General features: G+C 37.0%; 1 pseudogene; it reads left to right on the top strand.

Annotated features, from left to right (window-relative positions):
• The first annotated feature begins 114,714 nt into the window (after positions 1–114,714).
• Positions 114,715–115,185, top strand: LOC118858766 (annotated as a pseudogene).
• The last annotated feature ends 28,994 nt before the right edge of the window (positions 115,186–144,179 follow it).

Below are 144,179 nucleotides of genomic sequence, written 5' to 3'. Positions count from 1 at the left end.
AAAAATTATCTTACTGAATTAGAAAAAATAACAGCAAAATTCCTTTGGAAGAACAAAAAGTCAAGAACATCAAAGGAACTAATGAAAAAATGTAAATGAAGGAGGTTTAGCAGTACCAGATCTTAAACTATATTTCAGGACAACAATTATCAGACCTATCTGGTACTGGCTAAGAAATAGAAAGGTAGGTTAATGGAACATTCAATTCATCAATAAACCAATGGAGTCATTCAATTTACAGCAGCAAATAAATATAGTAACCTTGTATTTGACAAGTGGTTGTGATGGAATACTACTGTGTTATAAGAAATGAGGAGATTGATAATCTTAGAAAAACATGAGGAACAAAATGAGCATAACCAAGAACATGTATATTGTAACAGCAATATTGTTTTAAGAACAACTTTGAGTGAACAAGTCATTTTGACTATTATAAATACTCAAATTAACTACAAAGGACATATGAAAAAAGATATTATCTATATCCAGGGAAAGAACTGATAAATAGAAGTATATGTAGAATGATTTATTTGTGTCAAATGGCAACCATCTCTAAGGCAGAGGGGGTAGAGGGAGAAAAGAAAAAAAGAAATTTACGTGATAACTATCATATGTTTAAAAGGAATAGCAAGTTGTACATAATAGATTTGCCATTTCATATGCAATCACCTTTTTTATTATACTATGTTATGGAGGTGCTTGTTTTATTCCATAAAATAAAAATAAAATAAATTTGAAAATCTATAAAAAGAAACAAAGACAAATACAAGATGGGGAAAATGTAGCCAAAAGACCATTCATGGGAAAACAATGTAGGGGCTTGGAATCAGAGGACCCAAGTTTGAATCCCATCTCTATCACATAAAGCTATTTGAATTTGGGTAAGTCATTTCTCTGGGCATCAGTTTCCTCATCTATGGGATGAATTATATTATGGCCAGAAATCTCCAAATCTGCTTCCATGAAACTATACACAAATTTGTGGTTCTGTCAGGGCCTAGTATCTATCCTTACTCAGAATTCTGAGCCCCATTTCTAGGTAATCTCATCAGACAAGCCTGAAGGCACATTAGAAACAAAACTGAGAAGTATTAGCAAAAAGATGGATTAATTGATAAGATATTTGTCACCCATTCTAACTGGCTACTACTCCACTCCTAGTTTGTCTTCTGGCACTGCTAGCTTCTTTTTATCAGTTATAAAATCCATATTGCCATAGGGCAGGAAAGAGATATTTTAGTCACTCAGAGAAAACTGTTCAGGAGTCTTGTTACCCTCTTAGAAACACTGTGCTTCCCCTTACTTACTACAGACTTATCATAGAAAATGTGACTTTATCCTGTGGCTACCTCCTTACAACTAGGTTCACAAACATCCCCTTCAGAGTTGGCTCCGTATGTTAGCTTTGCACTTGGCTTGCTCCACAGATCTTTGTGCTTCTACCAAGTGACATTCTTTTAAATTTCTCTCAGTTAATTCCATCTTAACCATCATGAGACTTCTACCTCTATTGGAAACTACTGTGCTTGAAGGTTCCGTACACTATGAACTCATGCATGGCATTTTGGGGGATATAGTCCCAAAGAGTACATGATACCTATCCCTGGTCATACTACCTTACTAGGAGCTGGATCGGTGACCTTTAAAGTCCCTTTTCCCCCTCTAAATCATTGATTCCATAACACTACAACTGCTAGCTTAATCCTAGTAAATCATGCAAAGTAATAGCAAAAGAAAAAAATGCAAACATGTAAACAGAAGGAAGGCAATCATGTCACACTATATAATGAATATTAGGTGCAGATCTTGAGAACCATATTTCATGAATGGCAATAACATTTTTGAGCTAAAAGAGATCTTAATAATTCTCTATCATAACTCTCAATTTAAAAATTAAGAATCTGAGTCCCAGAAAGTTTGAGGTGTGTCTAAAAGTTTTACAGCTAATAAAGCTTGTAGCCAGGATGCAAACTGGCCACAAATCCAGGGATACTTTGTTTTGCTACTGCCCCCTGTTCTTTAACATTTTTACAAATAACTTAGATAAAAGAATATGGAAAATAATAGCTAGTACTTATATAGTGCTTTACTAAGAGCCTTACAAATATCTCATTTTATCTGAACAACAAAAACTCTGACAGGTAGGGAGCTATTATCGTTCCTATTTTATAGAAGAAAAAACTGAGGCAAACAGAGGTTAAGTGATGTGCCCAGGATCACACAGCTACTAAGTGTCTGAGGCAGGATTTCAACTCAGATCTTCTAGATTCCGAATCTGTCCACCCACCGATGTAGTACCCAGTCCTCATAGATTTATTGTTTGTCAAATTTATGGATGATTCAAAGCTCAGAGGTATACTTTGTGGCATCATAGAATCAGAGATAGAAGTGATCTTAGAGGTATCTAAGTCTAACCCATCATCTTACAGATGAGAAATCTGAGGCCCTGAGCTGTCGAGGGACTTACCAAGGGTTTCACAAATTGTAAGAAGCACATCTGAAATTTGAACCTATATCCTCTGTCTCCCAATCCAGGCATCTTCCTCATGCCCCTCTCCACCCACCTGAATATATTAGTTCAAACACCATATCACAACATATTATGTAATAGAGTCAGGATCCAAAAAGATCTCAACAAACTAAGCTAATAAACTCTCAAATAAAAGGGACTTTAAAGTCTTATACTATATATTCTGGGCCAGGCCCAGCTCAGGCCATTCCAGTGCCTCAGGATTGAAATGAGAGTGCAATGAAACACTATGAGCAGTAAAAATAACTTCAAAATTCTGATAAAAATAGGGTATACTTTACACTAAAAATATATGCGGTTCCCTCTGTCTCCACATTTGCCAGAGCAGCAATGCTAAGTCTGAAAGATGTCCTATGAGGTAGTAGTAACTCTTCCAAATCTTTAGAGTGCCAAAACTATATACATTGGGGTTTTTTGGTAACCCTAGGTAAAAATTAGGACCAACCATGTCCCAAGAATGTTCCTTCCAAAAGGAAAGCAACCCAGCTAGTGTAAAATAATTATTCCAAACAGACTTGTGTTCAAAAAATCATTCTTACAAGTACATGATTGAAAGATTATGACTAAATATATCTTTGCATGAGTGAAAATCTAGATGTTTTAATAGACCACTGGGTCAATAGTGTGAGACTGTAGCCAAGAAGACTGATGTGAAGGTGTTTAGCCTATGTTGATAGGAATTAGGGGGACAACGGAAGTGATATTTCCACTACGCTCTGTTCTGGTCATACCACATATGGAAATCACCTTCAGTTCTGGGTGACATTTCAGGAATCTTCTCAACAGACTCTAATATGTCCAGAGCATGGCAAGAAGTGTTATGTAGAGCTTTGAGATCATGGCATTTGAGAATTAGCTGAAGGAATTGGGTCTGTTTAACTTTGAGAAGAGAAGACAGAGTGGATATACAATAGTTACCTTCAGCCATTTGAAGGTTTACTATGTAAATGAAAAATGGATTTTACTACCTCAAAATCTGGGCAGAATGAGAAACAATGGGTGGAAATTGCAATCAGGAGAATTTAAGCTTGATGTAAAAAAAATTCTCCAAACACTGGAACTGGCTCAAAGGTCACCTGAGAAGACAGTGATTTTCCCCTTCCTGGATAACTTCAAATATTTTTATAATATATTGTAGAAGGCATTGCTTTTATGAATGGAGTTGGGCAAGGTGGCCTAAGAGATCCCATTTAACTCTGAGATTCTATGTCAGCCAAAGTATTGGCCTGTCACTGTTATCCTAGACTCTGCCTCATCATTCTGTAATGTGTTTCCCTACTACTCTCTGTGACCTTGAATTTCTACCCACGACCCCTGCTTTATTTTTGCTTCCTCAGCTATGTTGCCTCTGTTAACTGCTCACCTGCTATGACCTCCCACCAGCTTTGCAGGCTTTGACTCTAATGAGCTCTCTGCAGATGAATTGTTTGTACTGTCTTCTCACCTAGTAAAGTTTCCCACCTGCTTACCCCTTACTAATTAACCTGACCCAAGTGCCTCCCTCTTCCTCTAAGTAGACTTCCTTCTTCATCAGCTCACTGGCTGCATGGTGGGATTTATATTGGTCACCATAGGATAGAAATGACACAAACGCTAAATTTCAATGTAGAGGAGACTTCTAATTGTGACATATTTTCCTGTCACTTTCTTTGATTTCTACTCGAACATAAAGGATCACACAAATACACCTATTCTACTTGGGTAAATGCAGTTATAGATATTGGCCACCTGGTGGTACCATAGACCCTTTTACTAACAGCTGCTTTTTTTTTAGAGGACTACAATTTATCAAAAGGTCCATGATATAATAGAAATGTAACCTTCACTAGAGCAGATTGCAGCCCCTCCACACTTTAACCCTTCATGAGTTGTGGCAGTTAAAATTTCTGATGATGAGCTCTTGCTACAAAGCCCAATTTTGGAGGACCTACTAGAGTTTTCACAATACATTCTCTTTAAGTACCTAAGATCATATCCATGCCTTTATGGGGCTGTGGCAAGCTGTGGTCTTGTTATTTTGTAGTTGTAAACAGAAAAGTCAATGTTCTTCTGAGTACAAGGTATCTTTTTTGTTTGTTTGTTTTTGTTTTTTTGGCAGGGCAATTGGGGTTAAGTGACTTGCCCAAGGTCACATAACTAGTTAGCGTGTCAAGTATCTGAGGCCAGATTTGAACTCCAGGGCCAGTGCTCTACTCACTGCACCACCTAGCTGCCCCAGAGTGCAAGGTATCTTAAAGAAGTTTAATGGAATAAACCTTATTTCTTTAACCAAATAATCTCCTTAGTAACAAACCATATTCTGAGTAATTCTAATTATTCATATCATCAGGTGGAGATTTTTTTTTAATGAGTGGGATGGCAAGCCACAAAACAAAGAAATATCTTTCTTAAATGGCCCCTAGTTCTTTGTAGCCCCTTTTTGTTTCTGCAGTGATGATGGCAGAGTGGTAGAAGAATCAGATAATTTTTAACCATCAATAAACTTTCATTTCACTGTTGGTGAAATTAAACTTAAGTATTTAATGAGCAGCAAAGAGGCATGTGCTAAACTAGCAGAGTCATAATAATCTTGACATTCTTGCTATATATGAGACCAAAATAAAGTAGCATATTTCAGCTAAATGGAAGGAAGGCATCAAGGTACTCCCTGGAGATGAAAAGAAATGAGGTCGCAAAGTAGGTTTTGCTACATGCCCAGAGGCAACAAGAAACATTATTTCATGGGATATTTGGTCTTCACATATTGCAGTACTAATGATAAGTCTTTGAAAACAGAATGCCAATGAACTAGTTGCAACTTGTGCATCAACATCATTTGCGAAGGATGAAGTGGTAGAGAAATTCTAGGAAGAATTTGCTAAGATACTTCAAATAAGATTTCTATGTTTAAGCCCATTGATCATTCTGAATAGTAATTCATACTCATTGAATTCAGTAAAAATTAACTATAGTTTTCCAATCATGGTACTAACTGATACATTCCTCTTTTGCCATACACAATTAAGAGCTAAAGGAAAATAGTAGTGTCTTGTTTCTCAGCTCAGCCTAATATAGTTCCTCATTAAAACCATAGTAATCAGACACATCTGGAGCATCTTACTATTCAGGTGAAAATATTTAACTTGATAATGAGGTCCATTACTAGAAGCTAGTTTCTCCATAGGAGCAAATAAAATAGGAAATAACACTTGCTTTCAAACACTTAGTTTACATAAATAAGATTAGGTAAGTATTCATTTAATTTTGCTGGTATCTCAATTTAATGGATTTATTGGACACATTGTCATACTCCAACCAGAATTTCAGCATTTCAACCCCATAATTTCATAATCTAGAGGATCTTGCCTTCCAACATTATTGTCTCTTTAAGGTACAGTGTGGAACATGAGTGCTATACCTCAGAGCCTCATTTAAAATCAGCATACCTTGTCACTTGACAGATTATTTTGACAGTTATCAGGACTTAGGCATTTAGCTTCTCCATAATCTAACAATATTCTTCAGTTCCAATTTTATGTCTTTATCTATACAACTTTGTTTTCCTTTTTCTCATTTTAGCCTAATCTGACCCATTCTCTTTGTGCTTAGGTTGATGTGTACCTCTTTCCTTGGATCTCTTCTTTTGGTTCCCTTCTCATTTTACTAACTATTGTTTCTGACTTCTGATGTGCCCAATACTTTAGCAACTCACAGACAAGCCTATTAAATCCAGCTTCATTGTTGCTGCTGGCTATTAACCCTTCACTTCTTATACTTCTGTTGGAGCCGATCCAATAGTTTTTATGTCAATAAGAATCCTGGACTTAAGTTAAAGCAAGACATCATAAAGCTGGAAACTAAACTGATATGGTATTCCAATTTTTACTATGAGCTAGAATATTATAATTTAAATTCCACAATCTTCAGTATATAGGCACTATGCTAGACCCTAGGAGGTAGTTCTAAATTTCTTTCTATCTGGGTCATTGAATATCAGTGAAATGGAAACTGTAATATTTAAATAGGCTAATTTGCCATAGTTTATCTTTGGAGTGTATAGTCACATGTTGGGGATTTAGAGGCACCAGCTTCCTCATTTGCACAGAATTATAATTATAATTATTTTAGAGGAACTCAAATGACCACATTTTTTAAACCATGTTCAGTTATTATGATTTTCATTTGATAGATCATTATAAAATACTTTTTTACACAAAAGCACTGCACTGTACTCTCTGAGAGAAAAAACAGCTAATATTTTATAGCACTCTAAAATATACAAAGCACTTTACATTATCTTAGTTTCCTCTCATAGCCAAAGTTCATTTCCATAAATATATATTATAAGCCATCCTTCAAGAAATCTGGAATGGTTTAGTTCAGAAAGCACTGAATTAGCAGTTAGAAGATTTGGTTACCTTGAAAGCATTTACAGATGAGACTAGAAAGAAGTTCATAGACATATATACATACACATACATACATAAGAATGTTATAAAGGTATGTATATCTATCTATATCTCTATTTAATCCTGATGGCAGTCCAAATCCTCTCTGATCATGCCTCTAATTTAGGATTCTAATCCTGTCTCTGTCACTAACTAGTTGTGTGTCCTCGGGTAAGTCACTTTACTTCTTAATCCTCAATCTTATATTATAAAATTAAGAGAGATAAATTTACATTAGTTCATTTTAAAGCTCAACCTTAGTCCCATGATTCCACAAAAGATTATTTAGTTTTTATTAAAAAGAACAATTTATTTACATTTTTTGAAGTCCACAAAATATTAGTATATGGAGCCAATATTTTTTAAACAGCTAACTGACAAAAATTTACAGAATGTCTATTTGCTTAGTATAGAAAAATTTATTGGTTTATGGAATTTTGCAAATCTTGTAAGAAGAAAAATAGGATTATTTATGATCATGATATGAGACTATCAGACCACTAGAAAAAGAAAATCAGACAACCTTGTTATTTGTCATCACATAATGGGAGAAAAGTAATCAATTAACTGACTCATTTTTCAACTGGTTGTTTTGGTTCTGTTCAGACAAAACATATGTTAAGATGCTTTTCTAATTAGTACAGACCACAAACCTGGAACAAAGATAAATAATGGGAACTTCAAATATTTTAACATCTGCTAAATGACTCATCTTGCCCAAAAGCAAAGCATGCAATACATTGTTGCTTTACCTTACTATAGTTCAATCTTTCAATGACAGATGAAGCAAAGGCATACCACTTCTATCCTGTACTGAATTGTGGCCAATTTAGAGAAACTAGCTGGTGATATGACAGTAGTTGGAACCTTTGGTGAAAATGACCATGCCATGAAAGTTTCTAATATTCCTCACTGGAAAATGTGGGCATAGTTAGATATGTATATAACATTGTGATGTCAATTCTTTAAGATTGACTGGCTTGGGTACTACATATGCCAACACTGACCACATCTTATTAGACATCTAAATAGATTTATACCTTATTACACAGTTGTTATGAGTTGCTGTGGCCAAATGAATCCAGTGAATAGTTTCTTTATCAAATGGGCTGGTACACAGATAGTAAATATCCAGTCTGATACCAGGATCTATGAATGAAATTTGGTTAGACCAGCCAAGATTGTATTTACAGGGTATAGCACCTGAGCACCCATCATGACCTTAAATAAATCATGAAGCATTGGTATAAAACTTTGATAAAGATACCTGATATTATGAAATCAAACTTCAAAGGCTTCAGAGAAAAAAAATATAGCTATTTTTCCATAGTAAGAGTCTCTAAAAGGGAAAATGACTCAAGAAAACTAAAATGCTCTAAAGGCTATAATTTTCACAATACAACAAAAAAAATTACAAAAAAAATAAGAATGGGTAGGGAGAATTATCTAAAGAAAACTATGGGGGCAGAGCCAAGATGGCGGCTGGAAAGCAGGGACTTGCTTAAGCTCTACCTAAATCCCTCCAAATACTGAAAAAAAAAATTGGCTCTGAACGAATTCTAGAGCTTCAGAACCCATGAAATAGCAAAGGGAAACAGGTCCCCAGCCCAGGAGAGCCTGGATGGTTGCTGGGAAGGGTCTATCACATGGTGCTGGGATTGGAGTGCAGCCCAGCGTGGGCCGCACCAGAACAGACCAGACCAGGAGTCAACTGGCCGGAACAGGCCTTAGGGCCATTAATCATTGAGCTGTGGCAGCTACCACACTTCTTAATCCACAAACACCAAAGAGCAGGTTAGTGGGAAACTGTGGGATCAAGGTGAGAGCAGTCAAGCCCCATCCATGGGAGTGGTGGAGGTGGTGCAGGGGTGGCAGTGGCAGCAGCAGGAAGCTCCTGAGACTGCTTCCAGAGCTCCCCCTGATATCAGCTGCTTCCCAAGTCCCTGGCTTACACAGTGGGAGGAATCTAGCAGCAGTTCAGAGCAGGAGTTAAAGGAGTACTTTGTGGGTACAGAGGCAGGTTCGCTTGCTGTGCCCTGCTTGGATCTACATTGCGGTCCTGGTTGACAGTTCTTGGGGGAGGAGGAGTGCTGCTGTGTCAGAGCCTGTGGTGACAGTGGAGTGGAAGTAGCTCTGAAAACAGGAGCACTTGGACCCTAAAGCTTGGGACAAAGTACTCTCTAATCTACAAGCAGTCATACCCTGACAAAATGCTCAAGGGTCAAGGAGGTGGCTGGAAACATGAACAGGCAGAGAAAAAGGGCACAGACTCACATTCAGACTCAGAATCAGACTCTAAAATCTATTTTTTTGCTAACAAAGAAGATCAAAACACACAGCCAGAAGAAGTCAACAAAGTCAAAGAGCCTACATCAAAAGGCTCCAAGAAAAAATATGAATTGGTCTCAGGCCATGGAAGAGCTCAAAAAGTATTTGGAAAAGCAAGTGAAAGAAGTAGATGAAAAATTGGGACAAAAAATCAGAGTGATACAAGAAAAACATGAAAAACAAGTCAATGGCTTGCTAAAGGAGAACCAAAAAAAAATACTGAAGAAAATAACACCTTAAAGAATAGACTAACCCAAATGGCAAAAGAGCTCCAAAAAGCTAATGAGGAGAAGAATGTCTTGAAAGGCAGAATTAGCCAAATGGAAAAGAAGATCCAAAAGACCACTGAAGAAAATACTACCTTAAAATTAGATTGGAGCAAGTGGAAGCTAATTACTCGATGAGAAATCAAGATATTATAAAACAGAACCAAAGGAATGAAAAAAATGGAAGACAATGTGAAATATCTCATTGGAAAAACCACAGACCTGGAAAATAGATCCAGGAGAGATAATTTAAAAATTATTGGACTACCTGAAAGCCATGATCAAAATAAGAGCCTAGACATCATCTTTCAAGAAACTATCAAGGAGAACTGCCCTGATATTCTAGAGCCAGAGGGTAAAATAGAAATTGAAAGAACCCACTGATCACCTCTTTAAAAAGATCCCAAAAAGAAAACTCCTAGGAATATTGTTGCCAAATTCCAGAGTTTCCAGGTCAAGGAGAAAATACTGCAAGCAGCCAGAAAGAAACAATTTGAGTATTGTGGAAACACAATCAGATTAACACAAGATCTAGCAGCTTCTACATTAAGGGATTGAAGGGCTTGGAATACAATATTCCGGAGGTCAATGGAGCTAGGATTAAAACCAAGAATCACAGCAAAATTGAGTATCATGCTCCAAGGCAAAATATGGATTTTCAATAAAATAGAGGACTTTCAAGCTTTCTCAATTTAAAGACCAGAGTTGAATAGAAAATTTGACTTTTGAATACAAGAGTAAAAAGAAACATGAAAAGGTAAACAAAAAGAGAATTCATAAGGGACTTACTAAAGTTGAACTCTTTTGTTTACATTCCTACATGGAAAGATGATGTGTATAATTCATGAGACCTTTCTCAGTATTAGAGTAGTTGAAGGGAATATACACATATGTAGACAGAGGGTACAGGGTGAGTTGAATATGAAGGGATGGTATCTAAAAAAAATAAAATAAAACTAAGGGGTGAGAGATGAATATATTCAGAGAGGGAGAAAGGGAGAGATAGAATGGGGTAAATTATCTCACATAAAAGTGGCAAGGGAAAGCAGTTCTGTTGGAAGGGAAGAGGGAGCAGGTGAGCGGGAATGAATGAATCTTGCTCTCATTGGATGTGACAAGGAGAGAATAACATACACACTCAATTGGGTATCTTACTCCACAGGAAAGTAATGAGAAGTGGATAAAAAAGGGGGAATGATAGAAGGGAGGGCAGATAGGGGAGGAGGTAATCAAAAGCAAACACTTTTGCAAAGGTACAGGGTCAAGGTAGAAAATTGAATTAAAGGGAGACAGGATAGGATGGAAGGAAATATAGTTAGTCTTTCACAACATGATTATTATGGAAGTGTTTTACATAATGATACATGTGTGACCTATGTTGAATTGCTTGCCTTCCTAGGGAGGGTGGGTGGGAAGGGAAGAGGAGAGAGTATTTGGAATTCAAAGTTTTAAAAGCAGATGCTTGAAAAATAATTTTTTTGCATGCAGCTGGGAAACGAGATATATAGGGAATGGATCATAGAAATCTATCCTGCCCTACAAGAAAGTAAGGTGAAAGGGGATGGGGGGGGAATGGGGTGACAGAGGGGAGGGCTGACTGGGGAATGAGGCAATCAGAATATTTGCCATCTTGGAATGGGGGGAGGGTAGAAATGGGGAGAAAATTTGTAACTCAAAATCTTGTGGAAATCAGTGTTGAAAACTAAAATATTAAATAAAAACAATAAAATTTAAAAAGAGAAAAAAAAGAAAACTGTGTACAGGGACTTTTAGGACTTATTTAAAGAGTACATGTATAGAAGATGGAAGAAGGACTGGCCTACAAGAAGTAAAAGGATTCCAGATTAGCTGAGGCTTTGTACAAATAAATACTTCGGTACCAATAAATCTATGGTACAATCAACTTTGGTAGTCTTTCTACCGGTCTAGATCACAACTTTTCGTCTGGTATGTATCTTTTCATTCACCGTAATTCTTTCATACAGCTTAGGATAAAGAATCTATAGAGAACATATCCAAATTTTAGACAATTTCCTGTAATTTAAAAAAATATATATTTTTGGATAATTGATGAGCACTTAGGATAATTATATTCCATCTCTTACTCTTGCTACATCACTGTTCACCAGTCATAGATGTCATTGATAACATCTTAAATCCTTTCTTGTCCACAAGTCATTACTGGCCATATGCTACTTCCAATTTACACTCAGTATGTAGCTTTTCATTATCCATTGGATCACTTGTGATTTTGATTCTTCTTAAATTGTAGTGTTCCATGTTCCTTGACTATCATAGCATCTCAAGCAAAGCACTGATGTTCAAAAGAAAAGATTTTGTGGCATAGATTCAAATGGGGATCTCTAAGAACTTATAATAAACCACACATGATCTAGCCTCATCTACGTCTAGTCATCTGTGACATTCTCCATCTGTAGTACCTGGGCAAGACACATGCACTGATGGACTAAATATGGGGAATGTTCTTTCAACTCTATGCCATAAGCTGAGAAATAAGCATTCTTTATCTATTTTTTTTCCTTGTGTGGGTAATTTGGATTATCTTTTTTTTGAGAGACCATGGCTCAATCTTGGTATTCCATATACTAATCCAGGACTTAATAGAGAAAATGTAAGGAGGTTCAGAGCCATCCTGAGAACTAAGATTGGCTTACCATTTTAATGTTTATAGAGTTTTTTACATACATTAACTCATTTGAAACCATGAAAGATCCTGAGAATTGAGTACCACAGGTAATTTTAGCCCAAGTTTGCAGATATAGAAACTAAGGATTTAAAGGTGATATGACTTGTCTATGAAGTTATCATTTTATCTTGAGAGAGACTCTGAATGCATGTCTTCCCGACTCTGTCAAATATCAAGTCAGTGCCTTTCAGAGTAGAGATATAATGAAATCAACAGTTATATTCATTGGAGACTACTTAAATACATTCTGCCACCATTGCTTCTATTCTTTTCCCTGGGACATCCATCAATTCAATCCTATGCCATCCAATTCAGTCCAATCCAGTGCAACCCAATCCAATCTAATTCAGTTCAGATCTTATTTCAATCAAGAAACATTTAGTAAATTTCTATGAAGCAGATATGGGCTAAATACAGATGTCATATAACATTGTAAATACTATTCCCCATAACATCTTGCAGTCAAATCTGTAGAACCCTTGTGCTAGTATTTCCAAGTGTGGAGAATTTATTTTTTGGTTATGACACAATTTTATCAGTGTAGGGAACTTCTAATGTGGAGACTCTCTTCACTGATGTAGATAACCATATAGATATCTACAAGTTATAGATATCTATAAGTTATAAACTTACTGAGTTGCCTGGTGGCATTGAGAAATTAGTTGTCATTTGCTCACGGTCAGAAAGCTACCAACCATGTGTTAAAGAAAAATATGAAAATAAGTCATCTTGACCATAAGGCTAGGATGTTCTATCTTATAGTTCACACTGCTTCTCATTGAGAATGATTAAAATAATTCTTAATGAAAATCATTCCAATCTTTTAGTAGTTAGTGACTATAGAACATAGTTGATTTTATGTAATAGATAAAGTAGAAACAAACTGGGTAATAACATTTTAAGAATTTTTAATGTGTTTAAATTGAGTACATTATGAATTTTTAAGTATAAAATTATCCAAATGGAAAGTGTCAATTGTGAAGACTTTTTAAACTAAAAAAGGTAATTCTCTTGAAAACCATATGTCAAAAATTCAAATATAAACATTCAGTGTGATCTTAGTTCTTTGCTTAAATATGTTCATGGGATGAGATAGGGTTCATGGGAATGCTTAGAAAGCAACTCACATTAAAATAATTGAATTAGGTTATAGAACTAAGTTATGCTAAGAAAAACTTTTTTCGAACTTTATAGTCATTTTAACAACTTTCAATTGTTTAAAGGCCATCAAACTAGAAGATCATGATAAAATGAGCCATAGAAATGAAGATGCCTGCAAATATAAAACACTTCTATAATAAACATCTGTTAGAAACACAAATATGCCTGTTTGGAATATAATATTGGTAAAGACATGCGTTCTACTGCTTTCCACTAAAAATTAAGAACAATAATAACAAAAAAGACAAAGAAGTATAATTATTTGCAGATCTGTAATTCAGATGAGCTAATGTAGGTAAAACACTTTGCACACTTTGAAACATTATATAAGTAACTTCTCTTGGTGCTGCTGTCATCCTCATCATCATTATAACGGTTATCTTTTCATCTTTTTGATGGGGTTTAGATGGAAATGATCCAAGAACAAGTCAGTATCCATTTTTTAAAATATTTAATGTGCTGTACACAATTATTCTGGTAGTAAAATTGACTGCTGTTGTAATTGATTAAAATTTTTGGTATGTCAACTCATCTTAATCTGAAAGCATCTTTGGGACAACTTCATTAGGAGACCAGGATAACAGTGATAATGTACCTTCAAGTACACATGGGAAGGGGGTGCAACTGAAGATTGTAAGTAATCAGGAGTCTTACCTTTCATCAGTCCCCCAATCTGTTAAACCCTTATGAAATGAAAGCAGTGGGATGAGAGGCAAGAGGAAAAGGCACAGCTATGATGTATCTATGCCCTTACCTCCAAATCTTCCTGTGTTCCGTGACTTTATATCTATGTTTAGTACTTGCTCCAGAATGATGGGTCAGTTCATTATCATCAAACATCATCATCAAAACAATCATTTATTAAGTGTCTGCTATAGAGCAGGAACTACATTAAGCAATGATACAAACAAAAGCCTACTCTCAAGGAACATGCGTTCAAATGGGGGAGAAAAACCTATGTATATGTAGGACAGCTAGATGGCTCAGTGATAGAGTGCTGGGCCTGAAGTCAGGAAGACTCATCTTACTGAGTTCAAACCTGACCTCAGACACTTACTAGTTCTGTGACCCTGGGCAAGTCAATTAACCCTGTTTGCCTCAGTTCCTCATTTGTAAAATGAACTGGAGAAGGAAAATGGTGAAGTACTCCAGTATCTTTGCCAAGAAAACCCCAAATGTGGTCACAAAGAGTCAGACATGACTGAAACAACTGAATAACAACAAACAAATAAACAACAAACTACAACAAATGCATATATAGAAAGCACTAGTTGTGGAAGTAACAGAGAAGGTCTTCGGCAGAAAGTAGGATTTGTACAGAATCTCACAAGAAGCCAGGGAGGCCAGGAAGAAAAGAAGATTCATCTGAATGATGTCAGTGGTCTCCCATCATTAAATTACTACCTAGGTTGCATATCTGAGGAGGAAGCCGAGACTTTTTGCCTTATTGCTTTGAAAACATTTGAGGACCACACTCATTTCTATACTTATCAAGAGTGAGCAGGAAAAAGAACATTGGCTTTCCAATCAGAATACCTGGGTAGTCTACTGCTTACTACCAATTATTAAGGGTAGGTTTGTTTGTATAGTTCCATTAATGTAAGCCTATGTAAAAGAGAGGACAAATAATGGAGTCTTTGCAGAATTGGAATCACATTTAATAAGATTTTTGATCTTCTCATGTGCAGTAACTTGATGGGATTATGGTCTTATCATGAATATGATTTATTCACTCATTTCTTATGAATAATAATAGCTACTTCAAACTTTAAAAATCTAAAACATAGCTCATTTTCTTTTTCTCCAAATCTTCCCTTCTTCTGAACTTGCCTATTTTTAAGGGAATTGCCATCCTTCTATTGTTTATATCCTTCCTACCAAGGAAATCATGACATAAGGGTCAAGAAGACTCATCTTTCTGACTTCAAATCTGGCCTCAGACAATCACTAGCTGTGTGACCCCGGGAGATTTACTTAACCCTGTTTGCCTCAGTTACTCATCTTTAAAATGTGCTGGAGAAGGAAAGGCAAACTATTCCAGCATCTTTGCCAAGAAAATCCCAAATGGGGTCATAAAGAGTCAGACATAACTGAAACAACCGAACAACAACGAAGATATATACCAAAGATATATACAACAGTATATAAAGACATATAGAACCATAAGTGGGAGATCATCTCAGAGGGAAAGCACTAGTAGGAAGTAACAGGGAAGGTATCTTGCAGAAAGCAAGATTTGAGTGAGTCTTGAAGGAAACCAGGGAGGCCACAAAGAAGAGATAAAGATTCATCAGAATGATGTATCTTTGTCCAAAAAAAGCCCCAAATTGCATCAGGAAGAGTTGACCCAATTGAAATGACTGAACGACAGCATACACACACATGCATATAAATATCAGTTGTTATTAATTTTGATTCCTTTTTCCCCCAGGCATGCCAAAAGCCAATCAGGATTGCAAAAGTTATCTCTGCTTAAAAGGCTGTCTAGAAAGACTGATTTTATTTTATATTTTCCAAGATTGAACATTAAAAATAAAAAATATGTATCTTTTGAGTTATCTATGAAAAAATCACTTTTTTAAAAAAGAAAAGCAAATGTGATAAGGAAATAGAATAAGACTTTAGCGGATGTTAATGGAAATGCCACTTTAAAATGACCAAATGTCAACTTTTGTCTCACCTTTGCCAAATTTACTCCCCTGCAAGTAATATAAGCATATTTGATTTACAACAGAACCAACCCTGAACACACACACCATGAGACTTATTTCTCCACAAGGCTATCGACACTGCAAAAACTAGGGACTTATCAGGGAAGGGAGTACTCTGCTGCAACATGACCTTTCCTTTCTTTCCTCTTCTTTCTGTTTGATAGAAGACAGGGATGTGCATCTTTCCAGTCTGATTGACAAGACTCATGTTTTAAACAGTGTTTGATACACTAGTGATAGAGGAAACTGGCAATCCAAATGTCTAACAATTGAATTCTGCTTTTCTTTCCATTACCTTCATTTGTTATTGTTCACAGCAGTTATGAAGAGGCCTTTGTTCTTCAAACAAGACTTATTTTCTAGTGCTAAAGTCATTCTCCTGAGCCATATGTTCGTGTTAAGATTGGGGGTATAATCAAAATCTGGGTTGCCTGGATAAACACTCTTTCCAAAGAATCAAGCTATTTTGCCCCTTCTTTGTGGCTTCATTATAGGTTGGGATTTTAAAATTCTTTCCTATTCACACATGTACTCTTCTACTCTTTGTCTGGAGAATTGCAAATTCCCTCCAAACACTTAGACCTTTTATTGCGCTCCTTTCTCTTCATAATGCAAGGGAAAGTATAGGCTCAGTTCTGTTCTCTCTGTTTATGAAATTCTCGTTGTCATTGATTTCAAAGCCCACTCCTCTATTTCAGAATCTTAACAACTTCCTTTTTGAAAGAAAAAAAATCAAAATTCATTCTTCATGAATTCATCCTGACTAGTAAACCTATAACCTAAAAGAACAGTTGTATGCATTTTAAGAGAGACCTAAGTAGAATGAAACATTGTGAAATATTGTAGTCTAGTGATTAAAGCCCTGGGTTGTGAATCAGAACTCTTTGTGTCTAGTTCTAGTGCTGTTACTACATGAATGTGAATGAGAGCAAGTCAATTTCCCTCCTTAATTTCAGTTTTCTAATCTGTATATGGGGGTAGGTGGTAAAGGTGAGAATATTTGACTTTTTCTGCCTTCCAGCCAAAAAAGGAAATTATTTACTTAAAAGAAGTTAGAGTTTCTATTTCAGAGAGAGAGAGAGAGAGCGCACAAAAGAACAAAAGAAAGAAGAGAGAGACATCAAAAGAGATTCATTAAGCATTCCCTATGTGCCAAGTCCTGTGCTAAGCACTGGGAATAAAAACACAAGCAAAAAACAAAAAACAACGTCAAGGAGTTTGCATTCTAACAGGAGAAGGAAACACCTAAAGGGGAGCTGAAAAAATGAGATGGAAAGGACGAGGTAGAAGAAGGTATCTAAGGTAAGGCAAAGGTGGAAAAGTCCCTTGGGTCAGGTGTGGAGCCAGGAGAGAATTGAGGGGAGGCTGGCTTGAGCCATTTCTAAAATGGAGGTTCCATGTAGGAAGTCACCAAATGGGAGGAGGAGGTCAGCCAGATGGACAGAGGCAACTTCAGGGTAAGGAGGTAGTTGGGGTGGAGGTAAAAAAGTCCAGGGAGGTAGAAAAGTTAAAGGGGAACAGGAAGAGAACTGAGAAAATGGTAGCAGAAATTCAGTTTATGGAAGAGGGATTAGATGTCATCTGCTTGGTCTCATAGGTCAGAACTAGGAATAATGGGTGTCTTAGCAGATATATGGATATAGGCTCTTTATTAGATATTTTTTTTCTAATGATTACAGTTGTCCAGATGTGGAATTCCCTGCCTGAGGAAATAGGAGTTTCATCCTCCAGTGAACTTTGTAGCAAGGCTTCTGGTCTATTTATGGGTTGGAATAGATGGCCTTTGAGATCCCTTTCAAATCTGAGGTTCTGTATTTCTGTGAAAATAGAAGCCACAGGACATACAACAAGGTAGATATGATATACATTTAATGGTAACATTAGCTTTGGACTGGAGGTAGTATAATTAGAACTTTGGACATGGAGTCAAGGGCAATTCAATTCAGATCCAGCCTTTGATACTTACCATCTGTGTGACCCTGGGCAAGTTACTTAACCTTTTTGCCTCAGTTTCCTCAATTATAACATGAGGTTAAAAATAACAACTACCTGCCAGGGTTTGTGTGAAGATCAACTGGGATAATATGTGTAAAGAACTTTACAAGGCTTAAATCAAAAAAAATGCTAGCTATTTTCATTCTCATTATTATTGCTGTATTGCTATTATATCGATCGGGGGTGATAGACGTGCTAGGCTTGAGAACCAATAGTTGCTTGTCCACACAGATTTGAACCCCACCCCATGGGTATCTACTATCTCTCTGTGATTAGAGAAGTGTGGTACAGTGAAAAGAGAGCTGGACCAAGAGTCATGAGAGACCTAGGTTCAAATACACCGACCAAATATTATAAGCTGTGTTACTAAGGATATCATTTACCCTCTTGGGGATTCAATGTCTTCATGTGTCAGTTGTAGATAAAGCATCTACAATATCAACTTCACAGAGTTCTGGAAAGGATAAAATGAGATGAACTGTGTAAAGCATTTTGTAAATCTTAAAGAAAAATATAAATGTCAATTCTTATCATTATTCATCCAAATTTAGAACAATTTGAACATTATACACATTTCTTATTTCCTCTAGAATTAGAACATACATTCATCCTCACCTGGTTTTGAAAGGTCTCCACATCTGCTCAGTCATATTCCACAGTTAAACTGGCCTGTAACCTATTCTACCTTCATTCCATCTCCTACTTTTGCATGTGTTTACACAATTCTGGAATAGATTCACTCCTCAATTCCACCTCACAGAACATTTCACTTCTTCTTAAATATAGTTCAATCAACAATGTCAGTAATAATCAATAAACATTAAGCACTTAGTATGTTCCAAGTATTGTGCTAAGTTGTTGTTCAGTCATTTTAAAGTCATTTCTGCCTCTTTGTAACCTTATTTGGTGTTTTCTTGTCAAAGATACTGGAGTGGTTTGCCTTGTCCTCCTGATCATTTTATAGGTGAGGAACTGAGGCAAAAGGAATTAAGGGACTTGTCCAAGGTTACACATTTAGTAAGTGTCTGAGGTCATATTTGAACTCAGGAAAATGTCCACTTTAGTGGACCACTTCCTCCAGTGAGAACACAAGCTCCTTTAGACCAGGGATTGTGTCATTCTCACATCTCATCTCTACCTCTTGGCTTCTCTGCCTTTCTTCAAGATTAAGCTAAAACCCCACGTTCTACAAGAAGCCTTTCCTGATCTCTGTAGTGTTAAATGCCTTTCTTCTCTTGATTATCTCTGATTTTTCCTGCATATATCTTTTTTTGTAGTTAGCTACTTGCATGTTGTCTCCCCCGTTAGATTGTAAGTTCCCTGAGATCAGGGACTATCTTTTGATTTTCTTTGTATCCCTAGCACTTAGCAGCATGCTCTCTCACATGCAGTAGGCACTTAATAAATGCTTATTAACTGACTGATTAGTCACTTACTGATCTGAGTTATCTCATACCTACTGGGGGTATTCATTCGCTTTCTACATTGTCTAATATTTTTTAATCTGCATGATTTCTTTGATTTCTGTTTGCTACTGGTTTAGATTAATAAGTTTAGTTGTTCTTCACCTAGCATTATGGTATTTAGGTAGCTGATATTTGGAGGAAAGGGAGGTAAGCCTTTGAATATAGCTTAGGGTTACCCTTCCTTCTTATGAGATAGTGGCCAGAAGAGTGGGTTGAACCTAAGATTTATTTCCCATATAATAACAATATTTAGGATAGTAAATAGATATAATCATATTCTAGTATCCTCTCTTTGAGGAGAGCATAGAGAGCCAGCCTAGTGGCCCCAATATTTTGCTCCTCTCTTAGAAGAAATCAAAGTCTTCCCTGGAGATGGTTGGAAGAGGCTCTAGTGATATGTATTCATTACTTATGGTAAGCTACATGGAGAAAAATCCATGTAGACACATGTAAACTATGTGACCAATACACCCTCATCTGTTTGACCTCTAGCTTTCTGGTTTTTTCTAGCTTATGACCCAGCTCTTTCCTCTCTACTTCTGGATCCTCAAAATCTCTATTTCATTCTGAAATAGCTCCTCCTCATACAGGTTCCTTAGGCTATGACCAGGTCTAGTACCAAAGTTTTGCTTGATTCAAGGACAAATATAAGCTTAGTTCACACTCTGTTCTGATTGATTGATTTGATAAAGAAGTGTTCTCATCTAAAAAATTAGTTATTATTAAGTGGGATGGAATAATCAATTGAGGCTCACCATTAAGCCAGAATTCTAACTAGTATACTACATTGTATCTATTCATATATTAACTGCTCATTAATTTTTTGTTAAAGTGAATTGAATAACAATAATTTGAGAACCAGACAGGAAGTTCATCCTATGTTTATGAAAATAGATTCTATTTCATAAACTATTATGGCAGTTTCTCTTTGGTGCTAGTATTTTTCTTCTCAAGTAAAATTAGTCTGTAAATCTCTACATGGTTGTAAAACAAATCAAAATGTGGTAGATACATCTTTTGACGTGTTCACTTCAGTTTCCACTACTACCACAGCTGTTGCTAGATTAGCGTTTGAGAAACACACAAGTTATTGGAAATCAAATGAAATCTATTAAACTGTTAAGGCAGATGTGCACTTCATTGCACTAGTGCTAGTCCAAATGTAAGTAGCAAAATATACTATCTCTTTAGCAGCTTGTTTATATTTATGTATATATGTACATATGTATACATACAAACGTACACATATACATATATGTACGTACACAGATATATACTCATATAAGCACACATACATACACATTTGTGTTCTCTCTATATATATTTATACATACATATTTATACACATTACTATATATTATCATATATTATACGTATATACATATTTTGATCCTGCTGGCTCCTTGCATATATTTTCAGGGCTTTCTACCAGTTGTCATCAACATTATTCTGTTATTTATATATGTGTGTATATATGTATATGTATTTATAAAGTGGACATGCATACATACATGTGTGTTATATGTGTATATATAACATGCATATATATGTGTATACACATATATGCACGCACACACAGTATTTATGGTGTTCATTTGTTATCCTTACCTCAAGATATCACTGGACTATGTTTTATTCTTCTTTAATATGTCCATGGTGTACCCTGTCTTTAGGACTTATTTGCTCTTCTTTTACTTTTTTTTTTCCTAACTGAATATTCTTGTCTTTTTTGGTGGGTTTGCAATTCAATTGAGATTTCAATGGCAGGGATCCTTTGGGGGGAAATTTCAGGTGCTCTTCAGAATAAGGACCTAGATATAGGGACTCCTAGAAAAATTTTGTTGTGCCCCATTCCCCAAAAAAGATGCTTTTTTTTAAAAAAAAATTCTTTTAACATCAGTTGGGTAGCTCTATATCCGGAAGAAATCATTGAAGAGTTTTCATCCTGGACAGTTAGTTTCTTCCTAGAGCATCAGGAGGTATTTTTTTTCTGTCTACTCCAGGTCCCTAACTCCCTAACATGCAGAGATTTTAATATGCTTTGTGTTTAGGTTAAGGATGTAGTGTTTTGAGATGGGATGTTTTATGTTCTTTCATTTAGTTATTCTGTGATTTTTAAACATGCTCTAAGTGTGGATCCAGAGCATATCAGTGGCCCTCTAGGAAAAGAAGGAGAGGGTAAATTATCCAGGCCAATGGAAACTAGAGCAGTTTGCAGGCTTCAGGATAGGTGGGTTTTGTTTCTCATCTGAGAATGAGATAGGGATACCTAGTTGATTTTAGATCATGCATACTTTTCCCAAGAGCTCCCTGTGATTGGAAAATCTCTATATGGACCAAGGTTTTCTTTTGAGACAGGAATCTGATTTACTTTTCCTTTCCTTTTTCTTTTCTAAGTGACTCTTCCTCTCAAAGCATCCAGTGATAGATTATGTTCTCAGTTTTACAAAGGGATATTTACTTGTAGATACAATATAGCATGAACCAAGTACAAATATTTTCCACCACTATCTTGGGAGCATACTCTCCCTTATACCGCTTTGGTTTCAGGGAGCACTGGATCAACTTGATACAGTTCCTACATAACATTGACCCCACCAATTTCATGTCCATATGTGGCTCTGCCTGGCTCCTTTCATCCACTTTGGGCAAAGTCCTCCCTGTGAGTCTTCAGAGGTCACTCCTCGATTCTCAAGGTTCCAATATTAGACAGATGGAAAAATTTGTCCTGGTCAGTGACTCCATTGTCTCGATCTCCTAATCAAAAGATTAATCTCCATCACCTAAAATGAGAAAGAACAAACAAGAACCAAGGTCCTTTCACCGTTCACCTGACTTCAAAGGGGAGAGGGCTCCAAATCATGTCCCCTTATACTGTTGACTTTCTTTTTCTTTTCTTTACATTCAATTTCTATTTTATTTTTTCTCAATTACATGTAAACAAAATTTTAACATTCATTTAAAAAATTGAGTTCTAAATTATCTCCCCCTTTCCCCTCCCCCCCATTGAGAAGGCAAGCTATTTGATATAGATTGTGCAATCATGCAAAACATTTCCATATTAGTCATGTGGCAAAAGAGAACACAGACCAAAAGAACAAACAAACCAAGAATAGCTAAGTAAAAAATAAAAAGAAAGAAAAGCATATACCATTGTCTTTCAACAGACAATGTGGATGAGGCATACTATGATAGAGCAGCCAAAAGGACTAATTTGAGAGCATGGAGTCCTTTCCTCTTCACCTGTATGGCAAGGATACTGAAGACTGTGACATAGGGGTATCATTTGAAAGAGCTAGCAATGTTTAGAGAAGTCTTCAGGGCGAAATAACATGTCAACAAATAATTAAAGGGCTATTATATTAAAAAGCCGCTATAGAATTACAGAGCTACAAGTAGAAGGTATCTCAGAGGTCCTAGAGTCCAACACTTTCATTCATAGATGTGGAAACTGAGGCATAGCTAGGTCAAGAGCCTTGTCTAAGGTCTACAGATCATAGTCTTCTGAGATGAGATTGGAACCCTGTTTTGATGACTTCTGAGACACTCTTCCCACTGTACTGTGCTGTCCTAATTTTTCCCCCTACTTGGCCCCAGTGAGAAGAACCAGGGACAATACAGAGAAATTGTAAAGAAGATGATGTTTTCTTAATGAGAAAAAAAAAAACTTAATGACAATTAGAATTGTCTTGCCAAGTGGTGGGTTCCATCTCACTAGCAGTCTACAAGCAGAGATTAGATGAACACTTGTGGGATAATATGAGGGGAAAAGGAAACAAGCATTTATTAATCACCTACTGTCTTCAAGGTGCTATGCTAAGTTTTTTGAAACTATTATCTCATTTGAGATTCATAACAAATCTGTGAGATGGATGCTATTCTAAACATCATTTTATAGTTGAGGAAGCTAAGGCAGATAAATGTTAACCAGTTTGTTCAGGTCACACAGCTATTAAGTGTCTGAGGTAAAATTTGAAGTCAGGGCTTCCTATCTTCAGGCTCATTTGTTCTATCCACTGTACCACGTAGTGGCCTCAGAGTATTGTAAAAGTATGCCTTTTTGAGTGCAGACATTTCTAGAAAGCCAGGTGCTTTTTTTAAAGATTCTACAGTAAATGGCATCTAACAAATGGAACTTATGAGTAAAAATCATCTTAATCTAATTTTTAAAGACAAGTCTAAAATGTTTGATTTTTTGTACTAAAAATAAAAGATAAAGAGTATAAAACAATAAGATGAAGAACTCAACTTATGGTTCTATATCGTGACTAGTTGAGGAAGACAGAAGAACAAGAAGAGGGAAAGAAAGAAGCCAACTAGAGAAGGTGGGGGGAAGGGGCAAACAAATAAAAAGAAAAGAAAACATTGAGAGAATCTGGAGAATCTGAAGAAAAGTAAGACTATTAAGGTCCTGGCCAAACAGCCTGCTGAAAGCTCTCTCAACCTTGCTTGGGAGGCTGTTGTCTGCTCCTTTAGTTTCACACTTAGTTATTTGCTTCAGGCAGGATTTCAACTCCACTTTCCTAGGTCCCCATCTGTTTCCCTTTTGGGTTTTATACCCCTTTCTCGAGAGTTTCCACCTACTAGTTACCAAATCAATTAACTCCTGCAATTACCAGCTGTCATGACACTTACCCTTCATCCTCTTACCCCTTAGCCACTTCTAAATCACAATGTCCATCTTTTGCCAGCTGACCACCCTTTCACTACCATAATGAGCAAGTCTGGTTGAATGTGGGCCAATTCAGATCATTCTGGGCAGCTTGCCCAGAATGCCTGTTTTTCTTTTTTAAGGAATGATGACTCCCTGCCACTGGCAAGCTGGAAGAGGGAAGTATGGCACTCGAGAAGTGTGTCTTACTGACGGAGAAATGTTTCAAACAGGGTGGCTTGCTGATTAGCGGACAGTCCCATTTTGCTTATGTGTTGCCTAAACAATATCTCATCATTTACTCCAGTGACGCCTTGGAGGAGCTAGTAAGTTGTTGCTTTTCTCAAGTCTATTTGTTTGAAGAATAGCATTCTAGCACATAATACATTAAAGTGGGCATCTTGTCTGCCTTTTTGACAATGCAAGCTGCCTTCAGTGCCATGTGTAATAGGCTGCCTTTTATTTATCTTCTTCAAATCTAGCACCCTTTCTATTTCCATAAACTGTAGGTTTCATCAAAGGTATTTTTCTAGTCCATATTGCTTAGTTTCATCAGGCCATCTTTCTGAGCTATATTTGATTCCAGAGGATTTCTGGGCCATCACTAAATAAACCATGATAACCTATTAAGTCTTCAATGATAAGTCTCACCAGCAGAGTTTGCCTTCTTGCTATTTTTTGCATATATAAGACATCATCTCCTGATACTAGGGCTTTGCCCTGACTGTCATACCTGCCCTATGCCTGGAATGCTCTCCAGGCTCTTCATCTCATCTCTAGTCACTCACTTTTTTTGGATTCTTTCAAGACTTGGCTCATACCCTACTTTTTCTAACACTCACCATCCCATCTTTTCTTGCTCTGCCCTGATGGCTAGTGTTTCCCTCTGAGATTACCCTCCTCCATTCAAACCTCATACATCTTGTATCTACATAATTTTTGCATTTTTTCCTGCATTAGAATTGTGAGTTCCTTTAGGACAAGGATAATGTTTTTTGTCTTTCTTTGTATCCCTAAAGCAGCACAAGGCTTGGTGCATAGTGACTACTTTATAAATGTTCACTAAGTTAATGGTATTGAAGCCCAGCAAATGAAAAATTAACTCATTTTCTCCCTGACTTGTCTTCAACATATGCCATATGAGGATTGGCTAGAAGAATTCAGATGTTTAGCCTAAACAAGACACAGTATCATAGCTATCCACAGCACATTTCATTCAGGTGTATAACCAGAGAATAAAAAAATACACGTAGGCAACATTCGTTCACGTTCAACAATAAATGATATTTTTATTCAAAGACTAACTAAACTTTAGTAACTTAAGCTGCTAAGTCATAATCTGAACTTAGCTGAAAAACAAACTTTGCAAAGAATTCTTTCTCCTCAAACCCCTTTCTTTCCTTTTCCCTTGGAGAATTCCTTTCAGATCTTCCATTTAAGGAGGATGCTCAGGTAAGTCATCATTTTGTACCTGGCTGTTATACCTGGACTTCATGATCTCCAGAAACTCATCATCCTGAAAAAGGATATCAACTCTGAAACTCACATCTTTTCAGCACCCTCTGGCCCTTAAGCCCCTTCATCCCTGAGATTGGAGAATGTGGAGAGTAGACTGTGAAGAATTTGTCCCACATCTTCCATTTAAGGAAGTTTTACCATTTCCCACCCTGGCTACAGGTCTTCATCATCCACCTGAGCCAGATACTGCCCCCATCCCATTTTCAGCTCCTTTTTATGTATTGTCTTCCCCCATTAATCTGTAAGCTCCTTGAGGACAGGGACTGTGTTTTTCTTTTTTCTTCTTTTGGTATGCCCTGTGCCTGAAACATACTAGGTACTTAATAAATGTTTATTGCCCTTTGTTGATTGACTTTAAAATGCATAACAATTTTTCTTTCCATGTATTCATGCCTAAAATTCATCTTTCCAATTGATCTCTGCTTTCCTAGTGAGGTACTTTGTCATGAAGGACCAGGAGTGGAATTTAAAGACAAGTAACTAGAGGTGCATCCTTTTAAAACTTAAAATTTTAATTTTACCCCCTTTCTTGACTGTATCTATCAGATCCCCAAGGTCACATGGCTGGTCCATGGAAAACGAATTAGCCAGAAGAGTCAGGGCAGGATGGAAACGTGTACTTGATGACTGGAATACCAGGGTAGAAGCAGAGTTCTCTTGATAGGGGCGTTGGTAAGAAGAGAGGCATACCAGCCAGACTTAGCCTGATAGGAACTGAGCCCCACCAGTCTGAAGCACCATGGGAATGGGTAAGGCAATACCTTAGACAGAACTTAACAGGGTAGCAGGGGAAGTTCTCTGTAGGCTGATCAAGGCCCTAGGTAAGGTACCATGATATAGAGGAGAGAGCCTAGGAATTGCACTCAGAAGACCTGAGTTTGAATTCTAGCTTGGCTGTTTATTGCCTAGGTGACCTTGTTCAAATCAAATTCTCTGGTCCTCAGTTTATTCAATTGGAAAATTGATAGGTGGGACTAAATTGACTCTAAGGTCCCTTCTAGCTCTATGCACCTATGAGGCCCCTTCTTTCCGTTGCCTAGCTGTTCCATATGCAGACCCAGGAGACAATCTTTTCTTAAGAATTTGAAGGACTAGCATGTTTAGTAAAGATTAGACTTGCAATGTCTAATCACTTCCTAACTCATGTCCCTGGGACTTTCTTTACCATGCCATATAAATCTCATGAGTCTAAGCTCACTCCACTTCTGAACTATTTTTTACTTTGGAAGTTCCTTCAAACTTTGATTCTTTATCTCCTGGTTGTCTGGTTCCTACCTGAACCTCTAATTTAAGAATGAAGCCTATGCCAAATATGTTTTCATCCCTTTCCAGGCTACACTGTTCACTTATCACCATAGGACTTTATTTGCCATAACACAGAAATCTTTTCACCCCATAAACTTACTCTGTCCCCAAACTACTTGTAACTTCCCCCTGTCTCTTTTCCTACTCTGCTTCTCATCTGACTTTTTAACCCCTCGCCCAACTAGAATGTAAGTTCCTTGAGGTCAGAGACTGTCTTTCTTCTTGTATTCCTGGTGCTTAACATGTAGTAACATTAGTAAGTGCTTGTTGATTGACTATTGTCCTACTTGGCCCCAAAGAGAAAGACTAGGAGAATAGATGGAAATTATGCATAAGGAAAAAATAATTTTGGTATAAAGAAATATCCAATCAATTAGAAAGCTTGTGAAATGTAATTGATTGTCTTGAGAACTATTTGGACTACCTTGCAATACATTCTCCATCCTTGGAGGTCTTTAAGTAAAGGCTTGATGAATATTTGTTGAGTATTGTATAGTGGGAATTCCTTTTAAATGATGGGTTGGATTAGATATCCACTGAGGTCTGTTTGAACTCTTTTGTTTGTTCTTCAGTTGTTTCTGTTGCGTCTGACGCTACACGACACCGGTTGGGGTTTTCTTGGCAAAGATACTAAGGTGGTTTGCCATTTCCTTCTGCAGCTCATTTTACAGATGAGAAAACTAAGGTGAACAGGGTTGAATGACTTGACCAGGGTCACATAGCTAATAAGTGCTTGAGGAGGGATTTTAACTCAAGTCTTTCTGACTCCAGACCCAATGCTCTATCCACTGCACCCACCTAGCAACTCTAAAGTTCTACAATTCTGTAATGTTCTATCATGAATAAAAAAGGATAGCTATGTTTGCTTGATCCTGCCAGGCAGGACTAGGAATAGTCCATGGAAGCTGGAGAGAGATAATTTTTGAATACTATTGTAAGGAAAATTAGACAAAATATATTTAACAACTGGAGATAAAATATAATTGACTGACGGGATGTAGTGAGTCCTTCTTTGGAGGAAAAAAATCTGGATAATCATTTGTTGTCTATACATTAGAGGGGATTTTTTGAGGAGATAACTTCAAAGGTCCTTTCAAATACGAAATATTGTAATTCTAAAATTAATGAAGATAAGTAATCTGTTTTGACCTTAATCTAATGACATTTTTGAAAAATTTTTCAACTAATTTTTAATGACTGTTTCTCAGAGTTCTCAAATAATGAATGACGTTAACGTCATATTTTAAAAAGTAGGGTTTGTAAGTAATTGCATTATCATTTTCTGCTTGACTTCTATGGTGTCTCTCCTTTACAAACCTGCTTCAACTGAGCTCTCTTGGTTTGCATTAGTTAAATTATTTAACTGAATTGGCATTGTTCCCATGGAAGTTCTTTATTATGCTAGTTTGAGGACCTGGAGAAAATTGAAAGCCTCTTCAAATATCTAGGTTACTTGTTGTAAACTACTATCCGTTATTGTTGCCTCTGCCTTTTACACATCCTTTCATAGCTTAGATTGTTTGAAAATCAGGACATTTTTATATTTCCTTCTAAAGTGAGATATGATAAAGCATTTATTGTTGTTGGTCCCCAAAGTTCCTTATAAACCTGACTTTTATATAACATAGAAGCCCAAATCTCTTCAACTCCATTTGATGTCAGTTAATTACCTACAGTGATCCTGCATGTGGAGCATGCTGAACCACCACTTCTCAAAATTAAATGCAGCTGATTCCTCTGGATAGATGGTAGAACCCCATGCCATATTACTCTAGAAAATTCTTAACTTGCACACCAAAGGTTTCACATTTCCATTGTATGATTGCTTTTTACTACTGGCTGATATATATATATATATATATATATATATATATATATATATATATATATACACACACACACACATATATATGTGTGTGTGTATACATATATATACATATATATATACATATATATATATATATAATTAGAAAAACCTACATGTAGTCTAACTTAATAGCAGTCTGTAAGAAATGTATACTGTCACTCATTCCTAGGAACATGAAAATTGAAGTTTATTCAGAGACATGGTGTGAGTTGCTTTTAACAAACAGGCACTAAAATCATTTAAGAAGTAAATAGTTCTTAAATAAGAGCAGTGTAGTATAGGTTGGAGATTCTTGTGTGAGTTCTTAAACACATTTTAGGGAGAGGGAAAAGAGTCCTTTAAAGAAGGAAAGATTGATTTTCTGCAGTTTGTTTTCATTGCAGTCCACCTTAAATATGTTAGATGCCACTCTGTAAAGTTATGCATGTTGCAACATATTTAATAATTTTAGAAACCTTATTGTTATTGCTAGACATGTTGTGGATTGAACTCTGGGTCCTCTTCTCCACTGACTTCTTAGGCATTAAGCATGACGATAACACCTGTTTTTCTCTCCATATTTATCTTCTTAATGAAAAAGAATGACAATCACGTATTGCATGGTCTCCTGCAGAGCTTCTCCCTTCCATCCCCAACTCCATCATGTCCATTACTTAAAATTATTTAACTCATGACATGTCTCTAAATGTCTGTGATATTTAGCTATTAGCTTTGGCTTTCAAATATGAAGCTATGTAAGCTCCCCAGAGCAGTTTTCCCTGCCAAGGTAGATGAACAACCTTCCTGCATATTTACTTCTTTTTCCTCAGGGCCAATATTTTTTTGGCTGGCCAAAATAGGTTCATTCAAGGTCAGCCAGAAAACCACAAAGGTAACCTTTAAGAGAACCAATTGATGCTTTAACGATTTGTGTGTGTGTGTGTGCATGCACCCATGCACACATGTATTTATAAGTGATATAAAAATAATTCGTACCAGGTAAGACAAGATTTTAAAGGTGCCCTGTGATTTTGTAGGAAAAAAATCTGGGATAGAATATACCAAAAGCAAGAAGGGGCCTGCCTGAAACATCATCTAGTTCAATTCTTATTTTACAAAGAACCTGAGGCCAGGGAAGTTGTCACTTGCCTGGTGTCTCAGCGTTAGAATTGGTAGGGCTGCCTTTGGAATCTGGGTCCACTTAGTTCCATATTAACACTTGGGCCACTAAACCCTGAGGTTTCAAAATAGGGCCTTAAGAAGAAAAAAAATCTCAGACATTTGTTCAATGATCTCCCTAACCCACCCCCTAGCAATTTAAAAAAAAAAAGACAATTATGGCAGAATTCATAATGATAATTACAAGACATTGTGCTGAAGCTTTTTAGTCTACAGTATAATCTCTTCATGTCTTCTTACCCTACAGAGAGATTTAGAGCTCTTTTTTATTATAAAAATGAGAGGATTTACACATTTGATAGGAAAGGAACCTCAGTAATGGCTGCTGTCTGCAAGGGCACAGATGCAACTCCTCACGCCAAATGAGCTAGCTTGGCTAATGCTATGCTCTCCAGCACAAATTTTTGGGCTGCAGGATTGCAAACTAACTTTATAGGGTTGCTCGTAGCTACTGTAACTAATCCCTGCCTTTGAGTCTGTCATCTGTACATTGCTTCCACCTGACCTATTACTTGGAAGCTGGGCAAAAGGTTGAGCTTTGCCTGAATGACAGTCTGGTACAATGGAGAGTGCAGCAGTTCTGGAGCTGATGAGCTGAGGCTCAAATCCCACCTCTGGAATTTACTACCTCTGTCACCTTTGGCAAGTTATGTAATTTCCCTGGGCCTCAGTGTCAGCCATGTTCAGCCCATTTCAGCCATGTTAGAGTGCATGGTCCCTTACATGAACCTGTCTGCCTGCCTGCTGAAGATGTCTTTTTTTTGGCATTTTATTATATATGGCCTGAGGTGGGATGTCCTTTGGCTTGTTCATATTTATTCTTTTTTTAAAATTTAATTTATTTAATATATTTAGTTTTCAGCATTGATTTTCACAATAGCTTGAGTTACAAATTTTCTCCCCATTTCTACCCTCCCCCCCACTCCAAGATGGCATATATTCTGGTTGCCCTGTTCCCCAGTCAGCCCTCCCTTCTGTCACCCCACTACCCTCCCATCCCCTTTTCCCTTCCTTTCTTGTAGGGCAAGATAAATTTCTACGCCCCATTGCCTGTGTGTCCTATTTCTCATTGCATGCAAAAACGTTTTTTTTTTTTTGGTTTGTTTTTGAACATCTGTTTTTAAAACTTTGAGTTCCAAATTGTCTCCCTTCTTTCCTTCCCACCCACCCTCCCTAAGAAGTCAAGCAATTCAACATAGGCCACATGCGTATCATTATGTATAACCCTTCTACAATACTCATGTTGGGAAAGACTAACTGTATTTTGCTCCTTCCTAACCTATCCCCCTTTATCCAATTTTCTCCCTTGACCCTGTCCCTTTTCGAAAGTGTTTGTTTTTGATTACCTCCTTTCCCATCTGCCCTCCTCCTATCATCCCCGCCTTTTTTTTTTAATCTTCTTCCTTCTACTTTCCAGTGGGGTGAGATACCCAATTGAGTGTGTATGGTATTCCCTCCTGGGGTCAAATCTGATGAGAGCAAGAGTCACTCATTCCCCCTCACCTGCCTTCTCTTCTCTTCCTACAGAACTGCTTTTTCTTGCCACTTTTATGTGAGATAATTTACACCTTTCTATCTCTCCCTTTCTCCCTCTCTCAATATATTCCTGTCTCATCCCTTAATTTGATTTTATTTCTTTTAGATATCATCCCTTCATCTTCAACTCAACCTGTGCCCCCTCCCCATATATATATATATACATATATATATACACATACACACAGATAAACACACATATATGAGAATATTTATGTGTATATATATATATGTATATATATATATATATATATATATATATATATATATATATATATATATATATATATATATACACACATATATGCATATTCGCTTCAGCTACCCTAATACTGAGGTCTCATGAATTACACACATCATCTTTCCATGGAGGAATGTAAACAAAACAGTTCAAATTTAGTAAGTCCCTTGCGATTTCTTTTTCCTGTTCTTTTTCTTGATTACCTTTCAATACTTCTCTTGATTCTTGTGTTTGAAAGTCAAATTTTCTATTCAGCTCTGGTCTTTCCACTGAGAAAGCTTGAAAGTCCTCTATTTTATTGAAAATCCATATTTTGCCTTGGAGCATGATACTCAGTTTTGCTGGGTAGGTGAATCTTGGTTTTAATCCTAGCTCCATTGACCTCCACAATATCGTATTCCAAGCCCTTCAATCTCTTAATGTAGAAGCTGCTAGATCTTGGATTATTCTGATTGTGTTTCCACAATACTCAAAATATTTCTTTCTGGCTGCTTGCAGTATTTTCTCCTTGATTTGGGAGCTCGGGAATTTGGCAACAATATTCCTAGGAGATTTCTTTTTGGGATCTATTGGAGGAGGCGATCGGTGGATTCTTTCAATTTCTATTTTGCCCCGTGGCTCTAGAATATCAGGCCAGTTCTCCTTGATAATTTCTTGAAAGATGATATCTAGGCTCTTTTTTTGATCATGGCTTTTTTAAATTATCTTTTCTGGATCTATTTTCCAGGTCAGTGGTTTTTCTAATGAGATTTTTCACATTGTCTTCCACTCTTTCATTCCTTTAGTTCTGTTTTATAATATCTTGATTTCTCATCAAGTCACTAGCTTCTACTTGCCCCAATCTCATTTTCAAGGTAGTATTTTCTTCATTGGTCTTTTGGACCTCCTTTTCCATTTGGCTAATTCTGCCTTTCAAGGCATTCTTCTCCTCATTGGCTTGTTGGAGCTCTTTTGCCATTTGAGTTAGTCTATTTTTTAAGGTGTTGTTTTCTTCAGTATATTTTTCAGCATTTTTGGGGTCTCCTTTAGCAAGTCATTGACTTGTTTTTCATGGCTTTCTCTCATCCTTTTAATTTCTCTTCCCGATTTTTCCTCTACTTCTCTAACTTGCTTTTCCAAATCCTTTTTGAGCTCTTCCATGGCCTGAGACCAGTTCATGTTTTTCTTGGAGGCTTTTGTTGTAGGTTCTTTGACTTTGTTCACTTCTTCTAGCTGTATGTTTTGGTCTTCTTTGTCACCAAAGAAAGATTCCAAAGTCTGAAACTGAATCTGGGTGCATTTTCACTGCCTGGCCATGTTCCCAGCCAACTTATTTGACCCTTGAGTTTTTCAGCAGGGTATGAGTACTTGTAGAATAAAGAGTACTTTGTTCCAAGCTTGGGGGGATGCACTGTTGATTTCAGAGCTATTACAACCAGCTCTGCCACACCAGCACTCCTCCTTCCCCAAAAACCCCCAAACTGGGGCAGTGGCTGAACCACGAGCTCTATCACCCTGTGCCCAGCAGCTTTTCCCACTAACCTTCTCTGTTGTCTTTGGTGTCTGTGGGTTGAGAAGTCTGGTACCTGCTGCAGCTCAGTGATTCAGGGCGCTAGGGCAAGGTCCGCTCGGCTCCTGGGCTAGTTGGTCCGCAGGGCCCACGCTGGGCTCTGCCCCGCTCCACTCCCAGATCCGTGCAGGATAGACCTTACCCAGAGACCATCCAGGCTGTCCTGGGCTAAAGCCCTGCTTCCCTCTGCTATTTTGTGGGTTCTGCAGTTCTAGAATTGGTTCAGAGCCATTTTTTATAGGTTTTTGGAGGGACTTGGTGGGGAGCTCATGCTAGTCCCTGCCTTCCAGCTGCCATCTTGGCTCCGCCCCCTCCCCCATGTTTATTCTCCAGTTTGTACATCTTTATTTTATCCTTTGCTACTTATGATACATAGTAAATATAGCTTGTTACTCTGAAAAAAATCTGTAAAATGAGAGGTAGCAAGTTAGAATAGAGGGTTTCGATCCTTTTTAATTTTCTTTGGTTCAAATTCACTTCTATGCTTAACAATTCTTAGTCTTTTGAACACTGATTGATCTCTGGGCATTCTGATCTATTGTTCTATGTTATTGATTAGCTTTGGATCTAGACTTCTATTATTACTAACTGGATCTTAGATTTAAGACCCTAATGAACCTCAGTGGCCTTTTGGTCCAATACACTTATATTACAGATGAGGAAACCTAGGGAGGTTAAGTGACCTGCCCAATTACCCATTGATAGTAAAATAGGATTTGAACTCAAGTCCCTTGACTCTAGATCCAGTGTTCATTCTATTATATTATAGTTTCCTCATAGGCTCTTACATCTATTCATCCTGCCCTTGAAACTGACCCTTGCACAAAAGAAACTTAGCTTCCTCAGCCATGCCCTTATCATATAGCTTTATTAGATTTAATCTTTCCCTGAGTATAACTACATCAATTCATTCTTTCTTTCTTTTAAAATGGGCATGGGACTTCTCACATATGCAAGCCCATGCTAGGTGTTAAGGAGAACGCAAAGTTGACTAAGATGTAATCATCATCAAAAAATTAATTTTGTAGGAAGAACAGGCATTCACATAAGCATACAGAAATGATAACATATAAGGAAAGATATCTATTTTATATGTGTGTGCATTTATACATATATATATATATATGAGAGAGAGAGAATATGCTAAATACATGAGATACATAAATTAAGTGCTGTAAGTATCATTTCAACGTAGGGAAATCAGGGATAGCTTTAGTGAAGTGGTGGCATTTTATTTGATGAGTTAGATTTCAAGAAACATGGATGGTGTCTCCCAAATTACCTTGTATTCAGTTCCTCATATTTATTTTGTTTATATTTATTTGGTGTATACATAAATACCTAATTTTATTTGTAGAGTTATTTTCATTCTTTGTATTAATTTCCCCATCACCTAGCACAATGCCTGGCATATCATAGGTGCTGAAGGAATGTTTGTTGATCGATGGTTGGGGAGAATATTTTAGTATGAAAGCACTATAAGAGATGTAATGAAGCAGGGCATTCTGAGAAATGGGAGCAATCTAACTTGGCAAAGTATGTGAATGTCAAATTGTAGATGGTTTTGAAGGCCTGTACGGGGGATTTGGACATAGACTTAAGAGATAGAGATTTGAATTCCAGATCTGATATTTATGAGCTGTGTGACTAGAGACAAGGTATCTAACTTTTCTGAATCTCAAATTCCTTTCAAATGAAATAGGGATAAGGCTCGGACTTTCTATTTTACAGAATTGTTATTTGGAAAAAGCTTTGAAAACCTTAAAGCATTATATACATTATCAGTTTGGAGACAGCCTAGAGAGAGATCTGAAAGTCAAATCTCTCTGTCTCAGTTCCCACATTTGAAAATGAAGATATTTGTATCACTTATATGGTTTTATAAAAGTATTTTTAAACTTTAAACTTTTGTGTACCTGTGAGTTTTTATTATTTTTTCAGGGTTGTAGGGAAGATGAAATGAGATTATTTAAAAGCATTATAGATATATATTTTTAGAATATATTTTTTCCATTGACAAAAACCTAGTTTATCTTTCCCATCCATTCCCTCTGCCACTGTAAAATGGAAAGAACAGCACCACCCTTGTAACAAATATCTATCTATCTGTATTCAAGAAAAATATTACATTGACCATGTCTAATTCTCTTTCTGCACCTTGAGTCTAGTCATTCTGGAAAGCAATTTGGACCATACCTAAGTAGTTACTAAAGCATACATGCCCTTTGACTGATAGATGCCACTAGTAGCAACTTTAGAAGTCATAAATCACACTAGAAACATAGGTTCATAGGGCAAAAGTAAAAGATACCGTATTGCTCACAGCTAAGCTGTTCTTTGGTCACTGGTCATTGCATATGGAGCCTGAATTTTAGAGCTCTGTGGTATATGTCAAATTGGGAGAGGGGTGAGCAAGAAAGAAATGATCACAACAGCCTTCTAAACTGTTTCCATAAAGGAGAAATAATTATTTGAGCTAGAACAGAAATCAGTGAGGCATACAGTGAGGGCAGTGAATAAATGAACACTGTAAACAAAAAGAATGATGGGGATCTGGACTTGAAGCCCTGCAAAAGAAAAGGCGACTAGGTATATATTTGAAGTCCCAGTTTTCAAGAGTTTGATGCTCTCCACAACCACACACTTTGTTGAGGGAAAATAACATGTTTGGTAAAGGTCAGCAATCTGTTGTGTTCTGAGTAAAATCAAGGGAGCTAAGCAATGCCTCTTATGCCCTTGAGTATTGTTGATTGGAATAAGCAGGGAGTGGAGAAGAGAAACAATGAAGTAGGGGAAGTAAGAGAGAGGAAAAGATAGAGGGGAAGAAGATAGAGAGGATGAAGGAAGGGAAGCAGAAAGGGAGGGAGAGAGGAAGAAAAAGCAAGCAAACAAGAAAGAGGTAATGAGGAGAAAGGGAGAAAAAAAGAGGGAGGAGGAAAGGAGAGGGTGAGAGAGAAAAGGGGAGGAAAAAGGGAAAAGGAAAGAGAGAAGTAGAGAGGGAAGGAAGAAATCAGGAGAATGTGAGGGAAGGAAGGAGAGGATGAATGGGTAAAGAAAAAGATTGAGGACAGGTAGAAAAGAAAGGGAAGTGGAGAGGAAGAGGGAGGGAAAGAGGGAAAGCAAGCTGCTCATTACAACAGCTCTGCCATACCCCTGATGGATAGCTTTGTCAAGTTTACATAATTTGCTAAAGAACTATATGGTTTACAGTAGATAGCTAAGGATTAATGATTTTCCTTATATATTTAATAGTGATAACATTTTTACCACTTGCCTTTAAATTGCATATTTTTCTGAAACCTTTAATGATTTCACACAAAAATGGTATTTGGGGAAAAGAGTCTCAGATCCTTTGTTTATTTTATGGCTCAATTGAAGGTCAGAGCCAGAAAATATGATTACATAAGGAAGAGTGTGTTGCTGAGGTAGGAAACTTAACCAGAAGAGTTAAGCATTCCTAAGGAAAAAGGTTTTCATTAAAATGAGATGAAAAATCCCCTACATACATCAACTATAATTAGGAGTAGGATATTGAAATGGTCTCTCAGTATTTAGAGTGAGAGCTTGACCTATATTACAAGCTGACATCTAACCATAAAATTTTGTTTGACTCTACTGTCTGTGTATTGATGCCTCACTAAGTGTTTATTCTATGCAGGTGAGGATAGTGTCAGGAAGGATCCCTGGATGTAATCTGATTCATTGTAGATAGCCTGTGTTGTTCTGTGGAGGAAAAGAAATTCCTTTCTTTCCTCCCTCCCTCCTTCCTTCCTTCCTTCCTTCCTCCTTGCCTTGTCCCCCCCCCCCCCTTACTTCCTGAGATCCTAGTGTGTGAGATACTGAGCAGGCTGACAAGACCCACTGGTCACATATACATACTTGTGTTTTAATTTTTCTATGGCAAAGTAAAACTACTAATGTCTCCCAGAACTCTAACATCATTCAGATGGAGTGGCAGGTTTATAGTAAATGTAAAGTGAGTATATTCATAAAGCAATAATTTCTTTTTACTTCTAATAGACCATATTCTGTGCCTTCAGTCACTATGTAGAAATGATTAGCAACACAATTTATTGTATACTTAGTGTCTGAGAACTGCCAGGTATCCTGGAATTTGTTCAGAGGGGCAACATACCGTCTCAGCCCTGAGAGTTAGTTGGAACTATTGGAATCTCTGAACTCTAAGGCCAATTTGAGTCATCTCCCAGGATTCTTAAAGGGACAAACACACACACACATGCACACAAACACACACACACACAAACACACACTGCAAGAGACAATTTGAGAGAAATGAATGAGGACTATGAGGGCTAAGCAGTAGGAGTAGCAGCAGAAGGGAAAAAACAAAACAAAACAGCTGTACCAACAGCTCCCCAGCTCTACCAACCCTGCCGAGTGGAAACAAAAACTGAAAAGGGTGGAGAGTCCAGCAGTGAATGAGAGTTTGAAATGGGACATTTGGCTTTACAATAATCTCAGACTAGAGAACACAGATCGAAGTTCTTGGTTGCATTCACCTGTTATCATTTTTATCATTACATCACCTATATTTTTCCCTTTCCCTTTCCAGAGAACTCACTCTTATGGCAAAAAATTAAAAGAAAGGGCAGAAACGTTCAGCAAATCCATTTATATCTGACATTATATACAATGTTTCATACTTGTAGACCCCCATACCTCTGCGCAGGAATTGAGGGCAAGGGATAGATGATTTCTTATATTTCTTCTTTAAGACTGAGCTCAGTTTGTTCCTTAGAATTTTTGTTACATTCATTTTTTATTATTTTCTGACTGTTCTACCCACTTACATTTTGTAGTCGTGTGTGGAGGGGGTAACTTTTACTTACTTTGTAGCAGTTCATATAATTCCATACTTTTTATTTTTTCATATTCATTAGATTGTATATCATAGTAATATTATGTTCATTCATGTATCTACCTTTTCTCCATCTTAAATTTACCTCTTGAAGGACAGAGAGAAGACCACCCCAAAGGTCTGTTCTTCCTCCAATTTCCCTTTTCTGTTTGTCCAGTAACAAACACTCTAGTATGATCTGCTCATTTTTGTTTTTATCTATATGATTCCTTTATCTTCTTCTTTTTTTAAACCTCAACATAAAGAAGCCATGGTTTAGCTAGAGATAAACAATGATATAAATGAGGGCAGAGAGCCAAACCTCTCTCTGAATGTTTGGGATTTTCTAACTAACTGGGACTTCAGAGCTATTGTGATTTAATTAATAGCTTTTCCACGGATATGAATTCCATAAAATATAGAAAGGCACCAACTAGACCTGAAAGCCATTATATTGCTTCTATTAGTGAGCTAATTTTTGTAATAAGGTAAGGATGATTAAATCTCCAGAGAGAAAGAATAAAGGGAGGGAAAATCAGTGCCTAGAATAAAGATCCAGGGCTATGCTAGAGTAGGCTCAAGAGAGCCAACTGTTAAATTTTCATGGTGAACATTTACATCTTGGAATTTACATCTTGGAAATAGGTAAATGCTACAAATCAGGGCTTGAATAATTGTTTTGTTGATTGTCTAGACTTAAGAAAATGATGGAGAAAATATTAACAAGACAGATTTGAACTTAAAAGGGTATCCTGCATTTCTGCTATTAAAATTTCCAGCACACCCTTATTAGCCTAAACAACCCAAAAAGAGAAAGCAGGAAAGACCTAGGAAGGATTCATTTCTCCTCTATCAAGCAGGTAGAAGAGGTTTAAAGGACCAAGTGTTGACCCATCAACTACATACTCTGAAGAGATATCTAACTGGGGAATTCAGTGTTATCGTAACATAGCTAAGTCTCAATGAAATCCTAATATATGATAAATGCGAGTAAAAGGGCCCCAGAATGGAGTAAGAATTTCAGAGAACCTAGTGGAAGGGATGGATAGGTAAGTCTAGGATATGGGTAAAGATTGGAAAATGAGAATTGGAGGAGGATTGGAATATGAAAATATGAAGAAGGACCATGGGATATCTTCTTTTAAGAAGCTAATGCTTAATTATTACAAGTATAAGGAGAGAAGTAAGAGAAGCCAGAGGGGTAATAGTGAGTGGAAGATGGGAAGAGAAGCTCATAGTCTCTGAGGGGAGTTACAGTGAGAGTTTTACTGGACCTGGATCTGTTCTTTTACCTCGGTGTCTGGTATTGTACACCTGTTAGTGAAGGGAATTGATTAGAGGCTAGGACTGGGTCTGGGAGTCTGCAGGTGCAAATGGTCTTGCTCTCCTCCAGAAAGGTTAATTAAGGGGAAAGGAATATGGATTTTGGCAAGAAGTTGTGGGTGGGGAGGTTACCAACTTCTAATGCATAATTCTAGTGATCAGATTATATCTTGCTAGGTATTCAGTAGGTGCTAATTTTTAAATTTTGTGTATTTCTTTTTAATTGACTTTCACAGCTGCAGAGATATTTTGCAAATTTTATAGTTTCCTTGCATATTCTATTTTGGTCACCACATGTGGGCTCCTTTCATATTTTCTGGTGGCAACGATCTCATCCTAAATTACCATGATAAACGCCTATTTTTCTCAAACAAATCCTCACAGTTCTGGCTTCCTTTCAATGTTTCTTATTTGACATATTGTTGCCTGAGATCATATGGACGTTGCCAGTGGCCGGCCTTGTGCTCCCATTCTTCACGGGAGACATTTTGTAGGCTCTATCTGGAAATGAACCACTTCTGTTTATAGTCAAAAAATATTTTTTTTTAAAAATTCATCATCCTTTACTCTTATTCAGCACAGTTATCTCTACTTGTTCCTAAAGTATTTTTGTAAGATTTTGACCTGTTTATCATGGGTTCTAAGAAAGTCTGTGGATCCCATTACTCCTTTTTGGTGAAGAAGTGTCAATCTTCCTTTTATTTATTAATTTATTTTAAAATTAAATACACAATAAGAAAAGAAAAAGAAGCATGTTATAAACTTAAATACTAAAATTTAAATACAAATTAAGAAAAGAAAAAAAAAGGATTGCCATATGCACAGCAAAACGTGAGAGGATTCACAATATACCACAATAAATTTCCATTTCAGGGAAGTCTATATAATAAATACTACACCTTGTGTTCAGAGCTGTCTATCTTTGCTTCCTTGTAAGTTTTCTTTTGTTCTCTGCTGTGCACTTTTTACTTTGTTCTTTTTCCCCCTTACCCCCACCTCCACCCTCCAAGAAGGCTACAATTAATCATAGAGATAGATACATAGGAAAATGGATAGATGCACACACAGATCTGTCTGTCTTCATAGATAAACACACAGATATATACATAGACACACAAACATATATTTATACACATATAATATATATTCATACAATACATACATACACATATATGATTAGATGTCTATAATCACACTCTCATATGTTGATATATATTCATATGCATCTACGTAAGACCATACTATACTTGTTTCTCCTCTGTTTCTCTGAGGGTAGATAACATCTTCCTTGATAAGTTCAATTCTTTCCATATTTTTCTAAGTCCACTCACTCATTTTTCACAGCTCAGCAATATTCTAACCTTCTACTGTCTAGTACGCTAGCTATTTTAAATAGTCTAAAACAATATTGATTAATATAGCTGACATACAGTGTAGTATCCCTATTTTTCTCTTTTCATTAAATCTATTTTAACTTTAACTTGGTCTGAGATCATGATTACTACCTTTGCTTTTTTTCCTAATAAGTTCTATTCCTGATCTTTATTTTATGTGTGTGTGTATCTCCTATTATCTATCCTTTCTGACTCCTCTACTTTACTTCTACCCACTACCTTGCCATCCTATTACTTAACCTACCCCCTTCCAAAGAGCCCTCTCTTATCCTCTCCTCCCACCCTTTCTCCTTACCCTCTTGTTTCTATCTGAATTTAGAAGACTTTTATAGCCTTCTAAATATATGTCATTCCTTCTTTATCCCATTTCCATTAGACACTCTTCTATACCCCCGTCTTATTCCCTCACCCTCTTATTTCTATAAATTTAGAAGACCTTTATTCCTTTCTAAGTGTATTAATTGTTCTCTCCTTAACCCAGAAGTGATGTGAATATAGTTCTCTCTAAAAATCCCTCCTTCATCCTCTCCCCACTCCCTATCCACTTTGCCTTCTTTCTTTCTTTCTGGATGTTAGATGTATTGTTCCCTCTTTAACCCATTCCCAATTAGAGTAGGGTTCCAGAACTACCCACCCTCCTCTCCTATCTAATTCCTCTGTATCAATTCTTCCTCTTACATGTCATATGTGTAAGATATTTACTCTTCTTACTTTTCCTAGATGGTATTGCTTTTTAGAATCATATCACACTCAATTTTTTCTGCCCCAATTTTTCTTTTGAACAACCCAATTACTAAGTACAATTTTACATTTCCTCATATAAAAAAATAAACAGCCTGTCTTTCTTGAGTCTCTCTTAATTAGTCTTTGATGTTTAAGTTATATTTCTCTTGGGTGTTATATGTCAAATTTTTATCAAGTTCGGGTCTTTTTGCAATAAAATCCAGAAAGTTTGGCAATTCACTGAATGTCCTTTTTCCATTCAGGATTATGCTTAACTTTGTTGAGTATGATATTTTTGGCTGCAATTTCAGTTCTTTTATTCTTCAATATATAGTGTTCCAAGACCTGCTGTATTTTAGTGTAGCCACTGCTAGGTCTTGTATGATTCTAATAGTGGCTCTGCCATATTTGAATTGTTTGTTTCTTGTTGTTCATAATATTTTCTCCTTGAGCTGGGAGTTTTGGAATTTAGCTATGATATTTCTTTAGGTTTTCCTTCTATGATCTCTTTCAGGTGGTTATCAGTGGATATTTTTATTTCTAATTTTCCCTCTTGTTCCAACATTTCAGGACAATTTAATTACTTCTTGTATTACTGCATCAAGACTCTTTTTTTGTTCTTACCTTTCAGGTAGTCCAGTTATTCTTATGTTTTCACTTCTTGATCTGTTCTCCAGATCAGTTGTTTTACTTATGAGTTGTTTTACATTCTCTTCTATTTTTTTCATTCTTTATATTCTGCTTTATTATTTCTTGGTCTCTTATAACTTCGCTGCCTTTTCCTTGCCCAATCCTAATTTTGAAGGAGTCATTTTCTTCCTTAAGGTTCTGGATCTCCTTTTGCAGTTGGTTAACTTCCTTATCATATTCTTCTTGTTTTTCTTGTATTCTTATTTTTCTAAAAAAAGTTTTCCTCAATCTCTCTCATTTGATTTTTAAAGTCTTTTTTAAGTTCCTCTATGAATTCTTTTTGGGCAGGTGACCATTTGACATTAGTCCTTGGGGTAGGAGAGGCTTTATTTGCTTCAGTATCCTTTGATAACAAACCCCAATCTTCTCTATTTCCATAGCAACTTCCTATTGTTGGATTCTTTCTCCTTTGCCCACTCATTTTATTTTTATTTATAGCAACTTGTTGTAATCACTCCTAGTCCTGGCGTATGGGGGATGGTGCCTTTGGCCTTAGGTCCTCCTTCAGTTCTTCCCTGTGGCTTGGAACTGAAACTAACACCACCTACACTGTCTGGGAGGTGAAAATTCCTGTGACTGAGGCTGAGGCTACCTCCCAACCCATCTAGCCAGAGTGCTCACCACTTGCTGTTTCAGCAGAACTAACTTGGAGGTGTTTACACTTCACAGAGACCAAACCTCCATCCTGAGATTTTTCTTCCATTCTTCTCCAGTTGTCCCAGGAGGACTACTATTCTGCCCCAACTCTTGTTTACTTTTACTACTCTACATTAATTCAGAGGTGCTACTTTATTTTGTTTATGGAGGAAATCTGGAGAGTTTGGAATTTTCTGACCTACTCCATCATCTTCCCATAGTTCTTTCCTAATCTTTCTATAAATAGCTTAGGCTGTTGGGTCTCACATTTCACAACTTTTTCAATTAACCTACTACTAGGTACTTTTCAAAACAGGTATATTCCATATTATACTTCCATAAGTGTATATTAAAATTAGCATGACAATTTTAAGGTGTTATTCCCATTCAACTTTGATTTTAGAATGCTTCATGCAGAACTTGTCTTTTGACCTGAGTCTTAAAGTAAGACAGGGTTTCTAGTAATGGAGGTGAGAAGAGAGAATATTCCAGGCATAGGGAACAGCCAGTACAAATGTCAGGTGATAGGAGATGGAGTGTCACATGTGAAGAACAGCATATAAGCCAGGAAATCTGAACTGTATAGTGTCTGTAGGGGAGTGCTATGTAGGAAGAGTGGAAAGGTGAGAAGGGGACAGGTTGTGAAGACTTTTAAATGTACATCAAACGCTTAATAAGATGTTTTGGTTCAACTCTCTCTTAATTTGGAAGCAATATTTAGTTCTATTTAGCAGGGATGGTAATGATTTTAAGGCTAGGTATAACTCTAAAGAGTTTGAACTGTTTACCTCAAAAATGCCAAGTTATGGATTAATTGTTCTTGACATTGTTGTGTTGGTAGGGTGTTTTATGTAGGGGACAATTTTTTTCCATGTAGAATCAACTAACCTAGTATAATCATTATGCTTGGTGCTATTTATTTATAATACCTAAATAGATCATGAGTGTAGAATTCAGTAAAGTTGTTGCAATAATCCAGAAAGGCAGTATGAGTATTTTGGAGTATTCTCAAATTGATTATAAGAAATTCTTTGTATGCTATACCTTTTTTGAGGAAAAAAAAACTTTTTGCTCAACTATTAGAGTGTGTGTGTGTTTGTGTGTGTGTGTATTAGAGTGTGTGTGTGTGTTTAGAAAGGGAAAAAGGGAGGGAGTGAGGGAGGAAGGGTGTTTTGCTTTGTTTTCTGGTAAAATTTTGAAGATCTATTTTAGTGATACAAACTACTTTAGAAACTTTATTTAAAGTACATAAACTGGTATAAAGTAAATAGCTCTGACCTGCATGTGCTTCATGCCCCAGGGAAAACAAAGAAAAACCCAACCGGGCCTCAGCACATGCTAGACACCAGCAATAGGACCCCAGCTCAGGGACCAACCTCTAGCAGCATCAGTGAGCCCCACTCCTCAACACAGCACCAGATGCTAGAGTCTCTATAGGCTTCAGAGCAACATTAGTGCAGTGCTAGGTAAATAGCCAGGGTCTGCAGTCACTGGAACAACAATCCTGAGGCAGAGACCCTTCCACACTGGGAGCAGAGATCGAATTTAAAAGAAAGGAAAAAGCCCAAAAAATATGAGCAAAAAACAACCAAAAAAAGGATCCGACCATATAAACTTATTGTGGTGAAATGGAAGACCAAGACCCAAATTGAGAAGAGGATAGCAATGTCACAATGCATATGAGAAAACCCCAAAGAAAAAATGGGAAATGGACGCAAGCCCAGAATGAACTTATGGAAAAGCTCAAAAAGGAGCTTAAAATCATATAAGAAAGATAGAAAAAAATGGGAAAAGAAATGAGAGTGATGCAAGAGAAATATGAAAAAAAGAATCAATAGTTTGGAAAACTGCTTAAAAAGTAGAAATGGCTAAATGGAAATGGAGATATAAAAATCCACTAAAGAAAACAGCTCCTTAAAGAGTATAATTGGCCAAATGGAAAAGAAAGTACAAAAGCTAATTGAGGAAAACAACACCTTAAAAGTTAGAATTGGGCAAGTGGAAGCTAATGATTCTCTAACACAATAAGAATCAACGAAACAAAATCAAAAGAATGAAAAAATGGAAGAAAATGTAAAAATACCTTATGGGAAAAACAACTGACCTGGAAAATAGATCCAAGAGAGACAATATCAGAATCACTGGGCTACCTAAAAGCCATAATCAAAAGGAAGAACTGGATAGCATCTTTCAAGAAATGCCCTGATGTCCTGGAACCAGAGGGCAAAATAGGAATTGAAAGAATCTACTGATCACCTCAGGAAAGAGATCCCAAATAAAAACTCCAAGAAATATTATTGCCAAATTTCAGAACTATCAGGTCAAAGAAAAAAATAAATACTACAAGTATCCAGAAATAAACAATTTAAATATTGGGGACTTGGCAGCTGCAATATTAGAGGACTAGAGGTCATGGAACATGATATTCTAGAAGGCAAAGGAGCTAAGACTACAATCAAGAATCACTTACCCTGCAAAATCAAGCATAATACGTCAAGGGGAAAAATGCTCATTCAATGAAATAGAATGATTATCAGCTTTCTTGAGAAGACCAGAACCAAAACCAAAACTTTGACCTTCAATATCAAGACCCAAGAGAAGCATAAACAGGTAAAAAGGAAAAGAAAATTCCATCCCTACGTGGGAAGATGATACGTGTAATTCCTAAAAATTGTATCACTAATAGTAAAGCTAGAAGCAATATAGATAGACAGAGGATACAGGTATAAGGAGAATTTGAAGTAATGACAAAAAACATAAGAGATGAGAAAGAGGAGCACAATCGGTGCAGAAGGAAGGGAGAGGTAGAATGGGGTAAATTATTCCACATGAAGAATGCTAAAGACCTTTTATAGTAGAGGGGAAAACGGGAGGGTGGTTGATGAGCATCACTTGAACCTTACTCTCATCAGTATTGGCTCAAAGAAAGAATAATATAGATAATCAATTGATTATAAAAATCTATCTTACCTCACAGGGAAGTAGGAGGGGAGGAGATCAAGTAAGGGTGGGTGAGGACTGACAGAAGGGAGGGCAGATCAGGGGAGGTGGTAGATAGAAGCAAAACACTGCTAAGAAGAGAAAGGGTGAAAAGAGAGAGAGAGATAGGACAAACAGGAGGAAGAATAGGAAGGGAGGAAATAAACAGGTAGTAATCATAACTGTGAATGTGAATGGGTTGAACTCCCCCATAAAACAGAAGTGGATAGCAGAGTAGATCAAAAAGTAGAATCCAACAATATGTTAGGAATAATCTACCTGTCAGATCTATGAGGAGGGGAAGAATTCATGACAAAACAACAGATAGAGAGCACTACAAAATATAAAATAGATAATTTTGATTATGTTAAATTACAAAGCTTTTGTAGAAACAAAACCAATATAATCAAGATTAGAACGAAAGTGGAAATCTGGGAAACAAGTTCTATAGCAAGTATCTCTGATAAAGGCCACATTTTTCAAATATATATAGAATTAAATCAAATTTATAAGAATGCAAGACATTCTGCAATTGATAAATGATCAAAGGATATAAACAGGCAGTTTGCAGCTGAAGAAATCAAAGCTATCTCTAGGCATATGAAGAAATGCTCTAAATAACTTTGGATTAGAGAAATGCAAATTAAAACAACTCTGAGATACCACCTCACACCTATCAGATTGGCTAATATGATAAAAATGAAAATGATAAATGTTGGAGGAAATGTGGGAAAATTGGGACACTGATGTACTATTAGTGAAGTTGTGAAGTGATCCAACCATTCTGGAGAGCAATTTTGAACTATGCCCAAAGGGCAACCAAGCTGTGAATACCCTTTGATCCAGCAATAGTACTACTAGGTCTGTATCCCAGAAAGATCACAAAAAAAGGGAAAAGGATGTACATGTGCAAAAATATTTATAGCAGTCCTTTTCGTGGTGGCAAAATGTTGGAAATTGAGGGGATGCCCATCAGTTGGAGAATGGCTGAACAAGCTGTGGTATATGAATATAATGGAATACTATTGTGCAATAAGTAATGATGAACAAGCAGATTTCAGAAAATCCTGGAAATACTTGTATGAACTGACACAAAGTGAAATGAGTAGAACCAGGAATATGTTGTACACAGTATCAGCTGATCAGTGGTGATCAACTATGAATGACTCCGCCTCTCTCAGCAGCATAATGATACAAGTCAAATACAAAGGACTCATGATAGAAAATGCTGTCCATATCCAAGTGGAGAACTGATAGACTCTGAATGCAGATTGAAGCATATATTTTACTTACTTTATTCTTTCTCATTTTTTTTTGCTTTTCATCTGTTTCTTCTTTCACAACTGCGACTAATATTGAAATATTTTTTACATGATGGCCCACGTATAAACTATATCAAACTGCCTACCATTTTCAGAAGAAGGAAACAATGGGAGGGAAAGAGGGAGAAAAATTTGGAAATCAAAAAATCTTGAAAATAATGAATGATAAATCTTTTCTGGACATTTATGTGGGGAAAATACTATCAAAATAAAATAAAAAGTAAATTAATATAAACTTAAATGTAAAAAAGTACACAATCCCATAAATATACTCTGTTTTGGGGGAATTCTGGTGCTCTCATCTTCTTTTGGTAACAGAGACTTCTGTTGAGAAATGTGGGATTTGCTTTGTCTCTGAGAGAAGCTACAGAATTGCTTTGTTCATAATCTAAGTGCCAATGTGAAAAAAAATTGCATCAATAATGATGGATTTTATCTGCCTTCATTGTTTTCTAGTTTTGCAGGGAAGCTAGGATTTCAGTCACCTGCTTTAACACAAATGTTCTGCCAATACTTTTATCAGTGGTTCATGAGCTCTCTGCTCATCATTTGATACAATTTGTATCCTCTTATACCCATATAGATGATCAGAGATTTTTCACATCCTCCTATATCAGAGATTCTCTCTCTTATCTAATTTCTTGGGCCTCTGTAGCAAAGTTTTTGATTGAGGTTGAAATAATTATTTTGTTCTTTTACTTTGTTTCAACTTAACTTTTTTGAATTGGCTTTCAGTTGCTGGTTAAGGATTTTTTCTATCATTTCACTTCCTGGATTTCTGGTTGTGCACTAAGGATTTAGATTGTTCTACTGTGTGTTTCTGCTATATATTGATATAATCTTTCTGTGTACTTCTACAGATGTCCAATAGTTTTTTTTTAATGTCACTTCTGCCATAGTTTTGATGCTGCCCTTAGGCAACTTGATAGCTCCCCCTTTGTTTCTGTTGCATTGACTGACACATATACTGCTATGTTAAACATTTCTACATTTTCCATCAAATCTTATGAGAGGATTGTGTTCATATGTGATAATTAAATAACAACTTTTTTGAATTATTCTATTTTGGTATATATGGTCAGTTATTTGGAATGATGTCAACAAATTAAAAATAAAATCTTCGGGGAATTACAGTGTAAGTATGAACATATACTTTTCAAAATAACTGGAAGTATTGGTGCTATTTTTTTCAACAATATGATTATTAGATAGAATTTGTGATGTTTGTGTTACATGGAATATACGTGTTTTAATGACTTCAGGGCCTTCAACCTAATGCTAACCCTCTTCAGATTTTAATACTTTGATTTTTCTATTATTTCATCTACTCTAACCTTAGAGGCAAAGTTGATATTGCTGATTTATTTATTTATTTGTTTGTTTTCTTTTTGTGATTTCTCTACACTGAAGATGTTAATTAATCCTCCTACTTGCTCAACCCTAGTCAGGTGGTGTAATAGAATCAAGTCAATGGTAGCCAATCTACTCTGGCTTCCATTCATATGGGATTCTCTTTGAGAAGGAAGGACAAAGAGCAGCATAGGATGGTAGAAAGAATGCTGACTTTGGAGTCTGACGAAACCTGAAGTAAAAAAGGGAAAGATGAAACATGCTATCTCTAATCTTCCTTTCCACTAAACTAAATGGTTTCCTGATGAAAAGCATATGACTCAGAGTAGGTTCGCTGGCCTTGTTGGAGCTTGAAACTCTAGCTCAGGCAGGTTGCTGAAAGCAAGCCTCAGATGACAGGGACTAGCAATGCTGCTCCATGCTGTTCTGAGAACACTGGGTGCCATTGCCAGTAAGCAAGTTAAAAATGAGGTTACTAAAAAAAATCATACAAATGCTTGAAATAGGCAAAGTTAAATGCAGGAATACTAAGGATTAACTGCATATCATTGGATTTTCATAATAGCCATGGGTGATAGTTACTATTTCAATCCCCATTTTACAGGTAAGGAAACTGAGGCAAATAGAGGTTACGAGTCTTGACCAGGGTCAGATAGCCAGTGAATGACCGAGGTTAGATTTGAACTCAGGTCTTCCTGACTTCGAGGCCAGTGCTTTTTCCACTGTACTACCTAGATACCTAGGTTGTCATTAGATTTTTGTTTCCTTTGATCATCTTGCCTTTTGATTATTTTGTGACATGAAATATCTCCCATTATAATTTCTCAAGATCACTTTAATATATTATATTGATATTTGTTTTTCCTCAAACTTCATATTAAAAAGACATTTATCAATATCAGAATTTGTTTGAGACTTGAGTTTTCCTCTTGTAATAAAATCCAAATAAATGTAGCATATTTTAGTATGCAGAACTGACAAACATCTCAGGATATTTTATGAAATATTCAATTTTGTAAGGTTACAAAGATCTTTCACAATTTTCTAGGCATAGTAATACCTATTCCTGTTAGTTCTGAAATATATAGTACATATATTAAAGCATAAACCAAAGCATCAGTGTATGTTAGAAACCAAACCAGCCTGTCAGCCTTTCTATAATTAGCTATGCATTCCTTTTCTGACTTTTATTTCTCAGAGAACCTTGTTGTCCTCTCTGCAGGGTTTTTATAAAGCAATTTCTAGTGAGCAATGGAGAGGAAAAAAAATTATCTTTCTAACACACCTATTTTAATCTCTTTGATGAGCAATAACCTAATGTGCATGTAACCTGGAGCTACTTTCCTAAAGGATCCGCACATGATAAGAAGATTATAATTCAAGGCAGCAGAATTTTTTAAAGCCTGTTAAGAAAACTTGTTAGTAGAATGATGTGCACCCCATATTTTATTGATACAAAGTGTTAGGCAAGGTAGACATAGATTGCATAATTCTATGACATTAATTGAGCTGACAGTGCTTTGTAGACTGTGTACTGTCAACAAATGTTTCTTGATGGTGTCAACTACTGATGGACAGGTTGGTTGAATAGTGCAGTTGTAATCAGTGCTGGATTTAAAGCAGGGGACAATGGCTGAAGTCTTCACCGGACCCTCTCCCTGTGGCTCTCCCTTTAGCCAATGCAAACTCTCTGCAAAGTAGTGATAATAATATTTATATTTTCTACTTTACGTGATTGTTATTAGGGAACTACCTTCTAAACTGTATAGCACTCTACCAACATTTCCAGAACCGAGATGTATAGAACTCTGGTGTTATATGTTTTTTGATTTTGTGTGCCACGGAAAAATTTTAGAGCCACTGATTATTATCTTCCCATTTTATGAAACTATATATACATCAAAGAGACCTAGAAGAAGGAAGCCCATTGGGTAACGTGGGGTGGTGAATGCCCTGTAGAGCACTGATCTGAGAGCATGATCAAGGAGCACTCAGAATGGATGGACAAGTATTGAGAGGGGGTGTTCAACTTTAGAGGTGTCAAACACCCAGCTTGTGAGCAGCATGAGGCCTGTAACATCCCCAAGTATGGTCCTCATCATATTAAAAGGTAACTAGGAAATATTTAATATAATAAAATTAAAATAGAACACAGATAATATTACATTTCTAAACAAAGTCAATATATAGCCCTAGGGGATCTTTACGTATAGACTCATAGCCCCCATTTCTATTTGAATGGAGTTCCCACATCAATGAAATCAGAGATCCCAAGTATTGAAGGAAGTAAATGTGATAATCTTTCAATATAAATATATCAATTCTCCAGTGAATGCATGATCTCATCTACCCTTCATTGACACAGATCATAATCCATCCATGATTACTGCACATTTTGAGGTTGTTATCTTCCCAACAGCGTTCCCCCAGGGGTTCTCTTCCATGGCCAGCAGCCTTCACTTTACTTGAGAAGTCTTTATAAAACGTGGATACCAAGATTCAGTCAGTCAATCAAGAAGCATTTGTTAAGTACTAGGCATGTGATAAGCACAGGGATACAAAAAAAGGTAAAGTCATGGCTCCTGCCCTCAAGGAGTTCACATGCTAGCTGGGGAGAAAATATGGGAAGAATAATGTACATACATGATCTATAAAGTTTATTTGGGAGGTAAGCCTAAAGAGAAACTACTTATTGGTATATGGGTGTATGTGTGGGGACACTGGGAAGGACCTCTTACAAAAAGACTGAATTTGAACTGTCTTAAAGGAAAGCAAGAACTCAGGAGGTAGAGGTCATAAGGAGTATTCTAGGCATGGGGAAAGGCACAGAATGTTCATAGGTCAGTGTAACAACAATGTTGCTAGCAGCTACTGCGGCTGTGTAAGACCAATAACACCAGCACACAGAAGGGTGCTAACAAAAGTTCTTTGATCTGCTTTTCTAAGGAAAGCAACTTTAAGGTGTTAACAATCTCAATTTAAACATACATAGATCATTCACTTTGTTTGGGGGTAGAAAAAGATCAGTCTCCTGAACTTCAGGGCAAATACAAACAGAAATTAGAAGAATACATTATAAACAAAGCAAAGAACACAAACCAGCCTATCCAGGGCAATACATTGTTACCAGAGAAGCACCAACATCTAGGTTATCAAAGCTGGGGGGCTGTTTCAACAGCTTGCCCAGAGTCTCGTGCATTGGTAACTAAGGTGGGGCTCCAGGTGGCACCAATGAAGGAAGGTCTGATTATGTCTTCTCTCCCAAGTAGGCCCAAAACCCCTAGCTACTAGGTGCTAAACTGATGTGGGCGTGAAGCCCACAGGGTCCCAAGGGGAGTTTCTAAGACCAGAACCAATAGTAAGAGCTTAAGTTCTGGTGGCTCAGATGACATTTGATGACAGCTAAAGAGTGCATAAAAAGGGAAGACAGAGCTATTTGCTTAGGGCTCTCACTCTGGGTGGTGTGCTGATGTAGAGACTCTGGGCACCTGTAGTTAAGAGCCCGCTAGCTTGCCCAGATGTCCAGTCTTTGTTAAACTCTGGTACCTATGCATTGAGATTTGAATCAGACAAAGTCTGTCTGCTGATGTTTGTAATTTGTTTGTATTTGCTCTGGAGCTCAAGGTGCTGGCTTTTCCCCCTGAGCTGAGTGAATGATATTTGTATGCTGGATTAAGGTAAGATTGTTAACCCCTTAACTTTGCTTTCCTTAGTAAAATGATCAAAAGAACTTGGGCTTGCAGTGTTCTTGTTGTTGGGCTCATGTTGGTTCTTCACCCCCGGGGCAGCTGCCAGCCAAATTGTTGCAACATCTCATCACCCACACTCTTTCAATGAGTGTGCCCCCAAAAGTGAAATGCTAACCTCCCAACACATACTCTCTGCTCAGGGCCCTGAGGGCTGGAGCCAACTATTTAGGATGTGGGAAATCGCTAACACCAGGACATGGGAAAGCTCTCCTACCAATAGTACCACATCATATACATAGCAATGTCTTAGTGCTGAGAGACACTCCAAGACCAAAAAGATCTCACTTTACCTGCCCTGTTCAAACAAAAGCCATACTCATTAAAGGCACTTGATAGCCTTAGCATCCCAAAAGAGAACAGCAAAAAATCCTGCTCTGATTACCATAAGAGTCAGTGAAAAGGCTCATAGTTGAGAGATGAAGAGTAGTGAGAGAAAATAACATTAAACAGCATAGTATCACTGTATCAGAAAGTAGGTTGAGGAGGGTATATGTAAAAAGATAATAAAGGCAAGAAGGGGCCAGGCTGTAAAGAGCTTTAACAATTAACTAGAAGCTTTTTATATTTATGTTATTGTATAGTCACTGGAGTGTTAAGGAGTAATGATGTGTGTGTGTGTGTGTGTGTGTGTGTGTGTGTGTGTTAGAGAGAGACAGACAGACAGACAGACATACAGACAGAGCCAGAGAGTGAAATCTGTGCTTAAGAAGATGAATTTAATCAGAGTGAGGAGAAATTTGAAGCAGGGTCACGCAAAAGTATATTGTTCTAGTCTATGTAAGAGGTGATGAGGCCCAGCTCCAGGATGTTAACAATGTGAATGGAGAAAAGGGGATGTACATGAGATACAATAAGACTTGAGAACAGATTGGATCTATGATGTGAGTTGAAGTGAGGAGTTGATGATAACTCTGAGGGTGAAAATCTGGGCAATTGAGCAGGGGTGCCCTCAATAGTAACAGCAGGGGAGGGCTTGTGAGGAAATAGAATAAATTCTGTTTTGGGCATTGAGTTTGAGTTGTGTGCAGGACATCCAGTTTGAGATGTCCAACAGGCAGCTATTCATCTGAGAATGGAGGTTGGGACAGAAGGTTTGTTGTTGTTTTTCAGTTGTTTTTAATAATTTCCAATTCTTTGTGACCCCATTTGAGCTTTTCTTAGAGAAGCTACTAGAGTGGTTTGCTATTTCCTTCTCCAGCTCATTTTAAAGATGAGGATCTGAGGCAAACATTTAAGTGATTTACCCAGGGTCACACAGCTAGTGTCTGAGGCCAGATTTGAACTCAAAAAGATGAGTCTTCCTAACTTCAGGCCCTACACTCTATCTGCTGTAATACCTAGCTGCCCCATAGGTTAGAGGACCAGCCTGGATAAATAGCTCAGAGAATCATTTGCATTGTTGGACTCTATACTTCTTTAATGAAATTCTTAACTTATGTCTTCTGACTTAATACTTACTGATATTTATTTTAGCCTGCTCACATATGTCAGTAATCTCTCCATATTATCTTTGGGTGGTCTTCAACTTAAATTCTCTGGAAACTACAGTCTGGATTCACAGCTATACAATACTGCTAGAAGTGTTTTAGTGTTAGTGAGCCAGTCTTTTGTTTCAGTAGAGGATTAAGTTGAATTTCTAATATTTTACTCTAAGATGTCTTCCCTGGGCCATTACTCTCTCTCTCTCTCTCTCTCTCTCTCTCTCTCTCTCTCTCTCTCTCTCTCTTTCTTTCTTTCTTTCTTCTTTCACCCTCCCCAAACTGAGGATTTTCCATATCCTTATGCCTCTGGACTGGCATTTCTGGGTTCTTTCAATATATTCAAAGCCTTAAAGTGTAATATGACAAAATTAATTTTGGGAATATCATGCTATACAAACGTAAATTCTATGAGCACTTGTGGTATGTACCTTTGCATATTTTCAATAGATAAATAAATGCTATATAAAGGAATGACAAGAAGGCATCTAGTTTATAGATCCAATAATGATGATATACTCAAAGATGATCTACTCAAAGAAAGAGATATTCTCTTTCTTTTTTTCTGCATGATGCCATACATATTCCAAATGAATACTGTAATGGTATTCTGCTGCATCAGTCATCAGACATTTACTAAGCCCCTGCTCTATGTGAGGCATTAGAGATAAAATAACAATAAATAAAGCAATCCCTGCTTGCATGGAGCTTATATTCTAATGGAAAGGATAATAAGAAGATATGTAAATACAAATAAACATTAAATAGTTAAATAGAAGGTAGATTGGGAGGGAAGGCACCAGCACTTTAGGGGCATCTCCTATCTACAACATGTTGTTTCCTGTTCTCCAGGTACCCAGGCAGTATATCTTAACTTATCTCTGAGTCCTCTACATTTCAAAGGATCAGAATTATTTTTTAAAAAAATAGAAAGCATTAGGATCATGACATATTAGTAAAACCTATAACTTATCTACAAGTCCTTTTGCCTCTATTTCTATAGGTTTCCTTTCCCCTATCTTTCACATTCTTTTTAGCATATGCCTCTTCACAATATCTCATTTCTCTCTACAGAATTAGAATCACATAATTTCTGCCTTGGAAGGGACTTCAATACCTTTGTATCCCAACCTATATTGGAGAAACAATCCCTTCAATGATGTATATGAGAAATCATTAGACTGAACTTTTAAAATCAGGACCGTACAACAAAGAGCTCTGGATCTCCCCAAATTATTGGTTATTAGTAATCATTTCTCTTACAAGAAAATCCCCAATGGGATGTGAAAATCCACTAGAGATCGAGGCAACCCATTCCACATTTAAATAGCAACAGTCATTAGAGAGTTTAATTTCCACCCCTACCCTGCTTAAATCAAGCTTCAATTTGCCTCTTTGTAACTTTTCCCTATTGTTTCTAGTTGGAGGCAAATTTTCCAATTCCTCTTTTACATGGTAGGCTTTCAAATACTTTAAAACAAACCTGCACAACTTGGCAGTTAGGTAGGGGCCAAAATTAAAATAGGCTAAACTTCTTTGAGACACAGATTGGTTTTTAGTGGCTCACTTTCCAAGTAGAGGTATAATTAATGATTAAACTAGTTTGCAAATAAACCATATTTTAAAAAGGTAAATTTCAATTAATATCAATTAATTATACTTATTGCTTAAGATTTTTATTTATCATGAAATAACTTCTCTCAGACTAGAGACAGACTGATGATGGTTGGTTGCTATGAATCATATAACAAACAAGAGGGAATGTGCAGTTGGCAACCCATCTGCCAAGTTACATGACAGGCACAATAGTGACTAGTGGAAAGTGGGTTAAGTGGGGCTCAGTCAAAGCAATCTTTACATCTTTACTCTCTCTACATCCTCTACATTTTTCACGGGCCACCGGAAATCCTTTGGTGGGCTGCAAGCAGCCCATGGGCTGTATGTTGTGCGGGCCTGCTTTAAAACAGTAGTCATCATTCCCTTTGACTCTCTGAACCTAATTTCCCCTCTCTTCCTTTGACTAAAAAAAATCCCATATCCCCTAATCCTCATATGGTATGATATCAAGGTTTTTATCATTCTAGTTACTCTCTAGATTATCAAGATTTTTCTTAAGCTAAAGATAATATTCTACATATACTCGAACTGAGATAGAGTACAGGGAAAGTGTAATATCAATTAAGTTGGGCCTTTCTTAGTGTTTCAAAATGATTAATTAAGTGTCTTTGATTGAGTCTTACTAGGTGCTAAGCCCCAGGCTCAAATCCCTGTTAGGTGCAAAGCTTATGTGGGTGTGAATTGGTAACTAAGGTGGAGCTCCAGGTGGGGCCAATGAAGGAAGGTCTGATTATATATTCTCTCCCAAGTAGGCCCAAAACCCCTAGCTAGCCATTAGGTGCTAAGTCGATGTGGGCGTGAAGCCCTCAAGGTCGTAGGGGGAGGTACTAACTCCAGAGCCGACAGTAAGAGCTTAAGTTCTGGTATCTCAGATGACAGTTTGATGAGGGCTAAAGAGCGCATAAAAAGGGAAGACAGAGCTATTTGCTTGGTACTCTCACTCTCAGTGGCACACCGATGTGGAGACTCTGGGCAGCTGTAAAGAGCCCTCCAGCTTGCCTGGATGTCTGGACTTCGTTAAACTCTGGCAACTATGTATTGAGATTTGAATCAGACAAGGTCTGTCTGTTGATGTTTGTAAATTGTTTGTATTTGCTCTGAAGTTCAGGGTGCTGGTTTTTTCCCCTGAACTAAGTGAATGATATTTGTATGTTGGATTAAAGTGAGATTGTTAACCCCTTAACATTGCTTTCCTTAGTAAAGCAGATAAAAAGAACCTGAGCTTGTAGCATTCTGTGAGCTGGTTGTTGGTTTTACACCCCCACAGCAGCTGCTAGCAGTATTGTTGAAACAGAAAGCAGAAATCTTGCTGCTTGTGAAAGCTGTGCCTCTCTTAATGAAGCCAGAAATCACATTAGTTTTCTTGACTGTCTAGTTCCACTTTTCCCTCTGAAATTTCTGTCCACTAAAACCCCATATCTTTTATCAACAAATTGCTGTCAAATCACGTTTCCCTTGTCTCATATTAAAGACATTGTTATTTGTATGTCAAGACTTCACATTTATTCTATTAAATATCATCTTTTTCAAAAAAAAAAAGGTCTCACCTATCCAGATTTTTAAAAATCCTGACTCCATTATCCAATGTGTTTATTAGCTATAACTACCAGCTTTATGCCACATATTAATTTGATTTTTTTTATTTTGCTTTTTTTCAATTTTGGCTTTATTCAATTCATTGTTTAAAAATATAAAATAGAGTGAGGATATGAGTCTGTTCCTTCAAATCATTCCACATTCATCTAATTGTACTATTTATGGTTGACATTTCTCTATTTTCCCCTATGAGTAGTATGAGAAGTTGATTTAAATGCTTTGTTAGTATCTAGATAAATTCTGTGTAGCGTCGTCATGACCTACTAGTTTAGGAACCAACTTTATCAGAAAAGGCAGTGACTCACAGTTCCTACATGGGGTGTCACTTTTCTGTCTGGCTTCTTCCAGTGTCTCTAGTGTGCCTAATCTGTCCTCAGCTCCTGCTGAACACTATATCCAACCTCTGATGCCCCAGGGACATGCTAAGACAACAATGAGAAGTCCAAATCCTCCTACCCTCCAAAGTTCACGAGGTTTTCTTCTGGCCTGGGGAGCAGAGTGGGGAGTGGAGGTGTGAATGAAGATGAAAGATGAAAGAAGATGAAAGGTTATCTTCCCCACCTCCAAGCATTTTCTTTTTGGAGACTTGGCTGGAGATGCTTTTTTTTTTCTTGCTAGCCATAGAAATGTTTTCATTCCAAAATGGCTTGTTATTTCATAGAAGTCTTATAGGGGATAACCAAGTATCACCCCCAATACTAATATACCTCCTGGGTCACTCCATTCCATACAATGGCTTTCAAGGACTTTTCACTCAGTCTAGCGCCCTCGACTGGTTGAGTCAATGGAGGGGTTCTCGCCTAATTAACGTAGTTACTTTAAGTGGGGTTGAACAATGATTAATTCAATATAAGGATAGGGAATAAAAAATTTCACCTGGCTTCCCCAGTTTCCTTCAAACTGTATCTAAAATCCCACTTTATCCAGGAAGCCCTTCCCAACCCCCCCTTAATTCTACTAACCTCTCTCATAAATATACATATATATGGATATATATATATATACATACACATACCTATATATTATACATATGTATATATACATGCATATATACATATATATGGTGGTATACCACACACACATATAAGCACATGTATACATATTCATATACATATGCATACGTATACATATACACATGTGTGTATTTAAGTAATGCATATGTAAAACTTGATTATATGTGTATATGTGTGTGTGTGTGCATGTAGCTATATAGCTAAATCTTGATTTTTGTGTGCATATTGCCTCCCCTATTAGACTCTGAGCTCCTTGAGAGGAGGGACTGGTTTTTTTTTAAATATCTTTTTCCCCATAGTGATTGACACATAGCAAGTGTTTAGTAATAAATATTGACTGACAGACTGATCAGTTAAAGGTATCAGGACTAAAATATTTTCCTAGTTGCTTTAAGTGAAATAGGGTGATTAACTGATTGACTCAGCCAAGATGTCCAAATAAGCCCCATCTCTATCATCCTTCGGGTATAGTACTTTTTTTGCTGGTTTTTTTCTTCTTCTTCTCTGGAAGAGGCAAGAGAACCAATCCTGTAGGAATTTGTGTTCCTGCTGTCACCTCCAATTCCTTGAGCCCTAGTAAACATTTAGTAAATTTTTTTGCTGCAGTGAAATAAAATGAGCCATTTAAAAAATTGCCCCCTATGTTTTTCTCTGTACTTCTCATTCCATTCATTCCCCTCTTCTCTTGCTCTTTTGACTCTTCTACTTCCTCACTTCTCTATTTTACAGCTGTTTCAGTCTGAATTCCCAAATGACTTGTTCTTTTGCTTCCTCCAGGCTTGTCTGCTTCCTGCCTTCTCTAATTTCATCTCCTCTTGTTTTGATTTTTCTCCCTGCAATTCTTATATTCTATATCTTTTCTGTATGCATTGTTTTAACATTTTCCTGACTCAGAAGGCTCTTGATCTTGACTCAGCAGTATTTATTTCTATGCCTTGTTTGACTGGATTCACCAAGCACATACATAAGTCTTTCAGTCTGTCAATAGATATGTGATCTTATCCTTCCATAGATTTCCTTCAGTGATGCAGATTTCAATACATTTGTACCTTCTCAATATATAGTTCTTTGGAGTTGTTTAGCTGATTAATTTCTCTTTATGACCTCATTTTGAGTTTTCTTGGCAAAGATAATGAAGTGGTTTGCCATTTCCTTCTGCAGTTCATTTTTACAGGTGAGGAAACTGAAGCAAACAGGGTCACACACAGTAAATATCTGAGGCTGGATGTGAACTCAGGTCCTTCTGACTCCAGTCCTGGAACTCTATCCTACTGCCACCTAGGTACTCTATAGCTCTAATTAGACATAAACACATCTATGTATCATGTGCCCACTCCTTTAAAATCAACTGAAATAAAAAAAAAAGGTTTTCTGAATAAGATAAACAATTCCACACTACTGTTTAAAAAGGTGTAAGTTTTTGCATGAGAGCTGGTCACTCATCTGTGTCTCCTTGACATAAGGCCTGCCCTACTCAACCACAAGTGAGCTGTGTTCCCTTCTATAACTGCAGATATCACACTTCAGGGAGGAAATATGAATCACTCCATCAATTCCTGTAAAGTGTGTCCCTCAAACTGCGAATATATCTGATTTGTTCTATCACACATGTGAGAATAATATGTTATTCTTACTGGTATCACCAGCAATAACCTTAAATAACAGGTGTCTCAGTAGGGGGTAATAGCAAGCACATTGAATGAACTACAAAAGGTCTGTCAAGTGGTAAAGTATGCATAAAGCACACCATGGGAAAAATATAACAATTACAGAGAGAGGTGTTCCTTGTAGGCAGTAAAAGAAAGCCCTCTGTGAACATTTTTGCTTTATGCTCTAACCTGGATTCTTTGAAAGGAATTGACTTCCAGTCGAGATAATTTCCCATCTGGTGGCTTGCCATACTGTCTGTTCCTTCTGTGGCACACATGGCTGATACCTCTATTGAGACCACAATGGCTCGTAAGCAGCCGTTTTTCCAGATGGGCCAGAAGGGAGTTTCCCTTGACCAAGGCTGCCATTGTGCACAACCTGTATCAGCTGGAAATCATTGTTATTGAAACTCAGAACCACAAATTTTAAAAACAAGAAATCTTGAGGGTTCTTCTGCTATTGCAGTCAACCAGAATTACACTGACTGTCATCAACCCTGGATAGTATGACAAAAAGACTATGCCTTGCCCTACCTTTCTTTGTAATCGAGTGTCAGCATGTTTGAGTCCCACAATATACTGCACAGTTGGAGGAATTAGCATGTAAGTGGGAGTATGTCAATGTTTTGATTGGTATGTGCTTCTTTAAGGCTATGCCCCATTTAGTATGTGATAAATATTTCATTTTGTTTTCTACCTACTCCATTCTGGCAGTATGCTTTGAATTGGAGGAAAAATCAGATATTTTCACAAATGGAAACATCCATGTTTTACTCTTTTTGCCTCCTATGAAGACAACACATACAAGTGACTTCATCTGAAATGAAATTCAATTTAATTTCTATAGAAAATTAAGATTAAGGACACATTTACTGGTCAATGTCTCAAGATTTAGCCATTAATTATGTATTTCTAAAAGGTAGAATAACATCCTATTTCTTTCCCTGTTAAAGTATAGTCTTCCTACTAAAGGCAGAGGCAACTAGGTAGTTTAGTATAAAAAGATCTGAATTCAAATTTGACCTCAGACCCTTATGTGCTGTATGATCCTGGGCAAGTCACTTCACTTCTCTCTCTATCAGTTTCCTCAACTGAAAAATGAGGACAATAGTATACTTGTCTCACAGGGTTATTATGAGTATCAACTGAGAAAAGGTTTGTAAAGCATGTAGCACAATGCCTGGCATATAGTGATGCTTAATAAATGTGTGTTGCCTTTGACTAAATAAAATCCTTTTTAAGAAATTGAAAAATACACAGAATTAGAGCTTGAATTCTTTTCACCTCTCAATAAATTGTTTGACTGGAAGGGCATGACCTGATAGAGACATTTTAGGAAAATCTGCCTATTTCTTTCTTATTATATTTTCAACTTATCTTTTGATCATTCTAATATTTTTACAGTACCAGGAAACCAGGCATATGAGTATGTAGGCTATAGTTATTTCCTTAAATTTTTTCTTCAGTAATAATAATGTCAATATGTTTACCTTTGCATTCAATGATTACAATAATCAGCCAACCAACCAACCATAAGCATTCCTTCTGCATCTACTATGTGTTAGATACCATGCTGAATGCTTGGAATGCAGTCCCTCTTAGTTCTTTAGTTAAAGTTAGAGTTCTTTAGTTTCAGTTAAAAGTTCCTCTCAAGCTTACATTCTATTATGGGAGACAACATGTGCATATATAATATCTTAGAACAGGGCTGTCCAACCTTAGGTTTTTATTGAAACAACGGACAATATATTTTGATTTGCCATTTTAGTGAGAGCTCTGTGGTAGCTTGGCTTCGTTTACTAAAGCATTTATATAAATTTCTATGCTTATAGGTGGGTGGCATAAATCCTGCTGTGGCCAGCAGCTGCATTTTGGGCAGCCCTGTCTTAGAATATATAGAGAGAGGCAGTGTGCCTAGCGAGTAGTGTCAAAGTCAGAAATACCTGGCACTAGTGTCATCATCATTGATTTCTCGGTAGACCCTTCTTTAAATAAGTCTTCTCAGATAGAATCATCTCCTGTTAGAAGAGACATTAAGTTAGGTATGGATATGAGAAAAGGACTATCTTCATTATAAAGAGCTATCAAGACATCAAGGTCTTCTTGAGCCCAGGTCCAGCATTCTCTCTACTGTGATGTTTACTTAACTCTGGTTGTTAGTAGAGCAGCATGTATTCTTGAAGGCTCCCCCCTCGACCTGCAATATCAATGTGTATGTTAAAACCATACAAGATTTCTTTTTTAAATTTTATTTTTAATTCATGGAATAAAACAAGCATTTCCATAACATAGAACAATAAAAAAGATGATTGTACATGAAACTGCAAATCTACTATGCAAAACTTGCTATTCCTTTCAAATATACGAAAAAAATTACCAAGTAACTTTCTTTTTTTAATTCCCCCTCACCTTAGAGATTGCTACCATTAGACACAAATAGGTATATAGATATAAAAATTATTGTATATATACTTCTGTTTATCAGTTCTTTTTCTGCGTGCAGATAGCATCTTTCTTCATATAGCCTTTATAGTTAATTTGGGAATTTATATTAGATAAAACAACTTATTCACTCAGAGATGTTCTTAAAACAATATTGCTGTTATTGTATACAATGTGTTCTTTGTTATGTTCATTTCACTCTACATTATTTCATGCAAGTCTTTCCATTTTTATTTTCAAAAATCATAGAACCCACCATTTCTTATAGCACAGTAGTATTTCATCACAATTTCAGACCACAACTTGTTCACCCATTCCCCCATTGGTAGACCTCCCTGCAATTTCAGTTCTTTGTCACCAGGAAGAGAGCTGTTATAAACATTTTAGAACATATACGTGAGGTCAGCTATGTGATGCAGTGGATAGAGTATCGGCCCTGGAGTCAGGAGGATCTCAGTTCAAATCCAACCTCAGGCATTTGACACTTACTAGCTATATGACCCTGGGTAAGTCACCTAACCCTGATCACCTCAACCTCCCCCCTCCAAAAAAACCCCACCTAACTTCTTTTCCTTTTTCCTTAATCATCTTTGGAAATAGACCAAGTAGTGGTATTGCTGGGTCAAAGGGTATGTAGGTAGTTTAATAACTCTTTGGGCATAATTCCAGATTGCTCCCCAAATTAGTTGGATCATTTTGTGATTCCACTAACAATGAATTCATCTCCCAAATTTTCCACATCCTCTCCAACACTGGTCATTTTCCCCTTCTATCATTTTTAGCCAATCTGGTAGGTGTAAAATGATATTTCAAGGTTGTTTTAATCTACATTTCTCTAATCAATTTCTTGAAATATGCAACAATAAAAATGACTTTATGCAATGATACTCTGATCACTAATATCATTAAAAACATAACCAGGAAGCAATAGGCACTCCAAAGGTGCTTACTGCCATCACAGACTGTATCCAAGGTAAAATCCAAAGCCAAGAAGGATACTCTATGGATTATGACATTAACTAAGTGTTCCATTTATGGTTGAAGTCATACTGACGGCATCAAGCGTTGGAATGTTGTAGAGACTCCAAAAGTAGATGAAAACTTCTTGATGAAGCAAATGTCCATCTTCTTAATACTAATATTTTCCCACTGATGTTGTATGATTATGAATTGCAGAATGTCACAATCGCTGGAGAATTTGCAAGTGGGAAAAAAGCAGTAAAGAGGAGCATGGTGGGTATGATTGGCAAAAGCGTATTATTAATAGAGATCTCTATGACAGTCAAAAACAATAGATGTCATCAAAGAGACGCAAAAACAGAAAAAAAGAAGACATGCCTATTATATATTAAAAGGGGTAGTAAAGAAATAGTTTACCCACAGGTTACACTTTCTTTCATGCAATAAGTAGAGCTTTAAAAGAGGATCCATTGCACACTGAATAGATTTCCCCATGTTGGATTTACTAAAAATAAGCAAAAAAAAAAAACATGAAATTTCACAGGACAGAAAGTCATGATGGGTTATAAATTCTGTACCTTTAGAAGAACTACATTTATTGAAGAAATGAGAGATCCATGAACGTCTATAAATATTTCTCCCGAGGTACAGGGTACTTACATATTCTTTGGTTGATTCTTTTTTTTCCTTTTAGTGAAACACATAGTCCTGTACTTTGGGTTCCAGGTTTTAGCCAAAATGTCATCAAAATATACTTGTAATGCCACTAGCTACTTTGAAGGAAAAGTTAGTGTTAAGTCACCAGTGACGAAGAAAACACATACTTACCTCTGTTTGCATATACATGATAAGAAGAATAGTTCTAGAAACAAGAAAACGATTCACTGAGTGCTTAATACTCTATGGGAAATATTCTCTTAGAATTGAATGGATTGTAAGCCTTGTCTTGCATGAACTGTCACAACCAGGGAATTTGATAGATCATTTTAAGTCTATATATCTCCTTTATTCCTCAAGGCATCCCTTACCTTCACATTATTGCCTTTTTTCTTTCCTTTTTTTCAGTAGCAACTGGGAGCCCTTTGTCCAGATGATCTATAAATGTGTTATATAGCCCAAGAGTTGGAACATTGGGCCGATAGCAGTTAATGACTTTTTTTTCCAGTGGCTCATGGGTCACAGGTTTTGCTTTTGACCTTGTATAATGCTTCATGCGATGCCAAATCAGCCACATGGGGTTGAGATTTTTGTGACCTGGATGAGAATTTGAAATGTTCACAACATGATCTCCCAACCTCTAACAACTAAGATAAAAAGAGGGCAGAGGTAAAAATGTAGAGTAATAGAACAGTAATATATTTGTTATAAAGAAAGAAAGGAAAGGAGAGGGGAATAAAACAGAAATATGTTGGAACAACATGGTTAAGTTATTTTTACTTTAGATCAAATGTTCAGCCAGTTTATCCTTATACTAGCAATAAATGTGAAGGCCATGGTGAGATTTTAGTCACTGTTTGAAGCAGGAAAAGGCAACAATTATAGAGTATAGACTAATTAGTTTCAGATTATATAGTATCTTAAGTTTTGAAAATGCTTTACAAACATTACCTCATTTTATCCTTACAACAATCCTGGGAGTAGGTGCCATTATTATCCTTGTTTTTCAGATGAGGAAACTGAGGCAAACAAAGGATAAGGTTCACACAACTGTGTGTCAGAAACTGTATTTCAACTCATCTTTGTGACTCCAGGTCCACATGCCGCTGATTGGTGCAATAGATAGAACATTGGGGCTGGAGTCAGGAAGGCATGTGTTCAAATAGTTAAAGGAAAATTATTTAACCTTTCCAAAATTCAGTTTCTACAACTGTGAAAATAGGGATGATGACGATGATGATGATGATGATACCTACTTTAAAGAGCCATTTTAAATTACCTTGCTAATATCCCCAGGCTAGTCCACTATATTTTTTGTACCTTTTTTCTTTTTCAAAATCAGCATCCCGGCTCACTTATAAATGGGGAAATCTCCCTATGCCTGTCTATTATATCACATCCTGTGTTTAGCTGTTCAGATGCAAGTCTATAACTTTTTTGAAGTTTTCTTTGACAAACAATTGAAATCAAAGGTTGAAAGGTCAAAGCCAGAGGTGGGGAACCTGGGGTCTCAAGGCCCCAACCCCTGGTCAAAGCAATTCAAGGAATTACAGCAAATGAAAAATTATGATAAAGAATTCAACATAAATTTAATTTGTTACTAAGGAGGTTGAAGAAGTAAATAAATTAGAGTAGAGAGAAAACCCAAAGAAGCAAAATATCTGGTCATCTGTATGATCCCCAAAAGTTCAACACATTGGAAATATGATTTAGATCAAATGCAAAGTAGAAAGCATGAGCACCATTAATATAGTGAATGACAATATAGCATTAAAATAGGTTACAATGGGGAGCCAAGGTGGTAGATTACAGGCAGCAACCCAGCCAAACTCTCCCAATATTCCCCTTCAAACAGCTTTGAAATAACATCTCAAATCAAATTTTGGATCAGTAGAGCAAACAAAAGGTCAGGGTAAGATATTTTTCCAGTCTAAGACAATTTAGAAGGTCAGCAGGAGAGGTCTGTGACATCAGAGTAGGAGCCAGCCCAGAGCTCATGCAGTGATAACACCAACAGAGGGTCTTAGAGGTAGCTTCAATGGCAGTGGAAGCAGCAGAAGCAGCAGCTTCAGAAGCTCTCAGTGTAGACATGGTAAGGGGCCAGACAACTGGCCTTTACTGGTCCTCGGTGTAGCTGGCTCTGATTGGCAACTCTATTATGCATACATGGTTCTGGGTCACAGTTCTAACACAGAAATGAGCCCTTGTGGTTGGTCACAAAGGAGCAGGGGCCCTGGTTGAAGTTCCAAGCAGAGAGGAACATTAGCACTTGCTGTTTCAGGAGAACAGGAGACCTAGTCACACACCAAGAGGAGTGCTAATGTGTTTGTGGCTGCAGGGAAGCAGGAGTCCTTCTTGGGTAAATACAAGAACATAGCCCAGGAGAGCAATGACCATACCTTTCCCTGGATCACTTCCCTTTGGAGGCACCAAAAACTTGAAGATCTCCAGAACTGCCCCCCCCCCAAAAAAAAAACAGCAGCACAATTAAACTTCAAGTTTGGAACAGTGCCTAGCAGAGCCTAACTTTAACATAAAGTCCAAAGTAAAGAAATAGCCTGGGAAAATAAGCAAACAACAACAAAATAAAAAAAAAACACTTGACCACAAAAAAGCTACTATGGCAGCATGGAAAACCAAGACATAAACTCAGAGCCAAGATGGAGGCTAGGAAGCAGGGACTTGCCTAAAGGTCTCCCCCAGGTCCCTCCAAATACCTATAAAATGGCACTGAACAAATTCTAGAACTGCAGAACCCATGCAGGGCTCCAGCCCAGGACAGCCTGGATTGTCACTGGGTAAGGTCTATTGCATGCAGCTGGCAGCGGAGCAGAGCAGAGCCTAGCTTGGGCTGAACCTGGACCAACCAGACTGGGAGCTGGGCGGAACAGGCCCTAGTGCCCTGAATCAGTGAAGTGTGGCAGTCACCAGACTTCTCAACCCACAAACACCAAAGACAACAAAGAAAGTTAGTGGGAAAAAACTGCTGGGACAGAGTGAAAGGAGTTTGTAGTTTGGCCACTGCCCAGGGGCAGCAGAGGGTGCAGCTACAGAACTACAGCTTCAGTTACTTCAGGCCCCAGGCTCTCCTGGTGGAAGGAATTAAGTGGGGGATCAGAGCAGGAGTGCAAAGCCTGCTCATATCTGAGTTGAGGTCTGGGTTGGCAGTTCTTGGGGGAGGAGGAGTGCTGGCGCAGCAGAGTTTGCTGTGTAGAAGTAGCTCTGAAAACAACAGCACATCCCCTCAAACTTAGGACAAAGTACTCTATACTCTATAAGCAGTCATAACCAGACAAAAAACTCAAGGGTCAAGTAAATTGGCTGGGAACATGGCCAGACAGCGAAAATGGACTCAGATTCAGACTCAGACTTTGAAATCTTTCTTTGCTGACAAAGAAGACCAAAACATACAGCCAGAAAGAGTCAACAAAGTCGAAGAGGCTACATCAAAAGCCTCCAAGAAAAACATGAACTGGTCTCAGGCCATGGAAGAGTTCGAAAAGGATTTGCAAAAGCAAGTTAGAGAAGTAGAGGAACTATTGGGAAGAGAAATGAGAGTGATGTGAGAAAACTATGAAAAACAAGTCATTGACTTGCTAAAGAAGACCCAAAAAAGTACTGAAGAAAATAACACCTTAAAAAATAGACTAACTCAAATGGCAAAAGAGCTCCAAAAAGCCAATGAGGAGAAGAATGCCTTGAAAGGCAGAATTAGCCAAATGTAAAAGGAGATCCAAAAGACCACTGAAGAAAATACTACCTTAAAAATTAGATTGGAGCAAGTAGAAGCTAGTGACTTGGTGAGAAATCAAGATATTATAAAACAGAACTAAAGGAATGAAAGAGTGGAAGACAATGTGAAATATCTCATTGGAAAAACCATGGACCTGGAAAATAGATCCAGGAGAGACCATTTAAAAAATATTGGACTACCTGAAAGCCATGATCAAAAAAAGAGCCTAGATATCATCTTTCAAGAAATTATCAAGGAGAACTGCCCTGATATTCTAGAGCCAGAGGGTAAAATAGAAATTGAAGAGAATCCACAGATTGCCTGCTCAAAAAGATCCCCAAAAGAAAACTCCTAGCAATATTGTCGCCAAATTCCAGAGCTCCCAGATCAAGGAGAAAATAGTGCAAGCATCCAGAAAGAAACAATTTGAGTACTGTGGAAACATAATCAGGATAATCCAAGATCTAGCAACTTCTACATTAAGAGATCGAAGGGCTTGGAATATGATATTCTGGAGGTCAATGGAGGTAGGATTAAAACCAAGAATCACCTACTCAGCAAAATGGAGTATCATGCTCCAAGGCAAAATATTGATTTTCAATAAAATAGAGGACTTTCAAGCTTTCTCAGTGAAAAGACCAGAGCTGAATAGAAAATTTGACTTTCAAACACAAGAATCTAGAGAAGAATGAAAGAAAGAAATCATAAGGGATTTACTAAAGTTGAACTGTTTTGTTTACATTCCTACACAGAAGGATGATGTGTATAATTCATGAGACCTCAGTATTAGGGTAGCTGAAGGGAATATACATATGTGCATATATATATATAAGTATATGTATATGTATATATAGACAGAGTGCTCAGGGTGAGTTGAATATGAAGGGATGATTTCTAAAAAAAAATCAAATTAAGAGATGAGAGAGGAATATATTGAGGAGGGGGAAAGGGAGAGATAGAATGGGTAAATTATCTCACATGGAAGTGGCAAGAAAAAGCAGTTCATTGGAAGGGAAGAGGGGGCAGTTGAGGGGAATGAGTGAATCTTGCTCTAATCGGATTTGACTTGAGGAGGGAATAACATACACACTCAAATGGGTATCTTACCCCACAGGAAAGAAGGAGGAAGTAGATTAAAAAAGGGGACAATAGAAGGGAGGGGTGATGGGGGAGGTGGTAATCAAAAGCAAACACTTTAGAAAAGAGACACGGTCAAGGGAGAAAACTGAACAAAGGGGGACATGATAGGAAGGAGCAAAATATAGTTAGTCTTTCACAACATGATTATTGTGGAAGGGTTCTACGTAATGATACATGTGTGGCCTATGTGTAATCACTTGCCTTCTTAGGGAGGGTGGGTGGGGAGTGAAGAGGGGAGAGAATCTGGAACTCAGAGTTTCAAAAGCAGATGATCAAAAAAAATTTTTTTTTGCTTTCAACTAGGAAATAAGTTATGCAGGCAATGGGGCATAGAAATCTATCTTGCCCTACAAGAAAGCAAGGGAAAAGGGGATGGGGGGTGGGGTGACAGAAGGGAAGGCTGACTGTGGAATGGGGCAATCAGAATATATGTCATCTTGGAGTGGGGGGAAAGTAGAAATGGGGAGAAAATTTATAATTCGGACTCTTGTGAAAATCAATGCTGAAAACTAAAAATATTAAATAAATTAGTTAATTATTAAAAAAAGACATTAACTCAGAAGAAGAAAGCAATGTGACAACAGCTACAACCAAAGTCTCAAAGAAAAATGCCAGTTGGACCCAAGCCCAACAAGATTTCCTGGAAGTGTTAAAGAAAGAGATAAGTGTGGTAGATGAAAAATTGGAAAAAAAATGAGAGTGATATAAGAAAATTATTTTTAAAAAGAATTAATAGCTTGGTAAAAGAGGCACAAAAATACTGAAGAAAATAATAAAAAACCAGAATTGGTCTAAATGATAAAAGAGATATCAAAATTCATTGAAGAAAATAACTCCTTAAAAATCACAATTGACTAAATTGGAAAAAGAGGTACAAAAGTTCACTGATTAAAAGAATTCCTTAAAATTTTGAATTGGACAAGTAGAAGCTAATGACTGCTTGAGATATCAAGAAACAATAAAACAAAGTCAAAAACCAAACAATAGAAGAAAGTGGGAAATATCTCATTGGAAAATCAGCTCACTTGGGGAATAGATTGAGGAGATACTATTTAAGAATGACCAGACTATGTGAAAGGAGGTCAAACATATTTTTAAAAATATCCTAAACCTCACATTTCAAGAAATTTTAAAGGAAATTTTTCCTGAAATCTTAGATCTAGAAGATAAAACAGAAATGGAAATAATACATCAATTACCTTTTGAAAGAGATCCTAAAATTAATACTCTCAGGGATATTATAGCCAAATTCCAGAATCCCCAGGTCAAGGAGAAAATATTGCATACAGCCAGAAAGAAACAATTCAAATGTCATGACCCACAGTCAGGATTAAACAAGACTTAACAGTTTCCATGTTAAAGGGGTATAATATCTTGGAATATGATATTCTCTGCCCTGGAACTGTGACCCGACCCAGAATTGCCAATCAAAGCCAGCTGTATCTAGTGCTAGCAAAGTGTCCCCTTTCTAACAAATTGTCTGACCAGTTATCTGACCTCCTTGCCATCTCTGGGCTTCCAAAGAAGCCTTGAATCTGCTGTTGCCACTGCTGTTGCAATAGCCTTCAAGGCCACCTCTGGTGCTGCTACCTCTTGTGCTCTGGGATGGAGCCCACCCTGATGTCACAGACCTCTTCTGATGACCTATTAAATTGTCTCAGGCTGGAAAAAAGATGTTTCATTCCAAACTCTTGTCTCTGCCACTCCAAAATTTGATTTGAGATATTATTTTAAAGTTGTGTAACAACAATATGGCTAGCAGCTGTTCTGGGAGTGAAAGACCGATAACACCAGCACACAGGAAGGCTGCTAGCACAGATTCTTTCATCTGCTTTTATAAGGAAAGCAACTTTAAGGAGTTAACAATCTCACTTTAATCAAAAATACATACATCATTCACTTAGTTCACGGGTAAAAGCCAGCACCCTGAACTTCAGAGTAAAGATAAACAGAAATTAAAAACAGAGATAATATGAACTGTGCAAACACACACACACACAGAGTTATCAACAGACAAGCCTCTAGTTGTCTGACCAAAGAATTACATAGTTACTAGAGAGAGAGGCACCAACACCTGGGTTTTCAAAGCGGGTTGCTGTGTGAAGGCTACCCAGAGTCTCATCTGGCCAAATCATATAGCACTCTTCCAGTGAGAGCCCCAAACAAAATGCTAACCTCTGAGTTTATATACCCTGTTCAGGGTCAAAGGGCATCACAACCATGCGACTCAAAACCATGTGATGCTTCTTCAGGTGTCACAACCATGCAACTCCAGTCTATGTGAACTAGGCTTTCTTGTTTTTTAAGCAGGTCAAGGGCTCTTGATTCAATCAAAGAAACAAAGGCCAGACTCATCAAAACCACTTGATTACCTCAGTGCTCCAAAATAGAAAACAGTAAAAAAAAGTCCCACCATCGGTGCCATTATACTTTGTTTGCAAGAGAATGTTGGGAGAGCTTGGCTGAGTTGTTGCTTCTAATCTGCCATCTTGACTCTGCCCCCTGAGCATGCTTTCAGTGAGCTGATATCCTAACACGTTTATTCAAATACCAGAACCAAGAATTTTGTCCATTTTTGCCTTAGACCACTAACCATTAAACATAGAACAATAGAGTTATCCTTTATCCAAGGATTCTACCTAACTTCTATAAAATGTGGTAATTTAAAAAAATAAATAAATGATTTTTAAAGAATACTTCAAAGTTTACTAAATGCTTTATCTGCATTATTTCAGTTAAGTGTTACAACAGCCCTCTGTTGGTTGCTATAGGAATTATTATCCCCATCTTACAGATGAGGAATCTGAGGCTTAAAGAAAATGTTCATTCTCCATGCTCACATAACTAATAAATATCAGAGGCAAAAACTAAATCCGGAACTTTTTGACTCTATGAATTACAGAGAAATAGATTTGAATGAGAACCCTTCAGTCTGAGGCCCAGGCCAGCCAATTATTATCTGTGTAGCTCTGGCAAGCCAATGCATCCATCTGATATTCAGTTCATCATCTCTGAAATGAAATGAGGATGATCAACTTGAATTCTCTTTCTAATAAGATTATTGTGAAGATGAACTCAAGTCATTGCAAAGCTCTATATTATTGTAAGCTGTTTTTGTTTTTAATATCAGTTATTTCATTTTAGGTTCACCATGGCATGTTATTATACATAACTGATTTTAGTGTATGTAAATAAAAAATTCATTTTTTTCAATTCTCTCCCTAGTGTACATATACATGCACTAATTAAGGCATCATAATAACCTCTCATGTTTCTACAATCCAACTGGGAGAAACTTCATGTAGTGGAAATACTACTGAATTTAGAGTCAGAGAAATTTACTGTGTGTTACATCATCAGAAATCTCAGCCACACTTCTCACTTCCCCTCCATACATACTCTTCACTGGGCTTCAACTCCACATTGATTGCTTTGCTCCACCCCACATTTCATGCTCTCCTTTTCCATCTTTTCCATTTCCACTTTATGTATTAACTTCTCCCGTTGGAATATTGAGTAAAGTGATTGTCTTTCTTTTATGTTACCTGCATCCCTAGCACAAGCATAATGTGTTTCACACAGTAAGCACTTACTATATATGCTTTCTCTATTCAAATTCTCCTACACACCTATTATCTGGCACCCTAGAGGGCTCTGCTCTGAGGCCAATTCAGTAACTGATGATTACCTATTTAGAAATTCCATGTTGTGAGAAAGCCTAGTTATACTGCTCATTCTCCACTATCAGCTCACCTTCTGGCCTGTCTCATCAGTGTAAAACTCCAATTCCCACAATCTATCTCTGCCTATGTGTATATATATATATATATATATATATATATATATATATATATATATATATATACACACACATATATATATATGTATATATAGATAGATATAGATATATAAATAGATATGGATATTTGCAAATCAATCAAGGTTAAGTGACTTGAGCAGGGTCACACAGCTAGTAAGTATCAAGTGCCTGTAGCTGGATTTGAACTCAGGTCCTACTGATCCCAGGGCTGGTGCTCTATCCACAGGATCACCTACCTGCCCCTACCTATATATATATATTTTATAATTTTTTTCTGGGTGGCAAAGTGAAGATGATGGCTTGAAAGCAGGGACTTGCTTAAACTCTCCCCCAGGTCCCTCCAAACACCTGTAAAAATGGCTCTGAACAAATTCTAGAACTGCAGAACCCACAAAAGAGCAGACAGAAGCAGGGCTGCAGGCCAGGAAAGCCTGGATGGTCGCTGGGAAGGGTCTATCGCACAGAGCTGGGAGCGGAGCAGAGCAAAACCAAGCATGAGCCGTGCCAGGACCAACCAGACTGGGAGCCAGGCAGAACAGGCCATAGGGCCCTGAATCATTGAGCTGTGGCAGTTAACAGATGTCTCAACCCACAAGTGCTGAAGACAACAGAGAAGGTTACTGGAAAAACTGCTAGAGAGAAATGAGTGGACGGTGGGCCCCAGCCCCAGGGGTGCAGAAGTGGTGCAGCTCTGGGGCTGCTTCCAGAGTTACAGCTACAGTTGCTTACAGCCCCAGGCCCGCCCTGTGGGAGGAATTAAGCAGTGATCTGAGCAGGAGTGCAGAGCCTGCTTAGATCTGGGTCGCCATCCAGGTTGGTGGTTCTTGGGGGAGAAGGAGTGCTGGTGCAGCAGAGCTTGCTGTGTAGAAGTAGCTCTGAAAACAGCAGTGCAACCCCTAAGGCTTGGGACAAAGTACTCTCTACTCTACAAGCAGTCATACCCCAACAAAAAACTCAAGGGTCAAGTAGTTGGCTGGGAACATGAACAGGCAGTGAAAATGAACTCAGATTAAGACTTAGACTTTGGAATCTTTCTTTGGTGACAAAGAAGACCAAAACATACAGCCAGAAGAAGTCAACAAAGTCAAAGAGCCTACATCAAAAGCCTCTAAGCAAAATATGAATTGGTCTTGGGCCATGGAAGAGCTCGAAAAGGATTTGGAAAAGCAAGTTAGAGAAGTAGAGGAATAACTGGGAAGAGAAATGAGAGTGATGCAAGAAAATCATGAAGAACAAGTCAATGACTTGCTAAAGGAGACCCAGAAAAATACTGAGGAATGTAACACCTTAAAGAATAGACTAACTCAAATGTCAAAAGAGCTCCAAAAAGCCAATGAGGAGAAGAATGCCTTGAAAGGCAGAATTAGCCAAATGGAAAAGGAGTTCCAAAAGATCACTGAAGAAAATACTACCTTAAAAATTAAATTGGAGCAAGTGGAAGCTAGTGACTTTATGAGAAATCAAGGTATTATAAAACAGAACCAAAGGAATGAAAAAGTGGAAGACAATGTGACTATCTCATTGGAAAAACCACTGACCTGGAAAATAGATCCAGGAGAGATAATTTAAAAATTATTGGACTACCTGAAAATCATGATCAAACAAAGAGCCTAGACATCATCTTTCAAGAAATTATCAAGGAAAATTGCCCTAATATTCTAGAACCAGAGGGTAAAATAGAAATTGAAAGAATCTACCAATTGCCTCTTCAAAAAGATCCCAAAAAGAAAACTCCTAGTAATATTGTCGCCAAATTCCAAAGTTTCCAGGTCAATGTGCAGCAGTCAGAAAGAAACAATTTGAGTATTGTGGAAACACAGTCAGAATAACAAAAGACCTAGCAACTTCTACATTAAGAGATCAAAGGGCTTGGAATATGATATTGTGGAGGTCAAAGGAGCTAGGATTAAAACCAAGAATCACCTACCCAGCAAAACTGAGTATCATGCTCCAAGGCAAAATATGGATTTTCAATAAAATCGAGGACTTTCAAGCTTTCTCAGTGAAAAGACCAGAGCTGAATAGAAAATTTGACTTTCAAACACAAGAATCAAGAGAAGCAAGAAAAGGTAAACAAGAAAGAGAAATCATAAGGAGCTTACTTAAGTGGAACTGTTTTGCCTACATTCCTCCATGGAAAGATGATGTGTATAATTCATGAGACCTTTCTCAGTATTAGGGTAGTTGAAGGGAATATACATATATGTAGGCAGAGGCACAGGGTGAGTTGAACATGAAGGGATGATATCTAAAAAAATAAAATCAATTAAGGGATGAGAGAGGAATGTATTGAGAGAGGGATAAAGGGAGAGATAGAATGGCATAAATTATCTCACATAAAAGTGGCAAGAAAAAGCAGTTCTGTTGGAAGGGAAGAGGGAGCAGGTGAGGGAGAATGAATTAATCTTGCTCTCATCGTATTTGACTTCAGGAGGGAATAACATTCACCCTCAATTGAGTATCTTACCCCACATTAAAGTAGGGGAAGGGGGTAAAAAAAGGGGATGATAGAAGGGAGGGCAGATTGGGGGAATAAGTCATCAAAAGCAAACAATTTTGAAAAGGGACAGTGTCAAAGGAGAAAACTGAATAAAGGGGGATGTGATAGGGAGGAAAATATAGTTAGTCTTTCACAACATGACTATTTATGGGAGTGTTTTGCATAATGATACATGTGTGGCCTATGTTCAATTGCTTGCCTTCTTAGAGAGAGTGGGTGGAGAGGGAAGAGGGGAGAGAATGTGGAACTCAAGGTTTTAAAAGCAGATGCTCAAAAAAAAGTTGTTTTTGCATGCAACTGAGAAACAAGATATAAAGGAAATGGGACATAGAAATCTATCTTGCCCTACAGGAAAGTAAGGGGGAAAGGGATCTGGGGAGTGGGAGTGGGATGACAGAAGGGAGGGCTGACTGGGGAACAGGGCAATCAGAATGCCATCTTGGAGTGGGTGGAGGGTAGAAATGGGGAGAAAATTTGTAACTTAAAATCTTGTGGAAATCAATCCTGAAAACTAAAAAAATATTAAATAATTAAGTGAGGAATTCAAAAAAATAAATTTATTTTTTTATTTTTGGTTTACAGCATTCAGTTCCACAAGTTTTGGGGTTCCAATTTTCTCTCCCTCCCTCTCCTCCCCCCTCCCCACCAAGATGGCACATAATCCAAGGTAGGTTCTACATATACCTTCACACTGAACTTATTTACATAATAGTACAGTTGTAAAGAAGAATTATAACCAATGGAATGAATCAAGAGAAAGGAGAAATGAATTCAAAAAAGAAGGGGGAAAAAAGAGAGCAAAAATTCTGCCTTAATCTGCATTCAAGCTCCATAATTCTTTTTCTGGATGTGCATAGCTTTTTACATCATGAGTCTTTTGGAGCTGTCTTTGAACTTTGTACTGATGAGAGGAGTCAAGTCTATCAAAGTTAGTCCTTGCAGTGTCTGTAATCATATATAATGATCTCCTGGTTCTACTCCCCTCACTCAGCATCAGTTCATATGTCATTCCAGGTTGTAATGAAGTCCATCTGCTCCTCGTTTCTTATAGTACAATAGTATTCCATTACATTCATGTGCCACAATTTGTTTAGCCCCCAATTGATGGGCATCCCCTCGATTTCCAATTCTTTGCCACCACAAAAAGAGCTGCTATAAATATTTTTGTACATGAGGGTCCCTTTCCCACTTGTATGATTTCTTTGGGATATAGCCCTAGAATTGGTATTGCTCAGTCAAAGGGTATACACATTTTCATATCCCTTTGGGTATGGTTCCATATTGCTCTCCAGAATGGCTGGATCAGTTCACAACTCCACCAATGCTGTAACAATGTTCCAATTTTCCCACATCCTCTCCAGCATTTATCATTTTCTTGTTTTTTCATGGTAGCCAATGTGACAGGAGAGATGTGCCATATAAGAGTTGTTTTGATTTGCATTTCTCTTAGTAGTAGTGATTTTGAGCATTTTTTCATATGCTTATAGATATCTTTAATTTCTTTCTCTGAAAACTGCCTGTTCATATCCTTTGAACATTTCTCAATTGAGGAATGACTTGTATTTCTATAAATTTGGTTCAGTTTCCTGTATATTTTAGATATGAGGCCTTTATCAGAGACACTGGTTGTAAAGATTTTTTCCCAACTTTCTGCTTCCCTCCTGATCTTTGTTGCATTGGCTTTGTTTATACAAAAACTTTTCAATTTAACATAGTCAAAATTATCCATTTTGCATTTTGTAATGCTCTCTATCTCTTATTAGGCCATGAATTCTTCACTTTCTCATAAATCCAAAAGCAAACTATTCCTTGCTCTCCCAAATTGCTTATAGTATCAGCCTTTATTCCTAAATCATGAACCCATTTTGACTTTATTTTCTACTCATATACTTTTCAACCTGACTTCAGTATGAGTTGTAATCCTAACCCTGATCCTTACCACCATGTGACCTCTTCTGATTACCTAATAAATTGTCTCAGGCTAGAAAAATGTGTCACTCCAAACTTGTATTGTTTCTGCCACTCCAAAATTTTATTTAAGATGCTATTTTAAAGTTGTTTGCAAGAAAACGTTGGGAGAGTTTGGCTGGAATCTGCCATCTTGGCCCTTTCCCCTGAGCATGCTTTCAATGAGCCTATAATACATGAGCTTCTATCCTAACACTTTTATTCAAGTACCAGAACCAGTAGTTTTGGAAAGTCACTTAAATCTCTCTAGGGGTCAGGTTTTTTATCTATAAAATGAGAGATTTGAATTAGATGGTCTGTAAGGTCTCTTACAGCTGTAAACTGATGGTCCTAAGAATTCTACACCATGAATGCTATAGAGTATTCTAGGATTGTGATCTATGACCACATTGGAATAACATCCTCACTGTCCAGTACTGGAAATCTTCTGATCCCTGCTGAATTTCACTAATGACTCCTCCATCAGAGTAAGACCACTTTGCATGATAGGAATAAGGAAACTACTGCTTCTCTCCTAGCCTTATTCCTTTCTTTCTGCATCAGTATGATCTAAGCCAGTATTTTCCTGACACCCTTGTAGAGGGGCTTCTCCTTTTAGATGTGAAACACTGCCCAAGAGTACCTCATGAATACTGCAAGGCAGAGTGCTCCCTGCTGACTCACCGTATCCTGGTTACACCTGAGTTGTTGTCTTTGGCAATTGGGACATCAGTGTAAAGTGTCTAAATGCCTCAAGGAAATACTAAGTGAAGTCTAGTTTTATTTTTACTTTTTAAAACAGTGTCTAACATGTCTAAAGGAGTGAAACAGCAATGCATGATGGGAAAACACACAGAGCCAGTTCACAGGATCCTGGATTTAAACACAGCTTGCTGCATTTCAGTGCCATTGTCTTGCTAACTGCCTTTCTGATAGGACCAGAAACAATTCCTTCAAAAACTTGACTCTTTCTGTCCTAGGACTCCCAGCTGGGGGCCCTGTGGTTCTAATTAGTGTGTGTTTCAGTTGCCTACTACACTAGGCCTGGTTCCAGTTAGACTTCATTTGACTCTTCTGTTATTTCTTCACGGGTTTCCTTTTCTTAAAGACAAGAACTGTCTTCACTTCTGCATTTGAATCACCAGCACTTAGCACATCAGAAGAACTTAATAATCTTTCTTCTTCTTTTTTTCTTTTTTCAATGATACATGCATGCATCATGCATTCAATGCATGTAGTAGAAAAATTGCAGGATTTGATTTGATTTGACCTGAGTTTGAATTCTGTCACTGCTATTTAAGAATTGTGCATCTTTGAAAAAATTACTTAATCTTCTGGCCCTTAGTTGCTCATGTGTAAAATAAAACCTCTAGCCTCAGTGGCTTCTAAAGACCTTTTTAACTGTAAATCTAGGATCCTATCATTGGTCTTCTAATCCAACCATATTTTCCAGATGAGAAAATTGGGACCTATAGACTTACCCATGGTCACAAAGCTAGTTAAGTGCCAGAATCAGGCATTGAACTTGGGTATTCTTGACTTCAAATGCAATAATCTATGTACTAGGGTGAACTGGTCTGACCTTAGAAGAATCGACTGAGGTCACACAAGTAGAAAACAGTAGAGCTGAGACCTGAACTGAGGTTTTCTGATTCCAAATCGATCTTTCTTTGTACTTTGCTTGTCTTAATGCGCAGGTGTGCTATTCAAGTCATCAGGGCTCCTCTTCACAATGATATTATGTTAAGATGTTTTAGCAATAATGAGAAACCAATTTAAGTGAGCCTCATATGAATATTATAAAATGCAAGATATAGAAAAGAAGCTACGTAGAAGCAAAGCCAGATGGATAGCCATAAAGGGAAGTACGGAGAATGGCTAGATATATAGGCACAAGCTTTTTATTGCTAGTATTTTATATCTTTGTTCCATTTTTAGATTAAAAAACTCTGCAGCAGGTGATTCAAATTGAATTTTATTGATAATTCATAGAAAAAAGATATTTCCCACACATGTCTCATTCCATTCACAAAGTAGTATTTTTACATCATGTCTTTATGTCTGTAAGGAGCTCCCTTGTGTCAAAGTATATTTTTGCCTACTCTTGTAGCATGCAGGCCTTAGACTGAAGAGATTAGGATATAAAGTGTACATGTAATATTGCCAGGAGCTGCGGTGATGGTTTTTGATTCATAAAATTTCAGGTATACCAGGGTGTTCCTAAAGTCTGGACACATAGGTAAAAATGCATATTTTCAAGAAATGAATGAAATTTTCAACAACATTTTATTTAATTGGAATATTAACAAATAACATCTTCAATATGATTTCCATTATTTGTGATGCAAAGGTTGATGCGCTTTGCAAGATTCACGTGAACTTGATGCAATAACTCCACATGGCCATCAATTTTGGCGCATTCACTCTTTATGCTTTTATGCATTCAATCAAGTGTGTTGCATCTGTGATTTTCATTGAGTACACCTTCTCCTTTAGCATACCCTGGAAAAAGAAGTCACTGAAGAACAACACAGAGTCTTTGGTGAAATGGTTAATGAGATGTTAATGAGGTTTCCTAGGTGTCCAGACTTTAGGGACACCCTATATAATGACTGTTGCCACTGGAAGCCTGGCCGCACTGAGCTGTCCTTCACAGGGTCCCATGGGATTCATAGAAAGAAAAGTAGCTTATCATTCAATATGAAAACTAGGTGGTGCAGTGGATAGAATGCCTGACCTGGAGTCAGGAAAACTCATCTTCCTGAGTTCAAATCTGACCCCAGATACTTACTAGCTGTGTGACTGTGGGCAAGGCATCTAGTCCTGTTTGCCTTAGTTTCCTCATGACCTGGAGAAGGAAAGGGAAAACCACTCCAGTATCTCTGCCAAGTAAACCCCAAATAGGGTCATGAAGAATCAGATATGACTGAAAATGATGGAACAACAATAATCATTAAACAGAAAGAAAGGACTAAGTGGCCCATTCACCAGGGAAAGGAGAGGATATAGAAAAAGTTTTTCTGCTGGAAGTTCAAAAACAAATTATTCTTGCTCTGGAGAATTCTACTGTAGTCAAGAAATCAGAATGTTACCTGTGAAAGCATATTGACCATGGAAGGTATATGTGTTTCTCTCTCTCTCTCTCTCTCTCTCTCTCTCTCTCTCTCTCTCTCTCTTTCTCCCTCCCTCTCTCTCCCTCACTCCCTCCCTCCCTCCCTCCCTCTCTCTCTCTCTCAATTTTTATTTTCATATGACATTTATTGAAGAAAGGAAGCTCCATGACCAGCTTACTTTATCAATAACATCAAAGAGATGAAATATAAACCAAGAGAAATTGCAATCATCTCTTCTCCACAAAACCAGATTTTAGATAGGGTAGTAAATGTGTATGCAAAATAAAGGCTGCTAGACAAACCTTTTCTATAAGTGCCTTACAATGCTTTACTTCAAAAGAATAGGGATAAAAACATTCATGGGAATCCCCTTCAGAATCAAGCATATCCAGTTTATCTTTAACTCTTTGTGTTACTCTTTTCTGATGGTTTAGCAAATTGGAGGTTGTCACACTCATGATAAAATGCTGAATCAGCACAATTTCTGCACGAGGACAAAAATATGCATTTTAATTTTTTTCAAGTTTTCTACAGTACCCTACTTTCAACATCTCAAAACAGGTTCCTTGAAAAACATATAAAATTTAAACTGGAAGTAGAAATCATTGTCTGAATAATGAAAAGGCATCAGTAAAGACTATATATATCACAACCCCTAGTAATGTGATAATTTAACATTTGAGATAATTTGGTCATATTTGCTTAGCTTTATTTATTTTTTTAATGTTGGGAAATGTTTCTGATCTGAATGTTGGCAGGTATTTAATGATTCTAGTACCATATAGCTCTCCCAGAGCACTGGAGGCTAGTGTTTAACAGTGTTAGGCCTCTGATGCTGAGTGTGTCTCAAAGCTCTAATCAAAATTAGGCTGGATAGCCCATTTAAAATTAGTTCTTCATTGCCATGGTGTAAAAATATGCACTCTCACATTAAAGATTATGATTAAAGATCACTTCACTTCTTATGAACTTGTAAGAGTTAAGAAAAGCTATGGCGTTCTTAATGATAGTTCCCAGATGTCAGCTAGAGCTACTTAGGAATAAAGAACACTTTGCAGCTAGAATGCCCTGCCTATCCATGTCTAACTTACTGCTCTTTAATGCACAATGCAAGACCCTTTCTACTTGATTCTAATCACTGACATCTAAGGAACATCTTTTCTTCTTTAAGATAGTTTGCACAATTTGATGGGAAATCTGAATTATAATGCTTAAAACAAATCTCAAAAAACTCAGAAAACAAATTCCTGGGTCTTGCCTCAAAATCCAAATACTCTTGAATGACTTGGCTTAAAAAATTAAGCAAGACTATGAGCAGAATTGAATAATCCTAATTTCTTATTTTATATTATTGATGTTACATTCTAACTAGTTTATAAAAATATGCATGTATGTATGACACATATATGCATCTTATTATATATCATAACTGGTACATTAACACTGAAGGTATTAGAACTGCTTTATTTATACTCTTCCCAGTAATGGACATTTTGCAACTTTTATCCCACAGGTTACATTTTCCTCAAATTATTCATGTGTAGTATTAAGCTCCTATCATTTAAGCTGGTGGGAAGCTAAAACTTTAGAAACATTTCAGATAAAAAAAAATGACACCCTATTGCCTATATAATATACCTCTCAGTTATAAGAATTCGAATTCTCTGACTATATAATTTTAATCTGTTTAAAGCTAAAAATGAAGATAATAAGGTCCAGTGAGATAGTGATTTTTAAGGTTTCCTGGTTCCAAATTCTAATATCCAAATTATTATATACTCAAATTTGTTCCAATATATAAAATTTTATTTAAAATCACCTGAAAGTAAAGGAAAAGGAAGTAAAAAATAAGCAATGACATAGACTTCAGTCATTAATGTTCTCCAGTGATGGGTATGTTATCACCAACACAGGAAATATTGATGTGTAACATAAATTAGAAACAGATTAAAACAAAATGTTATCAAGAATAAAAAGTATATTTCTCATCTTTTTTAAGGAGGACCTTCAAAGAATCTAAAATGTCTAAGTAATTTCTACATGCCATTCTTGAGCTTTTACTTATTTTTAAAGGGTTAATTCTAATATCTAGCTCTGTTAAATTTTATAAATTAACAATTATAATAGAAGTTTGGTTGCAGCCAGGTTCTTTGCAGATGTCACTTACGCAGGACAACAATTACCTGTTGGGAGGCAGGGAGCAAAAGAGGATAGAGGAAATCACAATTTTATAAAACATATTGAAAAAATGGGGTTAAGGAATCTAATGCCACATGAATATGGCATAAAATTATATACATTATGTGCAATTTCATGTTCCATAAAATTTTTTTTGGAATGTCATTTCACTTAAAATTCATAGCATACACAACGCTCAATAATGGTCAAAAATGTATGCCAGTTTAAATTCTTATAATTTCCTGGTAAATGACATTTTAGGATTAAAAAAATACCATTGCAAACCACTGGATCAAATGCTGATATTTTGGTCTCCAGAAGTGTAATTTGCTGTCATTCACAAAGTTTAATCCAAATGAGTTTTTGGAGACTATTTCAAACCTGTGTTCTGCTTCTCTTCCAAAGTACCAGCTAACGTGGCAATGGAATCACTATTATAATTTTACCTTGTCCCTATACTTCCATGGTCCAGCACTTACTTTTACCTGATAATTCTAAAGTGGATATGGAGTTGGTTGTTTTAGAGAACAGATAGATACACAGATGTGGTTATTTTATTCAATTTCCAACGAGTGAACTATACCATTGTACCTCAACAATTCAGAGAATCATTAGAAAATTTTGCTTAAATTATCTGTTATTGGCAGTCTAGTTGTGCTGAATGCCCATTTGGTAAATACTAGAAACTCATAATTCAGGTTTTTTAATCTATCAATAAATATTACAAAAGTCACTCACATAGTTTTCAGGATAAGTTATACTTCACAGGTGAGGGGCTTACTTTAAAATAAGAAATAATCTATAATTCAGATTTACATAAGTTGTGCCTCTGCTTGAATAAATTTAAAATTTCTTCCTATCTGTATAATTATAAATATTTCTAATATATTTATGAAACATTAAAACTTTGATATATACCTTGTGTCCTAGTAAATATATACTATGGTATTACTGAAAGGGGAAAAAAGCAACCACCACAAGTCGATAGTTATTGTGAGATGTTGAAAGGCATCTGGTCTCTTCCCCTCTACTTAAGCATCTAGATATCAACCACCAGGGCATAGCAGCCGAGCAGAAAAAAAGAGACAACTTCGTGAGAAGCAGGTTGTATCCATTAGAGGTGAAATGCAAAATATTTGATTGGAATTCTTGTTGCAAAAATCCCAGTGAGTCTTGCATACTAGCCTCTCAAATTTTTATAATCATTTTATGATTTTTCATTGCTTTCTAGGTTGGAATACAATTTCTATACTTCTATATTTATGTTTGTTCTCTGGGTACCTTTTTACTCCTCCCTCCCTTTACTGGGGAAGGTACCTAAGATAGGGCCAAAAATAGAATTGTTCCTCAGAAATTTGAGTGAGGTATATGGGGAATTGGGGACTTTGGAAACCTCATTTCCTTATTGAGGGGATAAACAATCCCAGATCAGTGAACCAAGAGCAAAATGTGATTGCAGGTAAAGAGCCGGACTGCGAAAAGTCACCAGCCCTTGTAGCTTTAGTCTAATGGATCTTAGATGCTATTTTAGACATTTACAATAATAATAATGATTGGGATAATAGTAACAATGATAATGATATGTCCTCTCAGTAGAATGTAAGCTTCTTGTAGCCAGGAGCTTTTCAGTTTTGGTCTTGGTAGCACAAGTATCTTGTGCGTACTTGTAATCCCATTTCTAATTTGATATCTCTCATAATTGTTCACTTTTCTCCACTCACAGGGATACTACTCTTATTCAGGCTTTATCACCTCTTTCCTGGATTATTGTAATTTTCTCCTAATTTCTCTCCTTGCTTCCAATTTTCCCCCTCACTACTTAATCTCCACAAAGCTGCCAAATGAACTTTCCTAAAGAACAGGAATGACCATGCTAATCTCCTCCTTTCTCTGTGTGGTGCTAATCTTGATTAAAGATTTTCCCTGCCTATTTAATAGGCCTCATTTGGAGCTAGTTAAGGGAAGCTTGATTAAGCAAGGCTTGTTTATAGGCAGGCCCACACCCTTTTGCTACTAGGTGCTAAGCCCTGGGGCCTCAAACAGGGTATATATACCCTAGGGGTAGCCATTAAGCTCAGAGTAGAGAGAGCTTCAAGAGAAGAGAGAACTATGGGAGAGATGGAGAGACAGGGAGAGAACTGCAAGGGCTTTCAGAACTATGAGAGGACACAGGTAAGCAGACAGAATTTGTGAGCGTTTATGGGAAGGCCCTAGCAGAGAAGGTTACAGGATGGCTTAGCTCCTGGCTGTGATACTGTGTTTTAATCTCCTTGCTGTTACATTGAGGTGGATTTACTGGTTTTGGAATACAATTACTGCTATGTTGAATTGGGGTTATTGGTTTTGGGATCTGATCCTCTGGTGTCTGAATAAATGTTTTACTTCTTCTCCTTTCTATACAGAGAGTCTCTTATGCTTTGCGACTTCCAACTATACAGGCATATTCATGGTCATCACAAATCATTCGTGATATCATGAATCTTGCTTTACTGATACAATCTGGAACAAAATATATATCCCTCTGTTTATATTTAAAACCCTTCAAAACTTGGCACCAATCTATCTTTACAGCTGCATTACTTCCCTTTTAACCCTCTAGGAGTATGCCGGAGCCATTTTCTACTGACTCCAGTCAATGATTTCAATGTCAGCATTTACACCTCAGAATTCTGCACGTGTTGTATTGTTGATTGTCTAAACTTAAAAAAAAACTGAAGAAAATTTTAGTAATTTAGATTAAACTTAAAAGTATTATGCAAACGTTTTAAAAAATAAAATTCTGAGAGCTAGTTGTTAAACATTTACCACTGTTCTTAAATTTTTTAGTTCAGTCAACACCACCTATAGGAAACTTTTCTTGTTCTCCCTTCCCTCCCTCCCCGAGCTGGTGATACTCTTGTCCTCCTTGAAACTACTTTGTATTTACTTACATGGATATGTTGTATTCTGCTCTCTCTCCAGTAGAACATTTTTTTCCTCCTATATACACAGTACTTATCATAATGTATTACATACAATAAGTGTGTAATAATAATAATAATAATTAATAATAAGGATAATAATAAGCAACTAGGTGGCACAGTGGATAGAGTGCTAGGCCTGGAGTCAGGAAGACTCATCTTCCTGAATTGAAATCTGGCCTCAGATACTTACTAGTTGTGTGACCCTGGATAAACCACTTAATCCTGTTTGCCTCAGTTTCTTATCTGTAAAATGAGCTGGGGAAGGAAATGGCAAACCACTCCAGTTTGGGGTCATGAAGAGTAAGATATCACAAAAATGCCTGAACAGTAACAACAAGAATAAAAGTTGATTGAAAGGGAGAAAGAAAAGAAGCAAAGACAAAGGAGGGAAGATGAAGAAGACAAAGAAGAAGAAGACAATGAAGAAGATGAAGAAGAAGAAAAGGAAAAAGAGGCAGAGGAAGAATAGGACGACTTCAGAGAATATGCATTACATGATCTCTCCAAGGCTCCTTTTATCCCTTAATCTTTGATTCTGTGATTTTAGGTACACCCCCCATACAAATATAAATGTCAGGAAATCTTCTCCAGCCATATCTCTACATGTTTCTTGGCTACAATCCTTACTCTCAGAACTTTCTCTACCATATATGCCACAGAAACCTCTTCACCCTGCGAATCCATTCCACTCCCAGACTTCTCACACTGGAAGTATCCTTCATCCCTGTAGCCTCTTCCTCTGACAGGCTGGTTATTCCCAACCCTCCATTTAAGGTGGACAACCAGGTCAGCCATGTCTTTATTGTTCTCTAGGCTGCATCCTGACTTGCTGGACTTTTACTACTATGCCCCAGTTCAGGTACTGCCTACCCCCTTCCTTCACCACAATAAATTTTTTAGCTTCCTTTTAATGTATTGTCTCCACGCATTAAAATGTAAACTCCTTGAGGGTAGAGACTATCATTTTATTCTCTTCTTATTTGTGTTCCTAGCACCTACCATAATTCCTGATGCATAATAAGCACTTAATAAATGCTTCTTAATTTGTTGAGTTGACACTAAAATTTTTCTGGTATTTAAAGATAAAAATGAAAGCCATAATTATAATCAGCTTTGACTGCCAAAGAAAATTAATGATTTAAAATAAGTAATTATAATGACAAAAATTACGTGACAAAAATATGACTCAAAATAAATGACTAAAATGCCAAATATTTGAAACAATTTAGTTGAAAGCTAATACTTTATACAACATTAAGGTTGATGTTTATACCTTCCCAAAATGAAGGTGGGGTTTTGTTTTTGTCACTATAAATATAATGAGGGGAGACCTCTGAGGAGGCCAGACCCTGTGTTCACATATCAAAATTCGGCATTTGGGACTACACATACCTTCTGGTCTCCGAGCACAGATTTTGGCTGGCACTAGCTTTGAGGTAGATTCAATTTTTCTTCTTGGTCTGTCAGAAATCTCAGAGGTAGCAGAAAATCTCCTCATAGTCTAGAAACCATTCTGCCAGCAATTGATTCTTTGCTATGCCCTTTACTCCAGAGCTTAGGTTGGCTTTCCCCTCAGCTTCCCCATGGGCTTTAGAATGTATTAACTCCAATGGCCTTCAGAGCTTGTCAGTGAGTGAACTGCTTTTTGAGAGTCAGCTGGTTTGGGAGGAATGTCAACACCTTCAGATTATTAAGCTATGTGAGGGAATTATATTTCTCTTTTTTTGGCGAAAATATAATTTCTTTTTTAATATATGAACAAATCATTCTGAGATTGTGTAACTCAAGTAAAAGGATTCCAGAAAATTATTCTCCTGAGAGCTTCTGAGTGATCAAAGAGAAATAGGTGATCTGAACTGGAGTAAGAATAGGAAATTTTTAAGCAATAGCTGGATGACTACTTCTTAGCTATGTAATAGTCTGGATTCCTTTCATATATGGATGTGACTAAGTGGCCACTGAGATTCCTTATGAGTCACTCTGTGAAGTGAACATAAGTCTCCTTTGTTCTGCAAAGGAGCTAAAAAAAAAGAAAAGGGAAACATGGTAGGCAATCTCAAAGGGTGGCATTAGTTTGCAAATAGGAAAAGGGGCTTGTGTGTGTGTGTGTGTGTGTGTGTGTGTGTATTCGTTCAGTTCTTTGAAGGAGCTGACATGTAAAAGACTAACTTCAAAGAAAGATGACATTATATTACTCTCAAAGAAGCATGGTCCATACTGAGACTAGGCCTGGGTGCTGAGGAGAAAGGGTTGAACCAACCTTAATAACCACTTACTGAAGATTCATTCTCTCTGTCTCTCTGTCTCTGTTTCTTTCTCTCTCTCCCTCCCCTATCTCTGTATACACTCACAGAGTACATATATGTATGTGGGTGTGTGCATATATATATATATATAATACATATATAATGTATTATATATATATATATATATAAAACATAAATATACGCACACATGTATCTTGCTGCTAGTAGAATGTAATCCCTTTGACAGCAGGGGTTATTTCATTTTGGTTTCTGGATCTCTAATGTATGGCATGATACTATGCACATAGTAAATGCTTTATAAACATTTGTTGAAGTGAATAAGACAGAGTACTTGGCAAGGAATGAATGGGACTTTTGAGCGGTATAGAGCTATACAGCCTTGGGATAAAGGAAAAGAGGCATTGGAAAGGTCAGTGTGCCTATTTTCACGTCAGGATCTCAACACTTTAGATCATTTTTGTTGCCCTCTTCTGGATGCTCTTCAATTTATCACTGCCTGACAGTTTAGTATTTATTAGAATATTCTGTGCCATAGACCCCTTGTCCATACTCTCCTAAGTTCTATTCCCATCTGAAACAGTTACCATGTGATTGGAGCAAGTCAGTTAATCTCTCTGAGCTTCACTTTCCTCATGTATAAAATGAGGAAGCTGCATTCAATGCCCTATTAAGGTTCCTTCTAACCCTTATCTACACATTGCTCCATGACTACTGTTGCCTTGTATAATCTACATTGATTATTAAACGTGATTTCTTAAGGATAACCCTAATGCAATTTCTGGTGGTAACAACCTTTTCTTGAATTGCTATCACAAGCTCCTTCGTTTTATCAAATAAACAGACATGCTGCTGTTTTGTTCGTTGTCAACATTGTTGGTCGAATTCACATGGAGGGTCTCAGTATATTCCATGCAACCTATTAGGTACAAGATATAATTATAGTGCCTCCCTTCTGTTAATTATTTCCTATTTATTCTGTTTTCTCACCCATTAGATTGTAAGCCTCTTGAGGGCAGGGACTGTCTTTTGCCTCTTTCTGTATCCCTAGCAGGCATACTGCCTGACACAAAATATATGCTTAATAAATGTTGTATTGATTTATTCATTGAGGTATACAGATAAAAATGAAATTCAAGGAGCTTACTTCTAAAGGGATGGGGAGGAGGATGTAACACATACATAGGAAAAAAAGGGTGTACAGTTAAATTTCTGACATTAAGAGGATCGCAGTTCAAATGTCACCTCTGAGCTGTATTATCAATATGACCTTGGGGAGATTTCCCAGCCTTCCTTGGCCTCAGGTTCTTTACATGTAAATGTCACAGTGGAATTAGATGGAGGTAACTTTCTAGTTCAAAATCTATGATCCTAGCAAGAAAAAACAAATTAATTTCAAGACAAAGAGAGACCATGAGCAGCATGGCTAATCTTTCCCTGTCTTTTCTTTGTCCTCCAACCCTCTAGAATTCAAGAGTTCTTAATCTGGGGTCTGTGAACTTTTAAAAAAAATTTAGATTACTCTTTCAATATAATTAGTCTCCTTTGTATTCTTATGTATTTAAAGTATATATTTCTGAGAAGCCTTCCATAGATTTCATGAAAGTTTCAAAGGGTTCTATAACAGGAAAAAAATTGTTCCCCCTTCTCCAATTACCTTCCTATATGAAAGCTATACTTTGGACAAACCACTCTATATCATAAGTAAGCCTTAGGCCTTCTTGTTCTTTATACATTTGCTCATTCCCTCTGCCTAAAATGTCTCTGATTATTATCTTTACCTATCAAAATCTAACACAGCTTTTAAGGGATAGGATGTAACATACTGAGACAAATAAAACAAACAAACATTGATTAGGAATTCAAAGACCCTAAGGCGATTCCAAGCTGCAGTTTGTGATGTGTGACCATGGACAAGTTGTAACCTTTCTGATCCAGGTGGCCTCTAAGTTTCTTTCTGTCTCTAAATTTATTTTCTTATGGTCCTGTAAGACTTGACCACTTCCTTTCAGTCAGAAGAAATTTCCAACTCCTCTAAAATGAGAGAGAATTTTGTTCATACCCTCGTCTCGGGCTTCCCATATTCTTCTTTTTTGTAGTTATTTGTATATTACTTCATCTCCCTAACTATGCTAAAAGTTAATTAAACATAAGAGATATGCATTATTTGGTATTGCGCTTCCTTAGTGTCTAGTGAGACTCGGCCTAGCACAAAGAATAGTTGTTTTTGCAGCCAGGGAGACCTAGTTAGATTTCTACCTCTGTCAGATGCTGAGTCGTTACCCTACACAAGTAGCTTAACATGGGTTTCTAACCTGAAGTTTCTATGAAGATTTTAATGTAAACTTCACTACTTCATCTTTCAAGTGAAATCAGTTTGTCAAATTAATTTTTTTAGCTTCTCTTATGGTGACCCAGTCCACTAAGATCAACCACTGGACTTGCCCATGTCCATTACTCTCCCAGAAAGGACCGTTCAGAGGTCTAGTTTCCAATTCTGTACATCTGTCATTCTCTTCTCCACAATGACTGACCCAGCTATGTCCTCTGTCTAGTTGCTTGCTTCCTTGCTACTTGTGTGTCTAACTGCCGGGGCTTATTTCTTCTTATAGTAGTTTTTTGCTTGGCTTCCAGTGGTTAGGGTAGAGGCCGGGAACCTGTGGCCTCAAGGCCACATGTGGCCCTTTAGGTCCTCAAATAGACACAGCTTCCCCACCCCTGGCACAGGCCATTACAACAGGGATGAGGATTCTTGAAGTGGTAAAGTGACGCTTCTCACTTATCTACTCACGCAGAGATGCTGAAAGGTTTAATTTGTAAGTGTTTGAATTATGCCTGTAAGTGTGATCCTCAGGTGAGAGACATTATATAGTAACAAGGAATTTTAGTTTAATTTATGATGTTATTCAGAGTTGTTGAAGTGTGAAACCGTATTATGTAGAGTACAAAAATTCCAGATTTGGAGTCAAAGGTCTTATGGAAGCTTTCCCATGCTAGGAATGTTTTCCTTCTTTGTCTCTACCTTCAGGCTCCCCTGGCTCCCTTCAAGCCTCAGCTCAAATCCCACCTTTTACATCATCTTTCCTAGTCTTCCCTTTAGCTAGTGTCTTCCCTCCTGCGTATTCCTATTTATCATCTATATATCCTGTCCATACATAACTGTTTCCATATTGCTACTCCCATTAGATGGTGAGTCCCTTTAGGGGAGGCATTGGCTTTTCCTTTCTTTCTAGCCCCAGTGCTTAATACAGTGACTAGCACAAAGCAGGCACTTAATAAATGGTTGTTGACGTGACATGATTTGATTCTTTCACTTAACTACCTTTGTTACCTTGCAGAAGTTATTTAAACCTTAGATCTCAAACTGACCAGCAGCCAACAATACTTCCCAAAACAATTAAAATGTAATTGGGAAATGTTTAACAAAATAAATAAAAATGCAACATAAAGTTTTGTAGTTTTCTAAGTTAGTATGTGGACCAGAGACGCAAGTTGGCATCACTGATTTAGGCCCTCTGAACTCTTATTTGCTTGTCTATTGGACGCAGAACTCTGATATCCTTGACAGTAGGTATTATTTCATTCACTTGTATCCCTAGTGCCTAGCACAATACTTGGCACATAATGGGGATTTAATAATTGCTTCTTGATTAATTGAATGGTTGCAGGTCTAGATCTATAAGCCCGATAGTTTATAGTATTGGATCTGCTGCTGTCCTATGAATTTGGATGATCTTTTCTACATAAATGACAAAAATCAAAAAACATAATTATGGGTTCATTGTGGGGATTTTTAAAAATCATGAATCAGATAAGATTTCATCTTTGGTCATTTTATTGATTTTTCACTTTTACTGGAGTCATTGTGGTAAGTGGAAGCAACCTAGCAGCACTGAAATCAACTAACCAATAAACATTAGGAAGTACGTAGTATGTGCATATCACTGGGGGCTATGAAAGAATATGATAAATGAAGTAAAATATGTTAGTGGGATTAAAAAAGTTTTACATGGTTTCCAGTTAGAACTAACTGCCTTGGGTAGAAGTTGCAAAGAAACAAATTTGAGCATTTTCTGTGGATAAACTTCTGTATTGGGGATCCTTGAAGAGTTTGGCCTTTGTTTCCTTTGATTAATTCATTGCCTTTGATTGAGACTTACTAGGTGCTAAGCCCCAGGCCCAAACCCCTATCTATTAGGTGCTAAGCCTATGTGGGTGTGAATTGGTAACTAAGGTGGGGCTCCAGGTGGAGCCAATGAAGTGAGGTGCTAACACCAGAGCAAGTTCTGGTCACTCAGATGACCTTTGATGACGTCTGCTATTTGCTTAAGGCTCTCACTCCTAGAGGTGCAGGACTCTGGGCAGCAGCCATAAGGTCCTTCCTGCTGAACTCAGATGTTGATGGTTCTCTTGGTGACTATAAATTGTATTTGATCTGTTGACATTTGTAATTTGTTTGTATTTGCTCTGAAGTTCAGGGTCCTGGCTTTTTCCCCTGAACTAAGTGAATGATATTTGTATGCTGGATTAAATTGAGATTGTTACCCCTTAACGTTGCTTTCCTTAGTAAAGCAGATCAAGAGAACCTGAGCTTGCAGCATTCTGTGAGCTGGTTGTTGGTTACACCCCCACAGCAGCTGCTAGCCGTATTGTTGAAACAACTTCCTTCAATTAGAGTCATCCAAGAGTTGCATATGATACCTCATGAGATAGCATACTCCCTCCTTTGGAATATCTTTAAGCAAAGGTGGGATTCCTGTTTTTCAGGTATGTTGTAAAATATACTTTTTTCACATATAGGTTGGAGTAGATGGCATCCAAGGGGCCTTCCAATGGTGTATGTCTAGGACAATATGAAAATTTCCATTCAAGTTTTGGGAGAAAGGCAGGGGAAATCATTGTGTTTTTGACAAGGACTCTAAAAATCTATCCCTCCTTTAAGAACTAAGTACTAACGGACTATGGACCTGGAAAATCAGGAGTAAACATACAAAAAATTTCTTGATACTATCCATGGCCCTGAGTATCCCCCTCCCACATACAAGAGAATCTGACACAGAATTTATATGACCTGGATTCAATCTTGAGCATTTGACATTCCAAGAAATTCATCATCTTTCTCTGGAGCTACTCCATCCTGTAGTAAAACTCTAAGGGAATCTTTAAAAAAAAAACTTAAGTGCAACTAATGTCTAGTCATCCTCAAATATGGGGAAGAGAATCCCCAATTCTCACACAGGTTATCAGGATAGGGATAGCTCTTTTTTTTAAATTTCATATATCTCAGAAAATGCATAAACTGCAAAGGCCTAGCTGAATAAATACAGAAAAGATAAAATTCTTATATTTTACTTATTCAAGTCCCCCCTGAAAAAAGATAGTGGACACTGAACAGATATTTCCCTTTCATCTTGGACCTTAACCATTCAAACAACTATAATATTATTATGAATTGTTGACTTGACTCCTTATGGACTGGTATAACTTCTTCAGCTGCAGGCCTCTTCCTTGAAAAAGATGCTCTTAGGGGAAATCTTATCCCTCTTTGCTGTTGGTACTTGGTTTGGAAACTCATGTAATATTGAATTCATGATTGCCCATGAGGTAACCCCCAGGCTAGAAACATCCATTGTCAGGATCAAGAACCTAATACATGTTCACAAAGGAAACACAGAGGTAGAAGAAGACAACTAGGAACTGGGAAATGAAAAAAAAACAGACTTTTGTCTTGGGAAGCATAGAGTGCATTACCATGTTCTCCTCAAATTCATCATTTTCTACTGAATCCTTCCCTAGGCTCCACCTTTTCTTTACTTGAGTCTGGAAGTTTTAAGGAAAAAAAAAAGGTTAAAAATGGAGTGGTGGGGCATGATCATAGAGATAGCAGTTCCAATAACAAGAGTTAGTCCTCCTTGGTCTTCATCAATCATTGGAAAATATCCCAAAGCATACGGGACAAAGCAAAAGAATAACCTGCATTTTTTCAGCAAAGGGATAAGATACACACCTGTCTCTATGGTAGGTATCCCTTGCAGCAATGGTCAGATTCTACAAACTTATCAAGTTGACTAGGGAACCTACGAGTTTGATCAAAATCTCTCCCAATCACTTTCCCAATATGACGGCAGTACAAAATTCTTCCTAGAACTAGTGGGGTCTCATAATTTATACTAAGGTTTTTATTGCCATATTATGTATTCCAACTTCACATCCATTTCTATCTGTTCTCTTAGGCCACCTTTACATCTGCCTTTCCTTTGAAGACAACCTGCTTCTCCTGAATGCCTTCTAGATCATAATATAAGAAAGCCCAGATTGATTCTTATTGAACAGAATGAAAGACAGAGGAAACTGACTCCTTCTACTTTAATATTGAGGTGATTTAATTGAAGATGTTTGGCCATAGTGCTGAGGATAATTGTTTCATTTCTTTTCATTTAGCTGAGCTATATTCCAGAGAAGAGAATGGGTTGGAGGACTTTTCAGAATTTCTGAAAATTGTCCTCCTTTTCAGTCTTTGGTATGAGATAGATAGATTAAATAGATAAATAGATAGATAGACATAGGGAGAGAGAAAAAAATATATACATATATATATATATATATATATATATATATATATATATATATATATATCATCAGCACTCTCTACTTCCCCATTATATGAATCTATATAGATATAGACATTGGCATAGGTATAGATGAAGGTTTATAGGACATAGAGCTCAAAGGGATCTTAGAGGCCATTGGGTCCAAATATAGGTAACTGCCTAAAAAGATTATTATGAAACAAAAGAATCTTTCTTCTAAAACTAGAATTATTTACTATGATGGGGGAGAGGGAGGAGAGTTACATCATAATAACCAAAACATGAGTAATAATAGCTAGCATCATCATTTATGTAGGGCTTTAACATTTGCAAGCACGTTATGTATATTATCTGGCTTGATCCTTATAACAATTTTGTGAGGGAAGCTCTATTTTTATCCCTATTATTCAGATAAGAAAATTCTGTATTCTGTAAGATTTAGAGCTTTAAAAAATGTTAGCAGCCATTAAGACCAACACTCCAATTTTACATATGAGGAGAACGAGTCATAATGAAGTTAAGTGACTTATCTAAGGTCACATGTATAATATCTAAGTTATGATTTTTACCTAGATCGAAGCCTGGGGCTGGAAGCAACTGCAGCTGTAGCTCTGGAAGCAGCCTCGGAGCTGCACCACCTCTGCCACACACACCCCCACCCGGGGCGGTGGCCCACCGCAAACTCCTTTTACTCTGTCCCAGTAGCTTTTCCCACTAACCTGCTCTGTTGTCTTTGGCATTTGTGGATTGAGAAGTCTGGTAACTGCCACAGCTAAATGATTCAGGGTTCTATGGCCTGTTCTACTCATCTCCTGGTCTGGTTGGTCCTGGCACATCCCATGCTGGGCTCTGCTCCGCTCTGTTCCCAGCTCTGTGTGATAGACCATTCCCAGAGACCATCCAGGCTGTCCTGGGCTGGAGCCTGCTTCCCTCTGCTATTTTGTGTGTTCTGCATCTAGAATTTGTTCAGAGCCATTTTTTATAGGTGTTTGGAGGGATCTGGGGGAGAGCTTAAGCAAGTCCCTGCTTTCCAGTTGCCATCTTGGCTCCGCCCCCTGGGTAAAGTTTTGTTCCAGAATTATTGATTCTTTCAATATAGTTCCATACTTTCAAAAAGATATAATTGATTAGCCTTCAGCCAACCTGATAGAATCTGTTCCTTTCAAAAGAAAAAAAAATGAAAAGAAGCAAAACATTAAGCCTCAAGAAAAGTTCTGCCACCACCTTTTTGAGAACATTTTCCTACTCTTTCCCACTTCACTATGTAGCCACCTGAGATTGATTCAATATTTTTACATGTCACATAGAATTATAATTACATCTCCTAGCCTGTGGATAATCACCCATATCCAAATAGATGCCTAAGGACGTAGGAGCAATAGACTGTGTGTAGCCCTTCTGCTGTCTATCCATGTTCCCACCAAGTAGGGGATCCTTCCTTCCAGCTGCATGCTAATCTCCTCCCCCACAATTGTCTCTGTAATGGAAACCCAGATTTATGCCCAACTTGGCCCTGATACCTAGTATACTCTTCCCAGTAGTCATTAGATATGGTGACTCAGATTGCTTAGATCATCTGAGGAGTCACCACCTACAGTGGGAATTGTCATTTGCCCTGCATTCCTCCTTAAGGCCTACCAGGGCTTACCAGATCCATATGCCTTACATTATGTCCTTGAGACTCACAGGCATTGCCATCTTTCCTGCCATTGAACACTAAATTATCTTGGCCACCTGTTGCACCTGTGTTTTATCATCTTCCATGAAGCTAAAATAGTTCTCTCTCCTAATTAGATTATGAACTCCTTGAGAGTAATGCCTTCTTTTTCTATTTATACCCTCAGTGCCTAACACAGTATTTAGCACCCTGTAGGTATCTAAAAAGTGCTTTTACATTTTCTTACTACATGACTACTCTGGTGAGCAAACTGCTAATAATGGTTTCTTCTCAAGTGCCAAACTTAGTTTAGTGGTTTATAAAGGATATCAATTATTTTCCTTTTCCTTTTTTTGGCAGAGCAATTGGGGTTAAGTGACTTGCCCAAGGTCACACAGCTAATAAATGTGTCACGTGTCTGGGCTGGATTTGAACTCAGGTCCTCCTGACTCCGGAGCTGATGCTCTACTCACTGCGCCAGCTAGCTGTCCCAATTATTTTCCATCTTAAAAATGAAAAAAGGTGGGAATGGAAATATTTTCATATGTCAAATTATTTAGTCACTAGTTTTCTGCTCTAAAAAATAATGAAATATTCCTCAGAGATCATCCCAATAATAGAATATAGCTAAGTTGACAATAATTAAACTGGAAAAGGTAGAATTTTGATTTATAGTCACTTCTCATTACTTACATTAACTGATTGAAAAGGGAAAAATCATTTGGCTTCCTGAATGAAAATTATTAGAATAAAATATATTAACATATAGAGGTACTTTTTTTTTTAAATTAAGATGTTTTATTTTTTAGTTTACAACACTCAGTTCCACATGATTTTGAGTTCCAGATTTCCCCCCCTCCCCGTTCCCCCTTCCTCCCCAAGATGGCATGGAATCCGGTATATCTTCTTCACATAACTTCGCATTAAACTTATTACACAATAGTCAAGTTGTAATGAAGAATCATGACCAATGGAATGAATCATGAGAAAGAAGAAACAAAAGAAACAAACAAAAAAAGAGAGAAAGGACAAAAAAAAGATAGCAAACAGTGCGCCTCAATCTGCATTCAGACTCCATAGTTCTTTCTCTGGATGTCGACAGATCTCTCCATCATGAGTCCTTTGGAGTTGTCTTTGAACCTTGTATTGCTGAGAAGAGCGAAGTCTATTAAGGTTAGTCATCACAGAATCCTTATAACTGTGGCTGTCTATAATTTTCTCCTGGTTCTGCTCCGCTCACTCAACATTATATTGTGTAGGTTTTTCCAGGTTATTATGAAGTCTGTATCTTCCTCATTTTTATAGCACAATAGTATTCCATTACATTCATATACAACTTGATCAGCCATTCCCCAATTGATAGGCATCCCCTTGATTTCCAATTCTCTGCCACCTCAAAAAGAGCCACTATAAATATACATATGGGTCCTTTTCCCACCTGTGTGATCTCTTTGGGATACAGCCCTAGAAGTGGTGTTGCTGGGTCAAAGGTTATGAACAGTTTGCTTGTCCTTTCAGCATAGTTACAAATTGCTCTCCAGAATGGCTGGATCAGTTCACAACTCCACCAGCAATGTAACAGTGTTCCAATTTTCCCACATCCTCTCCAGTATTTATCATTTTCCTGTTTTGTCATTTTAGGCAAGCTGACAGGAGAGATGTGGTACGTAAGAGTACCTAAGCATTTCTCTAATCAATAGTGATTTAGAGCATTTTTTCATATGCCTATAGATATCTTTAATTTAATTTCTTCCTCTGAAAACTGCCTGTTCATATCTTTTGACCATTTCCCAATTGGGGAATGACTTCTACTTTTAATTTTTAGCTCTAAATTATTTTTTCAGGATTTAATTCATTGCCTATAAAGTGACAGAAGAATATAAAGGTATAGTTAACCCCTTGTTCTGATTTTTAAATATGTCTGTTATATTTTTAAGTCAAAAATACCACTTATTAGTATATAATTAAGATCCTAATGAGCATGTGTTTATTTCTTTTGATCCAGACTTATGACTTTCCCAATCTAAGAAACATTTGAGTATGGATATTCTTATTACTGACTGGGGCACTCTGTAAGCGTGTTGAACATGAGAATTTAGAAACTTTATTAATAGTAAACTCCAAACTCTGCTTGATAACAATAAAACATATTTCTTGTATATTGTTATTGAGGGAACAAACACTGGAAAAAAGTAAAACAAAATTGTCAAAGGCCTCTGCCTTGTATTCACCCCTGGTTATCTCAAGACAATAAAGACAAATGCATAGGACTATTATACATTATTTATTTGGTGTGTTTTGTCTAATTTTGATTGTGCTATGTTTTAAAATTGTTGATGTTTCTTTTGTGATATCCTGTAATAGATGAAATTAAAAGGTCTCATCTAATTAAAAAGTTGTAACAGGGTAATAGGTAACAACAGAGAAATTATAAAGCTGGGGTGGGTGGGTGGAAAAGTATCTGAAAAGAACTCAGATATTGATGGATGGTGGAACCCATGCAAAGAGCTCAACGCTTTACAAAATGCATAAATTAGATGGAGAAAAAATACAGATTATATAAATGAACATGATCATGCTGTTTTCTGACATGTGTCTGAACACAAAGTGAAAAAATAGTAATTCTTCAGTTTACCATGGCCCCTATTTAAAAGAAAGTACCACTGAGGTTGTTGTCCTAGTAAGATACATCAGAAAGATGTGTCACTGAAAGTTTTTTAAACTTGATAAGAAAAAAAATGAGAGAAAATGTCAGTGATGAAATGAAACCTGAATTTCTGCGATGAAAGTAAATTTGATCCTCTGAATGAACAGACATCATGTTTGACTAGAAATGATCGTGTCTCCGATTTCTTGTCAAACATGTTAGTTTCTTACTGTCAGAAGATGCTGTTCCATTTCTGATATTTCAGAATCAGTCTTTTACTATTACAAAGCTGGTGCCGTTGGCTGTCAGGCTTTTACAGTTTCAATTGGCAGACTTATCTGTCTTTGGCAGGATTAGACAGAAATATGTCTCATTCAGATGGTGCTCCTGCCTAAGGCTGCACCAGCCCCAGGAAATTTGAGTACATTAGCTTCAAAGGACCTGCCTGCCACCCCTCCTGACAGCACACTCACGGAAGGATCTTCCAGTCTCCTTGAGCTGTTTTCTCTGCATTTTAAATCATGCAGGGCTTGGTGATTGCTATGTCTTTGGTTTTTTTTTTAATACTCATTTTACACAGAGAGAGGACAAAACCATGAGGTTTTCCTCAATTAGTGGTAAGGTCATTTCTGACGAATGGTACCAGAACTAAGGGATGGATGCTAGACAACAGTGAGACAAAGATAAAATCAAGATAAAGGTAATAGCAGATGGGGAGAAGATGCTAAGATAACAGCTGATTTAATGAGAATTTTACCCCAATTTTCATATCTTTATATATGTATATCTGTAAGCTCTAATCATTATATCTATAAAAAATTAAACTTTCATATTGATAAATGAATCCTATTTCTTTTTTTTTCCTTTTAAGCATTCATACTGCCCAATATATAGGGAGCAGAAGGATTGGTCCATCAATTTTTTCATTTAGGTGTTTCATATTAGCTCACCTTCTTAAAGGGGACAAATAGCTCCAGAGCATTCTAACTGCCTTCTCTCACAATGACCAGTTCCAAATGTTTATTTGGGGACATGGTAGGAACAGTCACATTTGGGGTTATGATCATAGTCAGTGGCTATAAGCTCTGGAATCTGATGGCTTGGATTCTGAAGTAGAAATTCTTGAAAACACAAGATTATTTTGATATTGTACATATCAGCTGGTCAGAACCAACAAGTCTCTCTGTCTCTGTCTCTGTCTCTCTCTCTCTGTTTCTCTGTCTGTCTCTTTCTCTCTCTCTCTCTCACACACACATACAATTATATTTCTCTCTTTAATGCAAAGATGTTTATGTTGATCAAATATACTTGACTTTAGGAAGAATACAAATAGGTTTTCATTTTATCAGAGTACCTGGAAGATAACTTCCTTTTGGGGAGAAATCTAACTATATGATATAATATATATAATATAAAAATGAGCACATATATGCACAGAAACACATACGTACAGAAAGGGTATGAAAGATGTTCAAGTAATTTAAGTGTTTCTAGAATTTGGGGTATCTGGCCTCAAATCTCTCAGGCTCAGTAAACTTCAAACAGCAGTGCATCTGTAATGCCCTTCAAAGTAGACACAAGAAAAAGATGATGCAGCAAAAGAGTTAGAAAAAGAGCCTATAATTCACCACAGTTTAGATTTTTTTTTATAGCTAAGTGAATCATCTGATGTAGTAGTTGTGGTGGTGGCCTCTCTATTTTTTTTTTGTGGGGGAAGCATATATTTTCTAATGGTTACTCTGAATATACAAGATATATGAATTCCTAGAATTAGGAAGGGAACATTTTACCTCCAACAGGTCCACTTGGTCATGTAAACTTTCTTGTTCTAAAATTCAAAAAGGAAAAAGTAGGAAGAAAAATGAGGGGAAAATGGAAGAGAGTGAGGAAGAGAAAAAGAGAAAGGAAGGGAAGACAGAGAAGAGAAGAGAAGACAGAGAAACAGAGACTATCAGAAATGAAGATAGAGAGATTGATACTAACTGTTGGTCTATCAATAAGTCTATTCACAAGTACTCTGATTAGTATGCCTCACTCAATAATCTTATCTAGAAAACACAAATTACAAATTCCTAAACTAGTCTGCTTTCTTCTTTAAAGAACCTACACCTGCTCCTCAGTTCTCAAGAATTAATAGTATTGTCATGCCCTCTGCCTTCTTTAATAAAAGTAGGGTTTTTTATGTCTTGAGCAAAAGTGGTGTAGTGGTTATTGAGTTATCTCCAGAACCAAGAAGACCCATGTCCCAGACCTGACTGACACATACTGTCTGTGTAACCCTGGACAAGTCACTTAGGCAACTCCCTAGCATTATACATTGCAGAAAAGGTGTGGATCCATGATGGTAGAGGAAGTTTTCTCATTCTGAAATTCCCTATACCAACAAAATCACACATCTTGTTCCTATCATTAGGATTTATATTACCTACACTTTCTACTATATACATGTAATTACAAGAAAGGTATACTTCACAACAAAGAATAAAAAAGAGCAAAAAGACAGGAAAAATAACTAAGACATCAGCCAAGTATAACATTACTAATGCATCATTTATATAGAGTTTCATACCAATGTGCCCAATAGCAACTCTGTGCAAATAAATGAGGTAGGTATACTCTCATATTTCATCTTTGGGAGCATGTTTGGACATTATAATTTTATATCATTCAGTTTTTATTGTGTTGTTATTTGTGTTATTGTGTTCCTTTGTGTTATTGTGTTCCATTTCCACTACAGTCAATGTATATGCATATTGTTTTTATGCTTCTGCTTAGTTTACTCTAAGTAGGTTTTTACGTCTTCCTATGTTTCTCTGTTTAAATGGTCATGGAAAAACAGGCATGCTAATACAATCTTAGTAGACCTGAAAATTGGTTAAACAAATCCAGAAAGTGAAATGTGATAATACTAATAAAGAGACTAACATTCTTTTCCTTTTGACCCAGTGATCATGCGGCTATGTAAATACCCCAAAGAAGTCAATGATAACAAGAAATCCTTACCCCCTAAAATATTCATGGTAGTAGTATTTTTAGTAACTAAGAACAGGAAACTGTCTATTTTCATAATTAGAGAATGACTAACCAAGTTGTAGCACATAGATATAATGAATTATTATAAGAAAAAAATGAAAATAATGGATACAGAGAAGCCTGGGAAGAATTGTATGAACAGATGCAAAGGAGGTAAGCAGAACCAGAAAACAACATAAACAATGCCTATAATAATGTAAATGGTGAGAACAACAGTAAAACAAACAAAATGTAGTGAATATAGGTGAATGTAGTGATTGTAAATGAATGTAGTGAAATTAGAACAGCCAGGCTTGGCTCTCCCAAAAAGATACAAAAAAGAACTCCTCTTTGAATAAATGGAGGTCAACTGGTGTGGAACACTACTTAAAATGTGTACCTTATTGATGAGTTGGTTACTTATGCCGAACTTTATTTTTCTTCTTTTGTAATCCTTGTTATATGGATTGGCTCCTTTGGTTAGAGTGAAGAAAGATCTATTAGAAAATGTTTTGTGATGTTAAAACAAAGCCAGTTTTTAAAGAGGTAATCTAATTCCTCAGAGATAGGCTAAGGGTTACGCTCCCCTAGGATGCCAGCAAATCTACCTCCCCCCTATGCATATACATGCTTATAACTTATGTGAAAAAATTTTCCTGAGATATAATGTTCTAACCAAAACCAAATGGAAAAGGGCAGAGTTATTTTGCCACATGATTATGCCACCAAAAGCTGGAAGATGACATGATGAAAGTTGTAATCATGATTTATGACATTGCTAAGGATGGCTGACACTGTAAGCACCTAAGAATCCAGTTACTCTTGTGTTAACAAGTTGCTTACTGGAGTGGTCATGAAATTCTGTGTGACATATCTGAATCCTGAATTGGTCTGAGGTGGATATGTAGAAGCAAAGTGAAAAATTAGAGAAATTTTCTCACAAAAGTATGACTCTTCTTTAGCTATTATTTTGTCTCTCCCACAAAAGGGACAGTGCTCATTAAATTAGACCCAAGCCTCTTATACCATTTGGATAGAATGAAGACATATGGCATCAATGGAAAATTCTCGAACTGGGACTAAAGGAAGCTAGAGCTGGGGGCAGAGTGAGGGAAGAAGAAACTATGCAAGGTGAGTTTATAACTAGAAGACCAAAACTTGAGAGAACACAAACTATGAAAGTCCCCATTTTACCTACTTTCCAAGGTAAATTAAAGTGGTTTTTGTGCAGCTGTATAAGTGATCATGGAGAAAATTTAATTCAATGTGTGGTATGCAATGAGATGTTATGGTAAAAATGGAATCATCCTTGCCACTTAGAAAGCATACATGTTACTTATGGGATAATATATATATATATATATATATATATATATATATATATATATATATATATATATACACAGAAATCAAATGCAGAATGTATACAAAGTAATTTTCAAGAGAAGAATAACACTTGGGGGTTTCAGACAGGCTTCTGGTAAGAGGTGACATGTGAACTGAGTTTTGAAGGAGACTGATGATTCTATTTGGTGGAAGTCAGGAGGGAATTCATTTCCAGCCTGAAAACTGACTTGTGGGAAGGCAGGCAGGCAGGCAGGCAGGCAGGGAGACAGACAGGAGAGATGTCTCAGTAAGGTGTCTGCTTTGGTTGGAAAGTATTCTCTGAATCAATTGATAAATTAAGCATTTATTAAGTGCCTACTAAAAGTAAGGTACTATGTTAGGAACTTGTAATACAATGGCCCAAATGAATCATTCCTTTTCTTACAGGTCCCTTTACACTCCAACTCCATATCCACCTCTCTCTACCTCTAAGACATTTATATTTTTGGTGTCTATAATTGAACTTCTCAGTTTCCGTAGAAGAGCAACCCTTTCCCTAGCGTACCCTGACCCTCACCCTCAGGTATCTCTATTTATTCCTTTCTCCTAACAAACCTGTCCTAAAGTCTTGAAATCATCTTTGGCTTCTCTCCCTTTTTCTCCCTGGTACTTAATCAGTTATATAACCTTGCCAACACTATGGGATGACTCCCATTTGTCATTTTCCATTCCCACTTAGACTCTAATATGGTGGGCTGTCCCCTGACCTGCACAGACTATTCCAATACATTTTTCCCCGCCTCCATAATCAGGCCAACATTTCTGTCCCTAACCATATGTCCACCAAGTTTCTACCCGAAGCTGTCACTTTAGTCAAAATTCTTATCATCCCCTAAGCTAACAAAATGACAGAATTTCAGATTTGGCATAAACCAAAGAGGTCTTCCAATCTAGCCCATACCCGAAATAAGTTAACATAAAATCCCCTCCATAGTATCACTGACAAGAGACCAGCCACTTCTTGCAGAGCTCCAGGGAGGGGACACCCAGTATTTCCTGAAGCAACCGATTATATTCTTGCTCAGCTCAAATTATTATGAAGTGTTTTCTATTTGGAATTGACATCTGTCTTCCCCAAACTGCTAGTCATTGATCACATTTCTGCCCTTTTGGCTTAAGAGAGCACATCTCATATCTCTCCCACATGAGACCATTTTAAATACTTAGAGACAGCTGTCATGTCCTCTTGAAGTCATCTCTTCTCTGAGTTACATTTACCCAAATCCTTAGACCGATCTTTGTATGCCATAGTCTACTGTCTCCCTGATCACCTTCCTCAGAAAGCAGTCCAGTTTGTCAACATCCTTTATAAACCTTGGCGGGAAATGTCCAGAACTGAAAAAATCTCCAGATGTGGCACATGGATAACCTTTCCAAAAAAGAGTACACCATCACTATTTTCTCCCCCATCTTATGTAGCATGATTATTAAAAAAATGTAGCATAAGATCATTTAATATACATTCTTATTTTAAACTCTTTGTTCCTGCTGCCTGTCCACATTCTGTTTTTCTTCTCCCTCCCCCCCCAGCACAAAATATGTTAGCCTTTGTTTATTCTTTTCATTTATCCTTTCTCTGAATTATTCTTCATTCACACTATAGATGTCTTCAACTTCTTTAGACCATTCTCTTCCCGTCATCCATTTAACTTCTGCTACATGGCACTTGTTTGTCAGCTTGTATACACTAACCCACATTCTTTTTTTTAATCATCTTTTCATGTGTATATCATGTTCCCTTACATAGATTTTATGCTCCCTTGGGGGCAGAATCCATGCTATATCCCCCTTTTCAGCCATTTGCTTGAGGTCAAATGAACATAAAGAGTAAAGGCAAGAGAGGCTATTGGGAATGGGTTTTGGTTTGTGGGTAATGACAGAAGTTGCGTGGAAGTAGAGAGCTAAATCATGTCTGAAACAATTTCACAAGTTCTAACAATTCCCCACCTGATAACTACTGATATTAGAAATCCCTCTTCTTACAACTTCTAGATGTTAATTCACAAAATAAGATGAATGAGCTGAGTATTAATCTATATTATCTTTATATAGTACATGTATGTATATGCTATATAGCATCCTAAGTATTATTCTATATTCATAAATAGAATACAGTATTTGAAGAGGAAAAATGACCAGAGTTGCAAACTCTGCAAATCAATGTTTCTTTGCCCCTCTCAGAATATCAAAATTGTGCCACAATAAGAGTATGAAAAGTTATTTTGTAATTGCTGTGAGGACACAAGGTATAAGTTCTAGGTAATCAATTCATATTCTGAACCCCTAGTCCTCTGAGGAAATAAGTTGTCTTTTGGTTTTTCTTTATATCAACTCAAACGTTCATGTCAATTTATTTATTCATTTTTGTATATATTTTTTTTATTTCAACTTAAATTCTCTCTCCCTCCCCCTCCCTCACCCATCAAGAAGGCAAGCAACATGAGCATTATACCTCATTATATTATCACATATAATAAACATTATATGTCATTCACAGAAATTTAAACATTGGCTCTAGCCATGTTTTCCAGCTCTGTGGCCGCTCATTGCAGGAACATGCTTGCTTCTGAGCAGGGATTTTCAAAGCAGCACGTCCTCCAGTGCAGTCAAGGTCACAGACATTCTACCCTTGCCTGCTGTATCAAGTCAGAGTAATAAAACAGGTAATACTCTTACTCAATTGAGGTGCAGATCTCATTTCTGCTGAACATCTGTGCAGTCTGAATGCCCATATTATACCCTAAACACCTATTTTTTGGTAATATTATTGACTTCACTTTTTTTTTGCATTTTTATTTACACCGATATGACTCAACTGGGATTGGCTGTTGTTGAGTTGTGCATAATTTTCAATGACATAAAATGCAAGACAAACCATTTTACTATTAGGGAAATGTCAGCTTTAAGCAATGAAACTATAGATAAAATGCGACTTATAACAGTGCTAAATGCTACAGCATGAGACCCTCCCCTGTTTGGAGAATGTCATTATTTAGCGCAAAGAGAATCCAAGCAACTTATTGGAAGTCGATTAATTAATTTATGGGACAGGACTTCTGAGCCACATTCCCCCTGTTCATCGTCTAGTTTTAGTTTCAGTGCAAAGCTGACTCATGGAAGAGACAAATAGGCATTATCTAGATGTAAGTGAATGGGGTAAAGCTCTGAATGATAGGCTGTCCTAAGCACATATAAAAATCTTCTAACCTATCAATGTTCCAATGTGCAGAAAACTGAGACCTCTTTGCATCATTCCTGTACACAGACTGCAATTTAGCCCACAAAATGATAAACACTATGGCACCATTGAGTCATTTAGTCATTTCTGCCTGCTAAACAACTGTTGCAAGTGAAAATTTGGTTGTAGTATCTGGGGAGATGACTGAAACCAGTGACACAATCTGTTTTAGACTCCCCAGTTTCTTTCAGGGTTCAACTCATATTTCACCTCCTCCAGGTAGCCTAACGTGGTCCTGCCCATTTTCTTTTTTTGTACTCATTAATTATCTATTTGCTTGTCTGACTAGATGAACTCTTAATGTCCCTCTATATCTATGATCTTGTAAGCCCCCTTTTATAATATAAGTTCCTTAAAGGAAATGGCTATGTTAAAACGTTGTTTTTTTCTGATTTCTGTTTCTATACCTCTAGCACCCATTATTTTGTCTTATACATAGTAGGTGCATAATACATACTTATTAAAATTTAATTAAGTTGTTGATTAAAAAGCTTTAAAGACCTTGTGGATCAGTTAGCTATCTCTCATCCGATGAAACTGCTCTCAGTTAATGGGCATACCTCCAAACCACTCTGTTATTGGCCATTCCAATATCCAGACTCCCAATTAGATGATTTTCTCCCCATCGGAGTACGCTGCATTCCTACAACCAAGGGTAAGACATTTTGAAATAGGGATAGTAATGACAACAGCAATAATAATGATAAAAGAAACATTTATATAGCACTATGGGCCAGGCATTGTGCTGAGCATTTACAAATATTAACTCATTTGATTCTCACAACAACCTTGGGATGTTAGTGCTATTATCTTCTCCATTTTACAGATGAGGAAATTGAGGCAAATTGATATTAAGTGACTTGCCCTAGGTCACAGCTAATAAATATCTAAGGCCAGATCTGAACTCACGTATTCCTGATTCTAGACCCAGTACTCTATCCACTGTACCATCGGTTGCCCCAATATCTCACATTGTCATGTTACATCAAATTTTGTATTTGAGGGTTTAAAAAATTTTAATGTAAAATCTTTGGAAAGTAGTGATTTTAGCGAATTGTGAAAGACAGGGAATGCTGGCTAGGTCCTATGTGCCTGAATATTTTGTTTATTATGTTTAACTCCAGTCACAGCTACTACCAATGCCTCTGAATTGCTTTGAATAATTTTGTGTTCCCATCTTCAAGAGGGAAAGTTCTCATATATAGACTGTAAAATCTCCATAATATATATCTGCACACACACACACACACACACACACCACTTGAAATCTTAAAAACTTAAAATCAAAGTCAGATGTGGGCTATATTGGAAATGGAAAGATAATACTATTGGAGTCCAATTTGACTTGTGACTGGTACCGATTAGCCAATTCACTATAAGTTTAAATGTGTCATATGTTATACGGGCAACTGAAATTTAATTGATTAGATTTGGTGTTCTGGAGAAAACATTTCCTTGCATGTAAGATGTAAAGATTTTTAGTGCTAAAATTTATTATTTTCTTATATTTCAGATCAGTAATTAGTTGTCAGACTATGTTGCGCAAAGGATGCATGAAATTTTAGTGTACAGGATTGGTGATTTAAGGACAGTTACCTTGAGTGTTTTTTCATGCTTTAAAAATTCTATATTCTATAGTGAAGCACTTCAATTTCATAGGATGGCAATTTGCCAAATCAAAATTCAATGAAATGTGTTCATGCAGACATATTTCAAATATTGTTTTCTAGAAGTTTTTATCGCACAATTTCTCTCCATCATGATTGGTGGCCTTTAATTGGTCATGGAATGATTTCTTATTCATGTCTCAGCCATAGGATTTGGGATTTCAGGTAGAAAGAAGTTGATTTTTATTGTGGCTATTTACTCATTTTGCTTTACTGAATAGCACTATATTGGGGGGGGGGGAAAGGAAGGTGAGAGGAAGACATACTTGACTGATGCATTTGAACTTCCTTTTTTGTCTCAAACTTGGATATCTGAAATAATTGAGCTTTCAGAGCAAAGAGTACAATATTACTGTTTGTTTTCTCATCTCCTTGATGCCTGAAATTTACTGAGTATATCTTGTGAATAGTTCATTCATCCTCAACTCAGACTTTTGGTGTCATATTAGTAAAATGTATATTAATGACTTTAAAAGGAACTTTATAGTGAAAAAAGTCAATTTTCTACATTCTAAAAAAAATGGCTAGTCATAAAGTCTCAGATTAAGAAGGGACCTGAGACATCATGGTATAATAGTTAGAGCAATGAATTTAGGAGCAGTAACACCAAGATTCCAATCCCACTTCAGATACTATCAAGCTGTATGATCCTGAATGAGTTAGCTAATCTCTTTGCTCTCAGTGTCCTCATCTGTAAAATGAGGAATTAGATGGTCTTTTAGCTCTAAATCTCATGTCTTATCACACCTCTACTGGAAGCTTCGATCTCCCATAATATGCTGCCAATATATGTGTACCTGGCAGCTTTTACTCTTCAACTTAGCCTTCTTACAATTTGTCTTTATATTACTGTTATTTCTGTCTCGTAATCTTCACTATGTTTTTTTCTAGTCCTTCTTGACACTCTTTTTTTCCATTCTCCCCATTTACAACCTCCCCCCTGAAATAAAGATCCATTTTTCACATATATAATCCATGCTTAGCCCTCAATGGCTTTATTTTCTTATCTCCAAAAGATTGCTTTTTTTTAAATGGAAACCTTGGTTTGAGAAAAATCTTAATTCCCCTTCCAACATTAAATATAACTTTGAAAAATATGCTTGCAAAGTGACCTCATATACAATGAGGCAGCAAAGTATAACTTACATCATTCAGTAGTACACAGAATATTGCAACCAATTTGGATCTGGAAGGCCTAATTAACCAGAAGTAGAGAATTTAGTAGTTATCAGAATCCTACCTTTCCAGTCTTCTTATACTTTCTTCCCCTCCATAAATTCTACTACCTAGGTATACAGGCCTGTTTGCTGTTCCTTGCAAATGGCATTGCTTCTCATATCACCGTGCTTTGGCATAGGCTGTCTACTTTGGAATGTTCTCTCCCAGTTGAAGCTTTTTTCAGAATCAGAAAGATTTATAATTGGCCATATCCCAAATTTGTGGATTTACATTTTTTTTTAACATTGCTGGAACTTAATCTGTTTTGTTCCTTAATCCCTATTTAAGATTATTGGTTGACAATAAATACTAGATTTACAGAAAAAGTAATATTATCTAAGGTGCTACTGCTATTTTTTGTCCATGTTCGGTTACTTCTCAAATGGATGCTTAACTCTAATAAGGTCACTTTACCATACTTGGCACTGACATTTCACTCCCTTCTTTAATTATCCAAATACTTCCCATTTTCTAAGATCCAATTCCAGTGTCTCTTCCATGAAAAATTCCAGGAATACACTAATCAATATTTGTTACCTTTCCTTGCAGTCTTTGATGCATGATTTGGCACATGACTATATAGTATTCTCTTTCATTTCATTATGATTACCTGTGAAAAGTAAAGTCTGAAAGACAAGGTCTGTTATCTGGTTTTATATCCCCCATAGCACCTAGCACTTTATACTGTGCACCTTGCTACTGCCAGCCATAAATTTGCATTGCTTGAATCTGAAATTGTACTTTTCCTTTCTTCTATGAGTTTGTCCCTCCCATGGTCACAAAGCTCCACTGTCTTTATTTTTCCCAGCATAAACTACAGGCCCCTTTGTTTAGTATTTAAAGCCCTTCCTGATTTACCTTCTTAGGGTTATTAAGCCTAGCATATTGCCTGGCACCAAGTAGGTTAACTATTTGCTGACTGACATATTCTATTCTGCATGGTAGTTCTGTAGTCCAAATTGCCTTCTCGAAAGTTATCAATGAAAACAAAAGGCCCTTTATTTACTGTAATTCTTCTTGACCTCTCCGAATCATTTAATTCTATTGGCCATCTCTCCCTGGTTTCTCTCTCCTAACCAGTTTTTTTTAATGATACTGTTCTTTCCTAGTTCTCTTTCTATCTGTCTGATCACTACTCAGTTTCCTTTATACTTTCTTCATCCATGTTATACCTACTAACTATGGGTGTCCCCCAAGTTAGGTCCTGGGCTTGCTTTTCACTTTATTTGGTGATCTCACAAGCTCCCAATGGTTTAATTATCATCTCTAGATGAATCTCAGATCTTCCTCATAGATTATATTTAGAGAGATATCTAGATAGATAGAGAGATAGACAGATCAATAGACTAATTGATCAATCAATAGATAAAGCACTCACTAGTAATAAGGAAATTCAAAAGAGGTTTGAGGGAAAATATTTTGGACCTGTTAAGTTTGACACTCCATAGGACCTTCGTTTCTATATGTTCAAAAGAAAATTGCATGCATGACTATAGATCAGAAAAGGAACTAGAGAGCTATTTAGTCACCTGTGACTGCAGCAGTGGCATCATCTCTGGCTCCTCATTTTCATTCACCCCGCATATCCAATATTTTGCCAAACTTTGTTGTTTCAGCCTTCACATCATTGCTCAATTATATCCCTTCCTCTCCATTCACAAACCAATATACTCTTCAGGCTCTTATCAACTTGCCTCATTATCACCTAGAATATTACAATAACCTTTAAACTGGTCTCCCCACTCCATTCTGTCCTCCATTCAGCTGCTAATATGCTTTTGCTAAAATCTATCTGATCATATTACTCCACCCCTACTCCCTCACATCTCAGTGAGCTTTAGTGTCTGTATATTTAAGGTGGTTGTTTTTGTTGAGCCATCTCAGCCATGTCTGACTCTTCATAACCTCTTTGGGGTTTTCTTGGCAAAGACCCTGAAGTGGTTTGCCATTTCCTTCTCTAGCTCATTTTACAGATGAGAAATTAAGGAAAACAGGGTGACTTGCCCAGGGTCACACAGCTAGTTAGTATCTGAGGCCAAATTTGAACTCAGGAACATGAGCCTTGCTAGTTCAAAGCCCAGTGATCTATCCACTGCACCATTGTATGGGACACAATATAAGCACCTCTGTTTGGCTTTTAAAGCTCTTCATAATCTGGCACCTTCCTACCTTTGCAGTCTTATACTTTGTTCCCCTCCAGAAATTCTATTGCTTAGCTACACAGGCCTGCTTGCTGTTCCTTGCAAATTGCATTCCTTCTCATATCACCATGCCTTCGCAAAGGCTGTCTACTTTGGAATGCTCTTTCTCAATTGAAGCTCCTGTATTCCAACACTCTTACATTTCAACACTGAGCTCAAATCCTACCTTCTTAAAGAGGCCTTTTCAAGTTCCCCTTGCTGCTAGATTCTTCTGTGAAATTCCCTTCCATCTACTTTGTATATTTCTTGTATGTACCTTATTTATTTTTTTCACATTGTATATCCTACTAGAATATAAGCTTCACGAGAGTAGGGTTTTTCCCTCCTTTCTTTGTATCGCCAGGACTTAGCATGGTTCCTGACCTAAAATAGGTAGTATTGTTATTATTGACTTACTATTTTAGAATTATTACATGTGGGAGTATGTAGCATGTTTTCCCTTCTAGATTAAAACCTCCAGAATTGATCTTTATATCTCCTCCAGTGCCCATCACTGCAATTGTGCATATTAGGTACTTAATAAATGGCTATTTAATGAGTCAGTGAATGAACAATAGGTATTCATTAAATAGTTGTCCATTTATTTGCCTATACATAAGCCATTCTTCGTATTTTCATTTCTTTGATTTTTCTTTTGAATACGTATTTTTTCTCCTCCTCATCTCTTAGAGCCCATCACTTCCATAGTCTGTCAAAAAGATCATATTGAGAATCTAGTCTAACACCTCTTTTTCCAGGTGATGAAAGTGAAGTGAAGCAATTTAAGGAAAGTCAGGCACACAATGAGTAGCAGGGATTTGGACCCATGTTCTCTGTCTTTCTCAGCATTCATTCCACTGTTGGGTTGTTTCATCCTGCACAGTGGCTATTTCCAAAACTGTACACATAATTTGAAAGGGGAAGAAGAAGAAAGAAGAAGAAGAAGAAGAAGAAGAAGAAGAAGAAGAAGAAGAAGAAGAAGAAGAAGAAGAAGAAGAAGAAGAAGAAGAAGATGATGATGATGATGATGATGATGATGATGATGATGATGATGATGGAGGAGTGACAAGGAAAACTAACCACATTCATTATAGCATTTTGGGGGATGATTGAATTGTACCTTTACATGTTCTGTGAACCCAGAGGATAAGGTTTTCACCCCACAGAATATAAAGTGGCTTTCACACAAGGAGAACTGTTTTGCCCTAGTAATAGTGGAGCAATCCCATATATAGCAGTAAGGCAAAATTCATGACCTCAGAGAGGACAATGGGCATGCCTGAATGGTTGGAAATTGTGAAGTATAAGGATTTCCCTAGGTAGAAGGCAGAGGAAGTATAACATTTATTTAGACTCCAGAAGATCAGATTCAAGAACCAATGCCCCCAATTTGATACTGTGGCAATAATATTCCAAAACCAATAAGCCCACCTCACCATAGCAACAAGGAAATTATAACAAAATATTATAGGAAGGAACCAAGCCATATTGTAGCTTTCCCTCAGTGCTGGGGCCCCCCTATAAAAAGATCACTCATGAAGCCTAACTCTCTGAGTTCAGCAGTCTCTCCTGCAGCTCTGCTGACTCCAAGTTCCTTGATCTTGCTCTTGTTCAGCACTCTTAGCTTTGCACTCTCTTGAAGCTGCTGGCTCTCTTCTTCTGAATCCTCCTTACTGCTTGCAGCTCTGCTGCTCCTAGTTCTGCTGCTCCCAGTCCTGGGCTCTCCTTTTATACAGTCCTAGTCATCATCTGATTGACAAGAATTCAGCTCATATACCATTGGCTCTGGTCTTAGCAACTCCCCTTCAGGCCCTGAAGGCTTCCAACCCATATTCATTTAGCACCTACTAAGTAAGGGCTTGGGGCCTATTACAAACCGAGATATAATCAGTCCTTCCTACCTAGACCCACCAGAGCCCTAACTGAATGGGTGGGGAAGATCTTTGATCAGATTAATACTACACAATAGCATGAATAAAACTCTACTGGCTAAGGTTTTAGAGAGGATTCGAAGAAGAAAAGGCTGTTTCTTTGCTCCTGATGCCGGCTTTGATTTGATTCCACAAACATAAATAAAATTCCTACTCTGAGCAAAGGATCAATATATTTTTATTCTGAGACTTAACATAGTGATTTAATGACAAAAAAAAATGCTACTATCCAGGGATCCCTCATGTAGCTTGCATTCTACTGGAACACACACATGAACATACACTGATACACTTAAAGAAGAAACACAACTTGAAGAATCAATGTATCAGTAACCCATGTAGTAAGTACCTACTAAGTGCCAGATACTATATTAAGTATTCAAGATATAAAGGATTAAGAAAAGCCTCACAGAGAACTTATAACATCCACTGAGCCTAGAAGAAAGATAAAGGTTTGGAGAGACAGAGATTAAGAGGAAGTATATTACAAGCAATGTGGCCAGCTTGTTAAGAAACACAAACAGTGAATGAAATTCAGAGAACAGGGTAGCTGGAATGTCAAGGACATGACAAGGAGTAATGTCAAATGAAGATAGAATGAATCATTAGAATTTTTAAAACCTTTGTCACATAACCTGTAACATTTCCTCTAAAACATTACTTGTACCCATATGCTTTTTCTGTAGAGAAACATTGTCTTACTTGGCTCAAGATTAATCCATATATTTAAATGATTTTGATATAGGAATGTAAGATTTTGTTTTTAAACCAGACTTGTGCTTTCATCTTGCAATGAACTCCCAGTGTAGACGTCCCTTCCGCCAGAGAAGACCAGCCTGTTATTTAAAATGCTAGAGAGTCACTTGGGGGTACGGAGATGTTAAGTGAGGTGTCCATAACTAGTCAGACAGTATATATCAGATGTAGGACTTTAATTTAGGCCATTCCGACTCCAGGACCACTTTGTCATCCTGACTCACAATATAAAAATATGACTATTAAAAACCTGCTCTTTTTAGGAAAAAAAATGCTTAAAATATTCAGAAATAAAGGAAAGAGAAAGTATCTTTGAGGAGCCACGTTACGTGGACATAAAGCCAAATTTTAAACTTAAGAGAAAGATAGCATTAAGAATCAACCAATCAATAATCCTGTAGTTAGTGCCTATTAAGTGCCAGCCACTGTATTAAATGTTGGTAATACAGAGAATTAGTGAAAGCTTCACAGAGAAGTTGAAACATGAGCTGAGCCTTGAAGAAATTAGGGCTTGGAGCAGCAGAGATTAGTAGGAATTAAAGAAATATTCCTCAACATACTTAAAGAAATATTCTAACTCTCTAATCCCACAAAGGTTGGAAAGGGTAAAAGAGTAATGAAAGAGAGAGAGAGAGAGAGAGAGAGAGAGAGTGAGCGCATTAAGAAACAGCTGCCTTAAATCACAATATTCTTTCCCATGGGGTGAAGGTGCTATTTGATTGTGTGGCACTTTTCTGAAGCCTTCAGCAAGAAAAATGTATTATGATGTTATTTATGCAATGAAGGAGTTTCATTTGTTCGGTGTGCCCACTAGGAGACATACTATACTTGCTCCACCTGTTCAGGCCTTGTCTGTTACTCTCTGTCCCCCACCTGAGCAATAGTGCCTTCTTAAGAAGTTAGTACCTGCCTTTCCCACAAGATGGCACCAAAGGCGAAGAAGGAAGCCGTTGTTCCCCCCAAGACAGAGGCCAAGTCCAAGGCCTTGAAGGCCAAGAAGGCAGTGTTGAAGGGTGTCCACAGCCACAAAAAGAAGAAGATCCGAACATCCCCCACCTTTCGGTGACCCAAGACACTAAGACTTCGAAGGTAGCCCAAATACCCTCGGAAAAGTGCCCCTCGGAGAAACAAGCTGGATCACTATGCCATCATTAAGTTCCCCTTGACCACTGAGTCTGCTATGAAGAAGATTGAGGACAACAACACCCTGGTCTTCATTGTGGATGTCAAAGCCAACAAGCATCAGATAAAGCAGGCAGTAAAGAAGCTGTATGACATCGATGTGGCCAAGGTCAACACACTGATCTGGCCTGATGGAGAGAAGAAGGCCTATGTCCGACTTGCTCCAGACTACGATGCTTTAGATGTTGCCAACAAAATTGGAATCATCTAAACTGTGTCCAGCTGTCCCACTCCACCTACAATAAAAAGTTTTCCAGTATAAGAAGTTAGTACTTGCTGTTCCCAAGTGAAAACTCATACAACAAATGCATACATTGCTTACCCCCATACTGCTCAAGCCCATGGGACAGTGACTGTACTGAAGTCACTTTGATTAACCTGTCACTAGTCAGGTCTCAATTTAATCTAAGAGAGGAAATGAAATATTGCTCAAAATGTTAAAAGATGAAATCCATGGTCAGTATCTAGCCCTGAGTCCTCATTGTATGAACTATTTCTATCTGTTGATTCACATCCTAATTCATTAAACATCTGGACACTAAAGGGTGGTGTGATCACAGAGATTTTGATAACATGGATAACAGATAGAAAATAAGTGTATGAACAGGCTTTGTCATACCTTTCCCCCTCCTAGTTCTTCTTGTGCACACTGTAAATGTCTTATCCATGATCATACAGTTTAGGTAGATGGGATTATCATTCAGCTACCTCAATTTAGCTTTATGGGTTTAAAAAAAGAGAGGAAAAGCAGGAGATTTCCCCACATCTATGATAGACCAGCCACAGAAATTCTCACAGGTAGTCTTCACTGGTAAATCGCATCCATGTTACATCTACTCCCCATGGGATCATAGATTTAGAAATGGAAGAGACCTCAAAGGTTGTCTAGAACAAGCTTTTCATTTTGCAGTTGAAGAAACTGAGGCTCACAGAGATTAAATGAATTGCCCATGGTCAGACAGTGTCAGAGGTGAGGTTTAAAACTACGTCCTCTGACTTCAGAGCCAGTTCTATTATCAATATATACTACACTGTCTCCCCCACTTGAAAGTGTCTCCTGGTTGCAGTAGCTTCCTCTTATCTCTCCTCCGGCTGGGGCTTGGTGGTAGTGTTTGAACCACTCCATGTGGTCCTTGCTCACTTCAGTTCTTCCCATCTCTCTTTTCTCCTGGAAACAAAATGACAAAGTCAGAGGGAAGAAAATAGGAAATGAAAAAAGTGCCAAAATACTGATAATGTCTCATGTGTCTTGGAGCCTGGCTTTTTGTTGTTTTTGGCCCCAGACTGCCTTTGAGGAAGCACAACTGTCTGTTCTCCAATCTAGAGATAGCTGGGATAGATTCATTTCTGGTGAGCTGTCTCACAAATTCTGCTCTATTGCCTTCTGTGGAAGATTTGCTAGGTACCAGGAGACCAAAAAAAGTGAAACAGTGACACCCAAATGGGTTACACCAATGATTTCTTCACTCAAAAAACTTATCTGGATTTAAAAAGTGAGAGATAGGGATAGTGTATATGATGGGTGAGGGACTGCAACTGCATTTGCTGGATCTAGTTTACCAAGATGGAGAAGGCAGGCATCTTTTTTTTAACCTCTTGTTAGGTAACAGGCAGGGGGAATTCCAGCTACAACAATGGTATCAGCCATTTGTATAGCACTCAATCAGCCTGAAAAATAGCCCTCAGAGATGGGCAGCACAGCTATCATTATTGCTATATGAGATTTTAAAAAATGATCTCAAAAAAGGTTAAAGGATGTATTCAGTATCACATATGTAGTAAATGCCAGTCAGAATCTGAACACAAGATATTCTTAGACTAATTATAGTACTCTTCATCCTATATTATTCCATCTTTGCAATGCTTCCAATATCCTGAAGAGTCAATCGAATTTATAGAATCCATAATCTTAAGAATTATGGAGATTTGTCAAAGGATTATTGCATATAATGTGGATAAAGTAAGATGTAAGGCTTTTTCAAGGAATTAAGAATAATGCTAAAGCATAACAGTACTGTTAAGTTCCAAGCCTACTTCTATCCTGGTCCCCTGTAGCCATCATCCAGAGAAACAAATGCTATGGAGAAGGGTCCAGGTATTCCCCCCTGCACACACACACACACACACACACACACACACACATACACACACCCTAATACTGAGAACCCTGGGAATAGAAAAGCCAATCAGTTCTACATGCCCTATTCCTGTAACTGTGGTCCAGGGGAGAAATCCTTATGGAGATGCTACCTGTAAACTTCTACAAGTACATTATGATTTTTGGTTAACTATTATCCGTTAATTACACCCCCCCACACACACAACACAACATGCATGTATATACGGTGCATTTATATTGTGTCTATATGAATATATTTATGTATGCATATATATGCATATAGAAATACACACTACATGTGTATAGAAATATATACATAGACACATTATATATACATACATACATTTATGTGTATATTGTGTGTGTATGTGTGTGTGATGGATATCCTGTAGCTATGATACTTTTTTCTCCTCTATTCTCTAGTATGTAGAGGTAGGCATATTTTAAATAGGTTTAACAATTTTTTGTGGTTGTTCACTCTTATGTCTGACTCTTTGCAAAGCCCAGTGGGGGTTTTCTTGGCAAAAATACTGGAGTGGTTTGCCTTTTCTTTCTCCAACTCATTTTACAGATGAGGAAACTGAGGCAATCACAGTTAAGTGACTTGCCTGGGGTCCACTAGTAAATGTTTAGGGACTGATCTGAACTGAGGTCTTTCTGACCTCAGGCCCAGTGTTCTATCCACTGTGCCATATTGGTGCCTCTATGATTTAGATGTATTTATTGATATATGAACTATAGCAAAGGATGGAGCCCTTTCACAAACTTATTATTTGAAAACAAAAATTTGAAGATATACTGTCAAAGAGTTAACATCATCAGTAGATATAGTTTTATCAATGGAAGTAGCATAGGTGAACATTCACTAATATGTGCTTTTCTCTCCACCCCAGGTAACACCGGGTCATTCTAGCTGACTGGCAAGAGATTAAACTTATTTGTTTTTTGTGAAATGTGAGCTCCTTGAGAGCAGGGGCTATCTAGCTTTCTGTTTGTATCCCAACACTTACTATTCACTAGTAGATGGGTCTTGAAAAATTAAAATCGGTTGTATGCATAAGGGTTGGGTGCTTTACATATAGTAAGTATTTAATAAATGTTCTCTTTTTAATTCATATCTTCAATCCTTGAATCTCTGGCACTGATCCAAGCTTAAATCAGAAATAGATGTAGCTAAGCATTGTTTAGTTATAGTTGACATTTACTTTGGAACTTGCTTAACCCCCAAGGTAGAGCCAGAGGCAAGATAAGCAAAGACTGGCTGAAAACCAGCTTTTCATAGTCTGTTTTTGGTACCAAAAGGTCAGCCTAATCTAGATGGCAAATTCCACATTAAGAGTGTGTAAGTTCATTCAGGGTCACAAAGCAATGGACAGATCATTTGGAGAGGGGAAAAAATAAATAAAACATGCCTTTTTTTTCCAGAGAAGCTAGCATGAAGGCAGGTTCCAGGTATGGAACAATACACTGCTGATTTAGGACAGGTTCATTGGAGAACCAAATCTTTTTGTGAAGTCCTGTCTTTGTTCCTTAGAGAACCACAATATATTGTGAAGCTTTTAGAATTTATCGTTGTTACTTATGTGTTCAACGGGATTTTTGTTAAGCAGAGACACTAGCAAGATTACAATCTGTGATGAGACTTGACTCACAGACTTTTCTACGAAACAGCAGAATCTAAGACTGTATTTCCACCATAGGTAGGAGGTGACAGTAGAACCATCAATGGTGTGTAGATAAACTATAGGCTTCGAGTCGTGAGGGTACAAGGTACAATTTCCTTCTCAGAAAACCTACATAGTAGGGGGCGGAGCCAAGATGGCGGCTGGTAAGCACGGACTAGAGTGAGCTCCGTACCTGAGTCCCTCCAAAAACCTATAAAAATGGCTCTGAACCAATTCTAGAACGGCAGAACCCACAGAACAGCAGAGGGAAGCAGGGCTCCAGCCCAGGACAGCCTGGATGGTCTCTGGGTAAGATCTATTCCACACGGAGCTGGGAGCTGGGAGCTGGGAGCTGGGAACGGAGTGGAGCAGAGCCCAGGCTGAGCGGCGTGGACGATCCAGACCAGAGGCCGGGCGGAGGGGGCCCTAGCGCCCTGAATACGTGAGCAGTTACCAGACCCCTCGACCCACAAACACCAAAGACTGCGGAGAAGGTTAGTGGGAAAAGCTGCGGGAGTGGAAGGAGTTCGCGGTTCGGTTTCCAGCCCCGGGGGCAGCGGAGGTGGGGCAGCTACAGCTGTTGTTACTTCCGGCTCCAGGCCCACCTGGTGGGGGGAATTAAGTGGCGGATCACAGCAGGGGTGCACAGCCTGCCGAAGATCTGAGCCCAGTCTGGACTGGGGGTCCTTGGGGAAGGAGGAGTGCGGCTCTGACAGAGCTGGCACCTCCCCCCCAAACGTAGAACATAGAACTCTGTAATCTACAAGCAGTCATACCCCACTGAAAAACTCAAGGGTCAAGTTAGTTGGTTGGGAATATGGCCAGGACGCGAAAACGTGCCCAGATTCAGTCTCAGACTTTGGATTCTTTCTTTGGTGACAAAGAAGACCAAAACATACAGCCTAAAGAAGACAGCAAAGTCATAGAGCCTACAACCAAAGCCTCCAAGAAAAACATGAACTGGCCCCAGACCATAGAAGAACTCAAAAAGGATTTGGAAAAGCAAGTTAGAGAAGTAGAGGAAAAATTGGGAAGAGAAATAAGAAGGATGCGAGAAAACCATGAAAAACAAGTCAATGACTTGCTAAAGGAGACCCAAAAAAATACTGAAAAATACACTGAAGAAAACAACACCTTACAAAATAGACTAACTCAAATGGCAAAAGAGCTCCAAAAAGCCAATGAGGAGAAGAATTCCTTGAAAGGCAGAATTAGCCAAATGGAAAAGGAGGTCCAAAAGACCACTGAAGAAAATACTACTTTAAAAATTAGATTGGAGCAAGTGGAAGCTAGTGACTTTATAAGAAATCAGGATATTATAAAACAGAACCAGAGGAATGAAAAAATGGAAGACAATGTGAAATATCTCCTTGGAAAAACCACTGACCTGGAAAATAGATCCAGGAGAGATAATTTAAAAATTATTGGACTACCTGAAAGCCATGATCAAAAAAAGAGCCTAGATACCATCTTTCAGGAAATTATCAAGGAGAACTGCCCTGATATTCTAGAGCCACAGGGCAAAATAGAAATTGAAAGAATCCATCGATCGCCTCCGCAAATAGATCCCAAAAAGAAATCTCCTAGGAATATTGTTGCCAAATTCCAGAGCTCCCAGATCAAGGAGAAAATACTGCAAGCAGCCAGAAAGAAACAATTTGAATATTGTGGAAACCCAATCAGAATAATCCAAGACCTGGCAGCTTCTACATTAAGAGATCAAAGGGCTTGGAATGCGATATTCCGGAGGTCAATGGAGCTAGGATTAAAGCCTAGAATCACCTACCCAGCAAAACTGAGTATCATGTTCCAAGGCAAAATATGGACTTTCAATAAAATGGAGGACTTTCAAGCTTTCTCAGTGAAAAGACCAGAACTGAATAGAAAATTTGACTTTCAAACACAAGAATCAAGAGAAGCATGAAAAGGTAATCAAGAAACGGAAATTGCAAGGGACTTACTAAAGTTGAACTGTTTTGTTTACATTCCTACATGGAAAGATGATGAGTATGATTCATGAGACCTCAGTATTAGGGTAGTTGAAGGGAATATGCATATATATATATGCATATATATATGTTTATGTATATATATAAATGAATGTGTATGTATGCATGTATCTATGTGTATATGTATGTATGTGTATGTATGTGTATATATATATATATGTAAAAGAAAGAGAGCAGACACAGGGTGAGTTGAGGATGAAGGGAAGATAGCTAAAAGAAATAAAATGAAATTAAGGGATGAGAGAGTAACTTACTGAGAGAGGGAGATAGGGAGAGATAGAATGGGGTGGATTATCTCCCATAAAGGTGGCAAGAGGAAGCAGTTCTAGGAGAGGAGGGGAGTGGGCAGGTGAGGGGGGAATGAGTGAACCTTGCTCTCATCAGATTTGGCCTGAGGGGGAATACCATACATACTCAGTTGGGTATCTTACCCCACAGGAAAGAAGAGGGAGGAAGATAAAAAAAAAAAATAAAAGGCAGGGGGATGATGGAGTGGAGGGCAGATGGGGGTGGAGGTAATCAAAACAAACACTTTGGAAAGGGGACAGGGTCAAGGAAGAAATTCAATAAAGCGGGATGGGTTGGGAAGGAGCAAAATGTAGTTAGCCTTTCACAACATGAATATTGTGGAAGGGTTATACATAATAATACATGTGTGGCCTAGGTTGAATTGCTCAACTTCTTAGGGAGGGTGGGTGGGAAGGGAAGAGGGAAGGGAATTTGGAACTCAAAGTTTTAAAATCAGATGTTCAAAAACAAAAAAACTTTTGTATGCAACTAAAAATAAGATACACAGGCAATGGGGCGTAGAAATTTATCTTGCCCTACAAGAAAGGAAGGGAAAAGGGGATGAGAGGGGAGGGGGGTGATAGAGGGGAGGGCTGACTGGGGAACAGGGCAACCAGAGTATACGCCATCTTGGAGTGGGGGGGGAGGGCAGAAATGGGGAGAAAATTTGTAATTCAAACTGTTGTGAAAATCAATGCTGAAAACCAAATATGTTAAATAAATAAATTGCATTAAAAAAAAATAAAAAAAAATATGAAAAAAAAAAAAAAAAGAAAACCTACATAGTAATGGGTAACAATTTCTTAATCTCAGCTTCCTTATCTTTTAAAGGATAACAATAGAATCCATAGTGTCCACCCCTCATGGGCATCAAATGAAATGTGTGTGAGTTGATTTGTACACCATCGATCAAATAGAAATGTCAACTATTGTTACATGTGCAGTACAATTCTACACCCCCTTAAAATAGTTATTCCGTGTTCTTGTTTCCCTGGGGAGCAGGTTTGGAAATCAGTATCTTGTTTGTGATTATTCGCCTATACAAGCACTATGTACAGCCAAACTGGACTCTAGAAATACTCCATAGTTTCTTGCTTCTTGAGGATTTTCTCATGCTGTTCTTTCTTCTAGAATGACTCTACAATATATACCCAACCCTTATGCACACAGCTTATTTTAATCTTTTAAGACCCATCTAAAAATCAGTTTCTTCATTAAGCCTTCCCTAATTTCTCCAAGAAGCATAACTTCTCTCTTTTCTTAATGACCAAGAGTCATGGTTTAATTCATTGCTTTTCAATTTTCTTTTAATTTTGTAACTTTTGCTAATATTATGTCAACTTTTTGCATATATTTGAAAATTCCTTATGTAAAAATTATGCCCTTTTGAATTTATGTAGGACTTCAACTCTAATATAAGTGTATTGATTCTAATTTATTTAAAGTATGCAATTCAACTCAGTGATATTATATGTCATTATGGGCAGATTAACATTATATGCAATTTTCCTCACCCATACTCTTTGAACTCTGAAAAGAAGAAAGGGAGGTTCCTTCTCATGTCTTTTACTTAGGGCCATGTTTATTCATTTTAGTCTCAAAACTTGCAATCTTGGTTTTTTGGCTATTGCTGTTATTTCAATTTACATCGTTGAAGAGATTGTGCATATTGTTTCTTTATCTGCATACTTTAAATCTGTTTATATATCTTCCTATACTTCTTTCTAGTTTTAATTGTCATTTCTTTCTATGAAGTAAAATCCCATAACATTCCATCACATTTATGTAATATAATTTATTTAGCCATTCCTTAATTCATGGATATCAATTTTGTTTCCAAATCATTACTGCTATAAAGTGTTATTATGTGTCCTTTGGTTTATATTGGCCTCTCTCTGGCTCTCTCTCTCTCAAACTCTTTGGAGTATATACCTAGCAAAGAGACATCTAGTCAAAAGATGTATATTTTAGTCATTTTCTTAACATAGTTCCAAAATTGCTTTCCAGAATGGTTGGACCAATTCACTCCTTTGATGCTTTCTGTATATTTATGATCCAATTTAATTCATCCTTTGGCATGTCTTCCAACCTATCGATTGATGTCTCAATTTGAACTTTTAAAGCATCCCCCTTTTAGGTCTTTAATATTATGGAATTTCTTTTTTGAATGTGTGTGTGTGTGTGTGTGTTTACTACTCATTTTACTATTATGGGGGAAGTCTGAGAGATGTCACTTTAGCTGAATTTCCTGTCTTGATAGAGTCAACTAGGTGGGAGGCTTTAATGTAGTTCAGGGACAGAAGTGGACAGGCATGTACCATTGTCTGTTAGTAATGGACAGCTTTTTGCGTATTTCTCATATTTGAAAATTATATTATACATTCCTTGAGAACAGAGATTATAATCTTATCAATCTTTTTCTAGAATCTGTATCCTCTGGAGCTATTTTGCTCCACTCAACTCTACTTTATTCTTGGTGACAACAACCTTATTGGGTGTGGGGGTAGGGAACAGGGAAGAAGATCTGACATAATTTTAGACTGCTTGTTATGATGCTTTAAGACAGATGAGGGACCTATCTTGTAATGCTCTTGTAATGGAGCTGTTCCTCTTTTATTTTGGCTGACTGCCTTTGCCACAGGTACTGATAAAGTGTAAGTGTTCTATGAGAATTTGCTCTCTACTTAGGTCAAAGCTAATATTTTACTAGAAACTATTCCCTAATATGGTAGCCATGTGATTTCCTGTTCAAAGTGTACTAAGAATGTGAAGAAAATAGGCTTGCCTTACAATTCATTCTGGAAAGGCCAGGACTCTTGTATTACCTAGGTCTTGGATTGCTGATTTTCTACATTATAAGGGTCTAAAATCTCATAGCTCCCTCCTTTCTGCAGTGACTAATGTCAGGACATCTGGATAGAGGACTGATTGAATCAGTGTGTAGTCCAACTTTCATACTAAGTTTTGTACAAACAGCATCTCTACAAAAAAAGTATTTCACGTCACTTTAAATATATTTTGAACAATTTGCTAACTAACCATTCCTATTTTCTTCACTTTCGCAAATGGGAAGACTCTAACTAAATCTGTTCATATAGAATTTTAGTACCTCTTTGCTTTCTTCTCAAATTAAGTCTGGCTTTTATGTCATCTTATACACCAACAGATCCAAACAAATCTTTAGATTTATTTCCATAATTTATGTAAATATCAATGGAATAATAAAAATCATTTAAATATGAATTCAATTTAAATTATTTTAATAATTTTATTTTATTATCTAGCATGAAGCACAATGCCTGGAACATAGTAAACACTTAATAAATATTGATTGATTGAATAATAAAAATGAAAATAAAAAAATACATATTTCATAATAGCTCATTCTCAAAAAGAGCTCACTTTATCCATCCTCTGAACAGCTTGGTGGCTCAGTGGATAATGTTGGATTTGAAGCCAGAAAGGCCTGAGTTCAAATATCTCTTCTGTCATTTATTACCTCTATGACCCCGGGCAAGTCACTTAACCTCTCTTACCATCAGTTTCCCACTCTGTATGACAACAACAACAACAACAAAAAGGGAGGAGAAAGGTGCTGTTCATCTTTTGAGAAAGAACTGGTAGAACCTGATTGGAAATCAAAGGTACTTTTTCTTTATTTTTCTTGGGGTATTTTCATCTGTGTTTTCTTTCACAGAATGACTTACATGGAAATGTGTTTTGCATGACTATACATGTATAACCTATGACAAATTGCTTGCCTTCTCAAGGGGGAGGAGGGAAAGAATTTGGAATCCAAAATTTGAAAAAAAAATGTTAAAATTGTTTTTACATGTAATTGGGAAAAATAAAATATTAATTTTAAAATGGGGATAAGAATAGAACTTACCTCAGTTTGCCATGAGGATTAAATCAAGTTTAAAACATTATGTAAATATTTATATTGCTATTATTATTTTTATAATTATTAAACTTTGCTTGATATCTTCCTATATCTGTCTTCCATTTTGTGTCAAAATTCTTTGAGAAGGCCATAGTTCATAAATCCATTTCCATCCTTTACACATTTCTCTTCTTAAGTCTCTTCAGTCTACCTTCAAACCTCATAATTCAACTGAAACTGCTCTTTTGAAAGTTAATAATGATCTCATAACTGCCACATCCAATGACCCTTTCCTTATCCTTCTGAACCTCTTTGTAGCCATCCGCATTGTAAATCACCCTCTTTTCCTTGATACTCTCTTCTCTCTAGGTTTTCATGATGCTGCTGCCTCCTAGTACACCTCCTGCCAATCTGACCACTCCATCTTACTCTCTTTTGCTAGATTTTAAAGGTCACACCAATTATTTCTTCTTTTTCCCTGATATACTATTTCTTTTAATGATTTCATCAGTTTCCCTGATTTAAGTTATTAGCCCTATGATTCCTAGATTTACTCATCCAGCTGTCCAGTCTTGCATCTCCAACTCACTGTTTGACAAATTAGAATGGATATTTCATAGATATTGTAAACTTATCAAGTCAAAACTGGGCCAATTATATTTCCCCATAAACCCTCCCCTTTTCCTAGCTTCCCTATTACTGTGGAGCATACCTTCTTATAGTTGCTCAGGCCCACAACCAAGGTACAAAATTCAACTTCTCACTCTCTCTCACTCTCCCCATATCCAATCTATTGTCAAGTCCTATTGATTCTACCTTGTTTCTTTTATGCAATGTTTTCTCCTTTAACATTGCAACCACTCTGGATTAAGCTCTCTTTCATTCATACTTGGATTATTGCAAATAGCCTTCTAGTTGGTTTCCCTGCCTCAAGTTTCTTCCCATTCCAATCCATTCTCCACTCAGCTATCAGATTTGTCTTTTTTTTTTGGAGGGGGCAAGGCAGGGCAATTGGGGTTAAGTGACTTTCCCAAGGTCACACAGCTAGTAAGTGTGTCAAGTGTCTGAGGCCAGATTTGAACACAGGTCCTCCTGACTCCTGGGCCGGTGCTCTACTCACTACAGATTTGTCTTTCTGAAGTGCAAATCTTACCATGTCACCCTTTTCCATTCAATCAACTCTAGTGACCTCTAAGTCAAATATAAATTCTTCCCTTTGGCTTTTAAATACTTTTTTAACCATGGCCTTTTTCTACATTTCCAATCTCTTTCATTTTAACATCCCCACTCTTCCAAATACTCCGTGATTTAGTGACACCGGTCTTGCTGCTCCTCAAATTAGATAATCCATCTCCCAACTCTGCATATTTTCACTGACTTTCACTAAAGACCACAATGCTTTCCCTCCTCATCCCTGTCTCTCCTCAGCTTCTTTGGCTTTCTTCAAGTTTTGGCAAAATTTCTGCCTTCCATAAGATGCTCTTTCCAGTCTGCTTTAACTGTAATGTCTTCTCTCTGAAATTATCTCCAAGTTATTTTGTCTATAGCTTGTTTAGCATAATTGTTTACATGTTGTTTCCTCCATTAAACTATGAACTCCTTAAGAACAAGGACTATCTTTTACCTTTCTATCCCCAGCAATTACCATTGTGCCTGACATACAGTAGGCACTTGACAGATGCTAATTGATTGATTGACTATATTTCTTCATAATTTTCACATGTTGGTTCATCAGAAGAATCTTTAATACCTTCCATTACTATAATTCATAGAACCATAGACTTTCATAGTTGGAAGGACCTTCAGAAGCCATCTCATTCAACTCATAACACACCAAAAGTCCTCTGTGGAATGTTCCTCTAAATTGTTCATTCAATTTTTTTCTTGAAGACGTCCAATAAGAGGGACCCCACTATTTCTTGAGGAAACTAATTCTGCTTTTTTAGCTTTGTTAAATTGGTGAGGTTTATTTTGCTAGTTAGTTTTGAGTTTTCTGTTTAAAAAAAATTAGTAGGGATTTAGAAGCTGACTGCCTTCACAGAGGTGAATAACCTCTTTCTACCTAAAACTATTTTCCTTTATTCAGTCTCATATCAGATTCTAAGGCAATTAAGAAGTATGTATTAATATCTTCTTATTAATTACCAAAATTACAAAATCTGCCATGAGCCTCAGTCCTTGTCTCTGTCTCTCACTTTCTCTGTGTGTATAGATACATGTCTACATACATTCAAACACACATATACTTATGCAAATGTAAACTTCTTTGTTTTCTAGGCTTAACAACCATCAATGTTCTTGCTTATATCACTTATTAAAAGTGTAGCAAAATCCTTCAAACACAGAAATAGTTATTTACAATTTATTAAGCAAAATCCCAAATTTACCTTTAGTCTTTTCCGTAACTCTTGATTTCTCTTGAATTTTTAATATTCAGTAGCACTTTTCAGTTTTCTCAGAATATCAATTAAAGCCTCTTTTCAAGAAATCTAGTCAAATTTCTAGTCAAGATCTGTGTTCAAATTTTTTTGGGGAAAGTAGTTGGAAGGAGTCTCATAAGCCATGTATATTCCAGCCAATTGTTGAATAATTATCCTCTCTACAACGTGAATAAAAAATAGTCATCTAGCCTATGCTTAAAGACTTCTAATGAGAAGGAACCCCCTATTTCCTGATGTGTCTGTGTAATTTATTTTAAGTTGTATTCTACTAAAATACACACTTCATTTTAGTAATGAGGCTTTTTGCAATCCTAATTTTCCTCTTTTGACAGTGTGCTCCTACTCTCAGTATTCTTTCTAATAATGTGATGCTCCAAGCTAAATACAATACTACAGAAGTAGTCTGAAAAGGGCAAGCTAGAATAGAATTACCACCTTCTTAGATCTGGATATATGCTTCTCTAAATGCAAGAGTATATTGGCTTTTTTTGATTGCCATATTACATCGTTCCTAGAATCATAGAAGTAAATAAGAAGAAATTGGATCTAAACTCATTACTTCACAAATGAGAATGAGTCTCAGAAATGTTTAGTGACTTGTACAAGTTCTCATGTTGTTATAGAAAATAGCAGAGGTGGGATTTCAACCCAAACCCTCTGACTTTAAGTCCAGCGCTCCATTATATCATCCTGCTACTTACCATGGATGGTACAGGGGATAGAATGCTGGGCTTAGAATAATTTTCTTTATCGGTAAAATAAGCTAAAGATTCAAATGGCAACCCACACCAGTATCTTTTCAAAAGAACACCAAATGGGTCACAATGATTCAGATACAACTAAAGACACCTGAATGACAACTGTCTTACCATGACTGCCAATTCTTCTACTTGTGAAGCTGATATTGTTTTTGCATACAAATATGAGTGCAAATTTGGGTAGTTAAGAAGACATTGTATATATAATACTTTGCAAGCATTAAATCATCACATACAGGCCAGAAATACTACAAGAATCAATCACAATAACAACAACAAGAAGATCTATGATTTTATTATTATTGAGAACTAACTATGAGGGAATTCCCCTGATGAGCCTAAATTGAAAACTTTCTGGCATGTAGTACGTAAGTCCCAAAGACATTCTTTTTTTCCATTTCCAAACAGATACAATATTTATCCACTCTTGCCCACTTTATTATCCACTATGTCTCTTAGCTTTAACAGTAATCATGATTTCTATTTATTGCTTTAAAATTTTTTTCTAATTAAATTTGACCTATTATAATCTTTGTGGATACTTTCACACTAACTTTTACCTTATTGATATTTCATTGGTATCATATTGAATTTCCATATTATTTAAATTCCTAATTAACTTCTGTTAAATTATTTTAAAATTGTTGCTATGTATACTCTATGGGTGCCCTTGTAGTTTTAGTTCATAAATTTGATGCATTTTCAAATTATTCCAAATAGCATTATTTTAGTTTTGTGAAAATATTTTTAAATATTTGTAATTTCCATAGGTTTATTTTCTCCTATTTTGTTTAACCTAATATACAACTTTGTTCTTTGTTGTTGTTGTTGAATCTAGTTGGATTTCCAAATAAATTGTTATGCCATGCACAAATATAGGTATTTTAACTTTTTTCTGTCAGTGATTTTTTTCTTACTTTCTTTTTCGTATCTTATTGTTATGGTTAGCATTTATAGAACTAAGTCAGCAAGTAAGAATGAAAATATAAAACTTTGTTTTACCCCTATTCTTAGTTGGAAATTTTCTAATGTTTTGTCTTTCATTATAATGCTAAATGATATATTTAGATGAATTATTTTTATCTCATCAGGTAAAATCCTTCCATTAGTATGGAGTTTTTTGTGTTTTAATAAAAAAATTTGCTTTGATTCATCAAATGGCTTTTAATATCAATTGTTGCAAGAAGTTTTGTTATTATTGACGTGATATGTTATACTAATTGCCTTCTGAACATTAAACTATCCTATTCCAGGTATTAATCCAATTTTATAACAATTGTTTTGAAATAATATTGTAATCTATTGGTATCTATGCAATTTCCTTCAACATTAATTAAATCATGTTGATCTGTAGATCTTTTGGGGGGATCAGGACAATGCTCATATTGCATAAAGATATGAACATATTTCAAATTTTCTACATTTTTGAAAAAATTATAGGTTATAAGGATTAGTTGTTATTCAAAATTAAGAAAGAATTTATCTAGTCATGTTTTTTAACTTGGCAATTCATTTAATTGTTCCTTAATTCATCTTTCCCATATCTATTAATTTAGCTTATGTATTTTGCCAATTTAGACATTTTATATTTTTATATAAAATTACATTTTATTCATTCAATATTTCATTGATGCATATCTCTATATAGTAGTCTGATCATTTTCCTTATGTTTTTGCCATTCACTGCATTCTGTCCATTGTTATTTTTATTTTGTAATGATTGATACTTTAAGTTTGCAAGTGCCTTATATAGATTGCCTTATTTAATCCTCACACTAGCCCTGTGAGGGAGTTATGAATATCCCTAATTTTTTAGATAATGAAACCCAGGCTCAGAGAGACTAAGTGATTTACATAGTGTCCTACAGAAGTACTTTCCAAAGCAGGTCTTCTTGACTTCTGGTCCAGCACTTATTCCACTATACCACACAGCTTATCATTTACTAATTAAATTGTCCTTTTAAATGTTGCTAATTTTCCTTTAATACTGACTTTTTGTAGTGTGTCAAGTTTTGATACATTAATTTTTAGCAAACTCAACTCATTAATACTTTTCTCTCCTTGTTATAATTTTCAGGAATATAATTGGACTCTGAGAACTGCTCTAGCTGCATTCCATAAATTTTCACATGTGATACTTATATTTTCCTTTCTTTAATAGAATTTTTATTGTTTCTATAATTTAATCTTTAGTCCAACCATTATTTAGCCATTTAATATTTATTTGCTTCTGAGCCCTGCATCATTTTTGTTATATTCCACTCGCTAATTACTGTTTTGGTACATTATGTTCTATAAAATAGTGTTTAGAATGCCTGTCTTTCTCAATTTATTTATGAGTTACTTATACTTTAAAGTAGAATCAATTTTGTGAATTTTCCATACATGTTTAAATATAAGTAAATTATTTACTCTGTGTTCTCCTGGCATTTTTGATATGGTGAAATGAGATAATCATATTCAAAGCACTCCTTAAATATAAAAGTACTATAAAAATACCAGCCCCTATTATCATTGTTGTTGTTAATGGTGTTCCTACTGTTATTGTATTTACCATTTAGTTTCCTCTATATATGCATCAAAACCCTTTGTGAAAGCATTCTATTCAAATCTGTAACATATTTAATATTCATTTAATTGGTTATCATAGTCTTCAAATATTATTATTGATATGTAAAAATATGCTTATATATGTATATATTTCCAATTTTTAAAAATAGTTGTTATGCCTTTAGGCATGCATAGATTTGTTTAATTTTTTAAAGAGCTGGATTTATTATTTCATTTGTTTGAGATTACTAAATCCTAGATTATAAACTTCTTTCACCAATATTAATAAATTACCTCCGCAATTTCAATTCTTCAACTTAGTTGCTTAAGACGTTGAGAGGTTAAGTGGTTTTCCCTAAGTTAGAAAGTTATTCTTCAGAGACAGGTCAAAAGCACAGATTTCACAGTGTTAAAAAGCTTGGAGACTTGGGAGAAACTGAGGGGGAGGTTTTACCTCCCACATTGCCTCTACTTCCACCAGATTTCTGTTGTACCATTAAGTCTGTTGAAGAAGTCAAGACTGTTAGAAACTATTGGCTGTATCTGGAAAGCTGAATGCAAGAAAGAATCACTTAATTTCCATAGAAAGGTATTTAATAATGATCATCAGAATATAGACAATAGGACAATTCTTAGCATAGTAAAGAAATCTTTCCCCCTCTCTTTGTACTCCCAGCACCCCTGCACAATGGCTATTGGTAGTAAATAAATAAGTAAATAATAACTATTTGTTGATTAATTAAGAGTAAATAAACTAGTATAAAGTTGGCCAACTAAGCACACAGCCTTTATAACCAGTCTTCTTTTGAAAATGCCAAGAGAGAAAAAGAAAATACCTATGTAGACTGTGTTTACAAAACAATTCAACAAGCATTTATTAAGTGCCTACTATGTGCTAGTCACTCTTACATTAATGCTAAATGTAACAGTAAGTGTGTAATAAAATTCTCAATAAAGTCTTATCTACTCTCTGAGTAGGGAGAAATTATTTTAATTTAGTGGGTTCAGGGAAAGTTTCATGGAATATGTTCTGCTTGGACTATATCTTGAAGACTGGGTAGATTTTCAATATTCACTTATGGCAAACAACATGTAGGTTACCCCTATGGGAAATTAAAAAAAAATAGTCTGGTTTAAGTAAGGTTGATCATACTCAGTATTCATGTAAGATAAAGTTGATAAAGAACAGTGGAGAACCATGTCAAGTTCTATATTCAATAGGTAATAGAGAACAAGTGAAGGATTTTGAGGAGTAAAATCATCAGCTAAGTGCATAAGGAAAATAAATTGGGCAATCTTGTGAAGGATGAATAAGAAAGGGAGAAGGAAGTCAGAAAGATTGACCAGGAGGCTATTGCAATAATTTAAGCTTGTAATAAAACATCAGACATTTATATAGTGCTTTATGGCTTAAAAAATGTTTCATCTCTGTCAATCATCCATTCATTTATATATCAACCAGCATTTATTAAGTGTGTGCCAGGTTATTACTATTGTACTAAAGCCTTGAAATACAAAGAAAGTGCACACAAGAAACTTAGCGTATATGAGTTCATATGTGAATGGTGGAATCAATATAAATAAATCAGAATAAAATAAATATAAAGTAGTTTTATATATTTCTTCTCATTTTATCTAGAGGAAGTGAAGATCTGTATTGAGTGGGTGATGAAGGAAAATAAGTAGTAGATTCAACAGCCTTTTTTCTTATATATCGGTCTTTGAAGGCATCTACTTTCTATCTGTCATCTTACCTGACTCGACCAGCCAAATTCCTTCAATTATTTTTACTGTGTCCTTAAGTTATATGAAATACAATAGATATTGAAAGGAAAGTATATGATAGTGCAGTAGGATATGAGTAGGATAGACATGCTATATACTAGATATTAAAAGGAGATTAATTAAATACAAGTGACAGGATAATAGGAGTTAGACTTCCAGAATAATTTGTAAGGCATGAGTCATACTTATGTCTAGGATTCATCAGCACCTCTTCTGTTTCTGTTTAGGATCAGACACTTTCCATTAGCCAATGAGTCTAAACAGTGCCTTCAGTCGAGCTTGAAGACAATAATTGTGCTGTTAGGCTTTCTGGTATAATTTTTTTTTTTCTTTCTGATGCACATCAGCCCTGCTCAGGTAATAGGCTAAAATGGGAATAATTTTCATTTACATTATGGAAAAATACTTGATATGCCACATGTGGAGTCACATGACCTGCCTCCTTGTTATGCAAAGTATCAACTATTCAAGAGCTAAGATAGAAGGTATTGACTTATTAGGGTTATGACTAATTATCACTATATTGTGCATGAGTACGTGTGTGTGTGTGTGTGTGCGTGCATGTGCGTGTGCATGTGTTTTCTTCTCAGAAGTGATTTGTATCTCTGACCATGCTAAATGCAGAATCAATGCTGGGTTTTTTGTTTGTTTGTTTTTGTGGCAAACTTGCACTTGTTTGCAACTGGAATTTATGTCCATTAAGAAAATCATCCTAGAAACAGATGAGAGAACTGTCATAAGAGGTAGGCATCTACTGCATCAACATCCTAAAGAGGCAAAAGTGGAGAAATCACTATGTGTGAGGAAAAAGGGGAGAGGCAGGAAGAGGACTGGCCCATAGTTCAAAGCCTCATGGGGGCCAGGGACAGAGAAGAAAGAGCAGGAACAAGAAGAGGCAGGATCCAGCCAGGCCCCCGGGTGGGGGTGTAGGGGCAGACCTTGGGAGCCAAGGACACAGACAGGAGAGGACTGGCGACACAAGCAGAACTCTGGAGCAGACTGACAGAAGATAGACATGCCATGTGAGTGGGTGGGCTGAGGGACAGGAGCAGACAAAGTTCTCCTCTCTAGTCTCTGGGTCTCCCAGCCAGTCCATTCTTTGACTTTTACTTAAGAGAGGTTTTTTGTTTGTTTGTTTTTGGTGGGAGTGTAGGAGACTTCTGAGCTGAGGTGTAGGAGGGAGAAAGAGAAATGACTACTGTATAATAAAGTTGACATAGAAAATTTTTTGGAATGCAGATTTCCTTCAGAATTATTTACTTGAAGTTAAATTTGCATAATGTGAATTTATGTAAAGAAAGTCATTATATAGTTATTATAATTATATATCTTATATAATATATATTATAGTATATATAATATATCATTATGTATTGCATATCTTATATAGTCTTTATAATTATAATCTTGTAGTAATACTTGACATAGAAAGATGTAAATATTGATGCAGCTATAAGGATGCAGAGGAATGAGAACAGATATAGAATGTTTTAAGATTTGCTAAATATTTTTCACATATGTCATCTCAACTAAGTCACACAATCACCCTTTGTGGTAGATACTACAGTTTTAATATTCCAATTTTGAGATCCAGACTTGTGTTTTCATTCTCATTTCATAGATGATAGAACTGAGACTCAAAGAGTTTGCTTTTTCTATAGTCACAAAACACCTAAGTGTCAGAGGTAGGATTTGTACCTGGCTCTCTAATGCTTCTAAGTTGTGATCTTTACATTATACCACACTAATGATTAGTAATACTTTAATTATTTCTGAATGATTTACCTCATGTATATTTCTTGTACTGAGGAATCACACACATTAACCAGGCTTACTTAAAACCACTAACTTCTCAACCTCCATTCCAATGGCCTTCACATACTGGTAACTCCTCCATCCTTATGGCTTCTTCTGATTGTTGAATTCCTCACAGATCCTCTCTTTGAGGAAGTATAGTAAGCATACAATATGTTTTCTGTATCACCTATGTATCTATTTATCTATTTAGGCAGCTGGGTGGTGCAGTGGAAAGAGGGCCAGATCTGGAGTCAGGAAGACCTGAGTTCAAATTTGGCTGCAGACATTTACTAGCTGTGTCAACTTTGGCAAGTCACTTAACCCTGTTTGCCTCAGTTTTCTCATAGGTACAATGATCTGGAGAAGGAAATGACAAACTTCTCCAATATCTTTGCCAAGAGAAACCTCAAATGGAGTTACAAAGACTCAGACAAAATGACTTAAAATGACAAAATCTATCTCTCTATCTTACTTACCCTATCGACCTATCTTCCTAATTATTGAAGTAGAAGGCATTTTGTCTACCCCCTTTATGGGTACACCAGATATATGACATATAATTTTTTCTGTGTGCAGACATATATGTTTTGAACAATATACTAGAGGTTGCCCTGACTTGGGCTCAGGAGATTCCTGAGTTCAAATTTTGACTCCCACTCCTAATAGTTATATGACCATGAACATGTTAGTTAATTTCTCACCCTCAGTTTCCTCATCTGTATAATGCTGATAATAATACCTATAATTCCTGCCTCAAAAGGTTATTGTGAGGATTAAATGAGATCTTGAATGTAACGTATATTGTAAACCTTCAGATTCTACAAAGAGGCCACATGGTACTATACATTTCTACCATTTATAAAAAAAATCATACTACTAGACCACCACTAGTTCAATATTTTAATCTCACTTTTGAGTAAAAATTTTTGGGTCGATCCTCAGCTATTTGTATTGTCTTATCTACTCCCTGTGTGCTTAATGATGTGCATTTGTAGGATGAGTGGCTGAGAATTGGGATGTAGTTTCTTCTGTTTCAGAGGAGTTTTCTCACCTACAGATTCATACCATAATCTTGGCTTCATTAGCATTGCATCCCCACTAACAGAATAATACAAGGCTCAGACTAAAATTCAAGATAACCTGCAAAGAATTGGTCAATGCCAGAGAAAACCACTCTTCTCACCGTCATGCCACCAATATGGTTAGTAGCTGCACACAAATGTAAGATGCAGGAAGATTGTCTAGTAGAGGTAACATCTGTTATAACCACTGTATAGTAATAGCCTTGTGAGGTGATGTGTCATTTTCTATAGATAAGGGCTGGCAGCATAAAGAAATAGGTTCATAGCCTTCATTTCCTTCCCTTAAGAGCTTCCATTAAGTGAGTAGAAAAATTTTAGTACTTATTTGGCATAAAATTTTAATTAGCCTCTTTGCTTATTTTGAATATATTACTGTACTTATATGGTAATGCTAAAGACATAAATATATATTATATATGTGTATTCATCTTTCATTCACATATTTGCTGTTCAGTTAAGTCATATTCAATTCTTCATGACTCTATTTGGGTTTGTTTGCTTGCTTTTTTGGCAAAAATACTGGAGTGTTTTATCAATCCCTCCAGCTCATTTTTACATATGAGGAAACTGAGGCAATCCTGTAAAATTGGTACTGTTATTATTTCCATCTTACAGTTAAGTAAATTAAGGCAGACAGGGTCATACAGCTAGTAAGTATGTAAAACTGGATTTGAACTTGGTTCTCCCTGACTTCAGATCCACCATTCTATGCTTCTGTAGAGGTTCCAATGTATCATGAAGTGTGTATATTTGTCCAATCTTGATAAATGACCAATTTACTGCCTTGTCTGGCTATACATATCTACAAATGTCAGTTATTATATTTCTTCATTATATTACCATAGCCAACTTACATTCAACATGTGTATTTCAATTGATTTTTTTAAAAAAATTATTTTTAGTTTTCAACATTCACTTCCATGTGATTTTGTGTTCCAAATTTTCTCTCCATCCCTCCCCTCCTCCACCCCAAGAAAGCATGTGTTGTAATTGCCCTTCCCCCCAATCTGGCATCCCTTCTATCACTCTCCCCACTTCTCTTATCTCCTATTCCATTGAATAACCATTTTCCCCCCTGAAGTATTAGACTCTGTTTTGCTGGGTAAATGATTCTTTGTTTTAATTCTAGCTCCTTTGACCTCCACAATATCATATTCCAATTACTTTGATCCATTAATGTAGAAGGCTGCTAGATCTTGTGTTATCCTGATTGTGTTTCCACAATACATGAATTGTTTCTTTCTGGCTGCTTGCAATATTTTCTCTTTGACCTGGAAACTCTAGAATTTGGCTGTAATATTCCTAGGAGTTTTCATTTTGGTGTCTCTTTCAGGAGGTCATTGGTGGATTCTTTCTATTTCTATTTTAACCTCTCATTATAGAATACCAGGGCAGTTTTCCTTGATAATTTCTTGAAAGATGATGTCTAGGCTCTTTTTTTTATCATGGTTTCAGGTAGTCCAATAATTTTTAAATTATCTCTCCTGGATCTATTTTCCAGGTCAGTGGTTTTTCCAATGAGGTATTTTACATTGTCTTCTATTTTTTCATTCTTTTGGTTTTGTTTAATAATTTCTTGATTTCTCATAAAGTCGTTACCTTCCACTTTCTCCATTCTAATTTTTAAGGAATTACTTTTTCGGTGGTCTTTTGGACCTCCTTTTCCATTTGGCCATTTCTGCTTTTAAAGGCATTCTTCTCCTCATTGGCTTTTTGGACCCCTTTTGCCACTTGGGTTAGTCTATTTTTAAGGTGTTGTTTTCTTTAGTATTATTTTTTTTTGGTCTCCTTCAGCATGATGTTGACTCTTTTTCATGATTTTGTTGGATCACTCTCATTTCTTTTCCCAATTTTCCTCTACTTCTCTTACTTGATTTTCAAAATCCTTTTTGAGTTCTTCCATGGCCTGCAACCCATTCATATTTTTCTTGGAGGCTTTGGATGTAGGAGCTTTGACTCTGTTGTCTTCTGGTCATATGTTTTGATCTTCCTTGTCACCAAAGTAAGATTCTATAGTCTGATTTTTTTCCGCTGTTTGCTCATTTTCCCAGCCAATTACTTGACTTTTTAGGTCTTTGTTAAGGTAGCACTCTGCTTCTAATGTGGTGGGTGTACTGTCCCAAGCTTCAGGGCTTTTGTACAGCTGTTTTTCGAGAAACTTCTAGGGACCTGTAAATTTTCAGTTCTTCCAAGGTGGTATGATTAAAGGAGAGGTGTTACTCTTCTCCAGGTCTGTGCTCTGGTCTGGGAGTGACCACAAGCACTCTTCTGTCTTATAACTGTAAGGAGGATTCCCTCTCCACTGCCGCCACAAGGTCCCCCAGGCCAGCACTCCTCCTCACCCCAGGACTGCCACACAGGACTGTGACCCAGATCTAAGTATGGGCAAAGCAAGAGAATCCTGCCTCAGTGCCAACAAAGTGATCTCTGCAATGCTCTTCTGATCAGCTGTGCAATCCCCCCATAGGAGTAAAAAAAAAGCTAATTGCTGTTGCAACAATTTGGCTAGCAGCTGTTGTGGGCAAGAAAGACCAACACAAGCCCAACAACAAGAATGCTGGCAACACAGGTTCTTTTGATCTGCTTTACTAAGGAAAGTGATGTTAAGGGGTTAACAATCCTACTTTAATCCAACATATTAATATAGACTCACTTAGTTCAGGAGGAAAAGCCAGCAGCCTGAACTTCAAGGAAATACAAACACATTACAAACACACACAATATAAATACACCAAATCACAATTCATAGTTACCAAAAAAACATCAATATCTGGGTTGACAAGCCGAGAGGCTCTTAGAGTAGCTGTCCAGAGTCCCACACCAACACTCCTCCAGGAATGAGAGCCTCAAGCAAATGGCTCTGTTCTCCCTTTTTATAGTTTTGAGATGTCATCAAAGTCATCTAAGCGATCAGAACTTAGGCACATACTATTGGCTCTGGTCTTAGCCACTCCCCTTAGGGCCCTAGGGACTTCCTGCCTCTCTCAAACTAGGGAACTAGTTTGCTAACCAGCCTGGGGCTTTGCACCTAGGAGTAAAAGGGCGTGGGTCTGGGGTTTAGCACCTAATAAGACTCAATCAAAGACACTTACTTAATTTAGCATTCTAAAACAGTAAAAAAGTAGTTGTAACTTAATTAATATTACAATTGCTCAGAATGTATATAACTTGCTTTGTAAGTATTTGTTTGCATGTTGTTTCTCCCATTAGATTATAGCTCCTCGAAGCCAGGGAATGCCTTTTTCCTCTTTCCTTTTTTCCTTTCCTTTTTCATGCCCTTGGCATGTAATATAGTGTCTGCCACATAGTATATTCTAATACAAGTTTATTGATTTGATTTTGATTTGAAATTGCTACTTTCAGAAGAAATCAGGGACCAAGGGTTGTAAGACTCAAAGGAGACAGTATTTGTAAAGTACTTACCATAGTGACTGGCACATGCTCAATTATATATGAATGTTAGCCTACACATACACATATGTTTGTATATACATATATATGTAAGTATATACTATGTATATATATATATATTATACATATTCTCTGTCTTTGTCTCTATATCTATCTATATCTATCTATCTATCTATCTATCTGTCTAATGATCATATTGCCATGCTGGTGACTCATCTTTGTAATTATCTCCAATTTATCCTGCATACAGTCTTCCAAAAGTCTTGTGGAAAGACTTTTGCAGAAACTATGGTTTATATTTTATGTACAAAGTTATTTGTACTATGTTTTTGGAGAGGTGGAGTCAAGATGGTGGCTGGAAAGCAGAAACTTGCCTAAAGCTCTCCCCCAGGATGCTCCAAACACCCACAAAAAATTGCTCTGAACAAATTCTAGAAATGCAAAACCCACAAAATAGCAGAGGAAAGCAGGGCTCCAGCCCAGGAAAGCCTGCATGATTGCTGGGTAAGGTCTATCACACGGAGCTGGGAATGGAGCAGAGCAGAGCCTAGTGTGGGCTGTGCCTGGACCAACCAGACCAGGAGCTGGGCGGAACAGGCCCTAGTGCCCTGAATCAGTGAGCTGTGGCAGTTACCAGACTTCTCAACCCACAAACACTAAAGACAACAGAGAAGGTTAGTAGGAAAAAACTGCAGAGACAGAGTGAAAGGAGTCCTCCGTTGGCCACCGCCCCAGGGGCGGCAGAGGTGGTGCAGCTCTGAGGCTGCTTCCAGAGCTACAGCTACAGTTGCTTCCTGCCCCAGGCCCACCTGGTGGGAGGAATTAAGTGGCAGATCAGAGCAGGAGTGCAGAGCCTGCTTAGACCTGAGTCGCGGTCCAGGTTCGCAGTTCTTGGGAGAGGAGAAACGCTGGTGTGGCAGAGCTTGCTGTGTAGAAATAGCTCTGAAAATAACACTGCAGCCCCTCAAGCTTGGGAAAAAGTACTGTATACTCTACAAGCAGTAATACCCCAACAAAAAGCTCAAGGGTCAATCAGTTGGCTGGGAACATGAACAGGCAGAGAAAACATTATCAGATGCAGACTCAGACTTTGGAATCTTTCTTTGGTGACAAAGAAGACCAAAACATACAGCCAGAAGAAGTAAACAAAGTCAAAGAGCATACATCAAAAGCCTCCAAGAAAAACATAAACTGGTCTCAGGCCATGGAAGAGCTCAAAAAGGATTTGGAAAAGCAAGTTAGAGAAGTACAGGAAAAATTGGGAAGAGAAATGAGAGTGATGCAGGAAAACCATGAAAAACAAGTCAATGACTTGCTAAAAGAGACCCAAAAATACTGAACAAAATAACACCTTAAAAAATAGACTAACTCAAATGTCAAAACAGCTCCAAAAACCCAATGAGGAGAAGAATGCCTTAAAAAGGTAGAATTAGCCAAATGGAAAAGGAGGTCCAAAAGACCACTGAATAAATACAACTTTAAAAATTAGACTGCAGCAAGTGGAAGCTAGTGACTTTATGAGAAATCAAGATTTTATAAAACAGAACCAAAGGAATGAAAAAATGGAAGATGTGAAATATTTCATTGGAAAAACCACTGACCTGGAAAATAGATCCTGGAGAGATAATTTAAAAATTATTGGACTAACTGGAAGCCATGATCAAAATAGGGCCTAGATATCATCTTTCAAGAAATTATCAAGCACAACTGCCCTGATATTCTAGAGCCAGAGGGTAAAATAGAAATTGAAAGACTCCACTGATCACCTCCTGAAAAATATCCCAAAAAGAAAACTCCTAGGAATATTGTTGCCAAATTCCAGAGCTCCCAGATCAAGGAGAAAATACTGCAAGCAGCCAGAAAAGAAACAATTTGAGTATTGTGGAAACATAATCAGGATAATACAAGATCTAGCAGCTTCTACATTAAGGGATCAATCAAAGGGCTTGGAATATGATATTCCAGAGGTCAGTGGAGGTAGGATTAAAACCAAGAATCACCTACCCAGCAAAACTGAGTATCATGCTCCAAAGCAAAATATGGATTTTCAATAAAATAGATGACTTTCAAGCTTTCTCAGTGAAAAGACCAGAGCTGAATAAAACATTTGACTTTTAAACACAGGAATCAAGAGAAGCCTGAAAAGGTAAACAAGAAAGAGAAATCATAAGGGCCTTACTAACGTTGAACTGTTTTGTTTATATTCCTACACGGAAAGATGATGTGTATAATTCATGAGACCCCAGTATTAGAGGAGTTGGAGGGAATACATACATATATATATATATATATATATATTTATATATATGTATATATATACACACACACATATATATACACACATATATATTATACACATATATATATTATACACACACACACACACATATATATATATGTATGTATGTATGTATAGACAGAGGGCACAGGGTGAGTTGAATATGAAGGCATGATATCTAAAAAAATCAAATTAAGGGGTGAGAGAGGAATATATTGAGAGAGGGAGAAAGGGAGAGATAGAATGGGGCAAATTATGCCAAGCAGTTCATTGGAAGGGAAGAGGGGGCAGGTGAGGGGGAATGAGTAAATCTTGCTCTCATTGGATTTGACCTGAGGAGGGAATAACATACACACTCCGTGGGGTATCTAACCCCACAGGAAAGAAGGAGGAAAGAGATAAAAAAGGGGGACAATAGAAGGGAGGGCAGATAGGGGGAGGAGGTAATCAAAGGCAAACACTTTCGAAAAGGGACAGGGTCAAAGGAGAAAATCGAATAAAGGGCAATAGGATAGGAAGGAGCAAAATGTAGTTAATCTTTCAAAATATGAGTATTGTGGAAGGGTTTTGCATAATGATACACATGTGGGGGAGAGAGGCGTGACAGAAGGGAGGACTGACTGGGGAATTGGGCAATCAGAATATATGCCATCTTGGAGTGGGGGGGAAGATAGAGATGGAGAGAAAATTTATAATTCAGAAGGGAAAGTTCAGATTGGGTGGAAGAGAGTAAGCACAACAAAGTTGTATGCTCAGGGGCAGCAGTGGTCCAAGGACTGAGAGCCCAGTGGGGAGGGAAACATCTTGAGAAGAGTAGAAAGTGTTAATGGTCCCCAGCACAATGAAAGTGTCCAATGGTACTGTCCCTGAGGCTATAGACAACAAAATTGACTGATTTTCTTAAGAACCAGGGTTCAATGTTTGTAAAATCTCAAGGCCAACAGGTGTGACTAATTTCATGGTTGTAATACATTATGATTAAGATGATTCATGTATATTGAAATAACAGAAGCAAAGTGTTTTCAATATTAAAAAAAATAAAAGTTGTTTTACTATTTCTCCCAAGAGAGTGTAAGCAAACTAAAGGCAGGGTATGTTTTTGCCTTTATTTGTATTTTCAGGGCTTAGCATAGTGCCTGCCACATGGTAAACACTTGTTCAGTGTTTACTGACTTGAAACTTACACCAAAAGCAAAGTAGTCATCCTCTACAATTGCTGAAACTATTTTGACTAACCTTTGTATACACAATTTAGACCTCCTAGTGGTATAGGGGAAGTTTCTCCCACAATCAACATAAGGAAGAAAATCTTCACATGGGTAAGTCACATAACCTCTCCCAGCCTCAATTTCCTCATATTGAAAGAAGGATAATAAAAGGATGAGCCTCACGGTCTTGTTATAAGCATCAAATGTATTAATATATGTAACATGCTTTCCAAACCTTAAAGAGCTCTAGAAATGTTAGCTATTACTATTATTGCCTTAATGGTTATCTAGTCTAACCCCTTCATTTTACACCTGAGATAACTGAGGTGAAATTGTTGAGGTTCGGGGTTGAGGGATTCTCAAGACCCCAAAAATACCAACATTCCGGGTCTTGCTTGAATGAATTCAACTCAAGCCTTCTCAGCCAAAGAAAAAAAAAAGTTTATTAAAGATTCGCCATATTGGGCAGATTCTCAGGGAGCCTGAACATTTGTGAGGCTCATTCCCAGGGGGCCAGATTAATCTGAGCTAAGCTATTGAATCTGAGCACCTTCATGGAGACAGGATGGATCTTATATACAGAAAGGTTGTGGGAAGGATCTAGGGTGGTGAAGTAGTCTGGGGTTATGAAAGGAGGGGTTTAGGGAAGACTGGGGTGAGGTCAGACTCCAGGGTGGGAAATCGCTGAAGACTACCTGGAGATGACAGATAATAGAGTGCTAGGGTAACAGACTTGGATATAGATATTTTGATAGGATCAAGTGTGGGTACTGGCCAGAAGACAATCTTGAGGTAACCAGACAATAGAAGTCTAGGCTAGCCTAGGCAAGAAAAGCCAGATTAGGTGGGAAGATTCAGGGTGGGTTTCAAGGGGGATCCCACAGTCTAAACCCCATCATTATGACTTCCCAAAAGTCACATAGAAAGTGAGTGGCAAAGCCAGGATTCAACACCAAGTTCTCTGACTAGAGATTTAGCCCTTTCCATTAAGTCATTCTGCTGCTGACATACCTGCAAGGATGGAGCTTTCCTATTACAATAACAATTACATTTGTTTAGTTCATCTTAAATCATGTCTCAGGCAGCTTTGTAATATGGCCAGCCAAGAATCTCCAGGGTTACAATTATAGTGGAGCTCTTTCACAGCCATAATCACTCTCTCTGTAGTCTTGAGGATATGACAGTTTCTCTGGATCACCATCCAACCTAGATAACAAATTCTTGATTAGCGTTCTGAATTTCTGACTTTCTGTGAATTATCCTTCCACAATATCATAGTACTTTTCCTAAACCTAAATACATTGGCTTTGTCAAAGAAGAAAAAAGAAAGAAATTCTCTGGATTACCCAGAAGAGAAATGAGACTTCCAAAACTGAACATTCAGAACCCTGAAAAATTCACTTAGGTCCACTGATCATAAAGTTATGACTTGTGGAAGTCCAGTCTGGTTGTATTAAGGTATTAAGTAAGCCAGATGCTTTTGCTGGAGGTTTATTTTTTAGGATACTAGGTTTCCAGTGTTGGAGAGGGATGCATCTAGTAACCTCACTTTGGCCTTTTTGCCTCATGCCACCTACCCTTCATATGCATATGAAAGATTTCACTTTCAAAATTTCTCCTCTCCATTCCCCTTGAAAAGTAGTCTCTTCTCCCAAAGGGTTATGATCTCTACTCTGAAGCATTTCAAGTCTCCTTTATTCTTGCATTATCACTCCTGTGTAAAAGATAAAACTCTCATTTATCTCCTAGGCAATTGCAAATTATAGCTCAATTTCAGAAACCTTTAGGAAGCCAGTAGGAAACATCTCGCATGATTGCCAGGTTTCTGAACCACAATCTATGGGCTGCCTGTTGATCAGCAGGTTACAGTTATCTCAATATTTTATCAGAACATTCATATTCAGCCTTGCCAGTCAGACTGTCAGTTGTGAA

Source organism: Trichosurus vulpecula, chromosome 7 (assembly GCF_011100635.1).
Source record: "Trichosurus vulpecula isolate mTriVul1 chromosome 7, mTriVul1.pri, whole genome shotgun sequence".
Classification (NCBI taxonomy): Eukaryota; Metazoa; Chordata; class Mammalia; order Diprotodontia; family Phalangeridae; genus Trichosurus; species Trichosurus vulpecula.
This window is presented reverse-complemented; position numbering and strand designations above follow the sequence as displayed.